Source organism: Peromyscus eremicus, chromosome X, assembly GCF_949786415.1.
Source record: "Peromyscus eremicus chromosome X, PerEre_H2_v1, whole genome shotgun sequence".
In the NCBI taxonomy this organism is placed as follows: Eukaryota; Metazoa; Chordata; class Mammalia; order Rodentia; family Cricetidae; genus Peromyscus; species Peromyscus eremicus.
In genome coordinates, this window is record NC_081439.1 from 120,171,909 (window position 1) to 120,316,087 (window position 144,179).

At 38.6% G+C, this 144,179-nt stretch overlaps 2 protein-coding genes across 5 annotated transcripts; both read left to right on the forward strand.

Moving 5' to 3' along the window:
* The first annotated feature begins 24,849 nt into the window (after window positions 1-24,849).
* LOC131898802 (melanoma-associated antigen 10-like) lies at window positions 24,850-120,411 on the forward strand. 4 transcript variants are annotated; one of them, XM_059249997.1, is made up of 6 exons: window positions 24,850-24,947; window positions 88,861-88,922; window positions 114,965-115,072; window positions 117,349-117,438; window positions 118,446-118,517; window positions 118,652-120,411. In XM_059249997.1, exon 6 carries the CDS (start codon window positions 118,663-118,665, stop codon window positions 119,971-119,973), a length of 1,311 nt encoding a protein of 436 aa, XP_059105980.1. In that variant the 5' UTR covers window positions 24,850-24,947; window positions 88,861-88,922; window positions 114,965-115,072; window positions 117,349-117,438; window positions 118,446-118,517; window positions 118,652-118,662; the 3' UTR covers window positions 119,974-120,411. The 4 variants fall into 4 exon arrangements, with proteins under 4 accessions (XP_059105980.1, XP_059105982.1, XP_059105981.1 ...); XM_059249999.1 differs by lacking the exon at window positions 114,965-115,072 and having other exon boundaries at window positions 88,861-88,963; XM_059249998.1 differs by lacking the exon at window positions 114,965-115,072.
* On the forward strand, window positions 81,347-84,174 carry LOC131898803 (melanoma-associated antigen 10-like). The gene has a single exon (XM_059250001.1). The coding sequence runs from the start codon at window positions 81,453-81,455 to the stop codon at window positions 82,584-82,586; it is 1,134 nt and encodes a 377-aa protein (XP_059105984.1). The 5' UTR covers window positions 81,347-81,452; the 3' UTR covers window positions 82,587-84,174.
* Window positions 120,412-144,179: the final 23,768 nt, after the last annotated feature.

Consider the following 144,179-nt stretch of genomic DNA (forward strand, 5'->3'; position numbering starts at 1 on the left):
TTCACCTTTACAGTCAGTCTGTGGATCAAACTCAGGTTGCCAAGCATGCCTAAGGTAAAACTTTACCTTTGAGCCAAATCAGTGGTCCCATTTATGTCATGAGAAATTGCTTTCAGTAACTACTAGTTTTAAGACTAGATGTTTTGCTTTGCTTAATATTTATGGTCATTTTGGGGACTATAATATTAATATATTTTAGGGGCTTATAACTACATCAGTGTCTCTGCCAGTACCTTCCTAGATTTAAATCTGCACATTATTTCCTTTAATATTAGGTATTTATTTATGCCAAAACAGACGTACAGCATTTTATAGTCAGTTAATAAAGTAAAACAACTTGTATAAGTTTGAAATATAATATAAATCACAAAATGCTATATTTGTTGAAAGGAAAGAACTATCACTTGGATATTGGAGAAAAAAAAGGATAGCATATAGTGTAGATATAGGGTAGGCCTTGGAGAATGAGTTGTAAAAGGTAGTGCAAGGACAAGAAAAGAATGAATGTTCACATTCAATCCAGGCACAGGAACCTGTTTAAATAATGATATGGCTACATTAGAATGTGACATGTGTCTTTCGTCCTCTTTTATTGCTGTGATGAGACATAAGGCAACTTATGAAAGAAAGTAATTGGGGGCTAGCTTACAGTTTCATAGAGTTGGTCCAGGGCTATGATAGTGAAAGCAGGATAGAAGGTAGGCAGGACACTGGAATAGTAGTTTAGAGCTTACATTCCATACACAAGCACGTAGCAGAGAGAGTGATAGTGGACCTAGTGTGGACTTTCGAAACCTCCAAGTCTACCTCAAGTTGCATACCTCCTATAATAAGGCCATTCCTCCTAGAACAAGGCCACACCTCTCCTAATCCCTCTTAAATAGTCCACCAACTGGAAACTAGACTTTTAAATAAGTGAGCCTATGGGAACCATTCTCATTCAAACCACCACCACATGTAGCACACTTCCCTTTGGATTACTGTGTTTGAAAAGGTATTACTATCTTCTCAGCTCCTCTAAGAAGTATTCAAATGAAAACACCTTTCTTCTTTAAGTATTAATGTGTATTAAGAACAAGTAGTGGTCTTCATAGATTGGTGATAATAGGAACACATATCTGAACATTACTTTTAAACCAAACAGGATACTACCAAAGAGCCTTAGGAATGCCAGAATAATGCAAAATGTTGAACAAAAATGTTGAGGAAAAATGAATAAAATTTTGAGAAAGATGGGAGCAGGAGTTCATCCTCCTCTTTGCTACTAATTAATTGTGTATGATGGTGGGCTCTTATTCAATAGCTTGAGATTGTATTTTCTTTATTTATAAGGGTAGTAGTTTCCTTGGTTTCTTTTTCCCAATGAGGGATTTGTTTTGTTCCTTTCTGAAATGTCAATCTTGTGCTGTTAGAAATAATCTTATGAGTCACTAATATAAAGATCACATTCTAATTCATAAATCCTTCATAGGAGGCTTAGAGATGTTCAGCTGTTAATAAGAACATGAAAGGGCAACAGATTGAATCATCATTGGTCTGAAAAAAATATCTAGTTTTTTATTTTATGATTTTTTGAAATTTTGGCATCAATCTAATTTCAGTGGCTGATTTTTTCCTGTTTATGGGATCTGAATATGACAGCCTCCCTTGCATCCTTTGGTGTATTTATATTATCATTTCTCTGAGGCAGAGTTAGTTAAAGTCACATTTGTTCCTCAAGACCCCTGCAGAAGTGAACATTTCTAACTAATCAAAGTCAACAGACTATGGTAATACCATCATATATTTTATTCATCAAATACATTATGAATATTTTTCCTTAGCATGCTTCCATTGATTTTGTTACAATGTTGTTTTTGAAGAGAGATTATATTGCCTTTAATAATAAAAAAGCAGGCTTAAATTACCAATTTACAAGTGGAAAGTGTTCAAAATTTGTTTAAAATGTTCACTCTCATAATAATGAAATAAACCTTAGATCATTGATCTATAGTTTTAATTTATCAAATTGAAAAATATATAAAAGGCTAACATGGCAAAATCATAATACTTCTTACTATTAAAATTATTAACTAAATTATACTATAACGATGGAATAGTTGATAAAGACAATGTAAAACACATGAGAAATGATAAATACATAGTTTGAAAACTCAGCCACAACAAATACACTTGAATGATGCATATTTTTGAAGCCATATTTGTAGTTTCTATTTATATGTCTGTATGTGTGTGTGTGTGTGTGTGTGTGTGCCATATGTGTGTGGGTTCCTATGGAGACCAGAAGTAGTTAGTTCCCTAACAGTTTCCCTAGAGTGCAGCTGAAGTTACAGGAAGTTGTGTTCTACTTGATGTGGATGCTGGTAGAAGATCAGCAAGTATTCTTAACTACTGAGCCATCTCTCCAGTCCCATGCTTACATGATTTAAAATTTTTTGTTATGTTTCTTTTCTTTTACTTTTTTGAAAATGTCTCTCTATATAACCCTGGAATTTGCTATGTAGACCAGGATGACTTAGAACTCATAGCGATCTACTTACCTCTGCCTTCTAAATTCTAGAATTAAAGTTATGGACCATCATGCCCAGATGATTTTTTATTTTTAAATTTTAGTTTCTAAATTTCCTGCAGTGTGTGGTGATATATTGTGTCCCCCAATATATTATGTACCCTTATAAAACTTATCTGGGGTCAGAGAACTGAACAGCTACTATATTAAACATAGAAGTCAGGCAATGGTAGCACAGGCCTTTAATCCTAGCATTCGGGAGGTAGATCTCTGTGAGTTCAAGGCCACACTGGGGAACAAAGTCAGGCATGGTGACACATGCCTTTAATCCCAGAAAGTGATGGCAGGAAGCAGAAAGGTATATAAGGAGTGAGGACCAGGAACTAGAGGCTTTTAAGCTTTTAGGCTTTTAAATAGTTCTGGTGAGATCCCTTCCTGGTGAGGACTCAGAGGCATTCAGTGCGAGGAAACAGAATCAGCTGAGGAGTTGGTGAGGTAAGGTTGACTGTGGCTTGTTCTGCTTCTCTGATCTTTCAGATTTCACTCCAATATCTGGCTCCAAGTTTTTTTTCTATTAATAAGACCATTTAAGATTAATCTTACACCAGTAATTATCATTGTTCTCAGAAAAGATAAAAATAAAAAGAATATGCATGTATCTATTTATTCATGTGTGCATAAGAATCATCTCAAACTGCCTATTACTATTATGTTAAAAGCTTAATCTACCCCAAATGAAAGCAGCATTCTCTATTGAGTTGGAACTATGCATGTGGTTTGCTTATCTTTTGTTATATGAATCTCTTGTTTGTTTTGCCTTTTGTTGTATGGGTAGTAGATATTATCAATATCAATATTGGAGAATTTTTTTAGTTTGTCTAACTGCAGTATCATTTGAGACATAAACTTTCATAATAAGAAGGCGATAATGTTGTTGAGATGTACCAGACTACTTTTCGTTCTATAATAGTAAGAAAGAAAGTACATTTAAACTCGTATTTGCTCTATAGACCCAAAAGTAGAACTAGGAAACCATTATTTTATTATTTTCTTTTGAATACTATCTCTAACAAACATGTAGCCATGAACATTTGGTGAGTCATAACTACTTGTAAGGGAAAGTCTCTAGATTATATATTTAAATGAAGTCTCATGAATTTGATAAAACATATGTACAAGACTTAGAAACAAATCATTATATATATATAATATATATATATATATATATATATATAATATATATATATATATATCTCCTACCACAGGGACACTTTTTCAACTATGTTCATTGTGGCTTAAATAATCATAGCCAGAACCTGGAGACAACATAGATGTCCTTCAATTGAAGAACGGATAAAAAAAAAAATGTGGTACATTTACACAATGGAGTATTACTCAGTTGTTAAAAACAATGACATTGTGAAATCTGCAGGCAAATGGATGCAACTAGAAAATATCATTGAGGTAACCCAAACCAATAAAGACAAACATGGTATGTACTCACTTATAAGTGCATATTTGCTGTTAAGTAAATGATAATCAAGTTACAGTCCACAGACCCAGAGAAGCTAGGTAAAGAAGAGGGCTCTCAGGGGGTGGGGGTGCACATGAATCTCCCTGGGAAGGGGAAATAGAATAGACTTTGCCGGGGGTGACTGGGGTCAGATGGGGATGGGAGCAGTAATAAGGGTGAGGGATGGAGGGAGAGGCTGTGAAGAGATAGCTGGAATTGGGGAGCATTTGGGCAGTGCTGTGGAAATCCAGTATAGTGGAATCTATGAAGTGATCCTAGTGAGGACTCCTAGTAATAAATGATATGGAGTCTAAACTGGCCATCTTTTGTAGCCAGGAAAGGTTTCCAGTGGACGGGTTAGGTTACATTGAGTTGAATTGTTGGCTGAGAGAGTACCTTGGAGATAGCTAAACAACACAGGCTGATGCTAAGACAGAAGGGGCTCTCTGAAAACTCACAGCAGGCCCCATTGCTGAGGACAACATCCACGCAGCTCATTGAACATAGAGAGGTTGAGCTAGTTCCTGCCTTCACCCCTATGGTCTAGTTTCTTTGGCGTTGGAAGGTACTATGCCGACTACCAAAGGAAGAACCTGGACACCAACCAAGCCACAAAACCCTTCACCTACAATCTGTCTTGCCTTCAAGATGTGCTGGGACAATGATGGTGCAAAACTTGTGGGTGTGGCCAACCAATCTCTGGTTTAACTTGAAGCCCATGCCACAAGAGGGAGCCCATGCCCTATAATGTGGAAACTGGATACCTCAGGGACCTAGGGTAGAACCAAATATGACTGGAAAAAAATCAGCGAAATTATTCTGCTATACTCATAGATTGGTGCCTTGACCTGTCATCAGAGAGGCTTCCTCCAGCAGGAGATGGGAACTTGTGCAGGAACCCATAGCCAGATATGCAGAGAAATTGTCTAAATTGGAGGTCTCCATCAGATCCCTCCTCTTAGAGCTCTTGGAACCCTGCAAAAGAGGGGGAGGAAGATTGTAGGAGTCCCAGGGGATGGAGGACGCCAGAAGAACGTGCCCCAATGAATCAGCTAAGCAGGGCTTAAAGGGCTCACCGAGACTAAGCAGTAAGCACCAGATCTGCATGGGTCTGCACCAGGTCCTTTGCGTACATGTATATGTTACAGTTGTTAGCTTGGTGCTTTTGTGGGACTCCGAACAGTGGGAGTAGGTGTATCTCTGATTCTTTTTCCTGCTCTTGGGCCTCTATTCCTCCTATTGGGTTGCCTTGTCCAGCCTCCATATGAGGACTTTTGCCTTGTCTTAATGTATCTTGTTTTGTCCTGTCTGGCTGCCGTCTCTCGGAAGCCTGGGCTTTTCTGAAGAGGAAACAAAGTGGAGTATATCTGGGGAGAGGGGAAGTGGGAGAAGGAGCTGGGAAGAGTGGAGGGAGGGGAAACCGTGGTGGAGATGTATTGTATGAGAGAAGAATCTATTTTCAATAAAAATAAAATAAAACCTACAAATCTATATTAATGCCCCCCCAAAAGAAAATAAAAAATTTTATACCATATGTTCTGATCATGCTTTCCCCTCCCCCAAACTTCTCTGAGATCCTCCTCACCTTTCCACCTCCACACTCTTTTTTTCTCTCTTTAGAAAACAAACAGGCAACAACAACAAAAAGAATAAAAAAATTCAAAAACGAAGAGAAAGCACAAGAAACACATACATGCACACACAAAACCCATACAATCACAAAATTAGGAACCATAACATATAAGCACAAGAGCATTAGGACAAAAAAAAAAAAGTACCCACACAAAGCAATATGAGTCAGAAAAAATCTTGAAAAATAAATACTATTTAATTCATTTTATGTTGATCATCTACTGATGGGCAAAGGGCCTACTCTTAAGTGTGGTTAATATACCCAGTGAGACTCCACTGGAGAAAACTATTTTTTCTTTGCAAATAAACATCTATTGGAGATAGCTTCTTGGTTGGAAGCCCATGTCTACTTCCCCTGCTCAATGCTGGGACCCAGTCTGGCTTGAAGTTATGTAGCCCTGTGTATGCTGCCACAGTCTCTGTGTACATATGTGCATCAATTCTGTTGTGTCCAGAAGACACTGTTTCCTTGGTGTCATCCATCCCCTCTGGCTCTTACAATCTTTCTGCCTCCTCTTCACTGAACCCTGAGGGGAGGAGTTTTATGAAGACATACCATTTAGGACGGCATCACACTCTGCACATTGTCCAGTAGTGGGTCTCTTTATTAATTCCCATCTACTCAAGAAGAAACTTGTCTGATAAAATTAAGCAAGACAGTGATCTATGGGTATAAAGTACATCATTAGGAGTCATTTTATTGCTATGGTGATTTAGCAGAACAGTAGTATTTGGTTTGGCCCTAGGCATTTGGCCTTTCTAGTCTCAGGTTCTTGGCTACCTGAACAGTGTTAGGTATGGGTACCATCCCAAGGAGTGGACCTTATATCCAATCAGATATTGGCTGATTACTCTCACAGTGTATGTGCTATGATTGCAGCAATGTATCATCCAGAGAAGTCTCCATTGTAGATTGCAAGATTTGTAGCTGGAATTGTAGCTGCCTTTCTCCTGTGATAGTGTGCAGAGCACTTTCCAGTCTCAGGAACACTAGTCAGTAGAGATGAAAGCTCTAGTTAGGTACTAGTTCGACTTCCCTGTGTCAGTCAGATATGTAAGTGTTGTCATCAGCAATAGAGCTTTGCAATCAGTTTGTGGAAAACAACTAATAGCCTTGAAAATAGCCTGAGATATATGGAGGTTTCTGTCATGCCCTTATGGCCAATGACTCAACTAGATCTAACCCATTTCTGGTACTGGAGTTTTAACTTGATGGTAAAATAAGTCTAGTTGGTGCATTGTCTTATGCTATTTGGTGATTCCATTTAGATTTATTTCATATAGACACATATTATATGTATTCTCTTATATGTGAGTATTAGCTTTTAAGTCTTTGATAGACATTATACAATCCATATAACCACATAGGTTATGTATAGAATGAAGAACTAGGGGAGAGAGGAGGATATCCCAAGGAAGGGGAGACAGAATATATAATTATAGACAGGAGGATACTGGGTCAGTAGAAGTAATAGAATATATAGTTGCAGAGAGACAGGAGGAAAGCTGGAGCAGGAGAATCAAATGGGGAGGGGAAGGGAAGGGGAAGGGAAAGGAAGTGGAGGGGAATGGAAGGAATACAGGGAGGGACAGCTAACACTAAGGGCCATTTGAGTGGTCATATAGAAACCTAATACTGAGGAAGCTTCTTAAATCATGTTTTTTCTGTTGCCTTGGATTGACTATGCAATATAACTATCTCATCCATAAAATTATACCAATAGAATATGGGTTGTTTGTATTATTATTATTATTATTATTATTATTATTATATTTAAGATTTGTTTATAGATTTGAAGGATAATTTATAGAGAATCACAGGTGTCCAGTTTGGTCACATGCTCAGCTAATTTGTAATTGGCTCAATAAAACTTTGGTTAAACAAAAGGTGAACATACTTCTTATCTATGTTTGGGCTACCATAATTGTGTTGACAGTGTGTGATAGCCTAATCAGCACTGACAATGTAATATGTGCATCTATAAAAGAGATGAATTCTTATTATTGTTCAATGAGGATCTATCTCAGCTGCAGGAATGCAATCCTGCATACTCTATACATGCTTGAGAACTGAGTAGGGTTTTCTATAAAGAACAGCATGTTGTATTGATAGCTACAAAATTAAAAGTATAGGTGATATTCATAAATATTCCCTCCTGAAAGCATCTATGTTTTTGACATTCTCTTCTGTAAGGCTTAATATCTATTTTCTCTGATATATTGCAAATTCTATGAGGGCAAAATATGTCCATTTTGCTCACTACTGACTTTATACATTCTATTATAATCTTTGAAAAACACCAAGTAGTCAATTATTATCATAACTATATACGTACTATATATTTATACATATAGTTGATATATATTAACTTTATACTTATGGACTCAGTAATCCCCATCATCTTGCTTCTATTTCCTAATACAGTTGCAGATAATTGTTAGGTTAATTATAAACTGTAAGTTCTTTGTGTTTTTTCAGATGGGCAGTCAGAATTGATTTATAATAACCTCAAATGCTGTTACTTATTGCACATTTATATATAGTACATTGTATAAAAAGAATATTGTCATCAATAATGTTTAAGTATATGCATGTAAATTTATTTCTTCATCTACTAAAGCCACCAATCAAGAGTTGAATGTGAAAGCAACAATTAACATTTTGATGTAATATTCTAGCCAGAGATGGATGCTTATTTGAATTCCTTAAAGATTATACTATATATCATCAGGCTGGTTCTTATCACTGGATCTTCTGATAATTTTTTTAAATTTTTATCCCAGTCTTTTAGATTGAAATAGTCTTAAATATTGAATGAAAAACTCATGAAATTGAAGTTGTGTTGAATTTATTCCAAAACTATTTTCTACTAATGACTAACTTCAGGGAATGATTTTCCTAGTCTCTACCAATGTGCTAGGTCCACAACTGAGTTAAAATATATTTATTTGGTCTATTTAGTGTTAAAAGAGGAAAATGAATTCAGTACTTGGAGTAAAATAGCATAAAATAAATGGACCTAGTTTAGTTTGCTTAATAAATATGTGTTTGCATTTATACCTTCTAAATTAGAGAACCAATAAATTGTAGTTGATTTCTGCTTTAACTCTTTTTGCAAAATAGCAAGATTATGGAAAATGTTGCCACATACACATGAAAAACATCAAATCCTGAACACCTACAGGGAATACTTTTACATAACTTCGAAAATATATGCTCATGAATTTATTTTAAATGTTAGATGATTGACATTTCTTTTTTAATCTTTTTAAATCTGACAGTTTCAATGGTAAACTGTAAGCCGACATCCCTAAACTTCTTTTTTGTTTCATTTTTCTTAAACTCCTCTCTCTGTCTCTCTGTTTCACTCTCTGTCTCTCTGTTTCACTCTCTGTCTCTCTGTTTTTCTCTTTCTCTTTCTCTCTCTCTCTCTCTCTCTCTCTCTCTCTCTCTCTCTCTCTCTGTGTGTGTGTGTGTGTGTGTGTGTGTGTGTGTGTGTGTGTGTGTGTGTGTTTGTACTTAGAAGAAGGGAAGGCAGATGGACAGAAGGGAAGAAAGGGAGAGAAGGAAAGCAAAAAAGAGGAAGGGAGGGAGGGAGGGAGAGGGTACACTAGCCAATATTTTATTCTACTAACTGAAAATCCTATAAATGGAACATTTAGGGGTAGGATTATTTTCTTTTATGGCTTTGTTTCTTCATAATATTTTTATCTATTACTTGGCAAAGACAACTAAATGCATCATTCCTGGGTGAGATTACACTTTAATATATAAAATAAAAATATTACTTGAATAATTTTATTATTTAGCAACCATAAGAACACCCCTGGGCACCAAAATAGTTCTTTTCTCAGTTTGGAAAAAATGAGTAGTATAGTTAAAGAGCTTTGCCAGAGCCATGCTGCTAAATGTTTACCTGTGTGGCAGTTAAATAGGTCTCAGCTGAATTAACTTTTACCCTCTCCAGAAGCAGAGTGATTGTAGAAATTTTCTCGGCAGGTCTCACAATATGCACCACAATACCTCAGTATAGCCTAACTGTCACTCTAGAGTGAGATTGAAGAGCATTCAAAGGAAAGTTAAATCACTTTACTCTAGACTTGTTCAGTTAACTTTTGAGAATATTCTCATATTTTTGCTTGGCATTGCATCTCATCCTCAGCATTCAGTCCTGAGGGAAAGTCATTCTCCCTCATCATTTTTTGCTGAGGGCATGCTGACTTCATCATGATAGTTCCAACTCTGAACAGAATTTTCATCACAAGGTGGCTGAATATGAAATATGAAACCACATTTCAATATAATAGCTTTTAACAACCACCACCACAACAACAAATCCCAGGGAAAATTTTACTTTGGTTGCTTGGAATGTCTTCAACCATCACTCATTTATTTTACTTCCTTGATTTCCTTCAAAAATTACCATCAGTTAAGTAAACAGAATAACTTACAACCATCCAGATTGCAAGAGATACATTGGAAACATGACAAAGAATGCAGAGTGAATGCTGTCCTTAATGAGCTCAGAATCTAGAGGAGCAAACAGCTATAGTGTCATTTAAGAATTCTCACTTATAACAACAGCTACTCAAAGTGGATTTCCTTCTCACAGACAAATAAGCTGAGACCTGTAAGGTTTGTGTTGCTTCTTTTAAGAGTAAACTGTGGGCAATGGAAGTCTGAAGACTAGTTAGATAGGTCCTACCTTCCTTGTTCAAAGATGTGATGATTCCATGAGGGAAAAGATTTTAATTGAAGAGTATGTAAGCATGTAGAAGATTCCATCTTACACCAGTCAGAATGGTTAAGATAAAAAACACAACTGACAACTCATGCTAGTGAGGATGTGGAGCAAGAACACTCCTCCATTTCTGGTTGGAGTGTGAACTTGTACAGCCACCTTGGAAATCAATATGGTAGTTTTTCAGAAAATTAGGAATCAATCTACCTCAAGACCCAGCTATACCACTCTTGTGCATATACCCAAAGGATGCTCCATCCTATCACAAGAACACTTACTCGACTATGTTCACAACAGCTTTACTCATAATAGCCAGAAACTGGAAACAATTCAGATGTTTCTCAACTGAACAACAGATAAAGAAAACGTGGTGAATTTACACAATGGACTATTAGCTCTTAAAAACAATGTCATCATGATATTTGTAGGCAAATGGATAGAACTAGAAAAAAATCATCCTAGAAAAAAATCATCCTGAGTGAGGTAACTCAGGCCCAGAAAGACAAACATGGTATGTGTGTACTCACTCATAAGTGGACATTAGCTGTTAAATAAAGTATAATCATGCTAAAATCAACATACCCAGAAAGCTTAAGTAACAAGAAGGATTCAAGGTGGGGGGATACATGGATCTCCCTGGAAAGGTGAAATAGAACAGATTTTTTCAGATGGACTTGGGGTAGGTGGGGACAGGATCAGGTAGGGGCACAGGGGAGAGATTACTGGGAAAGAGTCTGGAAAGGTGCACATTTTAGGGTCAAGATAGAAACCTGGTGCAATGGAAACTCCCAAGAATCCATGAGGGTGACTCTAGAGAAGACTCCTAGTAATTGGGGTTAGGGAGCCTGAACCCACCATCTTCTGTAACCAGGAAAAATTTTCAGTGGAGGGATTGGGACACCAACCCAGCTACAAAACTTTTGATCTACAATTTGTCCTGCCTACAACATATACTGGAATAAAGTTGGTGCAGAACATATGGGGGTGGCCAATCCATGACTGGTCCAACTTGAGACCCATGCTATTAGAGGGATCCCACACATGACACTGGAGGGCCAGGAACCAGAGACTGTATAGTCCAGAGACCTAAGATAGAACCAAACATGGCAGACAGAACAAACAAATAAAAACAATGAAATAATTCCTAATGATACTCTGCTATACTTTTAGACCAGAGCCTAGCATAATCATCATCAGAGAGGTTTTATCCAGCAACTGATGAGAGCAGACACAGAAACCTACAGCTAAACATTAGGTAGAGCTTGAAGAATCCTGCTGAAGAGGGGGAGGAAGAATTGTAGGAGCCAGAGGGGTCCATAAGGCAATTGACCACAGAATCAACTGAGCAGGGCTCATAGGAGCTCACAGAGACTGAACTCACAACCAGGGAGCCTGTATGGGTCTGACGTAGGTCCCCGGCATGTATGTTATTGGTTGTGTAGCTTGGTGTTCTTGTGGAACTACTAACAGTGGGAGGGGGCTTTCTCTGATGCTTTTGCCTGCTTTTGGGTCTCCGTTCTTCCTACTAGGTTGGCTCGTCCAGTCTTAATATGAGGGGTTGTGCCTAGTTTTATTATAACTTCATAAGCTGTGTTTGGATGATATCCCTGGGAGACCTGACATTTTCTGAAGGGAAAGAAGGAGAAGTGTGGATTAGGGGGAGAAGGAAGTTGTGGGGAACTGAAAGGAGAAGAGGGAGGGGAAGGGAAACTGTGGTCAGGATGAAATATATGAGAGAAGAATAAATAAAAATATAGAAAAGTGATAGTCTCAGTAAAGAAGATAACAAATGCTTAACTGTAAAAAGATGCGATTTGTTTTGATCCCATTCAAGTTCATAGTGTGCAACATGATGTAAGTCCTCCTTCATTTAGATATATAGACAATAAAAATTTACCTTGATCATTTTAATAGATTAGTGGAATATTTTCCACAGAGATTGTCATTGGCCAAGTCATTCTTATCACCCAGATGTTTAATGGTATTGACTCTAAAATCTCAGATGGATTTACTTGGTTTTATTTTCCTTTTGGTCATGCTACATAACACGAACACTATCCACAAACTTTTTGAACTTATCCCCCTAATTGCAGAGGATCTTGTGAAGAGAAGAAGCAAACAATTCCTTCTACTCAATCAAATCGAGTACCTTGAATGTGTGAGCTGTACATGTGCAATGTACTTCCATACTTAAATAAGGACATTATATTTAAGGATGTGTCATGACATAGGTCAATTCTGTGACAAACTAAGTCAATTAGTTTATTTTTGGCTTCTTGCAGTTATAAAAACTCATTAAATTTATCAAGACACTGTTATGCAATTCATGTCATTGAAATTTAATTTTTCGGATAAATGTTATTAATGCACATTACAAACTTGCTTCTCCCCTGCTATTTTTGACAGAGCTTAGTAAATTCACATAATTTTATTCCTCTTCTTAGTGTGTCCTTATTTCTTGATGGTCCCTCTTATAATTGTGGAACTTCTGAGCAAGGAATTATTTTATTATGTATAATGTTTATCAGAGGGTAGTCTGAGAACACCTATCTCAGATGTCCTGGCAGTATAGTCCATTCTGACTGATCTGTGTGGAAGGATGGAATACAGATACTTATTTTTCTAACAAGTGTTTTCATATATCTCAATATTTGACAATAGCTAGTTTTGACAACAGTCTAACCCCATCATTTCTTAAACAAATAATTTGCAGTTCAAACATGGGAAGCAGATTTTCTTCCAGAATTATAAAGGACTATTGACTTCTCAAGCTTCTGAGATATCAGACCAGGATTTTTGATTGTTTGTTTGGTTTTGGTAGTATAGTAATGGTTATATATCCCCAAACCTGTATATATGTATCATAAAGTTTTCAGTAGGAAGAAATTTAGTAATATTCTCTCAAGGCACAAATTCTTGTGACTTATTAATGTGTTTTTTTATTGTATGCTTGTAATAATAGTGTCTAATTTCAGAGATCTATGTAAGTGGGAATGTAGCCTCAATGTAGAATGTTTATACACAGAAAACATTAAGAAAAACAAAAACCCTAAGTATGTAATATGATCTCAATTCAGGTTCTAAATTTATATAACAATCTGTGCAATTGAAATTGTTTTATAGAAAATTCTGAGAAACCAAACATCTTGAGTTCACTAGTAGATAAAAACTCATGCTCATTTTGTATGCCCTCACCCTAAATGTTATGGCATCTGTTATATGTATTCTTCTCAGTTGGCACAGGTTTAATGAAAATGAGAACATTCTAGACACTGCTCACAGGAACAGCTCCAGAAGTAAGTGTTAAATTGCCTTGAAAATCCAAATGATTATTTTTTTCTTTTCATTATGCCATAACTCAAGTAACGTTTGTCATTTGAAGAGATACATCATTTTGCAACCCTCAATAAAGACTTTCTGTATTCTCTAGCCAATCTCTAGGAGAAACAAGGACTCCTTGTTGAAAACGCTTTAAATGATTTTGCCTATGAACAAATGAGAACTTCAAGCACTGAAAAATTAAAGCTTTTTGAATGCCAACATGTGGTGCATTTTTTTCAGAAAAAAATAGTTTATAGGTAATTGGTTGTCTCCTCAGAACAATGATTCTCTCAGGTGGCTTTGTTTCCATTCTCTTAAAATGAGAATAATTTTGCAACTGGGAACTGTGTGCCTTTCTCTGTTAGAACTGCCAGTTCTTGTAGTCCTTTCCATGTGTTCTACATCTTATCTTACCTTATAAAATGCTCTTACAGAGCCAATTCTTTGAGGATTTTGAAGCTTCATTTGATATTTCTGCAAATTAAATGCTTGCCTTTTGAGTTCTCAGGTTTTACTCCTGACAACGATTTAGGTACATAACAGGATGAGAGATAAAGAGGAAAAATATTTCACCTTATGTAAAATCTTCCCCACATATGTTAATTATCTCATCTGGAAGTTGATAAGGGGCTTTAGTAGCTTTTACACGTTATAATTAAGGGGACCAGCTGTTTTATAAAGGTATTGCTAAGCAATACCAGTTTTGAAAAGAGTACATCCCATAAACATCATATTCTGCTCCATCTTTCTTGAATCCCTCTGCTTTATTATTTTTTGCCTCTTTCCCGCTTGTCTACTCCATATCATTAATCTAAAAGGTGAGGTAATTGCCAAGTGCTCATAATGTTACTGCTACACTTTTCTGTCACTTTCATGTCAGAAATAAATTCACGGTTTGAATGTTGTAATATTGACCCTTTTCTTGACCTAATTCAATGACATGCAATTAGAATATGGAAAGATGCTAATTTATTTTATCTATCTTTTTTGATATAGATTTTTAAATGAGAACACATGATATTTTGCCTTTTTAGAAGAGATTTCTGCTCCAAAGTTCTCACATGAGGAGATAGGTGTACCAAGTAAGAATATGTTACAATAAAAATGCGATGGTAAAAACTTTTGTTGCAATAGGTATCACTAAATATAATGTACTGGGAAGTACATAACATCTTTTTTTTATTTCTATATAAGTAGGAACTAAAAAGCATGTAATTATTTCTGATTTGTAACCATAGTTTTAGTGTCAGTTTGTTTTAATAAACAAGTCTAGAAATATAGATAAAATCAAACAATACAGTGTTGCTATGGTTATCATCTATTTAACAGAAGCATTTGAAGAATATTGATCACCAACGTTTTCCCTTGAAGTTCAGTGAATTGTACATAGAGAAATACAAATGGATGCATTCATCATGAGCTTTTTTTTAAAGGTCCTGGCTTTGTTGAACTCCTTAATTATATTCTCAGTCAAGCATTTAAATTGAGTTAAATGATTGAAAAAAACCAACAAGATCTATATATAGACTTTCAACCTAAATGCCTAACATGAAATTTATCATTAAGATAAATATAGGAAATCAGAAATATATTGGCTTATATGTTGAAAATGAATTGTAAAATGCAAACTTGATAATCAAATTTGAGATTTTAATTTGCTTCCTAATATGAGAATCATCTCATTCTCTTCCCCTACCCTTTTATAAATTAAAAAGTCACATGTAAACAGGTTATCTCTTATGTGTAATTATGTATTGTTGTATAGATAATTTGATGACAATTACATTTTCTATGAATTTCTTTAAAAGCTTCCCAGGACACTCTATTCTTATGGAGATACTGAGAAAATTAAGAATTATGGTCAAGTCCTGACTGAAATAGTCTGTGAGGCTGCATTGTCTGAGCCAGTTGCCTTGAAACTGTTCTGGATGTTGGATCATCTGGGCCATGGTGTCATCAGAGACCTTTCAGGTGGTCTTGGCTGGTCGAACCTGATGTATCTTAACCTGGAACAAATCCATAGCCTCTTGCTTCCTGTGGAAACAAAAGCAGAGCCTCCTTTCCAAAGCAACATATCCTTAGATCCAAATTTTGAATCTAAGGTACCTTTAAAATATACATATTGGTTTAACTGAGCAGCCTTCACAATCAAATGTCTTTCTGTAGTTAAAAATCCCAAAGACAGCACAATCCAGATTCTCTATGTGATATCCATCTTTACATGGCTTATTTTTTATATTACCTTTACTGTCTCTTTAAAGATTTTATTTTTTAAAACTATTTCTTTATATAACTGTCTAAATTTTTTTCTTCTCTTTTAAGTGTACATATATTTTTATACACATTGTAACCATTTAGAGGTTTATTTAATCTGAATCCGACTTATTGTGAATGCTTTAAACTGTAGAATGACTGGTACTGAAGCAGAAGCTTTGGCTGCTGGCTCTGCCCAATTCAGCTTTTCAACATGGTCCAGGCCTACACAGGTCTGCACCAGGTACTCTGGGTATATATTATGGCTTCCAGTTTAATGTTTTAATGAGTAAATCTTGAATTATTGTTCCTTCTCTTGGGTTCTTTTCCCTCTGTTGGTTTGTCTTGTCCTATTCCAATGTGGTATTTTTTTCTATCTTCTTATATTTTATTTTGTCTTATTTTATTATTATCCCCTAGAAGCCTGTTTGTTTTCTAATGAGAGACATAAAGATAGTAGATCCAGATGGGAAGAGAGGTGAGGAAGACCTGGGAGGGTTAGAGGGAGGGGAAACAGTAATCAGGATATATCATGTGAGAAAAAAATCTATTTCTAATAAAAGAGAAAAAAGTTAAAAAAAATGGAAACTTGTCACTCCCCAAACAAGAGAAGAAAATGGAATGGATGATGTGTTAAGGAGACATTGGCTAGGTATGATCAAAAGCCAAGATGAGAAAGAAACTAAAGCTGATGTAAAAATGTGAAGTCATTGAACTGGAGCAATGCCTTTCCTCTAAGCCAGTGTTTATTCTCTTGTCTCTATGTTTGGTTGGTTGCTTGGAAGGTTCTAAAATGATTTCATAGACCTGAAGAAGGAATTAAATGACCAGAATTTTTGAAGCTATGTTACTGTTATACTTTGGCATCTAAGGAAGCTGCAGTGGGGCAACTAATGCAAAGCAAAATACTGTTCAGCTAAAGTTGGCTTTGCTGAGGACTAATTCATATCCAGCCAGTTTTCCCCACTTGGAATATTACATTTCATGAATTATAAGGCATGTACAGTACACTTTTAGAACATTTTCATCATATCAAAAAGTTCCTTCATGTCCTTTTGTAGTTAATTCTCTCTTCCCACACCAAGTTATTGGCAGCCAGCAAACGGGCTATATTTAGTCAGCCTTTTTTTATGAGTTTGGCCTCTTTTAATATGTAGATTTTGTGCTGAGTATTTTTCATTTAAAATAATTGTTTTTTAAAGTATACATGTTGTCCCTATGCCACAATTAGTTTTCAGAATAAAATAATATATGTACTTTGTTGTTAGTCGAAAGCATGAAACAATGAAGAATACATTTCACTAGTCTTATTTCATGATCATCAGCATATTAATTTATTTTAAAATATTAACTCCAGGTTTTATTGATTCATATCGGATTTGTAATATGCATATTGCAGTATTCATAACCTTAACTTTAAGGTCTACAAATTTTGTAATCTATATCAGTCATCTACTAATTTCTGTACATTTAGGGATTTTATTTGCAATTTCTTACTTTTATGATGCACCTGTGTATTTTGTGAAGACTCAGTGCTCCTGAGAGTAAAAACCTTGGATGGCAGCTGATCACAGATTTTTCAGTTTGAGAAATAAAAAAACAGGACTCGGTTATTATAAGTATAATGAATATAAAAAAGATAATTACATTATTCAGAGTGATCAGTATGTTGGAAAAAATACAAAACAGACCCAAAACTATGAAAATTAACAAATAAGTAGCACATTAAACATTTAATTTTTATTTAGTTTTTTCCCTTAAAAGCCTTTACTTAGTTTTCTATTTTTTTCTTGAAGATTCTCTTTACTCCTGTGACTTAGAAATAACTGCATTTATATTCTTCAAATATTCACCTAATATTTTAATAAATATATCTAAACATGTTTTCCTATTGCCCAGATTTAGTTAATATGTTCCTCCTCCCATTATCACAAGCACCTGGGTAGTTTACTTTCCTACTTTTGATAATTCTTATATTAACACTTAATCTTTGTGTTTCAGAATCCCTGGAAGCTTGTCTTTACATGTTTGCCATAATCACCATTACTAAGTGTTTATTGTATAAGGGGATGCTGAACACACGAGTATGTTGGATTTGGCAGTATGCCTTGTCCTTCATATTACTGTTCATTTATCTGTTTTTTTTTTTAATTGTGATGTCAGCAACACAGCTCAGAAGTCAAAAGCAATGCCACCAAACTTGAGTACCTGAATTTAGTTCTTGGATCCTCCATGCTAGATTGTGAGAACAGACTTATTCAACTTGTTCTCTGACTTCCACATGTGCAATTAGAGAAGGAAACCCCTCCCTACACATGCAAATTAATACAAACTAACTGTGTGCACATGTGGTTTATGTGTGTGTTCAGGTGTGTATTCCTTTGTATGATGGTTTGGAGGCAATAGTTTGTAGGTTGAGATTGAGAGTCTTCCCAATCATTTGTCCACACTTTATCCTTTCAGATGGGCACTCTTCCTGAACCTGGAACTCACAGATTGGCATTGGCTAGACTATATGGCCAGAGTCCCAGATATCATCCTGTCTTTGCTTCCCCATCTCTATGATTGCACTAGTATGTGACCTCTGTTATCCTTTTATTTGGTGTTAGAAATCTGAACTCAGGTTCTCATGCTTGCAAGGTAATGTCTTTCCCACTGAGATACCTCCTCAGCCCAATTTACATACATCATAAGTAAAAGAAACCATTTACTGTTGTTTTTTTTTCCCTTGAGCTAGAAATCTTTGTTGCTTACTCTGTTTGGAAGAAGAAAGTTTAGAAAAGGTGAGAAGGAAGGGAGGGAGGAGGGGAGGGAGCGTGGGAGACAGTTGTCTTACTAGTTTTGATTCCATTGGGGCATTCTTAAAGTCACACTGGTAGTTAACCAAACCCTAAAGTCTGCTCTGTGACATGGTGCTTTAAACCTATTGTGCCCCGTCATCTTTTATATCCTTTTTCTATTTTCATAACAGACTTTCGCCTCTTGTGCTGATTTCTTTTCAATCCAATCCCATCTGTAATATACACCATCTGTCATTTTTCACTTTATAGAGGTGAAACAGACTCACCGCTGGGATCTAGTTTTTGAATCAATGCTTTTAACCAATAACCTATATAGTACTCTCTTTCTGCATGTAGTCTTAAAATCCCTCAATTGAAAAAAAAAGGCATGATCTCCTCAAGAAGCAGTAATTTTCATTGAAATAAACATTCATTACAACATGGAAAATCACTGAACATGGATCCTTAGTTCTTGTCTCCCCAGAGTGTTTCTGTCCATACTCATAGAACTACTTTTGGTTTCGTTTGAACTATTGTTGTTACTGTATATTGATATTTTTGCCCTGTTTTCATTTAGAAGCCAAACATGGAGAAAAGAAATCTCATCTTATTTAATTACCTATAAAACAACAGCAGAACATTTGGTTCTTGACTAGTTTTAAAGATGAAAAGATATTAATTAAGCTTTTCAATTTTAAATCCACTGAATATGAGTAAACTAAAGTTAATTGTATCTTAAGTAGGAAGAAGGGTTTGTTCATATTTAAGTGTTTATGAAAACTAAGGCACATGCATTTGAAAAAGTGTTTGGAAATCCAAAACAAACTCTGTCTATTTCCCTCTGAATCTCCCTCTCACAGTTATGTCAGAAGTGTACATGCCTAAAGAGAAAGTCTGTAGAACAAATGAATCCTCAGAGGCCTCTGTCTTGAAAACTTTGAAAAGTACCTGCAAAATCATCAAGTTGGTTCACTTTATTGCTGTGTAGTTCCTGTACAATCCATGATGTATCTTTAGCTTTTCTTTTTTAAAAAGACAGATATTGAAGGCACACACTTATTCTTCTGTCCAATATTTTTAGCCAAATGTATTCTGTACAATAAGTTCCAGGGGGCCACCATGTAAGGCCAAAGTGGTAAAGAAAAATATATATGGTCATATCAAACTAATTTTCCCAGCAAATTGCAGACCACTTTCAGGCAAGTAAAGTATATATTATATGTATGTAAAACACACACAACTGACAACATGGGTGACACTTTGAACTAATGACTCTGCTCAATCATTGTCTTTTTGAGTGGAAAACTATCTGCTTCTTCTGGTCTGAAGACTGCTGTCTCCAGACTCCTGGTTCATCATCCCTTTTCTGTTTGATTCCTAGAATTTTTCTATCATCCCAATATTGACAATAAAGACTCTGCTCCTTGGAGTGGATCTACTTGTTTTGAACCATTGCCCATAAACCTTAACCACACATTCTCTGATTTTCTCTTCTGAGTCTTGAGACCTCCAACTATTCTCTAGATCTTACTTTAAAAAAGCTTCACTTGATATCTGTAGTCCTAACTCATATGTTGATTTTGAATTCAAAATAATTTGCCTCCACAAATTGTTTTGTCTTGTTATCTAAGCTTACATGATGCTACATCTAAGTCACTTTACAATTCATCTTCACATAGCTGATAGTGCTAGACGTAGGTGTACAACCAACCATCCTATCCTCTCTGACACCCATTAGTTCACCATATCCCACATCTGCTGATCAATCAATGTTAATTGTAGATAGTTTTAGAAATTCATTATTCATTCTCATTTATAAAAAAATAATACTCTCGTGTGACAAATTAAAATAAGCACTTAAATACTTGCTTGTAAAAAAGATACTGTATGGGAAATTTATAGCCAAAGAATCATAGTTTATAGAACTTAACTTCTGCTTTTCTTCTACATCTAAAGACTTTCTGTATTGTCACTGATATTTATTTAATCACTGGATTTCAAGTAAAAGGCATAGAAATAAAACAGTAATAAGAAATTAGGGAAACACATGATAGTGAGGAATTTCATGAGACTCAAAAACAGGAATCCAACTGGGCTTAAGGGAAAAACAGACACAAATACTGCCAGGATTTGTTAACTTTTATCTCTCCTTTTCCCTTGTTTATAGGCTTTGTTCTGTCTCCACATGATTGACCAAATGTCTGTTTATAGTTCTTGAATTTTCTAGGACTTTCCTCAAGAGAGACTAACTTTATTCTTTACCTTTCAAGTCATATTTGCACACAAAGGCCTCGTCTTGGTTTGGTTACCTAGGCAGGATCAAACTTTATACCCATATTTTGATGTATAAATGTCTACCCTCTCATTATTTGTATTTATAGGTAAGAAGTTCTGAGGAAAACTGGGTATAACATAGGATAGTATATATATAAGCATATGCCTGTAAATACATGCATTTATAAGTTACATAATATTTATGATTATTTTCATTTATGTAAATTAATCTTACATAGCATAACAAATTAATCATTTACATAAGTGATATTATGTATAGTCTATTGAAATATTTATAGCAATGAAGAACTTGCTACCTCTTGAAGCAGTACTTAGATCCTTGAAAAATATGTGGCTTGTTTTTGTTATATAAGTCAGATTTCATATTTTATAGTTTAGAATACTGCAAGACCACCAAAGTAAATGTGAAATGTAGAAATATACTTGAGGCTGCATTAACCTTCAATCTAAATATGCTTCAGCATCATATTAGCAGTTAGGATGACTGTGTGTATCTCTCAGACAGTACCAATGATACTGTGGAGATTTTCTGGTGCACCTTAGACAAATGTTCTTGGCATGGGTAGGGATAAATAAATAAAGAAAAGAAAACAATAACTAGTTGATGATATATGTTTAGATCACTCTGACCTAAGTTACTACATAAAAAACAGTGGCATTTCAGATTGGGCCTTGCCACCACAGTTTCCATATTACAAGGAGCTTTTGATTTCATTTTGTGGATGGAAAATGACTCAGAACATACATAGGTGGACATATGGATGACACTATCTGGCACCATCAACGAAGCACAGGGTAATAAATGACTGATTTCTTGAAGTGGAGAGAGCGCCACTGTATAAATTTATTAGGATGAAATGACATATTGGGTCATATGTATGTATTAAAATCGTGTCAGATAAACCAGATCTGAGAACTAATTGGACCCATTGAGCCAAGGAAAGGTATAATTCTCTCACCTGAACCCCATAAAGATGTATGTAACTAGTGCTACAATGGTGATGGTCCCACAGACCTGTCATCTGACTATTCTGTGGGCAAGTTGAGGACCAGCAAGAAGAAAATTATTTCTCTTAAGAGGCCCCCATGTGGTAGGTTGTCTCATTTCACAGATATGCATTTCTATCATTGTCTTTGCTTCTCAGGCTCCCCAAACCTCTAGAACTGTTCTGTGGCCTCTGTGGCACACACACACACACACACACACACACACACACACACACACGCGCGTGCGCGCACGCGCGATGTGTGCTCAAGGAGTTAATACTGGTAAATAAAATTTAAATAAAATAATTTGTATTTATCTCAGTCAGGATTATTAAGGAAAGTATGAGTGTCTGACAAATTGTTGTCATTAAAACTGCTGTACTTTGTGAACTGATTGTTATTCAGTAAATTTTGAAACTGTGTAAAGCCCAAATGTGTTTGCCTATGTTTTTCTGACACAGCACATTCAGGACAATATAAATTTTACAGTGTTCTAAAAATACAAGATGATAAATGAGTAAAATATGTAAATGATGAAAAATAAAAAAGTATTAATATTTAACATAGTTTTTCCATTTTATAGAAATCATTAAGCATACACTTGAAATGTTTCTATTTACAACATATAATCACAGTGCTTTAAATATAGATTCCTAATTCATAAACACTTGCAGATAACTTATTCATACCAGACTTGGTTTAGGATGTTTATTGTAATCTCCTTGTCTGCTACTTATGTGGTATAATATGAAGTGAGGGGAGCATCATTACCCTCATTTGAATTTTATGAAAAAGCCTTGCAATTTTCAATGTCAGTTTTGTGGGCTGTAACAAATAAATTTGTAAAATGTAGAATAAGCTGTTGAGACTGAATTAAATATCTAACAAATCAGCACTTTGTATAACAGATAAAATTTGTTTTTCCTCAAAATGTATCTAAACATTTAAGCAATTCAATGGATAAATCTATATTAAATATAATAGTATATAAGCCCAAATTTCACTAACTTAGAAATAAAATAGATGCTTTTATAAATGTTTTTCATAAATCAGTATATTTTTATAGTTTTATTTCTTTTTGTAATTAAATTTTTTTCATATAATACATTTTGATCATTATTTCTCTCCTCCAATTCTTCCCAGATCCTCCCCATTTCCCTACTCACCCAACATCATGTTCCTTTTCTATCTTTAATTAGTATTTTGCTATGTAAATTTAATGTTGAAGAATTCAAGAGGTGGAATTGTGTGTAGAATTTTTATAACTACTTCAGAAGTGAATATTTTCAGAAATTCTTATAGAACTGGTGAAGTGACCTGCAGGACCATTCATCATTGACATATTAAAGTTCCTGAGGCAACAGTTAATCTTGAACTATGAATATGAATTTTTTCATGAAGTAAATGAAGAGGAATGAGAAAACTATTGTTATAACAAAGCATTAAAATCAGAAAAAAATTAAGATATAGCTTTTTTAGTCATATATCTTCTCTAACTTCTGGGAAATGATGATTAACTGTGTTAAATATGCTCCTTTAACTTTTTCTATGTATTTTTGCATGCCTGTGGTTCCCATTTGGCTCATACTCCTCAATTCAAATATAGCTAAACACAGCATATTCATTTCCATTAATCGTTGAATCATAGCCAATTGCATTTTTGAATTAAGAAAAACAGATTTGATGTATGTCTCTTGGCAATGATACATCTTTGAAGCTTGTAAATGCTTATAGGCAATTTTATGTACATGTTGTTTTTCAGTCTTTCCTTCTGCCAAATAGACAAGATAGATGTTCATATGAAGCTCAGATTAAGTGATTTATCCAAAGACTTATTTGTTTTTATATAATGAATATTCTCAATAACTTAAACCTAGAGAATTATTTTCAAACCCAAATTTGGTGTTTTATTATTTTTTTGTGTGTATGTGTATGCTTTTGATTTATATACAATGTTTATGGTCCCATTAATATAAGAATGCCAAAAAGTTAAAAGAATACAAAACGATGTATTTTTAACACTGAATGCAGAACCTCAGCATCAATATTCACAGAAACAATTATAGGCATTTTTAAAAATATTAAGCTGAACAAATATTTCTTTCTGCTTAATGCACCATTACATTGTTATGTTGGGTTTAAATAATCACTTCACATTTTTAGTATTTTATTATTACGGTAAAGATATATATCAGCATAAGTACCTACAATTTTCAAATTGATATTGAAATTTATTTGATGGTATGTAAATACATGTAAAACATATGTAACTTACTACCACATACCTAATTGTTACTTTTTATTACTGATGTCAATTTACCTGGCTCAGGACATTGTAACAATTTATTTTTTTTGGGTGGTGGGAGACAAATAAGTTTATTATAAGCTACTTGATCAAATAATGGTGGAGGTTCTGTCTCTAAAGTTCCTTCCTGCCTTGGGGCTGACCCAGGGACTGGTTGTGGAGAAGACAAGTGATCTTAGACAAGTGGGCACCTTCTCACAGGCAGGGTTTTATGGTGAAATGATGCACCTCTGATCAAAATCACCTACTAAGGATCATGATGTTTCTCAGATCTTCAAATCTCAAGAAAAAAAGACCAGTATTTCCTCAGGACATTCTTGTCACTGATTAGTTTGCCTGAGTGCATGCAGTTACTGATGTATTAAACCCTGAACAGCAGGTTAGAAGGGGCAGATGCCCTGAGGCTCTCTTGCTGATCATCAAACTCATTGAAATGAAAGAAAATGGCTTCTTCCAATTATTGTGAAAGATAAGGGTCAGGTCAGCTTAAATAGAAATTGAGTTCACGATCTGTTCTCAGTACACTAGGAAAGGAGACGACACAACAATCAAAGGTCTATAGCAAAGAAAAACACAGACTGATGATTGTGGCTATTTTTGCTGCTCATAGGTAAGTGGTTTAGACGGTAATTACATATACAGTCAGTGTTGTAAATGAAACGAATGTTTTAAATCAACCTTTCATCAGTAAATTAAGAATGAGTGGTGACTAGAAAGTATCTTCGAAACACGAGTGTACTCCCTGAGGAACATATGCTGCCACTCATTTTCTTTTCTTTTCGGCACAGAGATTTGGTTTACCTCTTTACATATGCTTCTGACTTAGTTTTCCACTCAGAAGAAAATAAATATATAGAACAACCGATTTTTATAAGAAATGAACATTATTTAAAACATAAATATGAATACAAATGATGCCATAAATACATAGAATGGAAAACGGTTATGCATTGCTTTGGAAGGAACAAATTGGAAGTGCTTATAGTTATTGTTTTTGTGTAATCACCCATTTTTATGATACTCATCCATACTTATTATTGAGGACCATCACATTTTTTCAAGTCTGACAAGCTCAAGAATGACCTCATACAATTTAGCTGTTCTGTATTATGTGATATTTGATTTTCAAGTCAAGACAAATCTTGTTCTAGTCTGCATTACATATATTGTTATTTTCAGTCTTTCAAAGAAGATGTTGCTTAACACAGTGTGATTAATTTGAAAAGGCTGGAAATTGTGAATAACTTCATTTTAGATGTTCAAAATATACTTCATACCTATTTTAAACATAATAGAAACTGTAATTTTAACAATTACTTACATTCTATTATTATTACAACTATATCTGAAATACTTGCAATATATGAATATTTTAGTGTGCATGGGTGTATGGGTGTATGTATATGTGTGTGCAAACTGGATTGATCAATTTAACTGGGCAAAATCAAATGTATGTAAGAGTGCTACAGTAGGCAGAATTCTCAAATGCTTCCCTAGATTTCTAGCCCTTAGTGTATAAATATACAAAGAGTACTACAGTAAGCAGAATTTTCAAATGCTTCCCAAATTTCTGGCCCTTAGTGTATAAACATACATGAACTCGGTAGTTTTATGGAAATATTTTTAGATGTAATTAAAGCCTCTGATCTTTCTTACTAAGTATAAGTGACAAGTGGAAAGGATACCTCTCAGACGATGCATTTGTGAATTTGTCTCATTGTAGTAACGATTTAACTTTATAGATGTGCCTTAAATGTGAGTGATAAATGCATTAAAAAAATGAAAGCTAGGTAACTTTGAGATATAGGAAATATCTGTGAAGTTTATAGCAACTAGTTGAGAATTTAAATCTGTATCTACCGGTCATAAAAGAAGAAATCAGAGAATCAACAAGTGAAATAAACACAAAGTTTATACTGTACATTTAAAACTGGGGTAAAGATAATGGTTGTCTTCTAGGATCTGAGAGTGGCCTTGTTTGACAACCAGCAAGAAAAGGCAGATCTCATTTCTAATACCATTAAATTCTACCTTAATCTGAATAAATTTGAAAGGCTCACAGCACCAGAGCACACACTGATCTCAATCTTAGTGAAACCTTGATCAGAGAACTCAGCCAAGGCATCTTTGGAAACTGTGAGGGAATAAATGTGTGCTGCTTTAAGCTAATAATTTTGTGTTAATTTGCTATGTAACAATAGAAAACAAACAGACATAGTTTGTCTTTTCAATCTGTATTTGACAATCTAGACCCTCTCCAAAGAGCAGCAACTGTAATTACCCTCAAATTTTCAATAAAAAGAAAAGGTTTTAGTGTTTGGAAACTACCGCAATTCTCCCAAAGTGATTTACCCGCCTTAACTTCATTTGAGATAGACTATCATTTTGTAGCCTAGACTGGCTTCTGAATCATAGCAGTCCTCTTGCCTCAGCCTTCCACATATTGCAATTTAAAATGTTAGCACCCATGTCCAGTTTTTTTAAGTTTTAGATTTATTTATTTCATGTGTATGAATATTTTGTGCATGTACATATGCACATGTATATACGTGCACCTGGTACCTGTGGAGATCAGAAGATGGCATCAGAGCACCTAAAACTGGAGTAGTGGATGGTTGTGAGACCACGTGCAGCTATTGAGAACCGAACACAGGTTGTCTACAAGAACAATCATTTAGCAATCTTTCCAGCCATCATTATAAAATTTTAATCATCCCCTTTGCTGAATACAGTCTCTTTGTATGTTTCTGTACCAATGATTCATAACACTGTCTGCTTAGAAGTGGTCTCTATATCCCTTTAGTAGCTCCCAGTATAAATCTAATCCTTTAAGGTTTAACTCAAGTGCTGTGTTTCAAAATCCACTGTTGATTCCTACAGCTTATATGAATTATCACAACTTCAGAGATGCATCCTAAGTCTCTCATAAGTTTTTCAAGTTCTTCACTGTATACTATTTATAAACATTTGATTTTTTTAAGGAGGGGTCATCACTATAATGTGTATGCTATCCTGTATATTAACAGGAAATTTAGTATTGGGTGGATAGATAGATTGAATATAGATAGAAATAGGCATTAATGAGTTAGTAAGTACAGAGAGTTGAATTTTACTAACTTAATAATCTACTCACCTTCACCTCCTCCCTTGTCAACTTCTCTTTCTTTGATTAGTTTCTCACTCATCCCAGCCTTCTCATCTTCATCCTCATACTTTTCCAAACTTATTTTTCCTATTGCTGTTCTTTCTTTTCCAGACATCTATAAGGAGTAACTTGAAAACCCACTGAATGAGAAATTGTGTTATTATTTTAATGCTCTGATTTAGTTCAAGTGTTTTGTTGAATGGGAGATAAGTATGTGATTATTCAGTTGCTATCATATAATTCTGAAAGGACATTCAGAAATAAATCTTTATTTTATATATATATATGTGTGTGTGTGTGTGTGTGTGTGTGTGTAGTCTCCAGATATTTTTAGATTGTTTCATTTGCTTATTAAGCATCTACACAATGTAATCAAAAGTAAAAGTCTACTTTACCTGGTGGTGCAAGGTTGTAATTCTATCTACTTGGAAAATTGACACAAGACAACCATAAATTAATAGCTTGGTAAAGATGGGTATCAAGATGAGGTCAAGGCAAATCTGGACAACTTGGCAAGGTGTTGTCTCAAAATAAAATATAAAATCATTGTTGAACATAGCTCAGTAATAGTGTACTTTTCCCAGCATTTGCAGACTCTTAGACACCATCCCTCGTGCCCTCTCTCTCTTTCTTTTCTTTTTCTTTTCTCCACATCCTCTTTCTCTGTCTCACAAACACATGCACACTCTCTTGTTCTCTCCCTCAAACACAGACATAAGAATCAGCATTTTCACACACACATACACACACACACACACACACATAAGCACACAGACAAAAGAAAAATCAAACTCCTTAGAGACTATGACAAGAGAAGTTTCTTTGATTTTATATTATTTTTTATTTTTAGTAATTTTTATATTTACTGTAAAGAGTAATAGGTCTCATGGCATATTTTCCTTTATTTTTATTTTCATTCATATTTATAATCTACTGTGATTATATCCACACTTGTTACTTTCAGATATCCCCTTCCTTCCCCTTTGTGTTCCTTCCTTTACTCTAGTTCTCTGTTAGAGAAAGTGACTTCTTTTTCTCCAGCAAGTCTTAACAGTAATTTGCTCCTCAGGAAGGGGTGGGGCCTGATGAGCACCCTCTCCATTCATGATGAAATGTCAGAGGGCCAATCTTGCGTAGGTATCCAAAGCTGCTGTGCGTTCATGGTTGTAAAAGTAATGTCATATTTAGACGACAACATTTCATGTTACACTTCCCCATTCTTGGGCTCTTAAATTCTTTCTACCTGCTCCTTTGTATTGTTGTCTATGCCTTACAAGGTGGAGAGTGATATAGTTGAAGAATGAGAACTCATCAAGTAACTTATTCTTAGCCTTTTGACTAGATATGATAATTTGCATTAACTATCACCCTTTCTGTAGATGAGCTTTTCTACCCCAGGCTGTGAACTATATTATCCTGTGTATATAAACACAAATATTTAGAAGGTAGTCTGACATGTCCATTTAAGGAAGCAACGGTTGTTATGTTACCCACATGAGCTTATACCTTCTCCAGCCATAGCCTTTTGACCAGATTTATTGTACCAGGTGCATATTCCCTCCTGTGAAGTGGGCCTCAAATATGATTACAAAATTGCTGGTCATCCCCAAAATAGTTGTGTCACTATTGAACCAGTCAGTGGGTTTATCTTGCCTGTTGTTTTGGTATTGTAGCTCACATGATCTACAGCTTAGTGACACTGTGGACGAGTTTAATCTCCTCCTGCCCGCATAGCACCTTCCAATGCTATGAACTCTAGAGAGCAGGGCAGGAGTTTCTGGCTCAGTTCTGTTTTGACTTCTCTGTTTCCTGTAACATAAGTCCACAATGTCTATAGCAATAGAATCTTACTATCTAGTCGTGGTGGAAAAACTAAAGGTAACTGCAACAGCCTCTATTCTTTTGGAGGTTCCTGAGAACAATCAATTCAATGACTCATGGGTAGATGTCCTGTACTTGGTACCAAGGTTCTTGTTTATAAGCCTATGGCTTCTGAGGAGCAGTGCTATATGCACATTGGGAGTATCTCTGTTTCAAGTGCTCTTTGCTTTATTTTATTTTCGTTCAGTTGTGAAATAGTTTTCTTTTTAGTTTATAAAACATAGTAACTTTCTATGTGGCATTTTCATGTGTCCTTAGTTTTTGTTAACCACCTGAAGATTAACATTTGTAGTGACAAATATGTGCCTCCAGGGCATGGAGAAACAATTACAATGATACATTTATAGTGCCATAATTTTGTAAAATACATGGAAACACGGGGATGTGAATGAACTTGAATAATTCTATGAATACGTTATCAGGACAGTTACTGTTATCACAAAGTTAGCAAGAGTGAGGGTAAATTTATAGTGCCTGGGGCTTTGATGGATACTTTGTGAGTAATTCAAATGATAGTTTTTGATATTACTTACTATGGTATAGTTATTACATATAACTTAGTTATCACATATAACATATAACACATATAGGTCAACAATTGCTTCTAATACTAACGTATGGATCCCACTAAGTTGATAATATTTCAGTTAAATACATAGGAATACTTTATGCGGTTTTAAAGATAACCATTCCATCTAGTTGTGGCTTGTAGTGACAATATAGCCATAACTGTCCATGTAAACAGATGCTTCTCTAAGCAGAAATCTCCTCAACTTGTTCTCTTCCCTTACTCGGCTTCCTTTCAGCCACTTCCTGCCCCCTACACACACACACACACACACACACACACACACACACACACACACACACACACACACACGTATATATTTCCTCTATGCCCTTCTTTTTCCCTCCCTCTCTCAGTGAGATGCTAGGAATAGAATCCTTGTCCTTATACGTGCTATGCACATTTTACCACTGTGGTATCTTCTTAACCCCTGGTTTCTGTTTCCTGGCTATGTCTGTAAAGATGACAGTGATAAAGATGTTAAAAGCCACCAGGTAGTGAATGATTATTCTGTGTTATTTAAATTAAATGTTTATTTAACCATCCAAATACTCCTAAATGGCAAGGTAAGTGATAAATAAATATTTTTGAACTAATAAAGGTGCTGTAAATAAACCTCCTCTCCAAATTCTGAATAGACTTATACATACTAAAATTCAGAACATTTACAAAAGGAACTGGCAAAGAATTTCTGCTAGGAAAGGAGGTCGAGGTCTAGCAATACAATCTTTGGGAGACCACAAGTCAGCAGGCTTTCATAAAAATCCAATCCTTTGGCACTCAAAAAAAATACTCCAAAACACCAAGAAAAAGATATAACAAAAAAGAATTAGCTGACAATTGAGAACATAAATTTAAGGATAAAAGTTGAAACAACAAAAATAACAGAATAATGAAGAAAAATTCGTCACATACAAAGCCTGGAACTTCTGAAGGCCTGATTGAGCTAAGCTATGAAGCAGAAGTACAAAGCTAACAGTACTGTTAAGTAATATACAAATCAAGTTAGTCAACAAATGTTTACCAATTAATTATGCATGACTTTTTGTTTTAGTTGCAATGAGGGATTAAATAGTATATTATATATTTTCTGTGACTCTAAAAATGAGTTTTCTGCAACAGATGCTTTCACTTTGATAGATAAATAGCAAAAAATTTATTTGATAATTTCTTACAAATCTAACATTTGATCTAATACTGGAAATTCCTGTCAGATCTAACACTGGACATATAAAAAATGTAACAATGCATAATGTTGAGAAGATGGTATATTTACAATGTGAACTTGAAAACTAAAGACATTATTTCAATTATTCTTTGTTTTTTCTGCATATTGAAAGCCTAATGGGCAATATTCTATAGAAATTTTTATTGAAGAGTATATAGAACTTATGTGTCTTGGCAAGTTACTCAACTTGGCCTTTAAGAGAAAAGTCTAGAGGACTACAAATATTCAAATCTGAGAGACAGGGAAAGCAGTGGTGTCATTTAATTACTTAGGAATTTAGGATCTAGTAGTGATGATGGTACACTGAACCTGCAAGAATTTGCTGAATCATTTTTTTTGTAACAAAACGCAATGCTCAATGTCTACATAATTACTTTCACTTTGAACATCATTTTGACAATTGATCTACTATGTTTATTCATTCATTCATCCATCTTGTTGGATTTCAACAATTTGGTAGAATATATACCAAATACTAGAGCTTTACAGAGAAGGCAATAGAGATTTTCGTATGTACAGAGCTTATAGATTAAAGTATATGGAGAAGAGGAATACCAAGATGTAATTAACTATGATTTTGATAAGAGTGAAGAGAATATGGACATATGAAGCACTTAAAAATGTGATTTAATGTGAAAATGGTTGCAATAGTAAAGGTAACTTGTACTCACAGTTACTAAGGATATCTGGATATCTTGTTGTTTTTTGTTTGTTTGTTTGTTTGTTTTGTTTGTTTGTTTTTCGAGACAGGGTTTCTCTGTGTAGCTTTGCGCCTTCCCTGGATCTTGCTCTGTAAACCAGGCTGGCCTCGAACTCACAGAGATCTGCCTGGCTCTGTCTCCCGTGTGCTGGGATTAAAGGCATGCGCCACCACCACCTGGCTTATATCTGGATGTTTGATGAGACATCTGGTTCATTTTTTTTTTTTTTTTACAACATCCCAAATCTCTGTAGTTATATAGCAAGATTTTACATATACTGAGAGTCTTACCTGGGAAATGGGGAAGTAAATCTGTAAAGCAAAGTACATGGTGCCTAACAACATAGCTCCTTTCCCTTAAAATAGCTCTTGTGATTATATTCAGTAACATAATTTAGAAAAATTAGCATACTTCTGGAAGTAGGCTTTTAGCACAGCACGTCCTCGGAACCAGTTAAACCACCTAATTTAACTCAGTATTCCTTCTGCTTGGCTTTTCATCTTCATCACCACTGTGATGGAAACCTTTTCAAAAGTCTTATTATGGGAAAGCCATAAATCTATATGAATTGTCAAAATCCTCATACTCTGCTTAATAGTTTTCTCAATCACAATAGCATGATGAATATACAGCATAGATTCCCCAAGACTCAAGTGAATTTCTTTCCCTACTGCTTTACAAATACATTATGATTTGTCAGGCAATGTGTCCTAGTTATTTTTTAATTCAGAAAGGAAAGCCTCAAGTCAAAGAGATGTGCATATGTGTAACTTAATTTATAATGTAGACCTTTCTAAATTTGCCGCATGTAATTTAAATACAATAAAAAACTACTTAATCTGTGAAAATAATAGGATAAATGGAACTCATTCAAAGACTTTCTCTTTGCCCTTTTAATAGGGAAGATCTCATTCTGTTGGCAGACTGACCTTGAACTCATGATCCTGCTGCCTCAAGCTGTCTAGAGAGCTAGTATTACAGATGCAATTCAGCTATGTGTTTTCTTTTAAATGTATCCTAGTAGTTACATATTTTTTCATGTATCCATTATATTGCCAAGCTCTTTGGTTTAGAAAGTTACATATCTTTTTCTTTTATCTATAAGAGTACTGCATGCCAATGTATGATACCCTTGAGCATTGATCAGTTGGAATAAATTTGCACAGTGATAAACACCTGTATTCATTACCCATAAATTTTCAGAATAGCTAATTTATTTAAAGAAAATAAATGGCAAAGTCTATTACTATCTGTAAAAGACAGGGAGTCAGATATTTCTTGCCATTCCCTTATTGTTACACAGATCTTCAGAGTCAGTTTCAGATTCTTTTTGGTTACAGCCCCATAAAGAGCAATTGTGCCATTTGAACAGTCATTATCCAATTCTGGGTACATAATTTGTTTTAGCAATGACAAACATATTCTTTTGGAAATTAAAGGGATAACTTCAGTGAAAAAATATGAAATATGTTTACATTTTGTGTCAATATGTATGTGTGTTAATGAATGATTAAATACTCAAATCAGGATTTATACACTTTTTTATAGAGAAAATCTAGGGGTTTATTTACTTATGTTGTTTTTTTAAATTTTATTTTATCTTATTTTACAATATAATTTAATTCTACATATCAACCACGGATTCCCTTGTTCTCCCCGCTCCCGCCTCCCACCCCTTCCCCCCAGCCCACCCCCATTCCCATCTCCTCCAAGGCAAAGACTCCCCTGATAATTGAGATCAACCTGGTAGACTCAGTCCAGGCAGGTCCAGTCCCCTCCTCCCAGGCTGAGCCAAGCGTCCCTGAATAAGCCCCAGGTTTCAAACAGCCAGCTCATGCACTGAGCACAGGACCCGGCCCCACTGCCTCCCAAACAGATCAAGCCAATCAACTGTCTCGCCCATTCAGAGGGCCTATTCTGCCTATTCTGCCTCCCAAACAGATCAAGGCAATCATCTGTCTCACCTATTGAGAGGGTCTGATCCAGTTGGGGGCCCCTCAGACATGGTTTCTCAGGGTGTATACCTGTTCCTTCTAAGGCAAAGCCTAATAATAAATTTCTGTGTCTCTGAGATGGAAAAGAATGTAGAAAAAAAGCCTTATGCTTCTTTGCATCTTTTCAGTAGTGACTTCAAGAAGTAGGCAAATTCAGTGTCAAATTGGTCCTAGGATGGGAGATCAGCCTTGTTCTCACCCTGGTAAATGACAATGTTTAGAAAGTTACATATGGGGTTTGGGGATTTAGCTCAGTGGTAGAGCGCTTGCCTAGCAAGCCCAAGGCCCTGGTTTCGGTCCTCAGCTCTGACAAAAAAAAAAAAAAAAAAAAAAAAAGAAGAAGAAGAAGAAAGTTACATATGATCCCTGTGCCCTCCTTCTGTAAGGCAAGTGACTATTTCTGTGAGACAGGAGGGTGACCTATTACTGGGGTTGGGGTTGGAGAGATAGCTTAGTCTGTAAAGCTCGTGACATGCAAGTACAGGATCCTAGTTTGATCCCCAAAATACATATAAAAAAGTAGGACATGGTGGCATGTATCAGGGAGCTAGTCTAGCCTACTTGGCAAGCCGCAGGCCAGTGAGAGACCTTGTCTCAAAAATCAAGATGGTATATCCTGAGGAATGACTCCAGGGTTGTCAGAACACATATACAAAACTAAATTATCCATTGGAATATACAGTGCATATTTTCTGAAAATTAATCTTAAACTATGATTCCAGTCTCCTCTGCTACACTCATTCACGGGGAGAAGAACATAGTCCAGTAAGTGGCAGAGCCCTTTGGAATGAACACTGTTGTTGTTCTGTTTCCCAAAGTTTCTCTTTGTTTTCTATTGAAATGAATGTTTTCATGCCCTCACTCACCTCATATGGTTAGCTGCTTTCTAAGTACTCAGTGTTTTTTCTAGAGATTTCAAGTCTCTTCTTGGTGGTCATCTTCCATCTTCTGCACTTTCTACTTCCTTTTCTCTCTGACAGTCTACCTATTCAGAGAAAGAACAAGTCTAATCTGTCAGGTAGATAGGTGAACAGTCAGTCACAGAGCTGATATTGCTTTGTATCTGGTACGGTGATAATATTGGCAGGCCTGATGATTTGCAGTGGAAAAATTTTCCCCTTTGTACACATCCAACCCAGGATTTCTTGTCACTTTTTGTTTGTTTGTTTGTGTGCATGTGTGTGTGTGTGTGTGTGTGTGTATGTGTGTGTGTGTGTGTATGTTTTGTTGTTGTTGTTGGTGGTGGTTTTCACCCTACTATTTCTGACTAGAGTAACATGAAATCTTAAAGTACTTTTAATTTGCATTTCCCTGATGTTAAATATTCAATTAAGAATGTTAAATATTGAAAAAGTTTCCCAGCCATATTTATTTTATCTTTTGAGGACTCTTTGTTTAGTTTCATGCTCCATTTTTCAATAAGGTTCTTTATTTCCTTAATGTTTATGTGTGTTTGTGTGTGTGTGTGTGTGTGTGTGTGTGTGTGTGTGTGTGTGTTGAAAATAAATTTCTTTTCATACAAAATATCCAGATCATGGTTATCCCTCCCCACAAATCTCCCAGATCCTCCCCACCTCACCAGACCCACTCAACTCCATGCCATTTCTTTCTTTATGTCTCTTTAGAAATAGGCAAATAAAAGCAACAACAAAAAACAATGAAAACTAAAAATACAAAAAAGCACAAGAGACATACACAATCCCACAAAACACAAAAATGGAAACCATAATATACACACAAAAGGCCAATAACACATGTTTTTTTAAAATTTACTCACAGTCAAAAGAATAGCTACTAAAGATTTTTTTTCACCTTGTGCAGGCTTCCATCTCACTTGACTAACAGTGTTCATTTCTATACAGAAACTTTTAAGTACTGCATTGAATAGGAATGGAAAGAATGAACATACTTCTCTTGTTCTTGATTTTAGTGGAAATACATTGAGTTTCTCTCCATTTAGAATGATATTGACTGTGGGCTTGTCAATTTGCCTTTTTATGTAGAAATGTATCTACCATATGACTAGATTTCCAGCATTTTTATCTTGAAGGGCTGTTGGATTGCATCAAAGAACATTTCTGGGCTTCACAGTGCAGTGTGCATAATTTTAGGTCTCTCACTCATAGTATCTTGCTATTATATATTGTGAGATCTAGAATGAGACCATGACAAAACCACACATTGATTTTCAAATCTGCTTTCTCTCTGAGCCAAACTTGAGTGGTATCTAACTAGTACTGCTAACTTACATGATGACTGGCTCATATTGCTAAAATTATGTTGAGTGAGATAAAATTTTGGAGTTTAAGCATTGATAAAATATTCCAGTTAATTTTGATAAGTCATAGTGTGAGCTATTCTAGTAACCAATACTAGTTTCACTTGTTTTCCTAGAATGTTTCACAACCTACTCATTATATTGAAGAATTTTTTTTGGGGGGGACGTGACACTAACAACAAAACCATATAGTACTTCTTTTTGAATACTAAACTTTCATTCCTGACAGTCTGTTAGATAAAGAAAAATATCCAGTGAAAGAAAATGCTTGAAGACTTAACATGGTGGCTCTTACGTGTAACCCAGATGAGACTGGAAGGCTGAAGCAGGATCCTCACTAGCTCAAGGCATGTATGGACAACACAGTGAGTTTCAAGTCAGCCTGGGCAACAGAGTGAGGCCATACCTCAATCAATCAAACTAATCAGTTACTAAACGAACAAAAGACAATCCTTGAAAGTAAAAGATGCACAAATAAGAGTACTTTCTTTGTGAGTTTCAGATGGCAGCACTCCTGGAAAAATAGAGTTAAGGAGGAATTTTCTGCTGTGACATTTAAAGTTGCTTCAATCTAGACCAATTTCTAATTTTTCTGAGAATGCTTTTTTTAAATTCTGCAAAATGGAGCTAAGTTTGATAATTAATTGATATGATTTTTAAAACAAAGTAAGATAATGGCTGACAAGATGGCTCAGTGAATAAAAACACTCACTGCTAGCTAAGTCTAATGACCTGAGTTCAATCCTCCCTCGGCTTCCATACTCCATTCAGTAGAAGCCAGTAGCACCACACACCAAAGACAACCATAAATATCTCCAGATTGCAGAATGTGCCTTTACTCAAGCCCTTGCCTTGCAACATTGCTTTAGTAAGGAAATGAGAAGGACTTTGCTTTGTAACAAGAGATAGGGACATAAACCTCTAAGTGTTGCTTAAGGCTTCGAAGAAATCTGTATCAGTTCTGCATTTTGTTCACTGAGTCTGGCCTTTCTATGCCTTATATGCTTAGGTTTCACTGAAGGGACATCAGAGTCAAAAGTAGGAGTCAGTAGGAAGGTGTTTTCCATATCAGGAAAGGGAAACACCCAGAACTTGTTTAGAAACTTTGAGAAGATTCCTTACAGATAACTGCAAAACGTGTGTTCTCAAGACTAGAAAGAAGCTTTTGAGCCTAGGAAAAAGGTAGGACAAGAGGGTTGCAATGCTCAACACTATGCTTCATTTTCTTGGTAGAACTCTGGAAGCAGCCAGATTCTAGGAAAAATGCTTTAAATGCCTGAGATCGTTTTCAGTACTTTAAAATAAAGGGGAATGGTGTATGATTCGGTGTGCCTCAGAAGAAGCAAAAAGAGTTCATTTGAGAGAGAGAGAGAGAGAGAGAGAGAGAGAGAGAGAGAGAGAGAGAGAGAGAGAGAGAGAGAGCGAGCATGAGTATGTGTACAAGGATCACCTTTATTGTGGTTGAGAGACACTATGTTGATAGGCACAAAGAATGCCAGAAAAATTATTAATAAGTCCCATTCTCAAATAAACACAGAAACTTTGACTTTAAACCACAGAGATGTAGCAGATATTTCTGAATTGGCTTCTGCTACCTTACGGAAATGGTACTTAAAAGTAAAATTGTAGAAAATAATGAACGTGACATTTCTTGTTCCCCTGAGTAGGTGAACTGATATATCAATTGGTATGTGTAAAATGGAAAGTAATTGTTGTGCCAGAGGATCCAGACATGAAAGCATAATTTGATTTGTCAGTTAAACTAAGACTTATGTAGGTCCTACTAGGTAGCAAGCCCTATGCAAGGCACCAAAATGAAGACAGAACTTCTGCCTCTACAGGGTCCACAGGCAAGTATACATATAATGGACAATACTTCTTGATATTAAGCTCTGTTATAGAGTATGTTTAAAGTGTTGTAGGAATCCAGAACTAGGACACTTGAGCAACATCAATGAAAGCAATAGAAGAGTATTCTGGTTTCCTAAGTTGAAGATTATACAATATACATAGACTTCAGCATGCCTCTAAGCTTTGAAGCAGCCACTATTTGCTAAACAAACTTCAAAGGCCAAATGTTATTGCATTTGAAAAGCACTAGAGACCTAGGCTTGTAATTTACACAGACTTAACACTTGAATTCCATTGTATCTGTGCAAATATTTTAAGTGCATTAGCACAAAGTTCAAATGCTGACTCTGGTTTATAGGGGCCTTGTTTTTTGAAACTGGTAAAACACAACTTTAGAAACGTTTATTTCAATAGCTCCACACAAGTCCTCAGCATGCATAGAAGAGTTGGCTGAAGTTTGGTGGCTTCAGAGCTCCAGATTTCAGCTTTTCTCATACAGATGGCAAATCCGGAGGGGATATTGATAGTCATAAGGGATGATGCTAGACACAGTCACTATCTGGCAGGAATAGCTGACAGAAAATGAGGTGATTATAAGTCCTTTCGTAGGCTGCACGGTTTGCACTGAATCATCACAGCTCTGTTTTCTTCTTTAAAGCAGCCCTCTGTAAACCCTTATGTTGTGAGGCTAATTAAATTTCTGCAGGGTATGATGCATAATAAGCACTAGGTGCTATGCACCTGGAATTTATTATTCATCTTCCAAGACCATGCATACTCACTGGCCTTTGACAATTAGTAATAGGTTAATCATTTTGAGAGTAATTGGCAGCTATATTAATAACCCCCTTTCTGAGCTTTCTAGAACATGATGACTAGCTCCTATGAATGGTTTAATGATACCTAGATTGTTTACTCCTGATTGGTGCTGATATGCTAGAGCATTCATTTGATGCTTACAATGAGAATAGGGAATTTTATATTCACATACTTTATATAGTGGCCTTACAAATACATGCTCTATAAAACATTTCCAATTTGAGAAGAATTTAATGAATCTTTTCTCTAATTATAGGTAGGATTCATGTTTCTTTTTTGTCTGTGGGACTATTTAAGCGTGGCTACTATCTAAGGAAACCAAATGGTTTTTCATTATATCTTCTGTGTATTTTACTTTGTAACTATGAATGCTTTATGTGATATGTTTAATATATCAAGGCTATATTAGCTTCTCAATGTCTTTATAACCATTTCCCCTAGAACATTAATGCTTACTTTTAAACTAATAGTTCTTAACTATGGGATAATTTGCTATCTAGGGAATATTTAACAACATTTGGTTGAATAATTGATTGTCATAAGGACAGATAACAGTGGATTTTCTTGGCATTCCTGTAGAATCCAGAACGATTCAAAGGATAAAGGACAATGTTGCACACCAAATAATTATCCTTCCACAAACATGAATCATGTAAAGATAGAAAAACCTCAATTTTAAGCTGTCGTAACACTCAAAATAGTTTTAGTTTTTCAAAATTTCATGTATGTGTTCACCTGTTCAGAATGAGGCATTTGTGTTGAGATATCTATTCTCTAGCTAGTAAATGCCTGGTATGGAATTTGGAACCTTGAGATGAATCTGCCAAAAATATCATTGGTGTTTAAGAGACAGAAATACCCAGTATCAAAAGTACTCATTTTTAGCAACATAAACCGCTACAAGGAGATGATCTTTAACCTGTTAGGAAACTAATAGCTAAAGAACAGTCTTTCCTAATTAGCTTTTAGTTTGTGATTCAACAAATGATAAATTAAAAAGTAATACTCAGGTTAAAAGATCTCATTTAGGTTTTCAAGAAAATGGTTTGTTGTAAGTCTATCACCATAAATAGTGATTCCAGAAGAAAATTACAGTTATAGGATTTTGATTTTTAATTTTTCTTTCCAAAAAATGTGAAATGAGAATATATACACATATAGTTACATGCTACTTGGCATTTGCTCTACATAGAATAATTTCCAGTTATCTTTAAGAACATTTAATAAACCTGGCATCATGATAACATCTTCATTTTAAGAAGTTTTTTAAGAAAAAATTTTATTCATTTTACATACCAAAGATCCCCCTCCTCCCACCCACCTCAAGCCTCCCCTCCCAGTTTTTTCACACAGGTAATATTTTCTTATATTTCCAAATTACAGAGACTATATTCCCTCGACAAATCATGCAGAGAAATATTTGAAACAGTGTCAGGTAGCCTAGGAAGATGTCAACCTGCTTATACAATCAATGCTGGCCTTCAACTTCTACCCTTTTTGCCTCTAGCTCCCAAATACTGAGATTACTGGAATATGCCACAATGTTCTGGTAACATATAGTCATGTTGAAATGGCATATTAAATGTTTTTTCCTTCAACTATTTGGACCTGACTGTCATTCAGTAAAATATGTAAGCAGAAGTCTGCCTGTGAAGAGAATCAATGAGTAAAAACACTTTAACTTTTCACATTAATGAGAGCCAAAAGACAAAAGCAAAACAGATACAAATAGTCAATGAATATTTAGTGAAGAAAATCATGTACTTGAAATTCAGAGTACAAGATGGGTATCTGAGAAAAGTTGGAGGGATAATGGATATAATCAAAAAACCTTCTCTCTCTCTCTCTCTCTCTCTCTCTCTCTCTCTCTCTCTCTCTCTCTCTCTCTCTCTCTCAGAGAGATCAAAACATTAAAAAAATATTATATTTAAGGGACTAGAGAATGAACCTTGCTATTTAGTTCTTATTTTTCTTTAACATCTGTCTTTCTAGTGGCAAATTAACCATGGCTTATAAATATGTTAAATATTAAATAACATTTTAACAAAAGAAATAGTAGCAGCCTTTTACAAGCTAAATTTTAGCAAACAATAGGATGATCATTTTTCTGTCTCCCTCCTAGCTTCTTCCTTTCTATTTCCTTTTACTCTAGTTAAACATCTAGAATTCAGTTTCCTCTTTGTTTCTTCTGAATTACTAATCATTCTTTACCTAATGCTCTCCGACTTCAGTTGTCATTACTCATCTGCAGCTACATTTTGCAAGATTTTTAATTATCAAATTATCAAATTAAATCTAATTATCAAATTCAATATCTCCTTCATGAGGTCTTTCAGATCTCAAAACAGGTCACATTTTCTTAGAAAAGACTTTTCTGACCATCTGAACAATATTTTAAGATAGACTCACACATACTACCATGTTTTCTTGATAGCCATTACTACAGGTTTAGGGCATTAGATTTATTTTCTGTATGTTCACATTAGAATATGAAAACTATGAGTAAAGGGACTAGCATTTGCTCTTCCTATGGATCCACCTTCTAAACTATACCTAGCATTTGTAATTTAAGTGTCCAATAAGTCACTGTTCACAACTGGCACTTATTTGTTTTCCTGTTGCAAGACCTCTCTGAAGCATGCATATGCACACATACTCTACATATGCTCCAACAAAATCCAAATACACTTCAAAAGTACTGTTCCAATGACTCATGCTTTCATGATAGAAATTTTAGAAGATATGTTGGCAGCATTGTCATTTTCTTTGAGGAAAAACGGTGTTCTTTTTTATTCATGGCTTCTAAGAATCCCCTTGTGTTTGAAAATATTTTGCATCTAGATTTCTCTTTCAAAGCATCACATTTTGTAAATATAAATAGAAACTTATGCTATACAGATGAAAGTGACATTTTTCCAGTTCAAACAGTGAATCACTGGGTGATCTGGGAATGGAAACCCTCAGTTTATACTCTTAGACTTCATAAACATTTCTAAAATGGTTTTTCTCTCCTAAAATGATACCCATATAAAGGAGTTCTTCTGCTTCAATTTTTCTCTGATTGCTCTTTTTTTTTTTTTAAATTTTTATTTTGCAATACAATTCAGTTCTACGTATCAGCCACAGATTCCCTTGTTCTCCCCCCTCACCTTCCCCCCAGCCACCCCCCATTCCAATCTCCTCCAGGGCAAAGCCTTCCCCACAGACTGAGATCAACCTGGTGGACTCAGTCCAGGTAGGTCCAGTCCCCTCCTCCCATGCCGAGCCAAGGGACCCTGCATAGGCCCCAGGTTTCAAACAGCCAACTCATGCAATGAGCACAGGACCCGGTCCCACTGCCTGGATGCCTCCCAAACAGATCAGGCCAATCAACTGTCTCACCCACTCAGAGGGCCTGATCCAGTTGGTGACCCCTCAGCCATTGGTTCATATTTCATGTGTTTCCATTTGTTTGGCTATTTGTCTCTGTGCTTTATCCGACCTTGGTCTCAACAATTCTCTCTCATATAAACCCTCCTCATTCTCGCTAATTGGACTCCCAGAGATCCACCTGGGGCCTAGTCATGGATCTCTGCATCCAGATCCCTCAGTAGTTGGATGAGGTTTCTAGCACGACAATTAGGGTGTTTGGCCATCCCATCACCAGAGTAGGTCAGTTCGGACTGTCTCTCGACCATTGCCAGCAGTCTGTTGTGGGGGTATCTTTGTGGATTTCTGTGGGCCTCTCTAGCACTTTGTTTCTTCCTATTCTCATGTGGTCTTCATTTACCATGGTCTCCTATTCCTTGTTCTCCCTCTCTGTTGTTGATCCAGCTGGGATCTCCCACTCACCCAAGCTCTCTTTCCCTCGACCCTCGCCCTTCACTACCCCCACTCATGTCCAGGCTGTTCATGTAGATCTCATTCCATTTCTCTGTCGTTGGGTGATCCCTGTGTCTTTCTTGGGGTCCTGTTTTCCAGGTAGCCTGCCTGGTGATGTGAGTAGCAGTCCAGTCATCCTTGTTCCACATCTAGTATCCTGTTATGAGTGAGTACATACCATGTTTGTCTTTCTGAGTCTGGGATACCTCACTCAGGATGATTTTTTCTAGATCCATCCATTTGTCTGCAAACCTCATGATGTCATTGTTTTTCTCTGCTGAGTAGTATTCCATTGTGTATATGTACCACATTTTGTTTATCCATTCTTCAGTTGAAGGGCATCTAGGTTGTTTCCATGTTCTGGCTATTACAAACAACGCTGATATGAACATAGCTGAACAAGTGCTCTTGTGGTGTGGTTGAGCATTCCTTGGGTATATGCCCAAGAGTGGTATAGCTGGATCTTGGGGGAGATGGATTCTCAATTTTCTAAGAAATCGCCATATTGATTTCCAAAGTGGTTGTACAAGCTTGCATTCCCACCAGCAGTGGAGGAGAGTTCCCCTAGCTCCACATCCTCTCCAGCATAAGGTGTCTTCAGTGTTTTTGATCTTAGCCATTCTGACAGGCGTAAGGTGGTATCTTAGAGTTGTTTTGATTTGCATTTCCCTGATGATTGCTCTTGTTCTAGGTTAACAAGTCATTTTAATTTCACCTTTAAGAGTCATATTTGAAAAATATACATGTTCTGAAGTTTATTATGCTATTGCTCATTTTGTTCAATATATAATTTTGAGAATAAATCTATGTTCTTGAAATTTATTGGTCTTATAGCAGTTGGTTCATGAATGGGCTTTATTGTGTAAATGGGTGATGGTGAGTCTCAGTTTAATTCACAAGCTGACCAGAATAAGAGCTATCACCCGCTTCTCAGCTTTATACACACAGCAGTTATAAAAAGTTTCATGATTAGAGCAAATATGCACAAAAGGGTGATTTTAATTAGAAATATGGATTTGGGAATGCTACAGACTATTTATTACTCAGTACAAGATGTGCTATCAACCTGGAATGTAGAATCTATAGACAAAATTGTTCAGCTCTGTACACAATGATCAGCTATCCTCAGATAATTTGGGAAAAAAACTTCCTTAGTTTTATCTGAATCTTCTTATGTGTTTTGAGAAGTCATCTGTATATTTGGTTTAGACTGTTCTCCAACTTATGAAGTCTATAGACATTCCTTCCTCAGCCTATTAAATGGTTGGAATCATAGGCCTGAGATGTCTTTCTCATCACCATTTTGTATTTAGAAATTTAGAAAATAGTTGGATTGAATCATAACCTATGTGCCTTTTCTGATTTTATTTCATTACAGTGTGTTTTTGAAATTTAAACATTTATTTTTACTACACTATAATGTCTAATTTTATGAATATATCAAATCTCTATGTTGGGTATTTTTAAAAATTGTTTGACAATCATTTCTTGTTTCTATTGACAGAATAGGTCGTTATTTCAGCTTATCTCAAGAAAAGTATCTAATTAGGGCATAGGATTTTAGGTTGGCAATTCTACTACTTGCTCACTTGTAGAAAAGCCAGCTTTCAATCTAATTTCTACACATGAATTATTTCCTCTGTATCTCTTTAATGTCCTTTGTATAAGCTTCACATTCTGCTTTTTCACTGTGGTATGTCTTGGTGCATGCTTCTCTTAATTCATTCCATTCAAGACTTGGTGTCTTGTTATTTGATGTTTGGTGTCTTCAAAAACTGTGAAAAACATATGTCACTATCTCTTTGACTTTTTTCTTGACTCTTATCATCTCTTGTGATTTCAGTTATGTGCATCACCAGTTTTCTTATCCAACATATTATGTTTTCAATTTCTTTTTTATTAGTTACCATTTTGTATAATTTCTTCATTCTTTCTTTCTATTTTAAGTAACTGTATGGTATTTTAATGAACTAAAAATTTCAATTTAGAAGTAACATAAATCAATACCAGCATTTTCTAACATAATATTTAACCTTGCAGGAAAGTTTGAAAATGCCCCACTCCTGAATAATGGATTATTTTCATTTTCCAAATGTTACTTTATCAATATTAGTTGGTGATCTGTTTAAGTGGCAACATTTTAAAGGATGCTAGGTCATAATATGCATTTTCTGGTGTTATATATTTTTACTGGAAGTTCTGCTGCAATAGCATTATGAGTAACACACAGAAGTAGTTGGAGGTACCTTGTCATACTTATTTCAATTAAACTATGAATAATGGAAAGTAATGGTATGTAGAAAATCTTTAAAAAAAAACAATCATCCCAAATTTTGCACTGAATGCCAAGGACATTTTGCAAATGAACTTATGATATGATTTAGACACTAATGAAAGACTAAATTGGACTGGAACTGAAAAGGATATTTCTTTGGAATACAAAATTTGCATACATAGTTTTATTGTGTAGAACTGTGTTTATGTTGATAAATGAGAATAGTCTTACGATGTTAAAAAATTTTGAAATTTCATAAATCATGTTAGGATAATGATATGGGGCTGGAGAGATAGCTCAGTAGTTAAGAGCACTTACTACTCTCACAGAAGACCCTGATTCAGATCCAAGCACTCAGGGTTGCAATGCACACCTGTCTGTAACCTCTAGTTACACAAGATCTGATGCCCACTTCTTCCAACCATCTTGGGCATCAAATACAAATGTTGTTCACATGCATACAATGCAGGTAAGCACCCATATACCTAAAATAAAAATAATAAAAAAAAACTTTGATGTGCTATAATTGTCACATTATGTTCCACAATATTCCTATGTCAAAGCTACTGAGTTTTGTTATTGTATGTTTTTTAATGAAATGAAAGTTCAAATTACAATAGCATTTAATTAAAAAGCATTTTTACTAATTGTGATTATGACCTAATAAGTCTCTGCCATTAACTAATGGCATGACTAAAATCTTATTTTAAAAATTCAATTCCTTGTAAGTAAAGTATATATGATAGTATGTAAATAAATAGGGATTTAGGAAAAATTAAATTTGATCACTGTAGCACATCTATGACAATGTCTGACATTATATTTTGAAAATATATTATGCTCCAGACATTATACTGGATATATTTGATGCTGAGATATAGAGAACAAGTTACTCTTAGCACACAATAGGAAAGGCCATTTTTACCTATTATTTGATGATTTTTGGCAGTTATTCCATTTGAAATTTAAATTTACACTGTTTAATCAACAGAAATTTGTCATGTATTTTTAAATTTTTGCTGCTTTCTTGTTAGTGTTTTTTTTTTTTTTTTTTTTTTAAATTTTTATTTTGCAATACAATTCAGTTCTACATATCAGCCACAGATTCCCTTGTTCTCCCCCCTCCCGCCCCCCTCACCTTCCCCCCAGCCCGCCCCCCATTCCAATCTCCTCCAGGGCAAAGCCTTCCCCACAGACTGAGATCAACCTGGTGGACTCAGTCCAGGTAGGTCCAGTCCCCTCCTCCCATGCTGAGCCAAGGGACCCTGCATAGGCCCCAGGTTTCAAACAGCCAACTCATGCAATGAGCACAGGACCCGGTCCCACTGCCTGGATGCCTCCCAAACAGATCAGGCCAATCAACTGTCTCACCCACTCAGAGGGCCTGATCCAGTTGGTGACCCCTCAGCCATTGGTTCATATTTCATGTGTTTCCGTTTGTTTGGCTATTTGTCTCTGTGCTTTATCCGACCTTGGTCTCAACAATTCTCTCTCATATAAACCCTCCTCATTCTCGCTAATTGGACTCCCAGAGATCCACCTGGGGCCTAGTCATGGATCTCTGCCTCCAGGGCCATCAGTAGTTGGATGAGGTTTCTAGCACGACAATTAGGGTGTTTGGCCATCCCATCACCAGAGTAGGTCAGTTCGGATTGTCGCTCGACCATTGCCAGCAGTCTGTTGTGGGGGTATCTTTGTGGATTTCTGTGGGCCTCTCTAGCACTTTGTTTCTTCCTATTCTCATGTGGTCTTCATTTACCATGGTCTCCTATTCCTTGTTCTCCCTCTCTGTTTTTGATCCAGCTGGGATCTCCCACTCACCCAAGCTCTCTTTCCCTCGACCCTCGCCCTTCACTACCCCCACTCCTGTCCAGGCTGTTCATGTAGATCTCATTCCATTTCTCTGTCGTTGGGCGATCCCTGTGTCTTTCTTGGGGTCCTGTTTTCCAGGTATCCTGTTATGAGTGAGTACATACCATGTTTGTCTTTCTGAGTCTGGGATACCTCACTCAGGATGATTTTTTCTAGATCCATCCATTTGTCTGCAAACCTCATGATGTCATTGTTTTTCTCTGCTGAGTAGTATTCCATTGTGTATATGTACCACATTTTGTTTATCCATTCTTCAGTTGAAGGGCATCTAGGTTGTTTCCATGTTCTGGCTATTACAAACAACGCTGATATGAACATAGCTGAACAAGTGCTCTTGTGGTGTGGTTGAGCATTCCTTGGGTATATGCCCAAGAGTGGTATAGCTGGATCTTGGGGGAGATGGATTCCCAATTTTCTAAGAAATCGCCATATTGATTTCCAAAGTGGTTGTACAAGCTTGCATTCCCACCAGCAGTGGAGGAGAGTTCCCCTAGCTCCACATCCTCTCCAGCATAAGGTGTCTTCAGTGTTTTTGATCTTAGCCATTCTGACAGGCGTAAGGTGGTATCTCAGAGTTGTTTTGATTTGCATTTCCCTGATGATTAGGGATGTTGAGCAATTCCTTAAATGTCTTTCAGCCATTTGAGTTTCCTCTGTTGAGAATTCTCTGTTTAGTTCTATAGCCCATTTCTTAATTGGACTGTTGGGCATTTTGATGTCTAATTTCTTGAGTTCCTTATATATTCTGGATATCAGTCCTCTGTCAGATGTGGGATTGGTGAAGATCTTTTCCCATTCTGTAGGCTGTCGCTTTGCTTTGTTGACCGTTTCCTTTGCCCTACAAAAGCTTCTCAGTTTCAAGAGGTCCCACTGATTGATTGTTTCTCTCAGTGTCTGTGCTACTGGTGTTCTATTTAGAAAGTGGTCTCCTATGCCAATGTGTTCAAGACTACTTCCTACTTTCTCTTCTAGCAGGTTCAGAGTAGCTGGATTTATTTTGAGGTCCTTGATCCACTTGGACTTAAGTTTTGTGCACGGTGATAGATATGGATCTATTTGCAGCCTTCTACATGTTGATATCCAGTTTTGCCAGCACCATTTGTTGAAGATGCTTTCTTTTTTCCATTGTGCACTTTTGGCTTCTTTGTCAAAAATTATTTGTTCATAGGTGTGCGGATTAATATCAGGGTCTTCAATTCGATTCCATTGGTCCACATGTCGGTTTTTATGCCAGTACCAAGCTGTTTTTATTACTGTAGCTCTATAGTAGAGCTTGAAGTCAGGGATCGTGATGCCTCCAGAGGTTGTTTTATTGTACAGGATTCTTTTGGCTATCCTGGGTTTTTTGTTTTTCCATATGAAGTTGAGTATTATTCTTTCCAGGTCTGTGAAGAATTGTGTTGGTATTTTGATGGGGATTGCATTGAATCTGTAGATTGCTTTTGGTAAGATTGCCATTTTTACTATGTTAGTTCTGCCTATCCATGAGCATGGGAGATCTTTCCATTTTCTGACATCTTCTTCAATTTCTTTTTTCAGGGACTTAAAGTTCTTGTCATATAGGTCCTTCACTTGCTTGGTTAGTATTACCCCAAGGTATTTTATGTCATTTGTGGCTATAGTAAAGGGTGATGTATCTCTGATTTCCTTCTCCGCTTTTTTGTCCATTGTATATAGGAGGGCTACTGATTTTTTGGAGTTGATCTTGTATCCTGCTATGTTGCTGAAGGTGTTTATAAGCTGTATCAGTTCCTTGGTGGAATCTTTGGGGTTGCTCAAGTATACTATCATGTCATCTGCAAATAGGGAAAGCTTGACTTCTTCCTTTCCAATTTGTATCCCCTTAATCTCCTTATGTTGTCTTATTGCTCTGGCTAGAACTTCAAGTACTATATTGAATAAGTATGGGGAGAGCAGACAGCCTTGCCTCGTTCCTGATTTTAGTGGAATTGCTTTGAGTTTCTCTCCATTTAATTTGATGTTGGCTGTTGGCTTGCTGTAAATTGCCTTTATTATGTTTAGGTATGTTCCCTGTATTCCTGATCGCTCCAAGACCTTTATCATGAAGGGGTGTTGGATTTTGTCAAATGCCTTTTCAGCATCTAGTGAGATGATCATGTGGTTTTTTTCTTTGAGTTTGTTTATATGGTGTATCACATTGACAGACTTTCGTATGTTGAACCATCCTTGCATCCCTGGAATGAATCCTACTTGATCATGGTGGATAATTGTTTTGATGTGGTCTTGGAGTCTGTTTGCCAGTATTTTATTGAGTATTTTTGCATCAATGTTCATGAGGGAGATCGGTCTGTAGTTCTCTTTCTTTGTTGTATCCTTGTTTGGTTTGGGAATCAGGGTAATTGTAGCCTCATAGAAGGAGTTTGGTAATGTTCCTTCTGTTTCTATTGTATGGAACAATTTAGAGAGTATTGGTATTAACTCTTCTTTGAAGATCTGGTAGAATTCTGCACTGAAACCATCTGGTCCTGGGCTTTTTTTGGTTGGGAGACTTTTAATGACTGTTTCTATTTCGTTAGGGGTTATTGGACTATTTAAATAGTTTATCTGGTCTTGATTTAATTTAGGTATGTGGTACCTATCCAGAAAATTATCCATTTCTTTTAGGTTTTCCAGTTTTGTGGAATAGAGGTTTTTGAAGTATGACCTGATGATTCTCTGGATTTCCTCAATGTCTGTTGTTATGTCCCCCTTTTCATTTCTGATTTTGTTGATTTGGATGCTCTCTCTCTGTCTTTTGGTTAGTTTGGATAAGGGCTTGTCTATCTTGTTGATTTTCTCAAAGAACCAACTCTTTGTTTCATTAATTTTTTGTATTGTTCTCTTTGTTTCTATTTTATTGATTTCAGCTCTCACTTTGATAATTTCCTGGCATCTATTTTTCCTGGGAGACTTTGCTTCTTCCTGTTCTAGAACTTTCAGGTGTGCTGTTAAGTCACTAGTGTGAGATTTCTCCAGCTTATTTATGTGGGCGTTTAGTGCTATGAATTTCCCTCTTAGTACTGCTTTCATAGTGTCCCATAGGTTTGGATATGTGGTGTCTTCATTTTCGTTGATCTCTAGGAAGTCTTTAATTTCTTTCTTTATTTCTTCCTTAACCCATTGGTGATTCAGGTGGGTATTGTTCAGTTTCCATGAGATTGTTGGTTTTCTGTAGTTTTTGTTGTTGTTGAAATCCAACTTTAGACCATGGTGGTCTGATAGAACACAGGAGGTTATTCTAATTGTTTTGTATCTGTTTAGATTTGCTTTGTGACCAAGTATGTGGTCAATTTTAGAGAAGGTTCCATGGGGTGCTGAGAAGAAGGTATATTCTTTTTTGTTAGGATGGAATGTTCTGTAGATGTCGATTAAGTCCATTTGAGTCATGACATCAATTAAGTCCTTTATTTCTCTGTTAAGTTTCGATTTGGGGGATCTGTCCAGTGGTGAAAGTGGGGTGTTGAGGTCTCCCACTATTAATGTGTGGGGTTTTATATGTGATTTAAGCTTTAATAATGTTTCTTTTACATATGTGGGTGCCCTTGTGTTTGGGGCATAAATGTTCAGAATTGAGACTTCATCTTGGTGGATCTTTCCTGTGATGAGTATGTAATGCCCTTCTTGATCTCTTTTGATTGATTTTAGTTTGAAGTCTATTTTGCTGGATATCAGGATGGCTACACCCGCTTGTTTCTTAAGACCGTTTGATTGGAAAGTCTTTTCCCAGCCTTTTATTTTTAGGTAGTGTCTATCTTTGAATTTGAGATGTGTTTCTTGTATGCAGCAGAAAGATGGGTCCTGCTTTCGTATCCATTCTGTAAGCCTATGTCTTTTTATAGGTGAATTAAGTCCATTGATATTGAGGGATATTAATGTCCAGTGATTGTTCATTCCTGTTATTTTTTGGTGGTGATGTGTGTGTACTTTTCTTCGTTGGGGTCTACTGCTGTGGCTTTATCTATTGCCTGTGTTTTCGAGGTTGTATCTGACTTCCTTAGGTTGAAATTTTCCTTCTAGTGCTTTCTGTAGGGCTGGGTTTGTGGATAAATATTGTTTAAATCTGGCTTTGTCATGGAATGTCTTGTTCACTCCATCTATGACGATTGAAAGTTTTGCTGGGTATATTAGTCTAGGCTGACATCCATGGTCTCTTAATGTCTGCATTACATCTGTCCAGGACCTTCTGGCTTTCAAAGTCTCCATTGAGAAATCGGGTGTTATTCTGATAGGTTTGCCTTTATATGTCACTTGGCCTTTTTCCTTTGCTGCTCTTAATATTCTTTCTTTATTCTGTACGTTTAATTGTTTAATTATTATGTGGCGAGGGGACTTTTTCTGGGGGTCTAGTCTGTTTGGTGTTCTATAGGCTTCCTGTATCTTCATAGGCATTTCCTTCTTTAAGTTGGGAAAGTTTTCTTCTATGATCTTGTTGAATATATTTTCTGTGCCCTTGAGTTGGTATTCTTCTCCTTCTTCTACCCCTATTATTCGTAGGTTTGGTCTTTTCATGGTGTCCCAAATTTCTTGGACATTTTGGTTCATGACTTTGTTGACTTTAGTGTTTTCTTTGACTGATGAATCTATTTCTTCTATTGTATCTTCAACGCTAGAGATCCTCTCTTCCATCTCTTGCATTCTGTTGATTATACTTGCATCTGAAGTTCCCAATCGTTTTCTCAGATTTTCTATTTCCAGCATTCCCTCTGTTTGTGTCTTCTTCATTTTTTCTATTTCCTTTTTCAGGTCTTGGACTGTTTCCTTCATTTGTTTCATTGATTTTTCTTGATTTTCTTTCAGTATTTTATTGTTCTCTTCCAGGACTTTATTGATTTCTTCTAATTTGTTTGCCCTTTCCTCTAGTTGTTTACAGCGTTCTTCACATTTTTTTGTCTTTTCCTCTACACGAGCCTCTAGCTTCTTCATGATGACATTCATAAGGCTATTTTCTTCTGCTTCTTCCAATTTCTGATGTTCAGGTCTAGGTGTTGGAGGAGGGCTAGGGCCTGGTGATGGTGTATTACTATTCATTTTGTTGTATGTGTTTCTGCCTTGACGTCTGCCCATCTCCTTGTGGTTCGTTCCTGGCCTTATCCGCACACTTGGTTCAGAGCTGACAGATTCAGGAAGTCTCTCTCTCTTGTCCAGATGGGAGCTCTCTTGTCCAAATTGGAAGTCCGGGGCAGGATGGAAGCTCTTGTTCAGAAGGGAAGTCCGGGGGAGGATGGGTGCTCTCCTCTCTCTCTCTCTCTCTCTCTCTCTCTCTCTCTCTCTCTCTCCTCCAGATGGGAAATCCACGGCAAGATGGGAGCTGGGGGCCAGCCTCTAAGTCTCAAGAAGAGGCTTGGGGCTCAGGCGGATGGGCGTGGGGGCAGGGCGTGGAGACTGCAGGGTCTGCCAGGGGTCTTGGAGAAGGAGATCCTTCCCGGTGGGGCTAGAAGGGCACCTGCCCAGGGAGCAGAACCTGGGGCCAAGTTGGGCAGGTCTTCCCCGGAGTGGCTGGTGCCCAGGGATGGGGTAGGGGGCAAGCTAGGGCACTCACCTGTGCTTCAGAAGGGAAGTCCTGGGCAAGATGGGAGCTGGGGGGCCTGGCCTCTAAGTCTCAGGAAGAGGCTTGGGGCTCAGGCGGATGGGCGTGGGGGCAGGGCGTGGAGACTGCAGGGTCTGCCAGGGGTCTTGGAGAAGGGGATCCTTCCCAGTGGGGCTAGAAGGGCACCTGCCCGGGGAGCAGAACCTGGGCCCAAGTTGGGCAGGTCTTCCCCGGAGTGGCTGGTGCCCAGGGATGGGGTCGGGGGCAAGCTAGGGCACTCACCTGTGCTTCAGAAGGGAAGTCCGGGGGAAGATGGGAGCTGGGGGCTGGCCTCTAAGTCTCAGGAAGAGGCTTGGGGCTCAGGCAGATGGGCGTGGGGGCAGGGCGTGGAGACTGCAGGGTCTGCCAGGGGTCTTGGAGAAGGGGATCCTTCCCGGTTGGGGTAGAAGGGCACCTGCCCGGGGTCCAGAACCTGGGCCCAAGTTGGGCAGGTCTTCCCCGGAGTGGCTGGTGCCCAGGGATGGGGTCGGGGGCAAGCTAGGGCACTCACCTGTGCTTCAGAAGGGAAGTCCTGGGCAAGATGGGAGCTGGGGGCCGGCCTCTAAGTCTCAGGAAGAGGCTTGGGGCTCAGGCAGATGGGCGTGGGGGCAGGGCGTGGAGACTGCAGGGTCTGCCAGGGGTCTTGGAGAAGGGGATCCTTCCCGGTTGGGGTAGAAGGGCACCTGCCCGGGGTCCAGAACCTGGGCCCAAGTTGGGCAGGTCTTCCCCGGAGTGGCTGGTGCCCAGGGATGGGGTCGGGGGCAAGCTAGGGCACTCACCTGTGCTTCAGAAGGGAAGTCCTGGGCAAGATGGGAGCTGGGGGCCGGCCTCTAAGTCTCAGGAAGAGGCTTGGGGCTCAGGCAGATGGGCGTGGGGGCAGGGCGTGGAGACTGCAGGGTCTGCCAAGGGTCTTGGAGAAGGGGATCCTTCCCGGTTGGGGTAGAAGGGCACCTGCCCGGGGTCCAGAACCTGGGCCCAAGTTGGGCAGGTCTTCCCCGGAGTGGCTGGTGCCCAGGGATGGGGTCGGGGGCAAGCTAGGGCACTCACCTGTGCTTCAGAAGGGAAGTCCTGGGCAAGATGGGAGCTGGGGGCCGGCCTCTAAGTCTCAGGAAGAGGCTTGGGGCTCAGGCAGATGGGCGTGGGGGCAGGGCGTGGAGACTGCAGGGTCTGCCAGGGGTCTTGGAGAAGGGGATCCTTCCCGGTTGGGGTAGAAGGGCACCTGCCCGGGGTCCAGAACCTGGGCCCAAGTTGGGCAGGTCTTCCCCGGAGTGGCTGGTGCCCAGGGATGGGGTCGGGGGCAAGCTAGGGCACTCACCTGTGCTTCAGAAGGGAAGTCCTGGGCAAGATGGGAGCTGGGGGCCGGCCTCTAAGTCTCAGGAAGAGGCTTGGGGCTCAGGCAGATGGGCGTGGGGGCAGGGCGTGGAGACTGCAGGGTCTGCCAGGGGTCTTGGAGAAGGGGATCCTTCCCGGTTGGGGTAGAAGGGCACCTGCCCGGGGTCCAGAACCTGGGCCCAAGTTGGGCAGGTCTTCCCCGGAGTGGCTGGTGCCCAGGGATGGGGTCGGGGGCAAGCTAGGGCACTCACCTGTGCTTCAGAAGGGAAGTCCTGGGCAAGATGGGAGCTGGGGGCCGGCCTCTAAGTCTCAGGAAGAGGCTTGGGGCTCAGGCAGATGGGCGTGGGGGCAGGGCGTGGAGACTGCAGGGTCTGCCAGGGGTCTTGGAGAAGGGGATCCTTCCCGGTTGGGGTAGAAGGGCACCTGCCCGGGGTCCAGAACCTGGGCCCAAGTTGGGCAGGTCTTCCCCGGAGTGGCTGGTGCCCAGGGATGGGGTCGGGGGCAAGCTAGGGCACTCACCTGTGCTTCAGAAGGGAAGTCCTGGGCAAGATGGGAGCTGGGGGCCGGCCTCTAAGTCTCAGGAAGAGGCTTGGGGCTCAGGCAGATGGGCGTGGGGGCAGGGCGTGGAGACTGCAGGGTCTGCCAAGGGTCTTGGAGAAGGGGATCCTTCCCGGTTGGGGTAGAAGGGCACCTGCCCGGGGTCCAGAACCTGGGCCCAAGTTGGGCAGGTCTTCCCCGGAGTGGCTGGTGCCCAGGGATGGGGTCGGGGGCAAGCTAGGGCACTCACCTGTGCTTCAGAAGGGAAGTCCTGGGCAAGATGGGAGCTGGGGGCCGGCCTCTAAGTCTCAGGAAGAGGCTTGGGGCTCAGGCAGATGGGCGTGGGGGCAGGGCGTGGAGACTGCAGGGTCTGCCAGGGGTCTTGGAGAAGGGGATCCTTCCCGGTTGGGGTAGAAGGGCACCTGCCCGGGGTCCAGAACCTGGGCCCAAGTTGGGCAGGTCTTCCCCGGAGTGGCTGGTGCCCAGGGATGGGGTCGGGGGCAAGCTAGGGCACTCACCTGTGCTTCAGAAGGGAAGTCCTGGGCAAGATGGGAGCTGGGGGCCGGCCTCTAAGTCTCAGGAAGAGGCTTGGGGCTCAGGCAGATGGGCGTGGGGGCAGGGCGTGGAGACTGCAGGGTCTGCCAGGGGTCTTGGAGAAGGGGATCCTTCCCGGTTGGGGTAGAAGGGCACCTGCCCGGGGTCCAGAACCTGGGCCCAAGTTGGGCAGGTCTTCCCCGGAGTGGCTGGTGCCCAGGGATGGGGTCGGGGGCAAGCTAGGGCACTCACCTGTGCTTCAGAAGGGAAGTCCTGGGCAAGATGGGAGCTGGGGGCCGGCCTCTAAGTCTCAGGAAGAGGCTTGGGGCTCAGGCAGATGGGCGTGGGGGCAGGGCGTGGAGACTGCAGGGTCTGCCAGGGGTCTTGGAGAAGGGGATCCTTCCCGGTTGGGGTAGAAGGGCACCTGCCCGGGGTCCAGAACCTGGGCCCAAGTTGGGCAGGTCTTCCCCGGAGTGGCTGGTGCCCAGGGATGGGGTCGGGGGCAAGCTAGGGCACTCACCTGTGCTTCAGAAGGGAAGTCCTGGGCAAGATGGGAGCTGGGGGCCGGCCTCTAAGTCTCAGGAAGAGGCTTGGGGCTCAGGCAGATGGGCGTGGGGGCAGGGCGTGGAGACTGCAGGGTCTGCCAGGGGTCTTGGAGAAGGGGATCCTTCCCGGTTGGGGTAGAAGGGCACCTGCCCGGGGTCCAGAACCTGGGCCCAAGTTGGGCAGGTCTTCCCCGGAGTGGCTGGTGCCCAGGGATGGGGTCGGGGGCAAGCTAGGGCACTCACCTGTGCTTCAGAAGGGAAGTCCTGGGCAAGATGGGAGCTGGGGGCCGGCCTCTAAGTCTCAGGAAGAGGCTTGGGGCTCAGGCAGATGGGCGTGGGGGCAGGGCGTGGAGACTGCAGGGTCTGCCAGGGGTCTTGGAGAAGGGGATCCTTCCCGGTTGGGGTAGAAGGGCACCTGCCCGGGGTCCAGAACCTTGGCCCAAGTTGGGCAGGTCTTCCCCGGAGTGGCTGGTGCCCAGGGATGGGGTCGGGGGCAAGCTAGGGCACTCACCTGTGCTTCAGAAGGGAAGTCCTGGGCAAGATGGGAGCTGGGGGCCGGCCTCTAAGTCTCAGGAAGAGGCTTGGGGCTCAGGCAGATGGGCGTGGGGGCAGGGCGTGGAGACTGCAGGGTCTGCCAGGGGTCTTGGAGAAGGGGATCCTTCCCGGTTGGGGTAGAAGGGCACCTGCCCGGGGTCCAGAACCTGGGCCCAAGTTGGGCAGGTCTTCCCCGGAGTGGCTGGTGCCCAGGGATGGGGTCGGGGGCAAGCTAGGGCACTCACCTGTGCTTCAGAAGGGAAGTCCGGGGGAAGATGGGAGCTGGGGGCTGGCCTCTAAGTCTCAGGAAGAGGCTTGGGGCTCAGGCAGATGGGCGTGGGGGCAGGGCGTGGAGACTGCAGGGTCTGCCAGGGGTCTTGGAGAAGGGGATCCTTCCCGGTTGGGGTAGAAGGGCACCTGCCCGGGGTCCAGAACCTGGGCCCAAGTTGGGCAGGTCTTCCCCGGAGTGGCTGGTGCCCAGGGATGGGGTCGGGGGCAAGCTAGGGCACTCTCTTGTTAGTGTTTTAATGAATGTGTTCCAATCACTTTCCATACTTTTTCCAACTGATAAAGTATTCATTGATTCAGTGATTTACAGTGGCTATCTGTCATGCGTCATTATGAATTTACACTCAGTGGCCTAAAAGAGGAAAAATGACTCATTAGGTTGAGCAACAGGTGAGGTGCTAACTATCTGAAAATCTCCATGGTGATATATGATACTCTATAATTATTCTTCCTCTACTTTAAGAACCATAAATTTTTATACCTTCTTATGGGTTCCTCACAAGAAAATACTTGATATTCGGTTAGGCTGCCTAAATTCTCATAAGACATCCAACACTTCGATAGTCCTACATTGTCCATTTTCACATCACTACCAAGAGCTAACTGAGACAGTTATAAAGACTAAAGGCTTATTTTGTTTCACGTTTTGGGAAGTTCTATTTCAAGATCAGAGGTACACATTTGCTTTTGACTTTATGTGAGGGCAGCACTTTAAGTTATTATTTGGATGTTGTTGTAAATTAAATTGCTTTTGTATTTTATTTAGGAGGTAATTTTTGGTTTGTGCATTTTTGTTAGCGTGTGAAACTACAACAGATTTTTGTGTGTTGAGTTTGTATCCTTGATTCCTTGTAAAATCTTTTGTTTTATGTAGTGACTTGCTTTTTGTGTGCACTCTTCAGAATTTTCTATATGTGATTTTATCATGCAGTCTACTGAAGCCAGACACTTTTCTCTATCCCGCCCTGGTCCTATAGTCCTCCAGCTGCTTCTAAAATAATCACTCAGAGGCTTAATATTAATTATAAACTGTTTGGTCTATGGCTCAGTCTTCTTGCTAGCTAGTTGTTTCATCATTAAATTAACCCATTTCTATTAATCTATGTTTTGCCATGTGTCTGTGGCATTACCTGTGTTCCATTACATCTTGCTTCCAGGGCAGTGCTCAGCATCTCTCCTCACTCTGACTTCCTTCTCTCTGTATCTTTGCTTGGATTTCCTGCCTGGTTCTATTCTGCCTTGCCATAGGCCATAGCAGTTTCTTTATTAACCAATGGTAGCAACACATATTCACAAGTAAAGAAAGACCATCCACAGGACTTCCCCTTTTCTGTATAATCAAATTTTTTTTATATTAACTGGTTTTATTTTACTGTTCAACAATATATTAAGATTTGGAAAGAAAACAATGTAGCTCATTGATTTTTTTACAACAAGACTCACATCTTCCCCTCCTCTGCTCTCTTTGTCTGTTGGCAAGAGATTCAGAGACTGGTTTTATCTCCCAGGAGGAAAACAAGCATCCAGATTCCCTTGCTGTGCCTTGTTGACTATAAGTACAATGTACACAGTAGAAACACAGTATTAATACAACACTGTCACGTGTTCTTCCCCTCTGAATGCATTTCTTCTTCATTGAAGTTACTACTGTATTGTTCCCCACTTTCCTGTCCTTTCCTTTTTTTTCCTAAGCAACCTCTTGCAGTTTGCCCTTGTCATTGTATAAATTGTTCCCTCCTTTTAAACGAACCCTGTGAGAATCCTATAATAATTCTTGCCCTAAACGTGTTGCCCAAGATGCAAGGAAGGTAGGAAGTATGCCAGCAGATTTCCTAAGTGTCTCCATCATGTCAGGAGATACTTTGTCAAGGAACAAAGTAAGCAGAGGATTCTGAAGGAGCAGGGCTGAGTGAAGGGGAAAAAGAGAAAGCTACATTACACCAGAAGCAGAAGGGATGGCTTGCCTTTGAGCAACTATAGTGTTACAAAAAATTTATTTACTTCTAAGTCTAAGGAGAATACTCATAAAGATTGTGTAAAATGTTATGAGGTCCCTTGCTTCACATTGAAAGGATAGAAAGTGTGTCAGTCATAGCACAGAACAAGTGCCATGAATTGAGGACACACTAGAGGGGCTGGGATACACAGAACTGCACTGGGAGCTCTGGGTTAGGCTCCATTATGGAGGGTGTTGTGTGTTCTTTAATATTTGCTCTAGGTTTTGTTCAAAATAGTTTCAGAAAATTAATAACAATCTTAAAATTGTCTTTCATGCAACATGAGATATCACTTAATTTAATTTTTTTAAAGAGATGATTTGTCTGTTATTACTGATATTTTGAATTTAGACTTTATGGTCTAGCTAATCAAAATTTTAACATACTAAAATTACAAATAACAAAGCAGTTATCAAGCAAGAATTACAGTTACAATATCTAGTCTATTTGTATTTGGCAAAATTAAAAAAAATTCTATCATCTATCCTATCTTTGTGAGTCTAAAGTTTTATATCTAATTTACTTTTTATCATAACTAAGGAAAACTATAATTATAATTATCTTGTCTTCAACTCCATCAAAGACCCCAGAAGGATATAATACTACCTAAGTAAACAGGAAGTGCATTGTAAGCAACTTCCAAAATTTTAAAAATGACAGAGACAGCTGGTTGCCTGGACAGTTACCCAAAGTTCCTCTATAACATTGGGGCATCCATCTTCAGCTTACAGGCTTAGAGTCTCTGGCATACTTTTCAGTGAAGCAGGAAATTTGAAGGACTAGGCAAAAACAGTTTCTTGTGCAGTGGCTAACCTTGCCACAGTGAAAGCAAACTCCATAAGGAGTTTCCTTGATGCCCATCATCTCTGAAGTAAATTGGTGCTACCAGGAGCAGATTTGTCTCATTTTCATGGAAAACTATCTTAACAAAATAGTTTAAATGTTATATTCTATAGGTCTTCAAAGTTTTTGAAGACCATCTATCTAAAATATATCTCTATATGATCCTGGAAACATACCTAATATATCTACAAATTTGATTGTTATAGATGAGTAACTACTAACCTATGTTTTTTGATTATCCTAAATAGTTTATAATAATAGCTTTCAAAATTTAGAACTTTACCTTATATTTTAAATGAACTGCATAGGTACAATACCTTAAACAAAATAGAAACATATATACAATATGTTGTAACAAAAATAACCTTAATTTTGTATCAGTATACAAGAGTAAAAACATATATATATATATATAGTAACAAAATTAACTTTAAATTTGTATCACTATACCAAAATCCATGTCAATGGAAAGTATCTGAGATGAATAGTTGTCTTTTTATCCTATATTCTTATATTCCCCTAAATTATTACAAGCATTCATAACCCACCAAATAACCAAAGACCATCCACATTCCTCAACTCTTGGGAATATGGGCATAGCTTTTTCCATACTGCTTCCTTCTGTCTGTGGTGAAGGCATCCCAAGGGGTCCCTGTGAAAATTTTGAGATAATGACCATGTCCGGGGAAGACCAACTATAACCTTTGTTGATAGATATCACCTGTCAAGATTCAGGAGGTCTCACTTGATCACACCTGATCCATATTAACCTGGGATGAATCCACAGTCTCTTGTTTCCTGTGGAAACAGAAGCAAAAACGCTTCTCCAAAGCAATGCGTCTTTTAAGTTCCATTTTACAAATATATTTGTTTATTTCTGTTTTAAAGTTAAAGCATTCTTAAAATGTCTAGACTTGTGTATTTCATCTGTTCCTCTTTCAATCCCATGTATCTCAGCAGCTGTTGTTTGCTTGTCAAAATCAATACAACACTATACAAGATCCAGACTAACTGTGCATTTCCCACCTCTACATTGCTTATTATTTTTCTTATATTACTTTACTTCTCTCTTTCAAGACTTTATTTTCAAACTATTTCTATTTTTCTAGAACTGTCCATACACTTTTTATTCTTTCTTAATCCTACGCACATTGTAAAAAGCACATTGGCACCTGTTTAGAGGTTTTTCTGTCTTGACCTCCTTTTAGTGTGTACCTTTAGTCTTTTTTGCCTGTATGAGCAAAAGCTAAATCCTCCATGCATCATTCTGAGCAGCTTGGAGACACCTCTATGTACTGCAGCAGGAACCCACCATACTGTATCTCAAGCCCACATGCCAGGGTGTCTCTCTACCATGGCTGGCATGAGAACTAGGAAGCTGTTTTTTACTCCATGTGTTCTAGAACCCTTTTTAAGCTTTCTCAGGTTTTATGTGGAATTCCTGCTGAATGTTTGGGTGCTATATGTAGCCAGACACTTTTCTCTGCAACACTGGGCCATTCACTTTGGCTATAGTCTAGAATATCTGACAGACCATCTTCAGAAGCAGGATATTTTGAAAGAACATCTTACCCTGTCTTTTCCAGGTTCAGCAGTCACTTTTCCTTGTGTCCTGCTTGTCTGGAATGGACAGCACACTTACTGTTAGCAGCCAAGTCAAGGGCCATTCTTTGCCCAATAGGCCATTTTGTGCCAAGAAGAAGACAAACTCCATATGGAGTGTCTTCGGTGCCCAACATCCTCTTGGGAGTAGATCGGTGCTGCCAGGAGCAATCATGTCTCACATCAACAGAATTCTAAGTTATTAAAACATTTAAATGCCATATTATCTAGGTCTATGAAATGTTTGAAGATTACCTATCCATCTGGCATGTATTTCTGAATATCTATAAAACCTAACTAACATGACTATAAGTATTACAAGCATGGGTGATTGACTATTAACCTGTAATTCTTATCAACCTAGATAACTTAAAGACTAAAGTTTCATATTATAAAAATAAACAATCTGTAAACAGATGTATATTGTAGGGACAATGACCTCGAAGTTGTGACAATATACAAAAATATCTTAATCAGAGGTAGAAATGTTTAGTGCCATGTGACAACAATATCCTTAATATGTATCAATATACAAAATATCCTAAACAGAGTTAGAACATACATACAGTGTGACAAATATAATTTTACATTTGTATCAAAATACTAAGTATTTCACACAGGAGTAGGAACGTATGTACAATATGACAAATGTAGTTTTATATTTGTATCAATATACAAATTATCTTAAACAGGAATAGAAAAATAATTTTACATTTACATCAATATACAAGAATCCATACCAATGCAAATTATCTAAAGCTGATAGTTACTGATTTAGTTTACAATTAGATACAATAATCTACCTTATTATCCTATCCTATCTTTTCCCCTTTTTTCTTTTCAAAAGAGAATCCTGAGTCTAAAATTTATTGTTCCACCCCCAACCCTATCGCAAATTATAACCAACCCCTAACAGATGATAGTTATCCACAACCCTGAGAACATAAAACCTTTTGGGAGAGGTAGCATCATTTTCTTAAAATTGCTTCCTGCTGTCTAGAGGATGACAGTATCTCTGTGGGATCCTGTAAGAAAACTAAAACAGTGTTTAGTTCTTGTAAGGAATAGCGGTAACATCTGTAGCCAGTCTCAGAGTAATGGGTAAAGCTTATCTAAAGTTCTGGCTAGAGGTGTAAGAAGGTGAGTTATCTTAGTTAGCCACCTTGGAGTTGTCCTGAACAGTTTGTAGTCCAGAGCTGATCTTGGAGTGATGTTTATTGACTGAGTGGCATCATTATGAACCAGGTAGAATCGTAGTTGTGGGGCCCCCTCTTTTTTTCTGGAGACTTCAGAAAATTTATTGTTCACTGTGGAAAACTTAAACATTATTAATGTCAAAACAGAAAGTTTAAATTTTTTAGGACAACACCATATCTAAAGGAAGGTTCTAAAGATTCAAGAGTAAGTATGTGGAGAAATAGAATTTTGACAATAGTCGCTAGATTTTTGGTTTTCTTATGTCCCACACCAGGTGGCTCTTCTGAAATGAGACAGAGACTCTGAATTTTTTAACAACATGCTTGGATTTAGAGAAGAAGAGAATCATGCTCCAACTCCAAAGCCAGCTTTGATTATAATTGAATTGGGACTTCAACTTTTCTTAGAAGTAAAGAGATATAGATGTTTAGGTAGTGAGATTTTACTCTGTAGAAAATATAGGTACCATTAGGTCAGATTTTTCTTTGCTTGGTAATTTTTTCTGAAAGTTTTCCAGTCTTCTTTAGATGTCTACATGTCCAAGGTCTTTTGATTTCTTGAAGATGGGTATTTCTATTTTCCTGTAAAGACAGAAACAAAACCCCACCCTGATACTTGTTTGGTGAGTTTTTCTTACAACTTGTAGAAGTGTCACATTGGTGGATGAGCCATCATTTCCCCCCATCAAGAGCTTTCTCCTGTTCGAATCAAATCTTTATTCATTTTGATGGTATTCATAGCTTTTCTTCTCCTGTGATAATAAAAGCAAAGCCCCTTCCCCAATGTAGCACATATCATGGTTTCCATTCTTAGGTCAACACATCTTTGAAGTATACAGGCTGATTTAGCTCAGTAGTTTTTTTTTGTAGTTCAATGTCTCTCCACAGCTGTTGTTCCTTTTTCATTAGCATTAAGAAAATTCAAGGTTAATAAGTCATTATGCAATCTATCTTTGGGGGTTTTAGTTTCCCCTTTCTGTTTATTAAGCATTTCTTTTAAGTGAGATTAGATCTTTCTACAACTACTTGACCTGTAGGGTTATGTGGTATGCCTGTAATATGCTTTATATTGTAATAAGCAAGAAAACTTTAATTTTACTGGAGACATATGCTGAAGCATTGTCAGTCTTAATTTGTACAGGTACACTCATTATGGCCATGAATTTTATTTCATGTAAAAACTTTTGTCTTATGTAATAAATTGCTTTTTGTGTTCATTCTTAAGAATTTTCTATATGTGATGTTATAATGCAGTCTAGAAATAGTGATAGTTTTCTATCTTTCTAATACAGATGTATTTTCATGAGTTTTTCTTTACTAATCACACTGAGTTGAAATTTAAGCATTAGTTTGAATAGAAATGGCCTTGCTTTGAACTTAGGGAGTCAGATTTCAATCTTTCAACACAGAGCATGATGTTAACTGTAGAAATTCCTTTGTTAAGGAAGTTACTTTTTTTTTTTCGAGACAGGGTTTCTCTGTGTAGCTTTGGAGCCTGTCCTGGAACTCGCTTTGTAGACCAGGCTGGCCTTGAACTCACAGAGATTCACCTGGCTCTGCCTCCTGAGTGCTGGGATTAAAGGCATGCGCCCCTACCGCCCGGGAAGTTACTTTTTCTTAGTAGTTTTTGTCACCATGAAAGTATTCTCCATTTATAGGAAAAATATATATCAATTACTATATTTTTTGTGTTACAATAATGTCTTGATAGGTATTTTAGTATTTGCTTCAGGAACAGCACATGCATAGAAGAGAACTTATTTGATTGACTTGTTTGATTTGGGCTGGTTTGTCCAACAATGCTTATCTGTACACTAAGAAGTACGAAAACCTGGTACCTGTACAGTCCACAATGGTGGATGTTTTAGAAGTGCCAGTCTGCTGCTGATAGCCTCATAGGCTGTCAGTAGCTATTGTAACAACAAAATAGATCCACTTACAAGCAGGAAGAGATGGCAGGCAGGCATGAAGAAGCACTATCCCCTCCCCCAAGACTTATCTGTGTCTGGGTTTCTCGAAGGTGCTCATCACTCTATGGTAGGGTCTTCTGCCTGTCAGTTAAGTCTCCCTAGAAATACCCTCATAAGTGAATCAGTTATGTATCTTTTAGTGTACCTGAGAGATTCAATCAAGTTGACAATCACATTAACCATCACAGAATGCTGAGCAAGCTTTAAATTGTTAGCATAACTAACACCTGTTTCTAGTTATTATACTGTTTTCTAGTATTTTTGAGGAATCTATACATTCATGTAAAATTTTGGTTTATATTATTGTTTTCATATGATAATTATGACTGATTTTGTTCTCAGGGTAATTCTGGAAGCCATGTTTTTGTAATGTTTTAATTTTACCATTTATTTACTGATTTTCTATGTTAGAAGAAGTCCGTGGGTCTCTGATCCTGAAGAATTGTTTTGTCCTTTCAAAACTATTCTATTCCCTCTAAGAGTCTTGTTTTTAAATATAGATTTGTAGGCCCTTGCTTTGAAAAATAAGAAGATTAAGAAACACAATATACGTGTAGAAAAAAAAGAAGAGGAAAAGTTCATACATACAGCTTTAGTAGCTGTGTTTTGGTGATGTGTTGATTGGAAAGTTCATAGGTGGAGGGGTAAATGCATTTAGCTTATATTGTCTAAATCAGGAAAGAGTTCGTTTCTTTCCAGTAACACCAAAATTCAGATCATGGCAAGTGAGAATGGTATGCAAATGAAGCCATAGACTATGTTAAAAACTTATGAAAATATCTTCTTGTCCATATAAGGGATATTTATCAACATATTTTCTCTCCTTCCAATTAGACTTTTCATATATTTGAGAGCAATGTCACTGTTACAAAAACATTTTGTGTGAAGGAAATCTAACTTTGAGAGTTCTTCTACAGTTTTGCTAAGTGACAAGATAGGTGTCACTGTAAAATGAATAGTGACACCAGCTCAATTGAGTGAAACATCTATGGCTTAAGACAGTATTTATTTTCCTTTTCTTAGTCAGTACTGTCTGTTTCTATGTTCTGTGCATTTTTGTCCTTTGGCAAGAAACACACTCTTTGTTTCATTTCAAGATGCAAAAGTTGATGTTCATTGACCCTAGAGGAGATCCTACTGCTGCCATCTTCCTAGACCAGTGTAGTTTCTAACTGCTTTCTAAATATGTATCCTTATGCCCACAGACAAGTGTAGTTTGCACCCCTCATCAAAGAACCTTATCGTTGTATCAGAGACCATTACAAAAATCTGCAACTGGTCAAAATACAAGGAACAACTGACTGTGAGATGATCAGCTCCAATTGATATCTACAACATAACCCCTACACTGGGGGTTGGGAGTATTAGTGGATAGTGTAAAAGCCAGAGAACTAGGACTTCTACTGCAAGGTTGTGCCTTACAGATATGACAGTGGTGCTATGCCCATGAAATCTTATGGCTATGTGGCTACTTTTCACAATGATATCATTTGACATGCCAGCGTGGATGGGGGAACTATCACAAATTTCCCCCCCTCAATGAAGAGTTACAAGCAATTAATGACTGCTGAGAGAGAAACAATCAGTCTTCCCTAGAGATGAGCCTCCCAGACAGGTTATCCAATCTCAAGTAGTCAGTCCTAAGCATATGTGCATATGATCAATACTAAATGCCTCAGCAGGTTGTATTTATAAATATATATGTATACCTGTATATGTATATTGCCATAATTAAAGAATAAGGGACAAAGAATTTGAGGCATGGAGTGCCCAACCCCAATTAACAAAATAATTTTGTAATGCTTATGGAATATTCAAATGCTTTTCAGTCGAGACTCTTTATATCTATTATATCCTGATGATCAAATATAAATATTCATTCAAAATTGATCAATTAATTATTTTATTTTATAATTTATTTTAATTTTACATATCAGCCACGGATTCCCCTGTCCTCCCTCCTACTGCCCCCCCTCCCCCGTCCGCCCCTGCCCTCCCCCCAGCCCAACTCCCATTCCCATCTCCTCCAGGGCAAGGACTCCCCTAGGGATTCAGCTCAGCCTGGTAGATTCAGACCAGGCAGGTCCAGTCGCCTCCTCCCTTCACCCAGGCTGAGCAAAGTGTCCCAGCATAGGCCCCAGTTTCCAAATAGCCAGCTCATGCACTAAGGACCAGTCCTGGTCCCACTCCCTGGGGGCCTCCCAAACAGTTCAAGCTAATCAACTGTCTCACTTATCCAGAGGGCCTGATGCAGTTGGGGGCTCCTCAGCTATTGGTTCATAGTTCATATGTTTCCACTAGTTTGGCTGTTTGTCCCTATGCTTTTTCCAATCATGGTCTCAACAATTCTTGCTCATACAATCCCTCCTCTTTCTCGCCAATCTGACTCCTGGAGCTCCACCTGGGGCCTGGCGGTGGATCTCTGCATCTGCTTCCATTAGTCATTGGATGAGAGTTCTACTACGACATTAGGGTGTTTGGCCATCCTATCACCAGAGTAGGTCAGTTTGGGCTTTCTCTCGACCATTGCCAGTAGTCTATTGTGAAGGAATCTTTGTGGATTTCTGGGGACCTCTCTAGCACTTTGCTTCTTTCTATTCCCATGGGGTCTTCATTTATCATGGACTCTTTTTCCTGGTTCTCCTTCTCTGTTCTTGATCCAGCTGGGATCTCCCACTCCCCTAAGCTCTCTTTCCCTCGACCCTTGCCCTTCATTACCCCCTCCCTCATGTCCAGTTTGCTCATGTAGATCTCATCCATTTCTCTGTTGTTGGGCGTGATACCTGTGTCTTTCTTAGGGTCCTCTTTTCTAGGTAGCCTCCCTGAAGTTGTGAGTAGCAGTCTAGTCATCCTTTGTTTTACATCTAGTATCCACCTATGAGTGAGTGCATATGATGTTTGTCTTTCTGAGTCTGGGTTACCTCACTCAGGATGATTTTTTTCTAGATCCATCCATTTGCCTGCAAACCTCATGATGTCATTGTTTTTCTCTGTGTATATGTACCACATTTTATTTATCCATTCTTCAGTTGAAGGGCATCTAGGTTGTTTCCAGGTTCTGGCTATTACAAATAATGCTGCTATGAACATAGCTGAGCATGTGCCCTTGTGGTATGATTGAGCATTCCTTGGGAATATGTCCAAATCAATAAAATAGAAACAGAGAGAACAATACAAAAAAATTAATGAAACCAAGAGTTGGTTCTTTGAGAAAATCAACAAGATAGACAAGCCCTTATCCAAACTTACCAAAAGTCAGAGAGACAGCATCCAAATTAACAAAATCAGAAATCAAATGGAGACATAACAACTAAAACTGAGGAAATCCAGAAAATTATCAGGTCATACTTCAAAAACCTCTACTCCACAAAACTGGAAAATCTAAAAGAAATGGATAATTTTCTGGATAGGTACCACATACCTAAGTTAAATCAAGACCAGATAAACTATTTAAATAGTCCAATAATCCCTAAGGAAATAGAATCAGTCATTGAAAGTCTCCCAACCCAAAAAAGCCTAGGACCAGATGGTTTCAGTGCAGAATTCTACCAGATCTTCAAAGAAGAGTTAATACCAATACTCTTTAAATTGTTCCACACAATAGAAACAGAAGGAACATTACCAAACTCCTTCTATGAGGCTACAATTACCCTGATTCCTAAGCCAAACAAAGATGCAACAAAGAAAGAGAACTACAGACCGATCTCCCTCATGAACATTGATACAAAAATACTCAATAAAATACTGGCAAACAGACTCCAAGAACACATCAAAACAATTATCCACCATGATCAAGTAGGCTTCATCCCAGGGATGTAAGGGTGGTTCAACATATGAAAGTCCGTCAATATAATACACCATATAAACAAACTCAAAGAAAAAACCCACAGTCATCTCACTAGATGCTGAAAAGGCATTTGACAAAATCCAACACCCCTTCATGATAAAGTTCTTGGAGAGATCAGGAATACAGGGAACATACCTAAACATAATAAAGGCAATTTACAGCAAGCCGACAGCCAATATCAAATTAAATGGAGAGAAACTCAAAGTAGTTTCACTAAAATCAGGAACAAGGCAAGGCTGTCTGCTCTCCCCATACTTATTCAATACAGTACTTGATTTTCTAGCCAGAGCAATAAGACAACATAAGGAGATTAAGGGGATACAAATTGGAAAGGAAGAAGTCGAGCTTTCGCTATTTGCAGATGACATGATAGTATACTCGAGTGACCCCAAAAATTCTACCAAGGAACTCATATAGCTTATAAACACCTTCAGCAATGTAGCAGGATACAAGATTAACTCAAAAAAAATCAGTAGCCCTCCTATATACAATTAATTTCTTATATCCATTACATGTTTAATTGGTGAAAATTACTTAAAAAGTGTGCCTATACTCAGAAATATCTATGGATTTTCTTAGCTTTCACAGTTATAATGTAATCATAATATGACTTACAAAGAAAATAGGGTATTAACTATAATGACAAATTAACCTATCTTCAGTAAAACATGAGCAAACATCACTGATGGGAGATAGGAAAGATTTTTTTTTTTTTGCAGGAGGAGGAATGAATCTGACTAAAATCTATGTTTAATGGGTTAATTCAGAAGAGTCATACTGGGCATTTAATAGTGTTTTGTCAGACTAAACATATGTGCAAGGTACTGTGATTAGGGCGGATATCACCAATACTTGTGAAGTGACATTAAATAAACTGCGGATTTTGTTTGATTAAAGCTTGAAAAATCTCTCTTTCATGAAAAACTCATAAAATGTCTGATTACTCATATATTCTGCAACTGAAAATTTCAAGGAGATTAAGTTTTTAATGTCATGCAATGAACATGAAACTGCTGCTTTTAAGTCCAATATTAATTTTATGAACCATGTGCTGGAACAGTAAATAAACTGGAAGTGGCTAATTTATCCTCTGAACACCACATGTTGGGAAGAGAAAACTTAACCCTTATGCTTTTCTCAAGTGTCCTGTTTATAACTAGAAAAGACAGACAAAACACCATGTCAGCTATCGGAATATCAATTGATAGCTTTCAAACTCCTGAGATACTGTGCACCAATAACAGTAATGAACATTACTCAACATGCCACCTTAGAGAAGCTCAAGGAGTCTAGTAAGTCTTTAGTTCAGATTTTTCTGAGAGATATACCTTGTGAGCTTATTGCAAGATGGACCCACTTTTATTAGTTGTTCTCAAGATATTAAAAGGAACAAAGTGATCCCTAAAAATATATTCAGTATACTACTAGATATTGGAACATATTTTAAGGTAGGTAAATTGCCTGAAGAAACCTGAGTATGACTGCAGTCTCTCATATTTCATAAGTCCTTACTACAATATTTCTGTGTTCCCACCAATGCATCAAATATTTTCTTAACAGAGAAATTTTAGTGTACTTGATGACAGAATGGAGCCCTTTTCATGCTTTGATTCAGGATCAAATGAATATCACCAATGTAGAAGTAGTTTTAAAATAAAACTGTGTTACAATTCATGTTATTTCTGTGCCAGAGTGAAGATAGCAGACTACATAGACATAGTTTTTTTTTTTTTTTTTTTTTTGGTTTTTCGAGACAGGGTTTCTCTGTGTAGCTTTGCGCCTTTCCTGGAACTCACTTGGTAGCCCAGGCTGGCCTCGAACTCACAGAGATCCGCCTAGCTCTGCCTCCCGAGTGCTGGGATTAAAGGCATGCGCCACCACCGCCCGGCATAGACGTAGTTTTAAAATAAAATTATGTTACAATTTTTGTTAGTTCTGTACCAGAGTGAAGATAACAGACTACAAATATAAAGACAGTGACTATGAAAAAATCTTCAGGAGACATAAATTGCATTCTTGAATATTTTGGCTCAGAAGTCTACTAGAAAGCTTCAGAAGACTCCCCTCTCAGAATGCCTGACTCTTTAGTCAAACAATTTATTCAGTGAATAGTGATTACAACTTCAAAGGCTATAAGCAAATTTCAAATGGACATAATGGTAGCTCCTACATAAAATATTATGATGAATTATTGTATTATACTGTGTTGAAAATAATTAAAATAATAAAAAGATGGTACAAATTAAACACCTAAGAACCTTAATGTATGTTCAAGTCAGCCCAAGTCTCACAGATTAAAAACCCTTGACAAAAAAACAATGAACTCATTAGAATGCGGGTGGCTATGAAGAGTCCAGGCTTTGAGAACTTGGAATTTATAAGGAAATTGGGCTCTGGAACTAGATCTGTTCATCTACAAACAATTTGACAATTACTGAAGGGCCTGCCCACAGGTAATTGTGTATGAGCTAAACATATCTGCTTTTAAAACATAGATTGCCTTTAGAATTATCCATTGGAGTACCTAGTATGCTAAAACTCTTCATACAAATTTCCCCCTTTCATCAATCAACCTCTGCCTCCTTTTGCTAGAAATCTAGAAAACACTTGGAATTTCAAGAGCCTAACTCAACAGTATTTCTATATACAAAGAAAATGAGCCCATAGTAACATTTACAGTGGTAATTAGGCAGTGTTTTCTGAGAACATCAAAAATGAGGATGTTCATCCAACATCACAAATTGGAGTAAAGTAAAGCAATTATTTTTTATCATTTTTTTGGCTATCCTAGATTAAACCCAGTGCCCTTGGTAGTCAAATGCTAGGATATACTTCCAGACTCTTTATTATATTTATGTTGAAACAGTATCTCAGTACAATGCTCATACTGGCCTTGGACTCACTCTCTAAACTAGGCTTTGGCTTTGTAATCTCCTGGTTCTATTTCCTGCGCAGCTGGGATTTTAGACCTGTTACACCAAGAATTTAAGCAATTACTTAAAAAAACAAACTATATTCTGATTAAGAATTCAGGACGATGGCAGATGAACAGCAACATACATACACATCTCATGTTAGTTTGAAGATATCCTGGAACAATTGGGCATGACTTCTCTAGTGCGATCAATGAAGAAAATGAATAGCAACAACATTTTGCACTTCCTAAGTATGAGGCACCTAATATAATTTCTTTTGGAAGTCTCTGAACAAATCTCAGAGACAAATTCGTTTATGAAAAGACTGTCTCTTGAGTGTATATAACGTAAAATCCAAATGGAATCCATAATAAGGAATTCTCAGTCCCATGTTGGCACCTACAACCTTATGTAATATAAATGTCTCCAAGTACATTTCCCCTCCATGGAATCTGAGTAATTTCTCCTCTTCCTCAGAAGAAAATATGAACACACACACACACACACACACACTACAGTTCCTTGAATATATCAAGCTCTTCCTGTCTCAAGGCATTGTGGTTGCTGTTCTGTGCCTGGAACATCTTTCTCCAGTTCCACAATGGTCTTTCCTCCACTGATCTTAAGTGTCTGCTGCAATGTCACTAACTCAGAAAATCTTGCCTTGACATCTTTGCCCAATTCTGTCACTATCTCCCACTTCTTGCTTTTCATCTTATCACAGCGTTAAAAATCATCTAGCTTATGTGTCATATCACTATTCATTATAATATTACTTTAAAAGGATAAGTAGGTGCTTTTTACTGACGCATACTGAGTACATAGCAGGTTTTGAGCACATACATCTTCAAAAATAAATGTGTTTGGGGACAGGTGAGAGGTTCAGCAGTTAAGAAAATTTATGGCTCTTGAAGAGCACCCAAGTTCATGTCCTATCTACCACATGGTTGCTCAAAAATGTCCGTAACTCCAATTACAGGGAATTAGATGTCCTCTTTCAACATCTGTGGTTAATAGGTACACACTTGTTATACACACAGATAAATAGGTGAAACACTCATACACATAAAATAAAATAAATACATCTGAAAACTGTTCAAAAATAAATGTATTTATAATGATGGAATATGCATTAAGTAATCATCATTATGGGAACATTATTAATGCAGATTTATTCTAATGAAGCAAATTAATTGCCTGTTTTCAGTGATAGTTAAGTTTTCCAGGAGGAAGCTGTATGCAGGTCATCAGGGGAGAATTCGAATCATAGAGAGACATGAAGGAAGTGACTAAGAAGGATAATTGAAAGGATTTGAGAACTTCCCCTGTACCATACACATATGCCACATATACTGCCCTCCATGGCAGTTATCCTTGAGAGGTTGCATACAGTCTGAACTGTGTGGTTTCCTGTTCTCCATTTTGGGAAGCTGAGGGAGTTGTGGCTTTGGGGAAATGTTCTAGATTTCTTACATGAGGAAAGGAATCTTGGTCTTAAAGATTTAGATTCTCATGGAGATGAATAGGTCTAATCATTCACACATGGAAATAGGGTGCATCATTGACACATAGATGTAAGTTCCTCAACAGGTACCATTCATAGTCAGGGCTTTCTTTGTGTCCTAGAGGTGCATGTCAGGAATTCTAGATTTTTGAGACGTTGTGGAATGGGATGCACTGGTCTTTTCTAGAGAGGATTCATAGAATGGAGATTTATCAAGAGGAGGTCCACAAGGAAGGATGAGGCAGACACTTGGGAGAATTTGTGAGCCTTTTCCTCTTTTGTGCCTATTACTAAAAATCATATTTGGTAAAGTAAAAGACAGGCTTAGAATTGTTGAGCTCTTTGTGCTCCTTTTTTAAAAATTGGAATATGGTACAGTTTTTACATTTTTTATCGTTAATGTGACTTAGTCACTGCTCTATTGCTGTGAGGAGACACCATGACCAAGACAACTTATGAAAAAAAAACACTGTATTGGGAGATTGCTTGGAGTTTTACTGGGTGTGTCCACAACCATCATGGTGGAGAGCATGGGAACAGGAAGGCGTGGTGCTGGGTCAGCTGAGCACTTATATCCTTATTCACAGTTGGAGACAGAGAGAGATAAAAAGACTGGGCCTGACATGTGCTTTTGAAGCCCCCAAGCCCACTCTATGAAATATGGACAAAGCATGCACATATATGAGCCCATGGGGGCATTCTCATTCAAACCACTAAAACATGGTTTTAAATGAAATAGAATTATATCACTTTCCCCTCTCCCTTTTCAGATCCCAGTTATAACTATTGGTCTCTGTGTCCTTAGTCTGAGTAAGGAGAATCTTTTGGGGATTTGACTGCATTCCAAATAGTAGTATATGTTTACCAGCCTGGAAAAAATATTCAGAAGATTTTCTTGACGAACTCTGAAGAGTATGATGGAAAGTAGTGAAGTTTTCTTTGTCTCACTGATATTCAAGTTTGAGTGGAGAGGGCTGCACTGTCTTCTGCCGCAGCTACTTTGTTAGAATTTAATCAGGCTGAGTGATGGGCAGCTTCAAAGACTCTATCTTGGAATCAGAGGGAGGTAAGACTATTTCAAAGGGAGGTGGACTTATTTGCTTAACAAAACTAAGGTCCATCCTTGAAGGGCAGGACCCAAAGTAAAGACTGATCCTTGCCCTTGCCCATAGAACAGTCCTGATTCCATAGTCAGTTGTTCTGGGAAGGTCCATGAAAGTTCATAGCATTAACCATTATATGCAGCCTCAGTCAAGACTCCAAGGAAGGTGAGATATTTACAGGGTAGACAGGCAAAAGATGATCCTAAAACTGGGAAATACTGAAGAGAGATTTGAGGGAGATTTGTGAATATTTCAAGGAACTTTTGGAATTCTTTGCATTATTACCAGCCATTGGGGATCAAATGTGCAAATATAGTTTTTAAATTCTACTTTGTAAATCAAGGGGGAATGAACCTTTTATGAGGTATGTATCCCCATCCAAGGTGGACAGAGGAAGCATTACCAGGTCTTACTAGTATCAAGGTGAGGACCCTAAACATCGACTAAACGTACTCTCCCACGCTGGATATATGAATCCCCAAGCCAGCCTCAGCATGACTCAGTTTTGAGAAGTCCCAGGCCTATTGATGCCATATTGGACATCCTGAGAGACTAACACAGCTGGTCAAGGATAACTATTATTTGGAGGGAGGTCAAGGAATGGAGGATCTTGTTCTAAGATCACCAGAAAGACCTGGGAGGTTACAGGTTGTGGTAGCCAAATGGGACAAGCTCTCTCTCTACAGCCGTGAGCTCTCACAAGGACTAAATGGATATTGTCTGTGGTGGCTGTTCTTTGTTGTCTGGAATGAACTGCAATCCAGAAATGGAGGGCACAGCTGTGATCCAGATCTTGAAGTGAGGTTGTAGCATGAATCTTAAAGAGTCTTATTAATAAAACAAACTCGGAGCCAAGTATTGGGTTGAACACTGGAAGATCAGAGAGACAGAACAGGCTACAGCTTCCTCACCTCACCGATTCCTCAGGTGATCCTGTTTCTTCAGACTGGATGCCTCTGAGTCCTCATCCAGAATGAATCTCAGCTGAACCTATAACTAGACTCCAGGCAAAGCAGGCTCCTAGAGGGGAGGTAGAAAGTGCAGTCCATGAGGAAGTGCACTACACTACTAAGGAGCTTAATGATTTTGCTAAGTCATTCAAGCAGAAATCTGGGAAATATGTGTGGGAATGGATTTTAAGGGTGTTGGATAATGGTGGGAGGAACATAAAACTAGATCAGGCTGAATTTATTTATGTGGTCCCTCTGAGATCCTATGTTTTATATGGAAGCTTACACAGTTATAATAGTTGTGAAAAGTTTGTTTGAATGGTTGGCTGAAGCGTTTATTAAATATGGCCTACAGAAAAGGAGTTGGAGATGCCTGATATCCCTTGGCTTAGTGTAGATAAGAGGATTTTTAAGGCTCAGGAAATTGCAATGCTAGAGAGGACATGCTGGGGAAAAACTAACCCTCCACAATGGGGAGGCCCAGAACGCAGGCCCTTCACAAACCCTATAAGATGCAAAATGGTGAGAGGGAACACCAGCACATTTGAAGAGTTTTGTTGTGCCAGACCTTAGGTTAGGGTTGGAGATGCTGCTGCTCAATGGGATGGATTCACTGCAATGCGTTTAATTGGGCCCCAAGGTAGCAGGGGACAGGTGGCAGCACTGAATTACCAGAGACAAGGTGATCATAGCTGTCATAGTGGACAAAGTAGACAAAATAATATTCATAATAGCCTAGCACATAATGTTCAGCACAGGCAATGTGAATTTTATAGTAGAATGACTTCTACGGACCTTTAGTACTGGCTTATCAATCATGGTGTTTCCAAGCATGACATAGATAAGAAGCCTACTACATTTCTGTTTAATTTGTATAAGCAGAAAAAAATTCTCAAACAAATGAAGGAATGGCTGCATTGGATTGTGGCAAAAGGCAATCTAGGCACATGAATAAATTTCAAGACTTGAGATAGTTTGCAGACCCAGAACCACTTGAATGAAGGGGTGGCCAGTTTCCCCTGAGGAAGGATCTTGATAAGACATCTAAAAGTTTACACTTAGTCTTTCTACAGTTCTTCCCCAGAGGGACCTGAGGCCTTTTACAAGGGTAACTATACACTGGGGAAAAGGAAACAGACTTTCCAGGGTCTGTTGGATACTGCTTCTGAATTGACACTGATTCTGGGAGATCCCAAGAAACATTGTGGCTCTCCAGTTAAAGCAGCAGCTTATGGAGGTCAGATGATTAATGGAGTTTTGACTGATGTTTGACTCAAAGTAAGTCTAGTAGGTCCCTATACTCATCCTATGGTCATTTCCCCAGTTCCTGAATATATAATTGGGATACGTATACTTAGAAGTTGGCAGACTTCTCACACTGGTTCCCTGACCTGTGGAGTGAGGGCTATTATGGTTGGAAAGGCTAAATGGAAGCCTTTAGAGTGGGCTCTGACAAGGAAAATAGTGAATCAAAAACAGTATTGCATCCCTGGAGGAACTGCAGAAATTAATGACACCATCAAGGACTTGAAAGATGCAGGGTGGTGGTTCCACCACATCTCCCTTTAACTCTCCTATTAGCCAGTGAAGAAGACAGATGGATCATGGAGAATGATAGTTGACAATTGAAAAATTCAGTCAGGTAGTGACTCCAAATGCAGCTACTGTACCAGATATAGTGTCCTAACTTGAGCAAATTAACACATCTCCAGGTACATGATATGCAGCTATTGATTTAGCAAATGGTTTTTTTCTTGGTACCTGTCCATAAGGACCACCAGAAGCCATTTACTTTCAGTTGGCAAGGCTAGAAGTATACATTCACTGTTTTGCCTGAGGGAAATATTAACTCTCCTGGCCTGTGTCATAACTTGAGTGGACCTTGATCGTCTGTCTCTTCCACAAAATATCACACTGGTGCACTATATTGATGACATTATGCTGATTGGACCAAGTGAGCAGGAGGTAGCAACCACTTTCAACTCATTGGTAATGCATATCCGTATCAGAGGATAGGGTATAAATACAACCAAAATTCAAAGTCTTTCTACTTCAGTGAAATTCTTAGGAGTCCAATGGTGTGGGACATGGAGAGACATTTCTTCAAATATGAAGGATGCTATTGCACCTGTTCCCTCCCATTTCCAAGAAAGAAGCACAACATTTAGTGAGCCTATTTGGATTCTGGAGACAGCACATTCCTCACTTGGGTGTGTTACTCCAGCTAACACACTGACTCGGAAAGCTACTAGCTTTATGTGGATCCTGGAACAGGAGAGGGCTCTGCAACAGTTTCAGGCTGCTGTGCAAGCTGCTCTACCACTTGGATCATATAAGCCAGTAGACCTGTGGTACTTGAGGTGTCAGTGGCAGATAGGGATGCTGTCTGGAGCCTTTGGCAGGCTCCTATAGGTGAATTACAGAAGAGACCTTTAGGATTTTGGAGCAAGGCTCTACCGTCATCTGCAGACAACTATTCTCCCTTTGAAAGACAGTTCATGGCCTGCTATTGGGCCTTAGTAGAAACTGAATGCTTGACAACAGGCCATCAAGTTACCATGAGATCTGAACTAGCCATTATAAAGCTGAGTGTTATCAGACCCACTGAGTCATAAAGTAGGACATGCATAGCAGCAATCTGTCAAATGGGAGTGGTATATTAGAGATCAGGCCTGAGCAGGTCCTGAAGACACAAGCAAGCTACATGAAGATACTCATGTTCCATGTAAATGTTTACCATAAAGATGACTAGATGAGGAGTTCAATAATCAAGTAGATAGGATGACTTGTTCTGTGGACAGTCAGCCTCCTTTCCCAGACATTCCTGTCATTGCCCAATGGACCCATGAACAAAATGCCCATGGTGGCAGAGATGGGGGTTATGTGTGGGCTTAACAGCATGGACTTCCACTCACCAAGGCTGACCTAGCTACAGCTGCTGCTGAGTGCCAGATCTGCCAACAGTGGAGACCAACACTGAGCCCCATATATGAACCATTCCCTGGGGTGACCAGCCAGCACCTGGTGGTAGGTTGACTACATTGGATCACTTCCTATGTGGAAAGGGCAGCACTTAGTCCTTACTGGAGTAGATACTTAATCTGATTATGGATTTGCCTTTCATGCACATAATGCTTTTGTCAAAATCACCATCCATGGACTTACAGAATGCCTTATCTACTGACATGGTATTCCACACAGTATTGCTTCTGACCAAGGAACTCACTTCACAGCCAGAAAAATGTAACAGTGAACCCACAATCATGGAATGCACTGGTCTTACTATGTTACCCCTATCCTGAGGCAGCTGCCTCATGGAAAGATGGAATGGCCTTTTTAAAATGCAGTTACAGTGCCAATTAGGTGGCAACAGCATGCAGGGCTGGGAAAAGGTTCTCCAGAAAGCGGTATATGTTCTGAATCAGCATCCAAAATATAGTACTGTTTCTCCCATAGCCAGAATCCATGGGTCCAGGAATCAAGGGGTGTAAAGGGGAATAGTTTCACTCACTATCACGCCTAGTGACCCACTGAGAAAGTTTTTGCTTCCTGTTCCCACAACTCTAAGTTCCACTCTCCTAGAAGTTTTGGTTCCAGAGTGGGGAATGATCCTGCCAGCAGCCACAAAAAACATTCCACTGAACTGGAAACCCAGACATCTTTCTGGTCACTTTGGGCTTCTAATGCCCTTAAACCAACAGGCTAGGAAAGGAATAACAGTTTGAAGAGGGAGATAGCTTCAGATTACCATGGGGAATTAGATTGTCTCTCTAAAATGGAGTTAAGAAGGATTATATCTGGAGTTCAGGAGATCCTTTAGGTGTTTTAGGAGATCCTTTAGGGTGCTACTGTGCCTTCTGATTAAAGTTAATGGGAAACTACAACAGCCTAATGCAGACAGGACTGCACAGACTCATTAGGAATGAAGGTATAGGTCACTCCTCCAGGAAAAGAGCCAGGGCCTTCTCAAGTGCTTGCAAAGGGTGGAGGAAATACAGAATTTGGTAGTAGAGCATCTATGGCCACATGACCAGTTGCAAAAATGAGGATTATAAGTAACATGAGTGCTTCTGTTGTATTTTGTTAAGAATGTATTTGTACAGATATTTGTGTTTTCTTTCAATTTCCTTATCATATGCTGTAATGTCAATTAAGAGAATATCAATGGTTATCAACATGTAAGTTTGAGATACTAGAAGGATGTCCTCCAAGGGACATTGCCACGTATTCTAAATTTATAATGCACTTGTGGTTGTACGGGGGATAGTTACATCATGTTAGGCATAACTAGGACCTGGTTAAATATATATAATGCATTTGTGATTGTATGTGGGAGAGTTATATTATGATTAGATGGTATTGTTTTCATTTAGAAATTACTCATGACATAAGGAGATATGATTGTGCATCAAGTTGACAAGAGGTGGATTATGATGGCTATTCTTGGTTGTCAAGTTGACTATATCTGGAATGAACTACAATCTAGAAATGGAGGGCACAGTTGTGATCCGGGTCATGACACTGGAAAACACATGCCTATAATCCAGATCTTGAGGCTGGAAAGCACACCTTTAATATGGGCCATACCTTTTGCTGGAAGCCTATATAAGGACATGGAAGAAGGAAGATCATTCATTCTTTTTTTTTTCTGGCCTGCTTGCCCTCACCTTGTCAGCACATCCATCACTTCACTGGCATTGGAGCCTACTTCTCTGGGATTCCAGCATATATAGAAGACACCCAGCCTCATGGCCTCATGGGTCTGAGCAACTAACTACTAGATTCTTGGACTTTCCATTCACAGCTAACCATTGTTGGACTGCAGCTTGTAAGCCATGCCAATAAAACACACACACACACACACACACACACACACACACACACACACACACACATATTGGTATATATATACCAATTCCATAAACTCTGTGGCTCTAGAGAACCCTGACATCCTCATGCTCACTTCCCCTAAGGGTAGGAGATTGACTCAAGAAGTTCAGTTTCTTTTCTCATGAGACAATATCTGGTTAACAGGGAATGACTAAGACTCTGTATACAGTAAAGATTAGTATTACTAGTGAAGAATGAGAGAATCCCTAATTTCTCAGCCTCTACCTTCAGTCTTCCCACTAAAAGAACTGAGTCTCAGGTCTGCTAGGCATTAGTGTGAACAATGAAGGTACCTTTCACCAAGGAGAGCTGCATTCCTTACAAAGTTATGCCAATATTTCCCATTACCCAGGAGTTGCAGAGCAGATGTGTTTAAAGATGGTATTCCATCACATCTTGATCGTTTTTTATCTTAGCAATGTGGGGTATTTGGCAAAGAATTTGGCCTCAGCCCATCAGATGCATTGAATCCAGATCATGCTAATAGAAAGGTGGTCATAAAAAAGGACTGCCCACACAGACTATGGCGATCCCAGAACCTGGCTCTACATGTCAGGTCAGAGAAACTCAAATCTGTGCTAAAATCCCTCAGCACAAGCTGCCTTTTAATTGTTCTTAACGGAGCCATCAGGAACCGTGGTTAGTGTATTGCTGTCAGTCATGAGCTCTCAGATAGCAGTGCAGAAGATTCTGTGGAAGTGTCAGGAGTCAAGGTGAGGTACAAATGCTGACTAGGCCTCAAGGTCACAAACCAACTACAGTAGAAGGGACCCTAATGCACGCCATTCCACATACCCCACTGAGGGTTGTGGTACTCAAGACCTTGCCAACTGTCAGTGATTTGTGTACTTCTCTCTCTCTCTCTCTCTCTCTCTCTCTCTCTCTCTCATGTTTCTACCAGTTCCTAGAGGGAAGTCCAACTAGAAAGAAAGCTGAGAAGTGAAGCTATGGGATATATCCTAACAAGAAGATCTGTAAGTTGGCTTTTCTTTTCAGAGCCACAAGGGTTGAGAATTTTAGCTGAGTCCATTTACTATTTTGTGGTGATATTGTGTCCCCCAATATATTTTACACACTAATAAACTTATCTGAGGTCAGAGAACAGAACAGCCACTAGACAGACATAGAGGCCAGAAAATGGTGGCACATACACACCTTTAATCCTATTACCTGGGAGGCAGAGATCCTTCTGGATCTCTTTGAGTTCAAGGCCACACTGGAAACTGCCAGGCATGGTAACACACAACTTTAATCTCAGGAAATGATGGGAGGAAGAAGAAAGGTATATAAGGTATGAGGACCAGGAACTATTTTTGTTAAGCTTTTAGGCTTTTAGCAGCAGTTCAACTGAGATCCATTTGAATGGGGACACAGAGGCTTCCTGTTTCAGGAAACAAGATCAGCTGAGGTGTGGCTTATTCTATTTCTCTGATCTTTCAGTGTTCACCCCAATACCTGGCTCCCGGGTTTGTTTTTATTAATAAGTCCTTTTAAGATTCGTGTTACCTCTGGCGCCCAACTCAGTCGGTAGAGCATGAGACTCTCAATCTCAGGGTTGTGGGTTTGAGCCCCATGTTGGGCACCAAATGTAGATGAATTTTATATGGTCTTATTAAATTAAAAACATGGAGCCAAATATAGGAGTGAAAGCCTTAGAGATCAGGGAAATAGGAATAGCCACCAGCTAACCTTACCTCACCATGCTGCAGCTTCCAAGTATGTTACTTCCTGTCTGCCTACACCTTTATTGCCTTGCTGTTCTCCCCTCTCATTGGCTCTTAGCTCAGCTACCTCACTTCCTTGTCACTGCCTGTCTGTACAGACCTCCAGGTCTCCATGGTTTGTACTGGGATTAAAGGCATGTGTTACTACTCTTGGCTCTGTTCCCTAGTATGGCCTTGAACACACAGAGATCCTGCCTGCCAAGTGATTGGATTAAGGGCATGTGCTACCACTGCCTGACTTGTGTGTTTACTTAAAATGGCTTGCTATTTCCTCTGATCTCCAGGAAAACTTTATTTATAAACATACAAATAAAATATCACCACATTTCAGCACAAATAAAATATCACCACACTATTTTTTTTCCTTTCAGGCCTGTGGCAGCTCATCACCCACACAAGAGTTCATACTTCTTCCCACTGGCTCCTGTAAGAATCAGCATGAGTTGCTATCAAAAGTATATATGTCTCTGTCTGGAGGGTGACTCTGAGGATCCAAATGAAATGGAGGACTTCACATTTGTATTGGTTCCCATACCTGAAAAAGAGGAGGAGAGAGAGGAGGAGGATGCAGAGGAAGAAGAAGAAGAAGAAGAAGAAGAAGAAGAAGAAGAAGAAGAAGAAGGAGGAGGAGGAGGAGGAGGAGGAGGAGGAGGAGGAGGAGGAGGAGAAGAGGAAGGAGAAGAAGAGATAGAATAGGAAGAAAATGAAGAGGCAGGAGAAGAAGATAATGAGAAAGAGAAAGAGAATGAAAGGGAGGAGGAAGAAATGGAAGAGTGGGAAGAGTATGAAGAAGAAGAAGAGGAGGAGGAGGAGGAGGAGGAAGAAGAGGAAGAGGGAAGTGAAGAGGAAACAAGAGAATATTATTACACATCTTCTATACCTTTTTCCTTTTTAAATGTCTCTTTGCCTACTTTGAGTCCTACCTTCTCCACCCCATTCTCCAGCTCTCTTCTGTTTCAGGATGCTAAAGAAGAGAGGTATGCTTCAGGAATAATGACTCCTCAGAAAGCTCAGAGCTCCTTTATAGCCACATTTCAAAGAAATTTAGGTAAAGAAATCAACTACATGGAGGAAGAGGGGAGTCTAGGCATTATTCAGTCTTCAAAAGATTCTCAATCTTTGTTGAATAGCCAACTAAAGGAAAAGATGACTGATTTGGTCTATGCTATGATCTTCAAGTATCAAGTGAAAGAATCTATCACAAAAGTAGAAATGTTAGAGATTGTCAGCAAAGAATACAAGAAACAATTCCACATGATCTTTATGGATGCTTCTAAGTGCCTGTTCATGCTTTTTGGCATTGACATAAAGGAAGAATATACCATAAGAAACTCCTATACCCTTGTCAATTCACTGAACCTTACCTATGAAGAAAAGCTGAGTGGAGAGCAAAGAATGCCTAGAAATGGCTTCCTGATAGTTATTCTGGGCTTGATATTCATAGAAGGGAATTGTGCTCCTGAAGAAAGTGTCTGGGAATTCCTGAATACAATGGGATTATATGATGGGGAGGAACACTCCATCTATGGAGAGCCCAGGGCATTTCTGACCAGAGATTTGGTGCAACAAAATTATTTGACATATCAGCAGGTGTCTAACAGTTATCCTCCATGCTTTGAGTTCTTGTGGGGTCCAAGAGCCCATGCTGAAACAACCAAGATGAAAGTTCTGGAATTTTTGGCAAGGATCAATGAATGTGACCCACTTTCTTTTTTATTTTTGTATGAAGAGGCTTTAAGAGATGAGGAAGAGAGGACCTGTGCCAGAAGTATCTGCCCAAATAGAAGTCCAGTCACATTGACTGCAGAGCATGTATTTCCAGCTAATACCCAGAGTGATAGATTTGTTTTTGGATGTATTCACTCTGAGTTTGAAAAGAGCAGTCAAAATTCTAAGTAATGGAAGGTGAAAGTTAGCTTGAGTAGAAAATAGTGGAGCACAATATTGCTATATATGCTATTTGGGGAGTTGTTATTTTCCATTTGGGATAGACTATCAAATCTTACTTCTTGTAGTAACAGATTTACTAGCTTTGCAATCTAAGTTATGAATGACCTTGATCATACATTTCTTGCTGTTTATTATGTTTTTAAAAAATACAGAGAAAAAAACTGTGATGTTTTATTTTTAGATTGATATTCTGTTCTATTCTGTAAAATTAAATGCTGTGCTTCTATATTTATGTAGCTTATAAAATACGAAAACAGGAAAATCTTAGCAAAGTTTCTGCTCACTGACTCATTCATTTACTGAACATTAGTTGAATATTTTATTTTTGGAAGATACTACTTTATTGACACAGGACACATGGATAAGTTAGACACACCCCTGCTCAGAGAATTATAGAATCTAGGGAGAGCTACTGTATCAAGAACAGGGTGAAATGTCTTATAAGACATGTGAAAACAAGGACAACGTAAGAACAATTGAAAACAAGAAAAAAGAGCTACCCATCAGGAGCAAAAGCCTAGAGTCAGTGCAATTTGACTGGGGACTTGGGAAACTCTAACTCCTTTTGGGCCAGTTTTATATTAAGTCATGGAAAGTTTCAGGGAACCTATGCACAATGAGTCTTGTAGGAGAGAGAAAACCCTTGAATGAAAATTGCTCTGAGCCGTTCTCTTGGAATTCGGGGTAAATAAAGAGGGTTCGACATCTGGTCCCTGTGTGGAGAGTGCTTTGCTGTTCTGTTCTTACCCAGCTAGACTCAATGCATGCAGTAGTAGACTCAGTGCATGCAGTAATTTTGAACTCACAAGAGCTGAAAGAGTTTTCTGAGGAGTAATGTGGGAACTTCTTGGGTTGTGACCTAGAGAAACCATCACGCTGCCATTCCTTCTTCTGGTCTGGAACAGACAGAACCCATTCCATTGTTATTTCATGTTGATTGCTATTTATCTAAATCTAATCCAGGTCAATGAGTTTGTGGTAGTAGATTTAATTTAAAAGTATATACAGAAAATGAGCAGCTAGAAGGGAGGACAAATTGGTATTTGACTGAGTTCTAAGAACACTGAGTTATTTTACCCTAGAAATTAAGCTTCAACTCCAAAATAATATGTCAACTAAGAGTGAAAATACCATGACTTGTATTTGGAATGCTGAATTTTTGGTTGTTTTGATATTCTTTACCATGTTGAACTGCCTGTTTTCTCAGATGTTATAGACAACAGTATCAAAACCCATGGGAGAGGATGCCAGGGTTCAGGGTCTAATGATTATTCACCCCACCACTCACTAAACTATCAATATCTTTGGGCAGTGTACCAGGTGTTTTATTCACAGTCAATGAATTTTCACTGTGATGCCACATCTCTCAAACCTGATTATCAGCAGAGCAATTTAAAGTTCCTAGTGCTTGAAAATTACCCCCAAGGTCATGTAGCTGGTATATGCCAGTACTCAACAAGAATTTATCTAAAGTACATATTGGTCCAGCTCTGCTTAGCTTGAGGCACCTTCAGTTTCTTAGTTCATTTCCTACTATCCCAAAATGTCTTAGCTTGTATAAAAAAAAAAAAAAAAAAAAAAAAACCCACCGTGTCCACATACTGGAAACAGAAGGAAATAGAGATGAAAATAAAACACAATGTGAGATTTGCCTTCATTGTATGAGGACTGTCGTGCTCCACCTCTTAGGAAATTTCATTGCTCACTTTCCCTAGATGCTGGAAGTTCATTACTATTACCTCTTCTTTCTGAAACAAAGCAACCTTCCATTGCTGTTTTCCATTGTTTACTCCTTCCAAAAGCAGGAATCTAATGTTGTGACCTAATCAATACTGCAAGCTTTGTCTCTCTTCTAGTGATATTATTTGTTACAGCATTCTTTGTTCTTCTCTTGACGTAGAGCATTCCAATTCCTTGTAAAAGTTCTCAAACTATGCTGTCTTTAATTTTGTATTACCTTTGCTTTGGTTTGACGATTGTTTTTCCTTCAAAAATTCACAGGGAAGCTTAATGAAAGATGAGTTTGTTATGAAGGGCCCTCTCTCATAGCTAGATTAGCACTTTTATAAAAGGCATGACACTCAAGGGAAATTTTTGTTCTTTTGTGCTTTCTGGAATGGAAGCAAACACCATTTATCCTCCCTGGAGAATGATTTTACAGCTTTGGGGCTCAGAAGCAGAGAGCAGCTCAAACATGACACCAATCCTGCCAGTTTCGTAGTCTTGCACTACTCTAACTCTAAAATATTTTTTGTATTTTCTTAAGGAAAAGATCAATAACCCCTTCTATAGAGAGCAGGATTAAGGCCATGATCCCCAGAATAATCAGACTCCTATGGACATGACTTAAGATACTAAAACACTGATAAAACTTTTTCACCCTACTGGGAGAATTAAGGATTTGGTATGGTTTTTAAGAGCTAGGGGTAATGTCCAAACAGGACATTATCTCCTAGTGAGTAGAACCAAAGGAAAGTAAGTTTACAGAAATGATGAAAAGACTAAATGAGAATGCAACTGAGAGAGCTGAATGGCAGCTGCTCCTCAACCCTGAACACCAAATTCAATATAGGGTAGAAAAGGATTCAAATGTAAATAAAAAAAAGTGGAGAATACAGGGAAGGATAGTGTAAACAGGCTCTGGGAATACTGAGTCATCACAGTCAGACATTCAGTGTGGTCTAATCAGGTCTAATAATGGATTGGAGCAGTAAGCCACCCCTGTGTTCATTTACAAGGACAGAACAATGTCTCCTGCATCTGTTTGGTTGATCCATTTCTTTTGACCACTCTAGTGGTTCAGTTTACCTTGCCCTGTGTTCCAGGTCTGAAACATCCTTGATGCCTACTGAAGGATGTTTGTTTTCCTTCATTGGTGGAATTCCCCCATAGACTGGAATTATGTTAGTGTCCAGGGTGAATATCAGATGACTTCAGTTGAGGCAGACAGACAGGGAGCAATGAAGGCAGTATGAAGAAGTCAAGTAGTGTTAAACAGAAGTGGGAATTTCTTGGGGCCTGGTATCAAAACGACATTGCAAATAAAGGGAGTGATGGTCATTTCTAAAACAAATAAATAGATTCATATGGGTATACTCAACTCAGATGATGTTTCTTTTGGATTTTAAGGTATCAGCACACTAAGGAGTGGATAACATAATGCTGTAATGGTGGGCCTCCATTTACACTAGATTCTATTTGGGGTAGGAGTTAGTTCCAGTATGCAAACTTTTACAGGAAGATGAAGATGGCATTCTTCTCTGTGAAACTAATGGAGACTGATGGATTCAAAATTGAAGCATGGTATATCATGGTTGAGAACATGAAGATGGTGTTTGTACCTAAAGACAAGATGTCCATGTTAATGTTAGCCATGATATTTTCCCATGGGAATTCTGAAGTTACATGAATAATTATATACGTTAGTTCTTCCATGTAGATAGACAGGACAGGCAAAGGACATGTTCTACATTTCAAATCCTTGAATATGACTATCCACTGTTTTGATTTAGTGATTTATACTTTTGTTTCCTTGTTTCTCCATCAAACATTTACTGAACATATGATACAATAAGAATAGTAAATAGGCAAAGCAGAACTAAATCACAAGGCATATAATTTTGGGTACTATGTGAGAGAACAGAGGAGGAGAAAGGATCCTGGAACCTTCAGGAAAGTTTTATGAAATAATAGAGGACTGCATACACATTCTGAGTTCTGAAGGTTGCTGTGAGACAGAATATTGTCCTAGTTCACTTTATATCATATAGGCCATGACCAAAAGCAACTCGAGGATGAAAGGGTTTCCTTTGCTTACACTTCCATATCTTAGTCCATTGTTTAGGGAAGTCAGGTCAAGAACTCAAGGCAGGAACCTGGAAGCGGGAATTGCAGCCCAGGCCAAGAAGGAACAATGCTTACTGGCTTGCTTCCATGGCTTTCTCTATTTGCATTGTTATGTACCCGAGACCACCTACCAATGAGTAGTACAGCACTCAATAGCCTAGGCTTGCCACATCAATTATTTATTAAGAAAATGCCCCATAGACTTACATCAGGCTGATCTCATGGGAGTATTTTCTCAGTTGTGGTTCTGTCTTTCCAAATGGCCCTAGCTTGGGGCAAGTTTGAAAAAAAAAAAAAACTAACCAGTATAATTTCATTCCTCTGAGCTGAGACTGGGGATCAGTAGGAGAGGGTTTTGTTGTGATTTGAATATAGTTTTGCCTTTACAATGTAAATTACTTCTGAAATTTACATAGTATAGAAAAGTGTCATTTTAATTAATTTCTGGATTTCTTCATTCCTTTTCCAGATACAGAGACAAACAAATATCCAAAACCTGGGCATTTGATTTAGCATATGTTTCCACAAAATGCTATCCACCTTCAAACCATTTCAAAAAATATTTTTAGGAATTCATGAATGTGATACGTAATTTAATGTGGAAAAATTTGTAACAAATTTATCAATCCTGTCTTTGGCATACATAACCTTTTGTAATACAAATTTTTCTAGTGCATTTTCCTTCTCTGGAGTTTTGGTAACTTTCTTTCATCTGTGCAGTACTATATAGACTGTTTCTACTCTGAGAGCAGCCCCTGCTAGCCTTTTACAACTTAAGTCCTGAATATTAGACTCTGATCCTCTCTCTTCCGCTATGGTCACAAACACTTCTTTGAATATATCAATCTCTTTGGATATGTCAGACTCTCTCTTTCTTAGGGTTTTGTGCTTGCTGATCTCTACTTCTATCCCTCCTCCTCCAGCCTACAATGCTCTTTGCTCTCCTGTCCTTTAAGTCCCTCTTACAATGCCAACAACCCAGAAGAGCTCAACTCTGCCACTGTTTCCAGTATTATGGTTTTCATTTTAATACTTTCATAACTAGATAAATGTCTCATTTTTTTTAAATATACAACTTAAAAGGGTAGTTAGGGGTTTCATCAGTCTTTGCTAAAGACATCGTTTTTAAATATGCACATTTCAAAAATAAATGATTGGATAATGAAGGCATGCACATTGTTACTATCATGAGAGCACTATTAATATGAATTGATTAATTCTAACCAGTGTATTAATTATATATGCTTAGTGATAGTTACATTTTGTTCAATTAGCTGTTTCAGCCTTGGAGGTAAAATATTAGCCTGGGTGGTTCATTAGAAGCGAAAACAGTAAAAATGGCAATAAATACTATTGCTGAAAATTGCCCAATTTTGTTCAGCAGAAACAGGCTCAGTACTATCTCAGGTTGAAAACCTTAGTTTATACTAATTCAGAGACCAATTGCTTGCTGTGGTGCAAACAGAAAATTATAAATGAAAGTCATGGGAAAGCAGATTTTGTTTCACTTCTAACAGAAATGAAACAACTATTTTCTGTGGATGGCCTCATCATATGGTGACAGTGTCTAAAATCTCATTTATTCCCAATAATCTGTCTTATGTTTTATAAATTTTTATTAAATAATTTAAAATGTACTTTATGTATTTTCATTATCTGAGGTCATATTCAACTGTCATCTTTTCAGTCTTATCACACTTCCTTATGTTGTTAGTTGGTTTCTAATTTCCCCAATTCAGTCACTACCTGTCCAGTAACTTACATTATCATATGTGTTGTTTGTGAAGATCATTGTGAAATACAAATCCATGTAAGTGTGCCACTCAAGCTCCTTAAAAACATGTATTGTTTTACATTTCAATTCATTCTCATGTTTTCCTTGTTAGTTGTTTTGTCAGCTTGCCACAAACTAGGGTCACCTGAGAAAAGGAAACTTCAACTGAAAAAGCATGCCTCCATGAGATTGGCCTGTGTGTGTAGTGCCATCCTACTGTGTGTAGTGCCATCCATGGGTAGGTGGTCCTAGATTAAGAAGCAGGCTGAACAAACCATGGAGAATAAGTCAGTAAGCATTGTTCCTTCATGGTTTCTGCTACACTTCCTGTTTTATGTTTCGGCCACGATTTCCCTTCATGATAGACTGTGATTAGGATATGTAAATAGAAGAAAACTCCTTCAACATGTCAGTGCTGGAAACTGAACCTTAGATCTTTGTATAAGCCACAAGTTCTCTTAACTATTGATTCAACTCTCTATCCCACCCTAAATTTTTTGTAGCTGTGCATATCAGGCAGGCAGAGACCACCAGCATAGTTCTTTTTGCTCTAAATTGATTTGGCCTTCCATATTAATTCTAAGATTGTTTCTTTTTTTCTAGCTCTGTGAAGAAAGTTACTAGAATTTTGATGAGGATTGCATTGCATCTACAGATCACATCTGGTAGGACAATCATCTTCCCAATACTAATTCTTCCAATCCATGTACGTGGAAGGCCTTTTCATACTTTAGTATCTTCTTCAATTTATTTCTCCAGCATGTTAATACTTTCATTGTGGAGTTCTTTTGCTTCCTTGTTTAAATTTATTCTAATATATTTTGGAAGTAATTTTTAATGTGGTGGTTTCCCTAATTTCTTTCCAGGTGTGTTTGTTATTGATATATAGAATGAGTACTAATTTTCACATAATTTTGTACCCTGCCTCTTTTGAAAGCACTTACCAATTCTTTTCTTTATTTTATTTTATATACCAACCACAGCTTCCCCTCCCCCCTCTCCTCCTGCTCCTTCCCCCCACCTCCCTTATACCCATGCCCCCCATCCACTCCTCCTCCCTCTCCATACAGATGGGGTAAGGTCTCCCTTGGGAATCCACAAAGCATGGTATATCAAGTTGCCTCAGGACCAAGCTCCTCCCCCTTCATCAAGGCTGAACAAGGCATCCCACCATAGGGGACAGGTTCCAAAGAGCCAGCTCATGCATCAGGGACAGGTCCTGGTCCCACTGCTAGAGGCCCCACAAAAGACCAAGCTACATAACTGTCACCCAGATGCAGAGGGCCTAAGTCGGTCCCATGCTGGCTCTATAGCTGTCCATCCAGAGTCCATGAGCTCCCACAAGTTCAGGTCAGCTGTCTCTGTGGGTTTTCCTGTCATGATCTTGATGCCCCCTTGCTTATATATTCTCTCTATCCTCTCTTCAACTGGACTCCTGGAGCTTGCTCAGTGCTTGGCTATGGATCTCTGTATCTGCTTCCATCAGTTACTGGATGTAGGCTCTATGATGACAATTAGGGTGTTCACCAATCTGGTTACAATAGCTGCCCAGTTCAGGCACCCCTTCCACTATTGCTAGGGTTCTTAGCTGGAGTCATCTTTGTGGTTTCCTGGGAGTTTTGCTGGCACCAGGTTTATCTCTTATTACTCTCCCCCTCTGCTTCACCCCCAACTCGACCATCCTGGTCCCTCAGGTTTCCATTCCCCCATTCACTCCCCTCAATCCGCCCCCAGTTTACTCAAGACATCTAATCTACTTCCTCTTCCCAAGGAGATCCACGTGTCCATCTTAGGGTCCTCTTTGTTTCCTAGCTTCTCTAGGGCTGAGAATTGTAGTCTGGTTATCTTTTATCAATTCTAAGTGCTTTCACAGAGGTGTTTTTTTTTTTTGTTTTTTTTTTGTTTGTTTTGTTTTTTTTGAGACAGGGTTTCTTTGTGTAGCCTTGGCTGTCCTAGAACTCTCTGTAGACCAGGCTGGCTTTGAACTCAGAGATCTGCCTACCTCTGCCTCCCGAGTGCTGGGATTAACGGTGTGCACCACCACTGCGTAGCTTATTATTTTTGTATTTTTAATTGCTTTTGGGAAAAGGAGATAAGACCAACACAGAACTATCATATAAGAAGATAGATAAAAGAAGAAATTATTAGTCTAGCAGTAGAAATAAAACCTTTTGCATCACTTGTTTTATACTAACCAAATTCAAACAGGCCATGTGGAAGGACCCTCTCCTCTCACTTCTTGGTTTTGTCAAAAAATATTGGAACATGTATACAGGTAACATTATACAGACTGAGCAGTGTCGCGTCCGCCTCGACCAGCAAGGATGACGCGATGCCAGGCTCTTCTCCAAGCAGTTTATTCAGGAACCTTGAACAATCTTCTGACCCCGGGGAAAGTCATTTTCTTCTTCTCTCTCACTCTCACTCTCCCATTCACTCTCTCATTCTTGCTCACAGTCACTCCCACAGTCACTCCCACAGTCACTCCCACAGTCACTCCCACAATCACCCTCCCAGGAAAGCCAGCCCACGCCATTTATAGCCACTGGGCAATCAACCCCGTGGTGCCACGTGGACAATGCCGCTAGGGTCAGACATATGCAAGCAAGCCAGATTAGGTCCAGGTGTGCAGAAGCAAGCCAGATCCTAGCCTTAGCCAAATAAGGAGCATCTGCCATCGGGAAGGCAGAAACCAGATGCAGCGCCATCTTTGAGGCACGGCCGTGCACGGCTCTCTACAGCTCCCCGTTTATTGTTTTAAGCAGCAGGCAAGAGCAGAGGTCTAATCTCTGCCAGAATACAACTTGGACATTGTACTGGTGTTAGTCCAGGTGTCATCCACCCAGAGAACACTTGACCCGTCCAATACCCTTTTTTGCAGAGGTGGGAATTAGGGTATCAACCCACATGCAATTAGACTTGCTCTTCTTGGGTTTTGCAATACAGCTAGACCCAAGTGCAGTGCACTAGCCTCGCATCCTGCGCGATCAAGCTTTTAATGCGGCCAGCCAGGCCTGGGGAGACTGTCCAGCTTCTATGGCTGTAAAGGCTTGGATAATCATGGCTGCATTGCATTGCTGAGAAACCCTTAAATGAACAATGCACCACAGGCACATCAGGGAGACAAGTACCAGTAGGCCTTCCAGGGCACCTAATCCCGCCCACTTCTTTAAAAAGGTGATAGAATTGATGTTATGGGTAAAGGGTATGGCCAGGCTTTTATAAGAGCCCAGAGTAGTCAGCTGCTCCCGCTGGCACGCTTGTCAGAATCAGGGCTATCAGGATCAGGCACATCAGCTTCCCGGGTGTCATCACGTCTCTCCGTCTGAGGGGCCTGTCGCACCAATCATTCAGGTACCCAGATAGGGTCTAGCCGATCCTGTGGGAAAACACAAACAGAACCTCCCGCCCATGTCATCACGGGATCAGGGCCATGCCGGCTACCCATGAGAATATCTTTCCACTTCACCATGCCCTTCATAGGGCTGTATGGATTAAGACTTCTTATGGTGGTGGAGGATCTTCCTATCAATAAACCCACCATGCCTGGCTTCAATCGCTGTTAGCTCAGGTTTTTCTGTGTTGCATTGATTTTCCACAGATCTCAGCTGCGGATGCCTTGTTGTGCTGGTTCTGGCGTCCACCATCCTTAGTTTCTTAGCGGCTTTTGGAGCTTTTGAAAACCGCTCAGACTGCCTGCTTTGCAGTCTACTAGGACACTAACTCTGTATCTCAGGTTCTTTCACCACATACATTAAGCTTAGATTCACGATCAACATTTACACCTTTTCACAAACTATAGAACTACTTTAGCAAATATATTTCTTATTACTTCTTATATACTTCTTATCTTATTTCTTATTTAAACTTTCACTTACAACTAACATCTTTACTTCTTACAAGCTTATTACTACATGTCTTAAGACTACCTTAGATACTTCTTGCAAGCTTATATTCTTAAAGGAACTCTATCACATATAACATTAACATCTACTTATCTATGCTTCTTAAGGAAACTGTAGAACTACATTAGCATATATTTCTTATTCACTTATATTCATTCTATCTTTTTACTTAAACTTGCATTTACAACTAGCATCTTACAAGCTTGTTCTTTTATATATCTATTACATTTATATTACTTATACTTATTTACTTACAGCTCTATTTTCACACTTATATTCATAATAACTATTAAGCAAACTCTACAGGGCTACCATTAACATACATCTAACTTTGCAAACACTTAAAGATTTCTTAACACAGATTTAACAAGACAGAATTTTTACTTCTTACTCTTAATTATTATCACTATCTCTATTAGATTCTCTTAACTAGACAGGAAGTACGTACATCATTTCTAAAGTTTGGAGTTTATAGTCAGCTTTGTTATAAAGCACTGGGATTTAGTGAGTGTTGTTATAGAATTGTGATAGTTGTTGTTAGGGGACTGTAACATTCTTGGGATGACACCACACTCCAAAGTTGCCAGTTCTCTCAGCCATTCCGAAACCGGCAGAGATGCACTGTCAGCGGTAGACGGTTTTTAACTAGAGGCTGTCCCTTCACCCAAATTCATAGTAGTTCCCCTAAATGCTTCAATTCAGACAAACGTTTCTATCACTGTAAAACTTCACTTCACCCTGAGGGTGAAATTACCATATTTAGCTGCTGTAAAGCTCTTTGCCAAATACTGCACAGCTATAAGGTGTTATAAAGTATTTTTCTAAAGGAGCGAGTAAAGCCACAAGTGGCACAGCTCCAAACTGTATTTAGTATTTTCCTTCATTAGCTTTAACTCCTGATGTTATTAGTGGCTGTAATATTTAGCATTGATTTCTTATAAGGAACTTTCAGGTGAAGCTTTTTAAGACAAATTTTTCTGAAGTTTGTTTCCCATCTATAAAGCAGTCATTTCTTTTTGAATGCCTGTTTCTTATCCCCTTAATTAGATTTGCAAAGGAATCACTCATTTCCGGCTGTTTGTTCAAGAGGTAAATAATTTTAATTTCACATAAGTTTCTTCATATCTAAGACAACGTTCAGTGTATAAACTGCACTCTCTTGCTTTAAGGATTTTAAAGTGGCTTGTTTGCTCTTAAAGGTAGCTTTTGTCATCCAACTACCGTAAAAACTTTGCACAGCTATTAGGATAAATAAGGCATTTTCCCAATGGAGCCCCAAACTGTGAAGCACCTAGTTCCATATTATTTCAATTTTCAATGGAACTGACACTTAAACTCTTAGACGATTTTCCTCCTTATTCTTTTAAAAGCTGTATTTTAAGTTTACCATGAACGTATTTTCGGGCTGACAAAAGAGTTTCAGGGCAATGTCGCCATCTTTAGTGGAAAAACTACCTTTCCCAGAATGCATTTCCCTTATATCAGTCTATAATAATATCAGTCCCTTATATCAGTCTTTTATATCATTTCCCTTATATCAGTCATTTCCCATAGTTCTTTTCGGGTCTGAGAGTCAACTGGTTCTCTTTTACCAGACTTGCTTACAAATTCTTGCCCGGGGGGGTTTGAACAAGGTTTTTTGCTTTTGCAACGGGAGATTTGAACAGGCATTTTACATTTTCAATTATGGGACATTGGGAGATTCCTATTCTCTCCTCAACTGGCTTTAGCAGGTCTCTCTCCTTTATTTGACACTGGCCCCCAAATCAGAACCGCACCTGCCTCGTTAGTAAGCATTGAGGTGGGCAATTTCTGATAGCAACTTTCCTCGGGGCTTGTGTTTGTCTTAGCCAGTCAGTGAAAAACAAGATCATGCACTACAGCTTTTCCATAGCTCTTCCGGAGAGATTTCCTCCCACTGATTTATCTCATTTTGCTTGTTCCTTCCTTCCCCAGATGCAGAGCTTCAGGTATCTGCGGCTCTGTTCCTCTGCTAGCTGCCTTTGGAGGTAGGGGCTTTTTTTTTTTTTTTTTCTCTCTCTCTCTCTCTCTCTCTCTCTCTCTCTCTCTCTCTCTCTCTCTCTCCCGAATCTGCCTCAAATTCTAGCAGCTTTTTCAGGTCATATTTTTCTGGGGAGGATTATATCCCTTTTCTGTTTCTTCAGAGTCTTTCTCCTAGACAGTTCCCAGTTTGGTCTCAGTTTATCCCCTCTACCCCAGAAACAGTTTCCGACACTACAGTGGCGGCTTTCCCTGCTACTGAAGGTAGGGCTTTTTGTCTGTTTCTGTTTTCGGGGTCTGTGTGGTTTGCGTACAGACTGAAAATCTAACAAGGGAGGTTTTTGCCATTTCTGAACCCCCATTAGCACAGGTGTTTTGCCTCATCAGGCCTTCACCTGGCCCAGTCCCCTAGTGGGTTGCATTTGCTTATCTGGGTGCTCAAGGACAGAGCTTATGCCAGAGGCAATCACCCCTCAGGGCTACACTCCCTCACCTCATCGGGAGTCAGTTGAAACAAAGCTTAGTTCTGTTCTGCCCTGGCTGGACTCTTTCCCCACACAGCATTCTGACTCAGCAGCACAACTGCTTCAGACACAGTTCAGCTTTACTGTTTTCCCAGAAAGGTCCTTATTCTGATAGGAAAGCTTTTCTCAGATTTCTTTTTGCAGCTGTGGACCTATCAACCCGGGACTTGTAGGAAAGCAGGCAACTGTGCTGTTCCCACTGGCTTTAGTTTTGTTCATTGGCAATCTTCCCCTGGGTCCTGCATCTTCCTGCCTCAGCTCTGTGCTCCAGGAAGTGTACCACTGCAGGAACCCTAGTATCCCCGAAATGCACTCCAATTCAGAGACACTGACCAGTTACCTCTGGGTTTTTGGTCAGAAGCGAGGATACAATGCTAACAGTTTGCATTGCTTCAGGGGATCTTTGCATTAGGACCATTAGGAGCACCTTTTCATTCTGAAATGCTCACTCAGAAACAAAACCCTTGATGCCTCAGCTCGGCTGTAACTGAAAAGCTTGGCTTTTTTGCTTTTCTCAGGTAAAGTTTCCCACCCTTTTGGGCTCTCTGTAGCTCTTTACCCACACTCTCCCAAGCGTTTCCCTCAGGGTACTCTGACCCACTGTCTTTTACTAGCTTGAAGAGACAGAGCTCAGAAGAGGTTTTTAGGAACTTATCCCTGCCTCCTGCATTGCAGGAGGATTTTTAAAGCTTGAAAGAGAACTTAGAGAGGTTTTGCCATCTTAAGAGGTTTGTTGTTTTCCCTTAGAGCTAATCACAGGTGGTCCCCACACTAATCTTCAGGTGATTCTAATTTTTGTCCTTCTGAGAATGAGTTCTGAAAGACTTTAGTTTTTAAGTTTAAGAGAGCTTTTGAGAAAGATGAAGGCTTTTTAGAGAGATTTTTCCCCCAAATTTTCCAAGAAAAACTTTATAGTTTAAGAGAAAGATTTTTTTTTCCCCAAGAGAGAAAGACCAACTTTTCCCAAAACTTCGCAACTTTAAACTTTGACTTCTTACACCCCCATTTTTGTCTCAGGGAGAAGTTACTTTCTCCTGCTGCTTGGACTTAGCATTTCAGCTGTCCCCAGGACAAAAGCTTCCATAGGAAACTTTTTCTTCCCCATAATCTCAAAGAGCTTTTTTACTACCTGTAAAGCCCAAAGAAAGATTTTTTTTCTTTTTTTTTCCAGTTTGCATTCAGAGCCCCCAAAGTTAGAAAATTGAAGAGTTTTTCTGTCTAGTTGCCTTACTTATTTTTCCTACACAATCTTACACTTCTAAGTTTTTCCTACACTATATTACTACCCTATGCCTTATTCTTAATTCTCCCGTCTGCTTTTGTCGCAGCTCTACTTATTTTTCCCGTCTGCTTTTGTCACAGCTCTACTTAATTCTCCTGTCTGCTTTTGTCACAGCTCTACGTTTCCCGCTTTTATCGCGGATCCCCGCCTTCTGTCCGCTTTGGTCGCGGCTCTACGTTTACCTGGGGACTTACCAGTGCACTGCCCTGACTGCGAAGAGTTCTGAGCCTTAAAATGGTTCCCCGTACGGGCCACCACCTGTCGCGTCTGCCTCGACCAGCAAGGATGACGCAATGCCAGGCTCTTCTCCAAGCAGTTTATTCAGGAACCTTGAACAATCTTCTGACCCCGGGGAAAGTCATTTTCTTCTTCTCTCTCACTCTCACTCTCCCATTCACTCTCTCATTCTTGCTCACAGTCACTCCCACAGTCACTCTCACAATCACCCTCCCAGGAAAGCCAGCCCACGCCATTTATAGCCACTGGGCAATCAACCCCGTGGTGCCACGTGGACAATGCCGCTAGGGTCAGACATATGCAAGCAAGCCAGATTAGGTCCAGGTGTGCAGAAGCAAGCCAGATCCTAGCCTTAGCCAAATAAGGAGCATCTGCCATCGGGAAGGCAGAAACCAGATGCAGCGCCATCTTTGAGGCACGGCCGTGCACGGCTCTCTACAGAGCAGCTTATATTTAGGAATATATTTGTATGTACATGATCGCATATGTAATAATTAATATAAAAGAGGCCATGAATTTGAAAGAGAGCAAAGAAGGATATATGGGAAGGTTCGGAGGGGGAGAGGGAAGGGAGAAATGATGTAATTATATCTTAAAAATAAAAGGAAAAATGAGAAAGAGAATTATAAATTTGATCTCCCATTCTGTGCCTGGCTGAACCTGGTGAGGATCATATTTCTCTTTTAAGTCAGGAAGTGAACCTTCCATCCCATGCTGGAGACAATTTCTCCACATGACCTTGTAGGGAGATTGACAAAAGTGATACTTTATCTACCAACTGGCTGATTTAGGAAGGGCCGTGACTCTACTCTTCTGTCAAAGTACATACTCCTTGTGAGATGATCCTTTTCTACTTTAGTGATGACACTGAACTTGATTTTTCAAAGCTGGCATAGCTAGTTAGCACTCCACTGTGAAGATTCTGCTATGCCTAAGATAATTTGGGGACTAAAGATAAAATCATTTGACATGCTATCCTGTTAAAGTCTTATCAAAATCTTGTTGCAGAATCTTGATAATGAGGATACAGTAGACAAATGAATACTTCTCTATTTTATCTATTTTTGAAAATTAGAAAGAAAAAATTTTAATTTTTCTTTTTATCTAAAATTGTTTTCCATATAATATATTTTGTTCATATTTTTTTCCTCCCTCAAATCCTTCACAGCCCTCCTCACCTTCCTACTCACTGAAATTCATGTTCTCTCTCTGTTTGTCTCCATCTGCCTGTCTGTCTCTCTCTCTCCGTGTGTGTGTGTGTGTGTGTGTGTGTGTGTGTGTGTGTGTGTCTCTGTCTCTCTCTCTCTCAGACAAAAACAAAAAAAAACTGAAATAAAAATTTAAAAAAAGGAAAAAACAAAATAAGAAAAAACTAAACTACCCTCCAAAAATTGTAGTCCATCTTGCTTTGACAAAGTTCTACTGGGCATGGGACATACCCTGGGGTTTGATTGATGAACAATGAATCTTCCTTCTCAAAAATGGATTTTCCCTTTCCTAGTAGGCTGGGATTTTGTGTCTACTCGCCACTCTCCGTGTAAGGGTTATGTCTACTTTGAACCTGTGCAGGTTGTGTGCATGCTGTCACAGTCTCAGCGAGTTCATATGTGTACCAGTTCTGTTATATCTACAACACACCATTTCCTTAGAACCAAACACCCACCTCTGGCTCTTACAATCTTTCCAAATCCTCTTTTTCATAAATTCCTGAGCCTTGATGTGAGGTGGTTGATAAAGATATTCCATTTAGGACTGTGTGCTCCAAATTCTCCCACTTACATATTGTACAGTTGTGAGTTTCTTTGAATTATGATCTGATGCAAGAAACAGCTTCTCTGTTGGGTGTTGAGCGATGCACTGATCTATGGGTATAGCAATATCTAATTAAGAGTCATTTTATTGATATATTCCTTTAAGAGAACAATAGTAGTAGGGTTTCCCTAGGTCTATGATGTATCTAATCTCTGCTTTTTGGCTACTTTAGCAGTGTCAGGTACTGGTTCCTTCCATGGAGTGCACCTTAAGTTTAATAAAAAAGTGGTTGGTTATTCACATAACATTTGTGCCACTGTTGTACCAGAATACCATGCAAGCAGGTCAGACTTGTAGGTTGCAGGATGTGTAGCTGGGTAATATTGATGATGACTTTTTTCTGCTCCAGTAGCATGAAGATTACCTTTAGTGAGGATGAAGGTTCTGGTTAGGAACTAGCTCTATTTATTCATATTCAATGGCATGTGAGTGGTGTCTTCAGCAGCACAGCCTTACCATAGGTGGTGAAGAGTGACCAAGAGTTATGACAATAGTCTGTGATGTTGGGGGCCATGAGTTCTATGGAACTCCTTTGGCCAATGACACAACAAGATGCAAACTGTTCCTGACACTGAAGGTTTTACTTGGTGACATAAGATGTCCAGTTGGGGCACTGCTGCCACATTGTATGGTGACATCATTTAGTTTCCTTTTGTAGATGTATGTATTTTAGGAAACTTCTACAGTGGTAGGATTCCATAAGGTTTTCCCCAAGGCCTTTAGTGTTAGTTGGCTTTCCCCACATTGTCCCTCTACCCTGCCCTCCAGAGTTACTCCTCATCTAATTCTCTTAATCTGGTTACATCTTTACCTCTTGTAACACTATATCCTATTTTCTCCTCCTTGGAAGACACCCTCCCTAGTCTCTTCCTAGTTACCAGAACCTTTGCTTATTTGGAATGAAACACACACATTGAAGGCTTAAATATTAGCTTCCATATAAGGGAAACCACAAAAAGACAAAACAACAAAAATAAAATTATAGACTAATATCTTTTATGAACAAAGGTGCACAAATTTTCAATAAAATCTTGAAAACTGAATTCAAGAACATATCAAAAATTATACAATGTGAATAAATTGAGTACATCTCAGGGGTGATTTTCCTCATATGTAAATCAATAAATGTACGCTGCTACATAAACAGACTGATAGACAAAAAATGCTTTGTCATTCCATGAGATGCAGAAAAGGTCTTTGAAAAAAATATAATAGTCCTTCTTGATAAATATCTTGAGAGCGTATGGAGAAATGGCTTCATGGTTAAGAGCACTGGCTGAGCTTCCACAGAATGTAGACTGAATTCTCGGCACCTACAGGGCAGCTCACACCTGTCTGTAACTACAGTTCTAGGATAGACATACATGCAGGCAAAACACCAATGAACATAAAAAAATAAATTATATATTTAAAACTAAAAAAATAACAGAACAAAAAATATCCTGGAGAATTTAGGGATACAAGAGATATACCTTAATATAATAATAGCAGTTTACAGCAAGCCAACAAACAGCATCAACTTAAATGGAGAGAAACTCAATGGATTTCCACTAAAATCAGGAACAAGGCAAGTATCTCCACTATTTCCATACCTATTCACTATAGCACTTGAAGTATTATCTAGAGAAATAAGACAATTGAAGGGGATCAAGGGGATAACAATAGGAAAGGAAAAAGTCAAAACATCTTTATTCACAAATGATATGATTATATGTATAATCACGCACACACACACAATATATATATATAATATATATATATATATATATATATATATATATATATATATATGTCCTAAAGGCTCTACCAGAAATCTTTGACAGTTGATAAACACTTCCAGCAAAGCATCAGGGGACAAAACTAACACCCCCCAAATCAGTAGCCTTCCTATATATAAATGACAAATAGACTGAAAAAGAAATCATGCAATAAATATTGCCTTCACATTAGGTATTATAAAACAGTACCTTTCACAACAGCCTTAAAAATATTTTGGGAAAACACTAACCAAGCAAGTGAAAGAATTGTACAATAACAACTCTAAGTCATTGAAGAAAGAAATTGAAGAAGATACCAGAAGATGGAAAGATCGTCCATGCTCATGAATCAGTAGGATTGATATTGTGAAAATAGCTATCCTAACAAAAGCAATTTACACATGCAGTGCAATCCTCATCAACATTGCAACACAATTCTTCAAAGAAATTGAAAACACAATCTTCAGTTTCATATGGAAATACAAAAAAGTCAAGATTGCTAAAAATAATTCTGAATAATAAGAAAGAAACTTCTGAAATTATCCCCATCCCAGATTTCATGTTGTATTAAGAACTATGCTAACAAAAACAGCATGCCCTTGACATTAAAACAGATACGTTGTCTATCCCGAGTTATTAAAAAAAAGCTTATTTGAAAGAATTAGAAAGAACAGGCCTCATGAAAAGAAATGGAGATACAAAAGAGACCTAGAAGTAAAAAAAAAAAAAATTCAAAGGGCTCTGTCACATTGTGTGGACCTTCTTTGGATCCCAATTCAAATAACTCAAGTAAACAAATATTGAAGGACAGACGGATGTGTGAATAGAAGCAGACTTGGGGGGGTTCTTTCTTAAAGATAACCTCCTGTCTCTGTAGCCCAAGCTGGCCTCATACTTGTAACAGTCTCAGGCTGTACCTCCAGGGGTGTATCTTCAAACCTGGCTGTTGTTAATTAGTAAGTGTGAATCTACTGATACATACATATATATACATATATATGTATATGTGTGTATGTATAATATATACATAAATATACATATATATTTAGGATTTTTCATTTTAAATAACTTATGTGTTAAATGTTACAGTGTCCAGAATGTGCATCAAAGAAATAAAAGGGTGACAAGATTATATGGGAGTAATAATGAAATAAACTCACTGCAAGTTGTGGTCAAAACCAAACCAAACCAAACCAAAAAAGGCACATTGGACAATGGAAGTGAATTGAAGATCCAGGCACACACACCTACAGATACCTTGTTTTTTTTTCCAAAGAAGCCAAAATGCACACAAGAGAAAAACCAGAGTTTATAAATAATGCTGATCAAACCAGATATCTGCATGTAGAAGAATGCAAATAAATCTGTATCATTCTTTACAAAGCTTAATTTCAAATTAATTAAGGGCCTCAATGTAAGATCAAATACTCTCAGTTTGACAGAAAAGGAAGTTGGGAATAGGCTTGAACTCATTTGCACAGGAAAGGACTTTCTTAAGAAGATGCTAACAGCATAGGCCAACAATTAATAAATAGAATCTTGTGGAGATTTGAATGAGAATGGTCACCAAAGGCTCTTATATTTGAATACTTCATTCCAAGTTGGTGGAAGTTTGGAAGGATTAGGAGGTGTAGCTTTGTTGGAGTAGGTGTGTCACTGAGCATTGGCTTTGAAGTTTCAAAATCCACACCATTCTCACGTAGCTGTCTCTGTCTCCTACTCATGGATAAAGGTGTAAGCTCTCAACTACTGTTCAAGCACTATACCTGCCTGATTGCTGCCATACTCCCTACCATGATGGTCATGGACTTTGACCTCCTGGAACTGTAAACTGGTCTTTCTAATATAAGTTGTCTTGGTATCTCTTCATAGCAATAGGAAATTAACCAAAATTGACTTCAAGAAGCTAAATAGAAAAAAAAAAAAAGAAGAAGAAGCTAAATAGTTTCTTTATAGTCAAGGACACTATCATTTGAACAATGTAGCAGCCTACAAATGGTTAAACATCATTACCAGTTGTACACTTAATAAATGATGAATATATATATATATATATAAAATTAATAGAGAACTAAAATCTTTAAAAACAAAAGAAAACAAAACAAAAACAAGAACAAGTGACCCAATCAAAAATGGAGCACAGAATTAAACAGAGAATTCTTAAAAGATGGAACACAATAGGCAAGAAACACTTTTAAAATGTTTAACATCCTTAGCCATGAGGAAAATGCAGATTAAAACCACACTGAGATTTCATTTTACCCAGTCAAAATGACCAAGATCAATAAAACAAATAGCCATAGATGCTGATAAGGATATGGGAAATGTATTCATTGCTGGTGGGAGTGCAAACTGGTATGGTCCATATAGAAATCAGTATGGAGTTTCCTCAAATAGATGAAGATAGATCTACCAGATTCAGCTATACCACTATTGGTCACATACTCACAGATGCGTCATTCTACTAAATGGACACTTGTTCATCCATGTTCATTGCTGCTCTAGTCATAACAGAAACAGCCTAGATATCTATCAACTGATGAATGGATGAGAAAAATGTGGTACATTTACACAAAGGAATATTATTCAGTTGCTAAAAAAATGGAATTATTAACTTTGTGGGTAAATGGATGGAGGTAGAAACAATCATTCTGAGTCAACTCAAATCCCAAAAGACAAATGTTTAATGCTTTCTCTTAGAAGAAGGGGTTTCAAATGATAAAAAGTTCTATATACATTGTTATTTCAAGTCTGTGATATTCTGACACAGGAAAAAAAGGTTATAGTACAAAAATGAATAGTTTCTGAGAGTTAAAAAGAAAAAGGTAAGGATGAATAAAGGCAAGTCAAAGGGGATTTAATAAATTATACTGTATAATGTGGAAAGCTAATATATGGCATCAGCTGTTAATATCTACAGAATCTGTAATACAAAGAGAACACTCTCACTACATTGAAAAGTCAAATTCAAAGAAAAATTTTAACATTTTCTCTTTAGTTTAAACACAGGTACTACATTTCCAGATAAAATAATCAAGGATACTGTGAGGAGAGGAATTGATATATGGAAACTATATTTTCTTTATTAATTTTCTGAAAAAAGTTTTCATTATATATCAAAGCTCATCTAGAGTACACTATGTAGCAAAGGCTGGCGTCAATATCATTATCCTTCTGTTTCAGCCTCCCAGGTACTTAGATTATAGGCATATGTCACTTGGCCCACTGGTGGGAACTCTATTTTCTGATCAGTTTTTTAGATTAACATGACAATGCTATAAAGGGTAAACTATTAATTAAAAATATTAAAGTTCCTTTAAAAAATTCACATTACCATAGAAGACTCAAAAACACAGTAAAAGATGCTCAAAATCACCTGGCATAGCTAAATGCAAACAAACAAACAAACAAACAAAAAACCCACGATTGAATTCTATGGCACATTAATTGGAAAGGATAAGACTAAAAAATTTTAATGTAATAGCACATGCATGATAAAAGTACTCTTTTTCATTGATGATTTAATAAAAACATATAGCCACTTTACAGAATAGTATGTTATCTTGTTCATCTCATGTTTTGTAAAACCTCAAAAGATAGATGCAGAAGATGAATAACAGTTGCCAGGACTTCAATGGGGCTAGTAATTCAAAACAAAAGTGTTGCACACGATTGAACCCAAATTACTCTTGTCAGTAAGCAAAGACTAGGGAATTTTGTTTTGTGACTTCCATTTTGTAAGTCATAAGGTGACAAGGGATATATCCTCTGGTCAACAGTGAGTGGAATACCAAGATGCATTAATCATCAAGTTGAAAGCATTAAAGAAATTATGAGAGGCTACACTAGACCAGACAGAGAAAACCTTAGTTCTCCCTCGCCATTTCCTCAGCCTTGGTACACCCAAGGCAAGGGTGACTACATGTATTGCTTCTCCTTTTGTAGTACACTAGAAAAGTACACATTTATGTCAGGATGAAAAGCCAGAAGTAACTAAACTGAGGTGGTCCACATAAAGCCAGGATTAAAAGTGATGTTTAAACAAAACAAAACCAAACTGTCACCACAGAGTTTTTGGTCAAGTATATCAAAAATAGACTAATTTGTTCACTCATTATGTATGTCATAGAGATGGAATCCCTAGCTTAAGGAATTCACAGTTCACAAGAAGAGAAGGAACTTAGTCCTTAAGAGGGGTAGCAGTAGCAAGTAAATATCATGAAAGAGATGGACAGCTACAGAATTCTGCCTACCTTGTTTTGAGCTTGGGAAGCTTAGGCAGATTGAGCTCCATATGAAAAATATAATTGTTCGTAACTTCCCCTTGGGCTCTGTCAATGATCTTATTTTCAGGGTCCCAGGCTCAATTCACAAAGCTGACCCATGTCTGGTTAGAGTACAAAAGTAGTACAACAAAGATAGATTTAGAAGAACCTTCAGTGCCTGTGGAGAGTTACCATATGACTCTATTCCTCCTCATATACACAAAGGACTCAACTTGCTCCACAGATACTTGTTAAGCCATGTTCATGGCCACTCTTTTCAAAACAGATATAAATAAAAACAAAACAAAGTTCCACAACTGATGGATGGTTAATGAAAATACACAGTATGGAATACTATTCAAACTGTAAAGAAAAATAAAATCATGAGAAATTCAGGTAAATGGGTGAAATCTGTAAAAATCATATTGAGTGAGGTAACCACGACCCAGAAAGATAAATATCACATGTTATCTCCTGTCTGTGGTTCTTAGCTACAGGTCTTCAGCTGTGACTATGTAACCTAGAGTGACTGCAGAAACCAGGAGAGTAAAAGGGAACCATGTGGAGGTGCCATAAAACATGGAATAACAGGGTATAAATGATTTGACAGTGAAATGGGAGAAATAGGGAGTGCATTAATTAGGAAGGGAAACTGAGATAAGTATAAAAGAAGAAGGAGAGATGAGGGTAAAATTACAGTAATGATACATGAAAAAGTATGATGCATCAAATTATCTAACTACATAAAATTACGTGTACTTATAACACATATAAGTCTGTGTATACGCATACACATATACATACAAATACACATTCATATACATATGCATAGTTTAAATGAAATTTTCCCATTTGGTCTGACAATGCTTCCCTAAACATCAACAAACTATATAATGAAAACCCTAATACCAGGCATGAGATGCCCACTTTTGAGTTATTGATAAGGGTTGTTCAAAGATTCCTAAAACATTATAGATTATTTCTGGTGCCCTTGTTTATCTCACAGAGGTAAGAAGTAAGTCCTTATTGCTGAAGACACCATGAACTTCAGATGCAAGAATGACAGGTTCCTGATTTGTATCTGACCTGAAAGCCTCCTCCTTGAAGACTAGCTTTCATGTACCAAAAGGCACCATGAAAGCTTCCAAGAGAAGGAACCAAACAATAGTCCAACCCAGCTATGATGCCCATGAACCACAATGGCAACCAGCATGGCACAATAAGCCTAAATGTACAGTAGTGACACATATACTTTTTCAGACACCATCAGCTCTCTAAATGGACTTAAGGCACACTCAACTGGTATAAAACTGGGCCTAGTTCTAGAAACCCCACCAATTACCTGGGGCTAGTGTAGTCGTGGCTCTTGGAGAAGAACTTACAACTACCAATTTACTAAACCAACATAATTTCCAACTGCATTCTAAATATTTAACTTCTTACTCAGAAATAAGTATACTTTTCTTCCCACATCAAAGAAACTTCTCTTTGTAACAGACATAGACAATTACAGAAAACCTCAATCTATGAAAATGCAGAGAACAAGAGAATGTGGTTCCCAGTCCCAACTGATATACCTACAACTTAGTTCCTGTACCTACGGCTCAAGGATCATTGCAGAATGGGGTAGAAAGATTGCCATAGGCAGAGGAAGAGGAAGTTTCCTGTGAGGTTGTGTCACCTACAAATGACATAGAGGCTATACTTACAAAGTATCAACAACATGGATGCTAAACAAGACCTGAGCAAGGATGACACTCATGCACATGGAAAGGCATGAACTTTAGACAAAGAACTATGGGAAACAAGGTAATGCTGAGAATGGGAGAAATGGTCTTCCTCAAAAACTAGCCCTCCCCCCAACAAAAAAAATAGTTAACCAATATTGTGTTCAACCCTGAGATCATGTACAAATAAATAACATTTTATGTACTAATGGGGGATACAATGCCCCAAGTAGACATCAACAATTCCAACCTCCAGTGTCAGTAATGGGATACATTTTTGTGTGTTGATGGCCAAAGGAATACTATAGACTCCTCCAAATACTAAAGGCTGTTTCTAAGACTATTGATTACTCTCTACAACCTGACTGTAAGGCCCTATTGCTAAAGACACCAATTAGTTATGTCATCAAACATGGAAAAATCGAGCCAGTGCACAACTAGAAGCTTTATCCCTATTGACTGTCATTCATGGTAGTGGAAAATACTTTTCATGCTACTGGAGGAGAAATGTAATTATTAATATCACCCAGCTATAAACCCTGCAACCCACATCTGTCTACAAGGTATATTAGTACAATCCTAGAACAAACGTTATGGGAGAAACAAGACACTTTTTAAAAATTAGATTTCGTGCTAACTCCATGAAATGGAACCCATACCTGACACTGCTAAAGTGGCCAAGAACCTGAGATTAGATAGGTCATGGGCCCTGAAGGAAAACCAACTACTGTTACTGTGCTAAAGGAATATAGCAATAAAATTACTCCTAATGACATATTGCAATTGAGACCCACAGATGGACAATGTGGAGAGAGTTAGAATTTGGGGGTACTCAGACCCAAATGAGATGTCTTTATCAAATCCTTCCCCTGAAGCCTCAGGGATCAATGAGTGAGAAAGACTTTAAGAGCCAGGGGTGGTGTTTGTCTCCAAGAAAACTGCATCTTTCAGACACAAGAGGGTTGATACAAATGTGAACTTACAGAGTTTGTGCAGAAGACCTGCACACGTTTAAACCAGATAACATCTCTGTCTGAAGAGGGGTAAATAGACACAAATTTCCACCACTAACAAAGAATCCGTTTGCAATTAGTGTATGCTGGGCTAGGAAAAATCTATATCTTCAATGGAGTGTCACTGGATTTATCAACCATGCTCCAAGGCGGGCCTTATGCTCAGGAGTAGTTGGCCAACACTAAACAGAATCCGTGTTTCTTGTGTGATTTTTTTTTTTTGTATTTTTTTGTCCTACTGGGTTTTTGTTGTTGTTGTTTGTTTATTTTGATTTTTATTTTGTTTTATTAATTTTGTTGAGAGGTTCTGGGACAAACATGAAGTTGTATGGATAGGAAGATGATGATGATCTTGGTGATATTGGCAGAAGGAAAAGAATATGATCAAAATATATTGACAGAATCGCAGACCTTGCCCAGAACCAGGTCAGGAGTAAGGAGTTGGAGAGGAGGTGCTTTCAGTTCAAATAGAGGGAATACCAGTAACTTTGAGCCCTGTCTGCCCCCCACCCTCCAGAAGTCAGAGTGCTACTCAATTGTCCTTGTTCCAGAACTCCATCTGGGAATTCAGAGGGGTGTGGCTTCACACTGCAGAAGGCGTGGTCCTAGGCCTGACCAATCATCAAGGGAAGAATGCACAAGACTTTCACAAAACGAATAGGGGGTGCTAGAGTTTGGCACCCGCCGTTTTTCTGGTCTGGAACCTCCGGCACTGTTTATAGCTTGCAGTTTTTCTTTAGCCCCATCTCCTACTTCAGGCAAGTGAGTTTTTTGTGAAGGGCCTAGAACTTAGTTTGGGAGGCAGAGGTTGTGACTTTGAACTGTCAAAGGGTGTGGCCCAGTGGAGGGAGGAGAGATTTTTCTTTCACCACAGCTGATTAGGTTGAAAGCGCAAGAGTGAAGGTCGTGGTGCTTTCTGTGAGTGGAGTTATATGTCAGTTCTGGAAGTTTTGCCTTGTGGAATACTGACTAGGGATTGGGGAGAGGCAGTCAGGGGATCCTGAGGATGGAGAAAGGTCCTTCCACCTTTCTGCAGAAATAGCTAGTGCTGGAGTGTTGCCTAGACTGTTAAGCCAGTTGGGGATGATTGTGGGGCTGGGTAGAGGGGGTCAGTGATGATCTTGGCTTTTACTGGCGGTCTAGTGCCATTGTGTCAGTCTCAGGATGGTGAGGCTTTCTGTGAATGAGGCAAGAGGCCAGTCAGCAAGTAAATTCTGGAATTTCTGCCTTTTCAGTACTAACGGGGGTGGGGCACTGGGAGACCATGAGGAAGGAGAATGAGCCTTCCATTTCACCATAGAAACAGGGCTTACTACAGTCCCAGCTTTCCAGATAATTAATCCAGTGAGTGGGAAGGGAACTTCAAGTCTTGTACTGGCTTTCCAGTGTCATTGTCACAGCCTGAAAAGATGGTAAGGTTTTTGCTGGGTGTTATAGCCTTGGGAACTATCAAGGGGGGCAGTGTGTATGGGGGGACTCTGAATGAAGAGTGAAAGGACACTAGCTGATAACTGTGGTCCTTCCTCTCAACAGATAGAGGAGTGTACTACACCTAACTTCCTTAACCATTTCTTCCTAGAATCAGGTTGTGAGCCCTGTGCAGTTTCTTCGATTTAGTCTGGTGGCTCAAGGGAGGTGAGAGTCTTCCTTCCTTCCTTTCTTTCTTTCTTTCTTTCTTTCTTTCTTTCTTTCTTTCTTTCTTCCTTCCTTCCTTCCTTTCTTTCTTTCTTTCTTTCTTTCTTTCTTTCTTTCTTTCTTTCTTTCTTTCTTTCTTTTTCTCCCTCCTTTTCTTCCTTGCTTCCTTGCTTGCTTCCTTCCTTCCTCTCTTCCTCCCTCCCTTCCTCCCTCCCTCCCTTCCTCCCTTCCTCCCTTCCTCCCTTCCTTCATTCCCTCCTTCCTTCCTTCCACCTCTCTCTCTTTGGTTGATTCTTTGTGAGGGGAATAGACTTAAGCCATCAGGGGTAAGGATCTAAGGCAGAGATAACTGTGGGAGGAATGGAGCCGTCTTATCTTTAGGAATGCTTAGGGGAAGGGTCAATCTTACTTACCCAGAAAGTTGCCCCTGGAGGCTCCTGGCCAGGTCTTGTATTGAAATATTTGTTTCTATTAATTCCACATCCAGAGTTCCAGGGAAGTAAGCTGTTTCAGAATATGGCTTAGACTGCAGGTAGCTCTGGAGGACGTCCAACCTTGGCAAATACTAAGGGGGGGGGATCTTGAGGGATGGTAGTGGGAACAATAAGGACGATTTGGAAGCCTTTATCTTCCTTGCATTTAGAGATCTGTTTCTACCTTTCCCAGCTCTCCTTCCTGGAATATTCTAGGCAGGCTTATTGGTGTGTGATTTCTAGGGCTGCATCATCGAAGGCTTAAGGAGCTGGTGTCCAGTAGGCACAGGAGTCTGAGCTTATCACTAGGAAGACTCTGAGGGAAAGATTCATTCTTCCCCTAATATCACTATTTACAGACAGGGGTTGGCCATGAGTCACAGACTGACATCCCCAATAGGCTCTGGACAGGTGAGTGATATGTAGGTTACTGGGCTTATTCATGGACAGTGAAGGAGGTAAAGGCTTGGGGGAGGCTCAGTTCTGCTCATCTAGAGGAGGCATTTCATACTTGAGTGAGAAACCTGTCACAGGAGTATATGCTTTTCCCCACGTGAGAAAAATGGGATTGGCAGCTCTTATTTCCCAGACAGTTACTCTGGGAAGCTCCATCTTATGTTTCCCTATGATACAAGCTGGCAATACAAAAGAAGAGGTGAGGCTTTGAGCGAGGAATGTCTTAAAATCAAGAGCACCTTTGCCTGAGAGATAGAACAGTCACAGGAGAAAGAAAAAATAAATAAAAAGAAAACAGAGGGATTCTAAGTCTTAGGAGGTTTATATATAACTATCACCATCCTGTGGAGAATAGACTACATGCCTGCAATCTCAGCCACACTTAGTTAGCTGTCATCTGTGGTAAGCTCCCAGAAATAGAGGGATCAAAGTTCATTTTCTCACTTCTAACTTGCTCTTTTTACAATGCAGAGTGGTTTCTGAACCCAAAGAACTCATGCCCAAAGAGCCCAGTCAGTACCTGAAAGAAGGAGAAAATTCTAAGCTAGGACCAAGCTTTTTCACTCCACATATCCTTAGCAATGTTCTTCCTCAGCAATTCTCTTTGGAAGGTGGAAAGCAGGGTTCCCGGATTTTGGTATATTCTGACTTCTGTTATGGGAGTCCAAGGGATATAGATTTTCATCTGATAAGGTCAAATTCAGCTCAGCTAGGGGTGGAATTTTAGACTAGCCAAATATCAAATAAGGAACCAAAAGAAGAGAGGGATCTCCTTTCAGACATGACATGACAGTCCCACTGGGCTCTGGTTGCCATCAAGAAGGCTCAAAGTCCCCACCTACAATGTTTTCAGGAAAGTCTGAGGTTTATGGTTCACAGAAGGTGAAGGAGGTTATCTAGACCTGGCCAATCATGAACAGAATGTTCCAAATTTGGACTAGAAGCCTCTCTCATCACTGATGTAGAGAGTACTGAGCTCCCTGGGTCAGTGCAGTTTTTCCCAGAGCCACCAAACATGATAAGGGTTGTAATCTTTCCGGAGTTCAGTGTCTGGAGTCTGCGGGATGTGAGGCTTTGTGACAGCACTGGACTCTGGTCAGCAGTAAAAGAATCCCAAGTTTGTGAAATATTAAAGGAAGGACCTTGAGTGAGGACTGAGCAATCTCCCCTCTCCCGGAGAAATGGAGCTACTAATCCTCCCTTCTTAGAGCTTTAAACCCCTGAGCTTCAATTTCCTGTTCCACATAGGAAGCCTAAGGGAGATGAAGCAATCTTTAAGGGACTGGGCTGAAATTTTGAGAGCAGGGAGATGAATCTTAGCCTTGGAAATACCAAGAAGAGGAGCGTATGAGACTGAGAGGACTCTGAAAGAAGATTAGAAGCTTTGGCCTTCTCCAAGGTACAGAAGGGGCTCAAGTTCTCTTGTGAAACAAATAGCCCAGAACGTCTCCAGACAGATGGAGGAAGGGGCTGTTTCCAGGGTTCCAGTTTGGAAGTTTGAGGGAAGTGAAGCTTTTTCATATGGAGACAGACTCTAGTTATCAGAGGGGTGGGAAGATACTGATAGAGGAGTGGGTGCATGAAATTTCCTCACAGAAATAGTGTCGTTCCCATACCATTTGCTGAAATAGTTGCTCCACAAATCTTGGCAATTTTTTTTTTTTTTACCTAAACTCAGCTACCAAGTTCTATGTCTGGAGTTTGAGGGAAATTGTATTTTTCAGGAGGTGACTGGGCTAGACTGGGTCCAGTATAGGTTTGGGATAAAGCCATTTCCTTGCCTGATTTTGGGGGGGGAATCTGAAAGATGTTAGGCTGTTTGAAAGTTAACTTGATTTGGGTCAGAGGTTACCCTGCCTAGATAGCCATTGAGAGGAAGCCTTTAGGAAAGTGCTGGGAGGGATCAGAGAAGTACATATAGGGGTAAACCAGTTACACTTGCTCAGGCAGTTCCCCTTGCTTTAACCATTTTTATCCTGCAATCAATGCCTGGAGCCCAAGGTAAGGCTTTTTCAGAGGGGCATATGAGGACGGCGGGGGGGGGGGGGGGGAAGGGGGGGGAGGAGATAGACCCTGTTTTCTCACTCATAAGAATAGGGTCCAAGAAGACCTGCCTGTCCAAGGAGATGGCCTGGGATCTTCTAGGCCAGGTACATTTAGGGAAACATGTTAAATAATATATTTCCCTAAGTATTGTTAGAAATAGTCTTAGGGTCCCAAAGAAGGAAATCCCCAACATGAATAATGTGTCTGGATAAGACAAATTTACTTCTGATCATAAGGATGACAAATTCTCACAGAAATGGTTGAGCAAGCACATCCAGCAGATGCGGCCTCCCTCTTCTGTCCCTAACACAAGAGGGGACTCGGCTGTTCCTCATTTGCTGAGATCTAACCTCACAGTCTAATTCTGCTTGGCTAGTTTGGAAAGCATCTGGAGAAGGAAAGGAGAGGAGATGGGGCACGTTGCTGGCTGGATAGGCATTTTTTTCTTTTTATTTCTTATTTTACTTTATTTTTGTATGTATGGGTGTTTTGCTTACAAGCATATACATATATGGACTGTGTATGTGCCTCATACCCATGGAGGTCAGAAGAGGGATTTGGATGCCCTGGGACTGGAGTTACAGACACTTATGAACTGCCTTGTACGTTCAGGGAATTCACTCTGAGTCCCTCTGGAAGAGTAGCCTGTGTTTGTAATTGCTGAGCCATCTCTTTAGTTCAATATTCGTTTTTAACAAAGAAGGAAAGTTGGTTACAGTGGCTGGTCAAATATTCCTGGATCACAAAGGGCAATAGGCATAGAAAAAAAAAGATTAGACCTCTCACAGAAGGCATATATCTGGGAATGAAGAAAACAAGTCGGAGAGCATGTGTATTCAGTAGTGGAGAAAGAGGAGTGTTCAAGGTTTGTTATAAAGTATTTGACAGAAAAGATGAAAATATGATGTTTTTCACAGTTCTATGTTGGAAACTGGAGGGACATGAGGCTTTTGGATGTGGGGCTGGACTTGGGTTGGCAAGTGAAGAATTCTAGCAAACTATGATGAATGAGTAGGAGCCTTTCCCTACAGTAAGATGAGGGTGTTGGTCCCACACACAAAGAAAGTTTCTGATGGAATCTCCATTCCTTACCAAATCTCCATTCCTGACCATGACTCACACTATTTTGTTTCCCAGACTTTCGTGTCTGGAGATCATGGAAGCGAAACTTCTCTGAAGAGGACTCTGTACTCAGATTGCTAGGGGAGAATTTCTAGCCAGGGAAAATCTTGTGGGTTTTATGGAGATCTCTTAGTTCTTGTCTTCTTGAAGGAGTGAATCCAGTGACTCAAGAAATAAAGATAGTTTAAAGAGAAGTTTATTTAACAAAAGTAAACAAAGCAAACACTCCAAATACAGAATGGACTAGGCTGCCTCAAAGTGAAGAGCTGCACTGATGAGTCTATGCAACTATTAAACTTATAAAAAGTTTTATAAGTATTCAGGGGGTATGTGGCACATTCCTAGGATAAGGTGATCAACAATTTTCCCTTACAAACAATGCTGGACAAGGTCACCTCTTTTAAGGAGTTTCTTTCCTAATTCTCTAGAAAAGTAAGAAAGGGCCGAATCCATAACTTAAATGGTTAATGAAGTTAGGGCCTTTTTAAGAATGTTACTTTATATGTGTGGGGAAATGTTCTGGTATCTTAGGTTCTGATAAAGCAGCAACAACCTAAGCTTCACTTCAGCAATGTTTAACCACAAAGGTGTGTTCTGTTCCTTCAGAAGACACAATTACCAGGTCCTGCTGCAGTTTTCTGCGGTTAATTCCTATGGACGTCTTTGCCTCCCAAGCATCATCCTGAGGGCTTTACCTTAAAGGAGGCCTTGCAGAATTTGTTGTGTTCTTTGCTCCCCCAGATAGAATTATTCTGCCTGTGCCCTCCCAGGAAGCCATCCCTGCCTGGATGAAAGAAAGAAAAGCAATGTATGATTCGCTGGGTTCTATCCTGATAGGCCAATGGAATTGAGACTTTGGAGAGGGAGCTGGAGTTTGAGTCCTGAGGAGGTGGAACTTGAGGGAAGAATATGAACATTTCCTTCACCCACAGACAATACAGGATGCCAAGCCCATTTGTCAGAGTACATTCTCCTGAGGGTGGGGGCTCCAGGTTACATCACACTTCTAAATATTTTCCTCATGTTTCATTTCTGGAATACAAGGGATTTGCAGCTTTTTTTTGTAAGGGGCTCCATTCCCTGATGATACATATCCATCAGTGTAAACAACGGACTTAAGAATGGAACCTTCTTTTCTCCCCACAGAAATAGTGGGAACACCTTCTTTTGCACCTCACGGTGCTCTGCTTTAGGGCATGGGTCAAAATCCCTTTTTCCAGAAGTGTCATGGCCAGAGTCCACAGGAGGTGAGGATTTAGGGGTGGTTTGGACTTAGGACTGCTGGGAAGGGTTCTCAGACAAGACAAACATTCAAGTGAAGGGGGCTATCACAGGGCACCAAGGGAGGGATTAAACAGCATCCCCCTTCCAAAAAAGAATGGAGCTGACCCTGTCTACCCTAGCAATCATCTCTGGCACATTATGGGCTGGATAAGCAGTGTGCTGTTTCTTGGATTCTGTATTGATAGTCTCTGGGGATTGAGGCTTTTGGATTGTATAGTTCCAACCTTGGTAAACACCAAGGTAAGACAATAGGAGTTGAGGATTGTCAGTTTTCCCTTTTCCCATAAATATTGTGGCCTCAAATCCCATATTTTCAAGCAGCTTCTCTAAAGTCTAGGGGTTGCATGTCAAATTTTGGATGAAATAATTTGTTTCCCTGAATTCCATGTGGGGAATCCAAGGAAGATAAATATTTTATGGAGTGGGCTGGATTCAGAATAGCAAAGGAAGTGGTCCCAGGATTGGGAAATATTGAGAAGAGATCCCCTGAAGAATGAATGAAAGATCCTGATGAGACTTTAGAAATCTCCTACTCCCTCACACATATAGGGGTTTGGGCTTCACCTTCCCAGAATTCTTATGAGGAAACATCCAGAAGGGGTAAGAAATATGCTACTTCGAGCTTATATCTGATTGGCTGTGGGCAGTGAATTCTTTGCTGGATGTAGTGGAGCACAATTATCTTGGGAGAATCCTAGCCTTAAGGGTTAGGGTCCAAAAGGAAAAATGGAAGGGAGTCTCCCTGACCTCTGTAGAAATAGTTATGTGACTGTGCTCCCTAACTAGGCTGTGTCCTGGGAATTACTAGGCAAGGCTGCAGCTCTAAATGTTGTTTCCATAAATTCAGTATCAGGAGTCTGTGGGATCTGAGGGCTTTGGAACAGGCCAAGACTCAGAAGTCCTAATCTGGAGGGGAGAAACCTGAAGGACAGTTGGGCGCCTTCCACCCCTACAGGAATAATTAGGCTTTAGTCCTGTTTGACCAGATTGTGGCTCTGGGAACCTCCAGGCAAGGTTGCAAGTCTAAACATTGTTTCCACGAGCCCATTATCAGGACTATGGGACTTGAGGTTTTTGAGATGAGCCTGAAACTGGTTTATCAAGAGCAGGGTCAGCCTTGAATGGGAGGAGTCTCAGAGACTAGTGGGGGCTTTCTTTTTCCGTACAGAAAGAGGTGTGGCCAATTCCTTTTGCTCAGACGGTTGCCAAAGAGGCGTCCAGTCTGTTCCCGCTTGGTGTTTGTTACCTGGAGCTCCGTATCCGAAGTCTAAGGCAGGTAAGGCCTTTTGTGAGAGGGCACTGGGTTTAGTGGAGCACAGGTTCTGACCTCAGGAAATATTGAGGAGAGAGCTCTGAGAGTGAAATAAAAAGTTGAGAGACGATTGGACCCACACATATAGGGGTCTGTCCAGTATTCATCTCGGAAATGTTCTAGAAATATTAAGTGGTATATTGTTTCCAGCTTTCATCTGGGATACTGAAAGCAGTAAGACACTAAGAGTGGGCAGAACTGGGTCAGCAGGGCGTAAGTCCAAGTCTGGAGGAATGTAAACGGAGAGCCTTGGAAGGACAGTGATCAGAGATTGGGAGAATTGGTCTGCAGTGCAAATAATAGGGGCTTGTGAATTCTTCCCTGGTAGAGAGGCTTTTAGGGAGGGAGCTAAACTCAGCTCACTGAGTGGAGAGATGCTAAAGGATAATGTGAGCTTTTCTTCCCACAGAAAGAGGCATAAGTAGTCTCATTTCTGATGTAGGACCTCTAGGAAGACCCAAGGAAAAGGGGTTCATGTTGTTTGTTTCTCTTTGCTGTGCTGAGAGTTCCAGAGAGATGAGGCTTTTTGTCAGGTGGCAGGACTGGCTGGCAGGGAAGCAGTGGCAGCTTCAGCAAACACGAAGGGAGTAACGCAAGGATTTGGGGCCTGCCCCTTTCCCACAGAGAGAAAGAGGCTGTTCCACTTTCTCAAACAACATTCATCTCAGGGAAGCGTCAGGCACTGTGAGCAGTTTACTGTGTCTAGAGTTTATCTTGCAAGATGACAGAGGTGAGGCTCTGATCATCATGTGTAAGAATCTGAACCTTGAAAAGGAGGAACTTGAGAGCGCAGCCTTTTTGCTATCCCTACTCCCCCCTATAGAAGTTGAGATGGAACCTCAGTGCTGCTTGTCCAGGAAATTTCTTAATTAATTAAGCTCTAGGCCAGTGGTTCTCAACCTTCCTAATGCTGCAGCCCTTCAACACAGTTCCTCCTGTTGTGGTGACCCACAATCATAGCATTATTTTCACTGCTACTTCATTTTGCTACTGTTATGAACTGTAATGTAAATATCTGATATGGGGGATATCTGATATGTGACTCCTGTGAAAGGGTCATTCAACCCACATGTTGAGAAGCACTGCTCTAGACCATGTCACAATACAAAGTGTTTTGCTACCCTGGTGAAATGTTCGGGGAATCAGAGAGGTAACAATTTAACATCTGATATTGACTTGGGTTTTTCACTTTAATTCCTGCATGGAGAAAAATCAGGGGCAGATCTCTAAGGAGGACTGGGAGGACTCTGGGGAAAGATGAAGAGTCTGCCCGTCTTCCACAGGAATAGACCTCTGCCACTATTGTCCTCAGCTCCTATCCCTGTGTGACTCTAGGCAGGCCAATCAATGGGACGTTTCCCTTACTCTATGCTGAGTTTTTTCAATGGTATTAGATACCAAACACCATACTTAGGAGTTCCAGTCTTGAGAGACATAAATCTGAGGGAAGAGTCAGAGCTTTTCCTCCTCCCGCAGAAATAGTAGGGAAACAGGCCTGCACACTAAGGTACTTGCTTATTGATCATTAAGGAAAAAATAAACTGAAGGAGGCCAGTGACAATTCTGAAAGAAGAGGAGGATCTCTTGGGAGGAGGGGTGAGACTTTCCCTTTCCCTTCAGAAATCAGTAGTGTTAGTCCTGCTTCCTCAGACAGCCTTACCAGGATTACCAGGATGCTGAGACGAGGTATCAACAAAAACACTTTTTAACCATAATTCTGTGTGCAGATCCCAAGGAAGATCTGTTCTATGAGAAGGGGAATGTATTCAAAAAAGCTGGGAAGGATTCTTTGCCTTGGAAAATATCCAAGAGACTGCCCCAATGATGGAGGACTGGGGAAAGTCTGACAGAGTCCTCTCATTGATATTTTACAAACCTCTGCTGCTAATCACATTCCAGCCTCTTCACAAAAGGCCTCCCAAATTTAAATCATTGACAAACCATACCCCCTCTCTGTCTGGAGCCCCCCATCACAGACAATCAGACAGAACGGAAAGTGAGTTCCTTTACATCCTCCCCTGTATAGTCCAGCACCCCCTAAAAGAGCCTCATTAACTTCAGAGTCCCAACATGGAACTCAAGAACCTGTAACAGTTCTAAATTACCTGAAGCATCTCAAGACAACTACGTGGCCAGTTAGGGATGTCTACCTTTAATTCTGTGGTGGTAGAGAAGATTTATAGTTCTTAGAGCAAAGCTTCATTAGTATTTCACTGCCTCACTGTTCTCTCTATTCTCAGGAAGTAAGCATCTTCATTAGAAGAGAAGGCCATCTGGAAAAGAGGAATAGCAAGCAAATCAGCAGAGAAAAAAATCTGTGTGGAGAGCAGGTAATAGTCCTGAATGAGGAATGAGGACACAGTTCTCTTTTTTTTTTTTTTAAGGGACAAAAGGTATGCTAAGCTTGACTATATCCTCTTGCCCTCTCTTGGAGGAGCTGTGTACATGGTCATATAAGGTTCATACCTTATCTCTATGCTCAGATAATTGAGTGCTTGCTCTGAGGAGGCAGACCAGGAGCAACAGAGGGAGAGCTCTGAAAATTATCATTATAAAGAATGAAAGATCTTACAGCAACTTGATGTGCCATGCTTTGTTGATATCCATGGGAGGCCTGCTCTTTTCTGAACAGAAATAGGAGTGGATTGGGGGGAGCAGAGGGGAGGTGAGGGAAGGAAATGGAAGGGGAAGAGAGAGGGGAAACTGCAGTCAGTATGTGAAATTAAATAGATAAATAAATAAATAGATATATAAATAAAAAGGAAAAAAAAAGAATGAAAGAATCTCTAACCTAGGGGAGTTGTGATCCCTGCAGTTTGGCTGGCACTATCTTGTCATTCAGTTAGCCTGACATGGTTCGAAATGGTGCTCCATCACTTCCACTTCACTGTGTTAGGGATGTTAAGTCTTGTCCTGTGAATTTGACCTCAATCTACCAGATGGGTATAATCCATTTCTTCCTAGGGAGAAGGTAAGCACAAAGGGGGCCTTTCACCCCACAACTATTCAGAGTTCAGCCCCAACAGCCAGGACAACCCACTGTTCTACTTTTATTCTTAACCTATGGATGCCACCTAGTTTCCTATTACAAAACTCCAGGAACTATATGAGTACCTTGGGGTTAGTTACATGTTTTCAAAATCATAGAACATAGAACGAAAGAGACCCAGCAAGTGTCAACAGTCCAAGTTAGATACACACTTGAATATGCACAAACATTATACTGTAGAACACAGGGACCCCAAGGCAATTGATCCCACATACTCTAGTGTACTTCCTGAAGTCAGACTCTGCCATCTGGCTGAACCCTAAGTACCTTTATCACTTTCTTCTATAGGTTCCTAAAGGACAAGCCAAATAGAAAGGCTGCAGAACTCCAAGGCTATACCATATTACCTGGAGAAAACCTGTAAGTTGGCTTTTGTTATAGCCTTCAAGAGCAGATATTTCCTTTTGATGCTGCCCACTCTGTTTTCTTGCCTCTCCATGCCTGTGGAATCCCTTCACCCTCACTCCTGTTTACATTCTGTCTTCTGTCTCCAGAAAGCAAAATAATGTCTCGCTACGGAAAGCACCCACGCCTCAGCCTGGAAGAAGGTGTAAACTTCCAGAACCCAACTGAAACGGATGAGTTCCCACTGGTTCCTACACCTGAGAAGGAGGAGAGAGAAGGAGAAGAGGAGGTAAAAGAAGAAGAGGAAGAAGATAACAATAAGCAGAAAAATGAGGAAGATAACAAAGAGAAGGAAGAAGAGGAAGAAAAAGGGAAAGAAGATGAAAAGGAAGAGTGTGATGATGAAGTGAATGATGAAGAAAATGAGAAGGGAGAGGAAGAAGCAGACTTAGCTTCCATCTTTTTTTCATCTTCTAATGTCTCTTTTCCTACTTTTACCCCTCCTTCTCCTTCCTCCTCCTCCTCCTCCCCCTTCTTCTCTCCTTCCTCCTCCCCCTCTTCCTCTTCCTCTTCCTCCTCCTCCTCCTCTTCCTTCTTTTCTCTGGTTCAGAGCAACCTAGGGGGAAATGAGGGCTATGCTGCTGGGATGCTGAGCATTTTTCAGAATGCTCCAAGTTTCTTTCCCTCACCTACTTTAGGGGAGAATTTAGATGAAGCAAACAGTCACCAGGAAGAGAGTTCAGGTGCCATTCAGTCTCCAGAAGACCCTGAAGCTTTGCTGAATATTGTGATACAAGAAAAGGCTACTGATTTGGTATTTCTTTTCATTTACAAGTATAGAATGAAGGAACCCATCACATTATCAGAAATTTATGAGGTTGTCACAAAAGATTATGAGGATCATTTTGCTGTCATCTTCATTGAAGCTTCTAAATGCTTGGAGATGACCTTTGGCATTGATATAAAGGAAAGTGACCTTCTAAGCAGTGCTTATGTCTTTGTCAACTCACTGAACCTCACCTATGAGGACATGCTGAATGACAATGATAGACTGCCTAGAAATGCTTTCCTCATAGTTATTCTGGGTGTAATATTCATAGAAGGGAACCGTGCTTCTGAAGAAAGAATCTGGGAATTTTTGCAGCTGGTAGGAGTGTATGATGGGGAGGAGCACTTCATTTGTGGGGATCCCAGGGAGTTCCTCACCGTAGATCTAGTGCAGCAAAATTACCTGGAGTATCGGCAGGTGCCTGATAGCCAGCCTCCATGCTTTGAGTTCCTGTGGGGTTCAAGAGCCTATGCTGAAACTACCAAGATGAAAGTTTTGGAGTTCTTGGCAAAGATGAATGGGTGTGACCCAACTGATTTCTCAATCTGGTATGAAGAGGCTTTGAGAGATGAGGAAGAGAGGGCCTGGGCCATAAATGACTCTGCAGATGGAAGTCCAACCACTTGGTTTTTAGAGCGTTGATTATCAGTTTTGTTTTTGTTTTTTGTTTTTTTTACTTCGTGTGAGGGACCTGTTTCTACGTGGGTTCACTCTAATTTTGAAAGGAGCAGCCAAAATTTTAAGTAAGGGAAAAATCAAGCTTAGGCTCAGTAGAAAAGGTTAAAGAATCACTATGTTAATTGGGGGTTTGCTTAGCTGTTTAATTTTGGGTTAATTTTAAATGTTATTCCTTGTAAGCAAAAGTTTATTTGCTTTAGAATCTATGAAACTGGTAACACTTATTATAGTTTTTTTTTCAAAAATATAGTGGAAAATTATGTAATGTAGTTAACTTTTGAATTAGTTTAAACCTTTTAGTTTATTCTGTAAAATTAAAATGCAGTGTACATTTATTTACCAGGCTCATGTAAGAAAACAGGACATATTAATAAATCTTAATAAAGACTGCTCACTGACTCATTCACCAAATATGAGTGAAATTTTTCTGTTTTGGAAAATAATATGATATTGGGGTTAGGTGCATGGAAAAATAAGACACTTCCCTCCAGAGGGAATGGTAGAGTCTGTGAACATCTATCATATAGGGAACATGGTGAGATGTGTGTCAAGATGTAAAGAACAAGTAGAAAGAAGGAACAAATGAGGAGAAGGGTTTCCAGTTATCAGAAGCCAAGAACAAAGGTTCAGAGCCAGTGAAATTGGGGAATTGGGGAAATTAAATGTTTTGGGATATATTTTATATTAAGCCATGAAAGGCATCACAGGCCACAGGCTTAGTAAATCAAAACTAAGTGTTCTATGCTTAAAGGTCCAGGGATTTCCTAGGAACAAAGAGGTGCATCCTTTCAGTCTGCCTACAAATTATCAGTGCGTCATTTTTTCCCCTGCCCTGGGAGTCAGAGCCCTCTCTCCTACAATGCATTAAAGTGGGTGTTCTTGACTGCCATTTGTACTAATTCAAACATGGTCAAGGATCTGGTGACAGTGAAGTTACTATACAAAGTATATACAGAGAATGATCAGTCAGGAGAGAAAAAAAGAAAGAGCTAGCTTTTTTTTTTCATTTTTTTAAGAGATTTTCTATTCATTTTACATACCAACCACAGATTCCCCTGTCCTCCCTCCTCCCACCCCCCAGCATTTCCCCCCCCAACCTACCCCCCATTCCCACCTCCTCCAAGGCAAGGTCTCCCATGGGGAGTCAGCAGAGCCTGGTACATTCATTTGAGGCAGGTCCAAGCCCCTCCCCCTGCATCAAGAGTGAGCAAGGTGTCCAACCATAGAAAGAGCTAGCTTTTTACTTAACTGGGAGTTTCTAATTTTTTTTTTAGCTAAGCACACCCGACTTAGCCCCCAAATAATACACTGTCTATAAGGGAGTATGTGGGTTTTAGTTGTAAAGCACTTTTTTCTGATTTGGTATTCTTTCTCTCCCTGAGTTGCATTTCGTGACATACTTTGGTTAATGACAACAACAAAACCCAGGGGATAAGACGGCAGGGTCTATACTCAAATTGATATTCAAACTAACTTTCATTCATTAAATAACCAATATATTTGGGCAGGACGCCAGGTGTTTTTCAGTCAATGCATTCTCACTCTGCTGCCACATTTCCCAAACCTGCTTCTGAGAGGCTTCTGGTTCTTTGTAATTATCCAAAGAACAGGCACCTGGTATGTGGCCAGGCCTGGACAGGAGTTTATCTATGGTACACTTTGTTCCCTATCTCCTAGCCCAAGGCATGTCTTTGGTTTCTTGCTTCATTTCTTGCTGTTCCAAAATGTCTCAGTTGACAAAAAGATGCAATCCAAATATTCAAAGCATAATGAGGATAAAAATTTGTGATTGCTTTTCACATTACTAGTAAGGTTATCTTGCCCTTGTAACCAGAAAATTTCATAGCTGTGTCCTTGGAAGTAAACAACAGCTTTGATCAAATGTCAAATTTTCTAGTCTTGAAATTCTCAGCCCCCAGAAATATTTCATCATTCAAACAATCAGAAAATTAATCTTCACACAAAGATGGTTAGATTTGTGCAATAACATCAAGATTTTGGGGGTTCCGATGGATGTTATTTAAAAATTCAATACACCAACAGAAGCTTCTTACCAAACAGGAGAACCATGGATCTTCTCAGAAAATTTATAGTCAGTGTATAAACAGACATGATATGAAAGGCTACGGAAACATCCATAAGTGAAAAATTGCTGAAGTCCTTAGGAGAAAATGTAAAACCAATCCAGAGCCCTATCATAGCTACCACTCAGGTTTAATATGAGAGTTCAGTATAGCCTGAAGTAGGGTCCAGAGGAGAGGGGGTAGGAATCTTGGTAAGAACTGTGGTTGTGATATACAATACCTTACCTGACTAGGCTTAATATATCCTTGAATTTCCAGTCCAACTCTAAGATTCAGTGTGATCTGAGCATGCAGTTATAAGGAGTGGGCCAGAGAAGTTCTAGATCACATGTGCTGTGGCACAACACTTCTGGGTCAGGGAGAGTCAGCTGTGTCTTCTGCATAATTCTGAGTAAGCCACCTCCTTTGTCCACTCTGATGAGTGTCTGTGGTCTCTCAAATGTGCTTAATGCTCACCAGATGGTATGTATTTCCCCTTCGTGATGGAGAAGATGACTCTGTTAATAGGGTGAGGGCCATGTGGCCTGTGATTTAAACAGGCAAGAAAGAAATCCAAGTTCAGTGAATAAAAGTGTTCAGCTTAAGGATGAAGAATTGAAATGGAAATGCATAAGGATGAAGTGCTGAGGGAAACACATCTGGGAACATCATCTATGTGATGTTCCCTTCTTAGACTTAGCCCTTTTAATTTCTAGGTTTTATTACCTTGGTAGGTAATTCTTCTAAGTTTGTCACAGTTGTTCTATGTTGCCACCAGATATTATCTGAGGTATTGGAACAAGGTATAGTTATCTTCTTCAGCATAGATTGAAAACATATGCAGCCAGAATAGATCTTTTTTATAGTAAAAGAAATACGTGACTTGAAAGACAGGGAGGGAACTCCATGGATCACACTTTTGAAAACCTCTTCATATTGAAAAAATGTTTAGGTGTGAGGAGGAAACATGTAAAATGACACCATGCCTTTGCTCCCCATTGAAATCCTGAATGAACAGATCATTGGCACCATTTTGATTTTCTACCAAGGAGGTGGAAGACCCTGGTAGAGCTCATGTTCCACATTTTGATTCAACATATGTGACCATCTGCAATTTTATGCATTTATTCACTCTTCTGTTCTTTCTTTGATTAAATATTTACTGAGTAAATGTGGAGAAAATAACTAAAGAAAGCACAGGATTATAACTAGTCATCTAACTTAAACAATGCAGGGAAATAGTTCTAGAGAAGTTGAGGAATTCATGCATTGAGGTAGTGGTAGCATGTGTATACTACCAACTAATCCCTCAAAATTAAAACAAAAAATCTTTTAAAAAACTTTTTTAATTGATTCTTTGTGAATGTCACATCATATATCCTGATCCCATTCATCTCCCTGTACCCTTGCTCCTGCCCACTGCCCTTGCATCTCCCTCAAAAAACAAAATTTAAAAGTAAAACCCAAAACCAAAACAAAACAAAAACAAAAATCAAAACATTATCATTATCAACAACAAAACAAATAAAAAAATCTCAGTGTGGAAGCTGTAGTGTGACACAGTGAGTCACACAGTGTATCTCTTAGTCCATACATTTTTACTTGTAAGTGTTTATTGCAATTAGTCATTTGTCTTGTTTGAAGCCTCTAAAAAATACTATCAAATTTTAGCATAAGTAATGAGTGATCCAGTATAAGGGAAATTTATTCTAGGAATTATTTATTTTAGCACCTCAAAATAATGTATTAACATTATATAAAATAATGTGTAATAGTTAAATGATTTAGTTGGGAATGATGATGTACTACTAGCTGCCTCCATGTGACCCAGTAAAACAGAAGAGTCAGAATATGAAAAAAAAATAGACATTCTAAACAAATAAGAAGAGGAAAGCCTCAGAAATTCATGAAGATATTGACAGGATATCTGAAAATTGTGTAGAAAAACAGTGGTGACTCATGAAAACCAAGCAGAACATAGCTCCAGATTCCTCAAAACATAAGCCAGGTGGTCTGGAAGATAAGGATCTTGCACTCATTCCTACCTTCAAGAGAAGCCCATAGCCTTTCAAGACTCAAAAGCAGATGGAGGTTTTGGTGAGAGAGTTGACCAGCAGTGGAGAGAAATTTCATTCTAACAGGCTCTGTAACTTGGAGAGAAGGGACAGCATGCTATCTTAAGAGATAACTTATCCTTGGAAGCTGAGCCACACTGGAGCCTCCAGGAGGAACAGCTACAAGATTTAGAGATGACATGTAAATAGCTCTAGGGTGAGAGATAGCCCAGGGAAGCAGCTGTGGGAACAGACACTGGAAAACCCATAAAATGCCACATAGACTCAATCCAGAAATAGTGTGCTCAGGGAAAGGAGCCATATTTTTGGTTGTTGAAAGCAGATCTCAACTGAGAGTGATACTGGAGTTTGATTTCATTAATCTTGAGATCAGCCTAATAGTCATTCACTGCTTTTAAGCCTGAAAACTGTAAAACTTTTGACTCATACTCAACAAACACACACATCCAGCATCAGAATATCATGGAATTATAAGGACAGATTTTACACCTATACAGATTTCATTGCTATGGCTTCGTTTCAATGTCCTAACACAATTGGGAGGCACCTCCTGATATCCTTCCTAACTTAGCAATATTTTTATATTTTACTATTTTTACAAGCATGTTTTGCTCCTTATCTTCTTTGAAACATTCATCTAATTCTGTTTATACCTTTAGTCATTATCTAACAATCTTTTTTTCCTTTCTTTGTTATTCCTTTTGGCTTATGTCTCCCATGTTTTCCCATTTTTCTCTCTACAATAATTTTCATATTATTTTGTTGTTCTTTAAAAATAATGCTTCCTATTACTCCAAATGCACTTATTTAATCTTTCATGTTCTTTTTTGTCTTTTGTAATTTCTTTCTCTTTTTACTTCCCCTCTTTAACATCCTTCTCTACCTGTCCTCTCTTTATTTGATTTATGTAAACTTGCTTCTTTCATGTTTACCTTTTCTCTGTCTCCTGCATTTTTCACATTCACTATTTTTTAAATTTATCCCAAGGAGACTTTAAAATTTCTTCTCTAATTTCCTCAGTATATTTTTAATTCTCCAAGTACTTACATAACTTCTTTAATTTTCCTTATTATTGACTTTTGGTTGTAATTTATTGTGGTCTCATTAGATGCAAAAATTTTGTATGTGAAATTGATAACCTATTTTGGTTTAGGAAAAGTTGCATAGATTTCTGTGAAAAGAAAAAAACGTTCTCCTTTGCTGGTTTAGGATCATTGGTGATATAGGCTTCAATTCAATTTTGAGTGTCTTTCTACATCTTGTACAGTTTGATGTTGTTGCCATTGGAAATGAAGCTCTCAGGAATTGTCTGCTCAAAAGGAGGAGCTACAAATAAAGCAGGGAGAGATATCTGATGAAATAGATGATCAAAGTGTATCAAGGAAGTACAACAGGTGTTAAAAAAATAGGCAAAAGGACAAAATCCAACAAGCAAACAAACAAACCAGAAAAAAAAAAGAAATGACAACCCTAGCTCCTCAACTGCTGAGTCCAAAAGTAAAATATAAAAAATGTGGATAAAGATTTCAAAAGTTCTGGTGTAAAAATGAGCAGTAATTTCAGAGACTACAAGTAGATAAATGCAATGCTGAGCTTGAAGAGGAAAGTCAGTAACATAACAGGAAACATCAGCAAACTGGATAACAAAATCAGTAATATTGGTGAAAGAGCAAACAATATGGAATGAAAATTCAATGATGAAATTGTGATCTACAAACTAAGAGGGAATAACAGACAAAATTAAGAAAATAATTTTATGAACAAAACAATAAAATTATAATTAGTTAATATAATACTCAGGATTGAGTTTTATATAATATATACATAAATTATTAATGAAAACCTACAAAATTGGACATTGTGGTGCATGCCTTTAATCCCAGTAATCAAGAGGAAAAGGCAAGTAGATCTCATGTGAGTTGGAATCCAGCCTCATCTACAGAGTGAGTTCCAGGACAACCAGGCCTCTTACATAGAGAAACCCTGTCTTGAAAAACCAAAAAAAAAAAAAAAACCCAAAAAACTCATAAATATTGAAATATATGGAACAGAATAACTAAAATTGTTTATAAGTAATTAATACCTGTAAATTGGTCTAAAAATCCAATGCAGTCTTTAGCAATAGTTGGAAACTGGAAAGCTAATCCTAATATTTATATTTACATGGATTTGGCTTTGAAGTAACAAGATAATTTTGATCCATAAGAAAAATCAAATGATTCTCTTTTCAATATTAAAGAAACTAAAATAACCAGTAATTTGAGCTATGTATCTGTGACTAAAGAAATAATCATTATTTTGTGACCAGTGACATTTTTAACAAGGATGTCAAGACTATTGAGTAGAGAAAGTCTAGTCTTTGCAACAAATAGTGCTATGAACAATGGATATAAATGTAAACATATTTCACAGTATGTACAAAAATTCAGTGAAAGTGGATCAAAGAGTAAAGTTATAAACATTTCATAAGAAAATCTGGGAACTGGTAAGATAACTCTGTAGGAAAAATGACTGCCACACAGACATGAAGATCTGAGTTTGATCCACAGAATCCACATATAAAAGTCAGGCTTAGAGATGGGAAATTGTAACTCAGCTCTAGGGAGGCAGAGAATAGCAAATACTCGAGGTTCATTGACAAGCCAACTGAGAGGCCCTGAATCTTCTGGTCTCCATAGGCACCTGTATAAACACACACAAAAAAAGTCTTAAATTTTTACAGAGTTGTGCTGCTCCTGATGAACAATACCCAAAAGGTTCCTAAGGTCTCTATAAATATAAAGTCACCTACACAAGCAAAAACCTGTGATCATACTTGTGAATGTGTGTATTTGAGCACACACACATGCACACAAACACATATACACCTACAAATTCAAAGGAAATAACTATAAGTTGTCATGGCTTTGGATTAGGCAATGGCTTTTTGGAACTTTCCCCCTTACTATTAGAGAGTAAACCCTCTCGAGGCTATCCTTTATTTTCTATCTGTTTATCTCTAAAATATTCTCAGCAATAAATCCTATCTAATATTTCCTGCTGCTCACACTCAAGAAAACTCTGGGGAGCTGTGGGGTTGGTGGGTAAATGCCCCACAGAATGGCGCCATGAACAGGGACTAAAGAAAAAAGAAAAAGGGACTAAAAAAGGGGGGACTCAAGACAAATGAACAGGGACTAAAGACAAAGTAATAGGGACTAAAGATAAAGGAAAATAATAGTTTTATTACAGAGTTTTTGGCAAAAGTGCTGAGTCAGCCCTGCCAGTGGAAAGGCATACCAGTGTTAAGGAATATATATATATATATATATATAATTTGAGAGGCAGAGGTTTTATCCTCGAGAGAAAAGGAAAGCAGACTGGAAGGATGTCCGATGCTGCAGTGCAAAATTCTCATCTGTCAAAATTTTCTATCTTCTATCCCTTTCTCAATTTCTATCTGTGAAAAATAAGTATAAGGTATAGGGTAGTAATATAGTTTAGGAAAAACTTAGAAGTGTAAGATTGTGTAGGAAAAAATAAGGCAACTAGACAGAAAAACTCTTCAATTTTCTAACTTTGGGGGCTATGAATGCAAACTGGGGGGGAAATCTTTCTTTGGGCTTTATGGGTAGTAAAAAAGCTCTTCTTTGAGCTTATGGGGAAGAAAAAGTTTCCTATGGAAACTTTTGACCTGGGGACAGCTGAAATGCTAAGTCCAAGCGGCAGGAGAAAGTAACTTCTCCCTGAGGCAATAATGGGGGTGTAAGAAGTCAAAGTTTAAAGTTGCGAAGTTTTGGGAAAAGTTGGTCTTTCTTTCTCCTGGGGGGAAAAATCTTTCTCTTAAACTATAAAGCTTTTCTTGGAAAATTTGGGGGGAAAAATCTCTCTAAAAAGCCTTAATCTTTCTCAAAAGCTCTCTTAAACTTAAAAACTAAAACCTTTAACTTTCTCTCTCAGGGCAAATTAGAATCACCTGAAGATATTAGTATGGGGACCACCTGAGATTAGTTCTAAGGGAAAACAAACCTCTTAAGATAGCAAAACCTCTCTAAGTTCTCTTTCAAGCTTTAAAAATCCTCCCTGCAATGCAAGAGGAAGGGACAAGTTCCTAAAAATCTTTTCTAAGCTCTATCTCTTTAAGCTAGTAAAAGACAGTGGGTCAGAGTACCCTGAGGGAAATGCTTGGGAGAGTGCAGATAAAGAGCTACAGAGAGCCCAAAAGGGCGGGAAACTTTACCTGAGAAAAGCAAAAAAAGCCAAGCTTTTCAGTTACAGTCCAGCTGAGGCATCAAAGGTTTTGTTTCTGAGTGAGCGTTTCAGAATGAAGAGGTGCTCCTAATTGTCCTAAGCAAAGATCCCCTGAATCAATGCAAACTGTTAGCATTGTATCCTCTCTTCTGACCAAAAACCCAGAGGCGACTGGCCAGCCTCTCAGTTGAAATGCATTTGGGGACACTAGGGTTCCTGCAGTTGTAAACTTCCTGGAGCACAGAGCTGAGGCAGGAAGGTGTAGGACCCAGAGGAAGATTGCCAATGAACAAAGCTAAAGCCTGTGGGAACTGCACAGTTGCCCGCTTTCCTGAAAGTCCTGGGTTGTTATGTCCACAGCTGCAAAAAGAAATCTGAGAAAAGCTTTCCTATCAGAGAAAGGACCTTTCTGGGAAAACAGTAAAGCTGAACTGTGTCTGAAGTAGTTGTGCTGCTGAGTCAGAATGCTGTCTGGGGAAAGAGCCCAGCCAGGGCAGAACAGAACTATCCAGGAGTAAAGCTTTCTTTTCTATCAGAGAAAGCATCTCTTTGAGAAAAGCCTTGTTTTAACTGACGCCTGTGAGATGAGAGAGTGTAGCCCTGAGGGGTGATTGCCTCTGGCAAAAGCTCTGTCCTTGAGCACCCTGACAAATGCAACCCACTGGGGGACTGGGCCAGGTGAAGGCCTGATGAAGCAAAACACCTGTCTTAATGGGAGTTTAGAAATGGCAAAAACCTCCCTTGTTAGATTTTCAGTCTGTACACAAACCACACAGACCCCGAAAACAAACGGACAAAAAGCCCCTACCTTCAGGAGCAGGGAAAGCCACCACTGTAGTGTCGGAAACTGTTTCTGGGGTAGAGGGGATAAACTGAGACCAAACTGGGAACTGTCTGGGAGAAAGACTCTGAAGATAGAGAAGGGACATAATCCTCCCCAGAAAATGCATGACCTGAAAAAGCTGCTAGAATTTGAGGCAGATTGGAGGGAGAAAGAAAGCCTCTACCTCCAAAAGCAGCTAGCAGAGGAAACAGAGCCACAGACAGATACCTGAAGCTCTGCATCTGGGGAAGGAAGGAACAAGCAAAATGAGATAGATCAGTGGGAGAAAATCTCTGAAGGAGCTATGGAAAAGCTGTTGTACATGATCTTGTTTTTCACTGACTGGCTAAGGCAAACACAAGCCCCAAGGAAAGTTGCTATCAGAAATGCCAGCCTCAATGCCAGCTAACGAGGCAGGTGCGGTTCTGATTTGGGGGCCAGTGTCAAATGAAGGAGAGACACCTGTTAAAGCCAGCTGAGGAGAGACCAGAAACCTCCCAATGTCCCATAATTGAAAATGTAAAATGCTTGTTCAAATCTCCCGTTGCAAAAGCAAAAAAAAAACTTTGTTCAAACCTCCCGGGCAAGAATTTGTAAGCAAGTCTGGTAAAACAGAACCAGTTGACTCTCAGACCCGAAAAGAACTATGGGAAATGACTGATATAAGGGAAATGATATAAAGGACTGATATAAGGGACTGATATTATTATGGACTGATATAAGGGAAATGCATTCTGGGAAAGGTAGTTTTTTCGCTAAAGATGGCGACATTGCCCTGAAACACTTTTGTCAGCCCGAAAATACGTTCATGGTAAATTTAAAATACAGCTTTTAAAAGAATAAGGAGGAAAATCGTCTAAGTTTAAGTGTCAGTTCCAATGAAAAATTGAAAGATACGGAACTAGGTGCTTCGCGGTTTGGGGCTCCGTTGGTAAAATGCCTTATTTACCCTAATAGCTGTGCAAAGTTTTTACGGTAGTTGGATGACAAAAAGCTACTATAAGAGCAAACAAGCCACTTTAAAATCCTTAAAACAAGGGAAAGCAGTTTATACATTGAATGTTGTCTTAGATATGAAGGAAACTTATGTGAAATTAAAAATTCTTTACCTTTTGAACCAACTGCCTGCAATGAGTAATTCCTTTGCAAATCTAATAAGGAGACAAGGAAACAGGTATTCAAAAAAGAAATGACTGCTTTATAGATGAGGAACAAACTTCAGAAAAATCTGTCTTAAAAAATAGTTACTTCACCTGAAAGTTCCTTGTAAGAAATCAATGCTAAATACCACAGCTGCTAATAATATCAGGAGTTAAAGCTAATAAAGTGAAAATACTAAATCCTGAAAATGCTTTTTCTCAAAGTAAACTAATGAAGGAAATGTTTCATGAAAGAACATCTATGTTCTTGACTCCTTTGAATAGTAACAGTTTTGGTGAAAATATAGGAACTGACAACAATCAAGTCAAAATGTTTCATCAAATTCAAGACGCTATTCCACCAAAGCAAGCTGCCATGCTTTGTGGGCCATATTAGAGCTCACTCCAATCTTCAAGGTCCTTTAGCAGAGGGTAATGCAAAATGGAAAGATCCCTGCTCGGGACTATGGTAGGGTCCCGATCCTGTGTTACTATGGGGTCGAGGACATGTTTGTGTTTTTTCACAAGAGGAGAATGAAGCTCGGTGGTTACCGGATCATCTGGTAAGGAGCGTGGAACTAAGGAAGGGTCAGCTCCAATGACGTTCCTATAAAGGAACTAAAACGAAAGTGGCTCGATTAGTATTTCTGAGGTCTTGTCAATGATGAATGCAAACAGTGAGGAAATAGAGTTCGGAGCTGTGCTGCTTTTGGCTTTACTAGCTCCTTTAGAAAAATACTTTATATCACCTAATAGCTGTGCAGTTTGGCGAAGAGCTTTACAGCAGCTAAATACGGTAATTTCACCCTTGGCGTGAAGTGAAGTTTTTCAGTAGAGCAAACCAAGAGTACTGCTGTAATAGATATGTTTGTCTGAATTGAAGCACTTAGGGGAACTACTATGAATTTGGGTGAAGGGACAGCCTCTAGTTAAAAACTGTCTACCGCTGACAGTGCATCTCTGCCTGTCTGGAATGGCTGAGAGAACTGGCAACTTTGGAGTGTGGCGTCATCCTTCCTGGGAAAGTTATAGTCCCCTAGCAACAACTATCACAATTCTATAACATAACAACAACCCTCACTAAATCCCAGTGTTTTATAGCAAAGCTGACTATAAACTCTAAACTTTAGAAATGATGTACGTACTTCCTGTCTAGTTAAGAGAATCTTTCTAATAGAGATAGTGATAATAATTAAGAGTAAGAAGTAGAAAAAGATGAAAATAAGATATGAGTTTGTAAAAATTCTGTCTTGTTAGCTCTATGTTAAAGAAATCTTTAGGTGTTTGCTAAATTAGATATATACCTATATATCTAATTAGATAATGCCTATATAAGTTTGTAAAATAGATATCTAATTAGATACTGCCTATATAAGTTTGTAAAATAGATCTAAAGAGTTCCTTTAAGAATATATATAAGCTTTCAAGAAGTATCTAAGGTAGTCTTAAGACATGTAGTAATAAGCTTGTAAGAAGTAAAAATGCTAGTTGTAAATGTAAGTTTAAATAAGAAATAAGATGGAATGAACATAAGAAATACATAAGAAGTAATAAGAAATATATTTGCTAAAGTAGTTCTCTAGTTTCCTTAAGGAGTATAAATAAGTAGATATTAATACGTTATATGTGAGTTTGTAAAAAAATGTAAATGTTGAATGTGAGTCTAAATGCTTTGCAAGGCAAAATATGTTATATGTGAGTTTGTAAAAAAGTGTAAATGTTAAGTGTGAGTCTATGCTTAATGTATATGATGAAAAAAACCTGAGATACAAAAGTTAGTGTCCTAGGAGACTGCAAAGCAGGCAGTCTGAGCGGTTTTCAAAAGTTCCAGAAGCCACTAAGAAGCTAAGAATGACGGACGCCAGAACCAGCACAAGGCATCCGCAGCTGAGATCTGTGGAAAATCAACGCAACACAGAAAAATCTGAGCTAACATAAAAAACGGTGCGGTTTAGAATACTACTGTACCTAAAAAGGTAGGTCTGTGAGAACAAAAGTTGCAGAGATTCTTGTTTGAACTAAAATTGTTAACTACAAAAAGTTTTGGTTATAAAATGTCTCTTCATATTTGGAAGTGAAAGCCTGATACCAGAATTTATTTCCTGTTTGAACTTTTTGAACTTAAAATGAGATAAAACTACAGAAAGATTTTGGTTATGGATTTCTTCATATTTGGAAGGCTAGTACCAGAATTTATCATTTGAATTTAAGACTTAAGAAATGAAATAAACAGAGATTTCATTGCAATGGGACAATTTTGAGTTTACTTATAGTAATGACCTAGGAGCTATTTCTGGAATTGGGTAAAAAATGGAACTGTTTAAATGAAGAAATTTATTGTTTCTACCTTGACTCAAGATGCAGTTCTGTGTATGCATATATGCTGGTGATTCATGAATTGTTTTGTGTTAAAAATGCAATTGTTTTGTGGAACTGTTTATGTAAAAATAGAATTACTTATGGAACTGGTTTTGTATTACAAATGGAACTGTTTAAACAGAAAAGTTTCGGTTTTCTAACTAGGTTTGAGATTTTGCTTAAAAATTATAAGAAAAGGGAGAGTTAATATTTCGTAGTCTAATTTTAAAAATTGAGTGGATTAATGTTATGTTTTGTTAGTGAGAAATGCAAATGGGGTATATTAAGAGACTACTTTTAAAATGTAAAGAGTTTTATTAAGAAACTGCTTTTGGATGTTTTGCTAAAAGTTTTCAAAGTGTTAATGGTTAGATTGAAAATATTGCTTTTCAATATGGGTTTGTAGGAATTGTATAAGTTTGTTTTTTTTTCTAACTGAGGTCTGAGGTTTTGTTTAAAAAATTATAAAGAAAAGGAGGAGTTATGAGGTTGAATTTTATGTTTGCAGAAATTATGTTTAACCTATTGATATTAATGCACCATGGTTTTGTGGAGTTAATGAAATATTTAAGTTTGATGTGAATACATCGAAGTTTTTCCTATGTTCTGTTGGCAAGAAAATTCAAATGATTGAGTTAAAGTTGTAAGACGGAGAAAATTGTTAACTATATATAGCACCATATGTGCTAATTCAAATGGTTCTGTTAAGAGTTTGCTTTGAGTTGTAAGATTGAGAGAATTGCGACTATGTATAGCAATATTTATGTTAACCTGTTAAAGGTAATGATGAAGCTAAGAGATTCCTTAAGTTTGTAGTTGCCTTAAGAGTTTTTGGTTTAGAAAGGGCTTGAGTCAGCTAAGACTGCCATAGTCACCTTGGACCTAATTCAAAAGCGTAATGCCATCTTTATCATCCTCTACTCCCATACTGGGAGGTGTAACAGCTATGGAAATTGCTGTAAGCCATTAATAGTTATTTTTTATATATTAAGAAAGGGGGACCTGTGGGAGCCCATTCTCGGGTTCCTCGTGGCTTTACCCAGCAGGTCCGCATAGAGGATGATCAGGACCACGGGCCTGAATGCAGGTGTCTGAGATGGTCTGCACTTGGCTGTGCTGGGGGAGGAGGTCTTTTGCTCCACCCCTTGGCATCTCTATAAAAATCCTGGGGCAGAGACAGTCAGGGCCCATTGGAAAAGGTTCCAGGCCCTCTCGAGGCTATCCTTTATTTTCTATCTGTTTATCTCCGCAAGATTCTCCACAATAAATCCTTCTATCTAATATTTCCTGCTGCTCACACTCAAGAAAACTCTGGGGAGCTGTGGGGCTGGTGGGTAAACGCCCCACAATATACAAGACATTTAAACACTTGTACTCACAGTAACGTGGCCACAAATTCTCATTACAGTATTCATAATTTCTGAAACCTGAAACTACCAAAATATCCATAAACTAAAACATAGACACACAAATATGCTTTACTTAGTCATAACAAGAAATGCTGTGACATGTTACATCATGGATTAAGCTTGAAAGTAATATGCTAAGCCAGATAGGAAAGACTTATACTGCATTTGTACATTTAATTAAATACATAGAAAAAGGGGCATTGAGATAGAAAATGGACTGGTTCACATCAAGAAGAATCAGTTGAATGTAGAAATGTGTATGTTTTTGAGATTTTAAAATTATTCCAGAATTGGGTAGTAGTATTGTTTGAATGAGAAATATTCCCCATACTCTTGGACATTTGAACACATAGTCTTCAGTTGATGATTTAGGTTGTGCACCCTTGCTAGAGGAAATCTACCACTGGGGCAGGCTCTGAGATTAAAAATCCTCACCTATTCATCTAAAAAAATCAACAAAATGATTTATAATATTTACTATATTCATAGATTAATGATTTATCCAGCCATCATCAGAGAAGCTTTCCTCTCGGAGCAGATGAGAACAAATGCAGAGACCCACAGCTGGATATTATGTGAAGAGAGAGTCTAAATTCGAGGTTTCCATTAAATCCCTCCCCTCAGAGTTCAGTTGAAAAGATTCTAAGTGGCTGATGGGATTGGGGGAGAGACTAAGAGAACAAGGCCCTCTGAATCAACTAAGCAAGGCTACAGAGACTGAGGCAGCAAGTACAGGGCCTACATGGGTCTGCATCAGTTCCTTTGTGAATTCAATATGTCTATTAGCTTAGTATTTTATGGGACTCCTGACTCTGAGAATGAGTGTTTTTTTCACTCTAGTGCCTGCTCTTGTGACTCTTGTTTCTTCCTTTTGGGTTGCCGTGTCCAACTTCAATGTGATAGTGTTTGCTTCATCTTATTATATTTTATTTTGTCATGTTTGAATGTTATCTCTCAGATGCTTGTTCTTACCTAATGAGAGATAGAAATGGAGTGAACCTGGAGGAGAGGGGAGGTTGGGAGGAACTGGGAGCAACAGAGGGAGGAGAAATTATAATCAGGATATATTGTACGAGAAAAAAATCTTTCTGTAGCTATGAACAAGTGCCTAGTCTGTGCCTTACTTTTGTCATCTGGAAGACAGTGATATTACTAGAATCTTTTCCAAATTTGAGCTGTTATGTGCAGAGATATTCATGAACATGAACAATTTTTGAGTTCTTGTACTTTAATTTCTGTAATATGATCCTGATCTTGGTTGGTTAAGGGACCTGACTCTGGTTTGAAAGTTGAGGTTACTGTGGATGTCTGTCTCTCATTATATGTCTTTCTATTAGCATATATTAATTATGCAAGATAATGGATTTCATTGTAACTTTTCATGCACTCACTTAACATACTTTTATAATACTCATGCCCTACTGTTATCCTCCCTTGTAAGAAGAAACAGGAGCTGACATGCAATGTGAACCCAAACACTTTTCCTTTGATCCTCTCCCTCTTTTCAAACACTAATGCTGATGTATTTCATTTGGTTTTATAATTATTATTGAAAATAATATTTTCATGCAATATATTCTGAACACAGTGTTTCTGGTAATAGTTGAATACATAAACATTATAAAATTCTTAGAAAATATATACTTCCAAAATTATTTTCTTTCTTTTCTCACTGACTCCACTTAGGTAAACCTGGTCAGAGATTTTCAGTATGTTTTGATGTCTTTAACAAGAAACATCAATAACTAGAAATTACTTTGATACTGAGCCTTGAAAGAAATTTTAAAGCTATGAGTTACAAAACACTGAGGTGCTTGCTTAGAGAAAATAAAAATAGACATATAGAGAAAATAATGTTATACTCATGTGTTAAATCTCTTACTATATATAGTAACATATAAACATTCTGGGAAGGGGAGTATAATTTATCATTTGGGGATGTACAGAGTTACCATATTTGTCTATTTTCTTTGTATAGATCATTATATTTACCTTTTATATTTTTCCAAAATTTAGTTTTATATCTTTTTGCTTGTAGTTAATGTGAATCATATCAGTTCTCATGTTATTTAAATATAGAACAAATTTGTATAATTATAAATAAATATCTTCATATACAAAAGTTAGTATTCATTTTAGTTTATTTTCTTTCTGATTTTTGGTTTTTGACTAGTCTTATACCATGTGGAGCTCAAGATGGGCTGTTTTTTCTTACATATTCCAGGATGACATCAAACACACAGAAACCCTTCTACCTCAGTCGTCTGAATTATGTGATTACAAATGAGAGCCACTAAACACATCTTGACCTATTTTCTTAAAAATTAAATTTAGTAATTACAGTTTTGGACCTAATGATGTAGAGTTAATAATATATGGGAGGTTTTTGGTCATTTAATGAGTTTTGGATATTTTCATTGTTTATGACAGTTGGTTACAAGTTATTAATTGTTAATGGTCAGGAAAAAAGTTGAAAAAGGAAATTAGATTCAGAGTTTTTGTTTAAAAAAAAGAAATGAGATAGATCATTGAGTCTATTCTGAGAAAAAAGATAAAGAAATAATAAGATAAATGGGTAGATTACTGAATCTACACTAAAAAGAAAAAGGGGAAGATATAAAAATGACAAAAGGTAGATTACTGAATCTATTATGAAAAGAAAAAATACTTTTAAAAAGCAACTACTTGTTTTAAATAAGATAAGTAATGAAATTTTTTTGTCTGAATTTGTCAAATGTTACTGGACAAGACATCGTTAATGTAATCTTTACTGTGTATATTGTATATACTTATTGGATACAATTTTTCTTGTATTAGTTATAAGCTTTTTTTTAATTTTAGACAAAAGAGAGGAAATGTGGTGGTACTGTGTTCCCCAAAATATTGTGCACCCTAATAAACTTATCTGGGGTCAGAGACAGAACAGCCAGTAGATACAAAGGCTAGAAAATGGTGGCATTCACACCATTAATCCTAGCACTCCAGAGGTAGAAATCCCTCTGGATTTCTGAGTTCAAGGCCACACTGGAAACAGGCCAGGCATGGTGACACACGCCTTTAATCCCAGAAAGCAAGCCTTTAATCCCAGTCAGTGGTGGTAGAAAGCAGAAAGGTATATAAGGCGTGAGGACCAGAAACTAGAAGCATTTGGCTGGTTAAGCTTTCAGGCTTCTAGCAGCACAGTTCAGCTGAGAGCCATTTGCATGAGGACTCAGAAGCTTCCAGTCTGAGGAAAAAAGACCAGCTGAGAAGTTGGCCAGGTGAGGTTAGCTGTGGCTTGTTCTGTCTCTCTGATCTTCCAACATTCACCCCAATACCCGTTTTCAGGCTTGACTTTATTAATAAGACTCTCTAAGCTTCCTGCTACAGTTTGGGGTGATTTACTCAGACAGTAGCCATCCTGGTGCAGCTCTGGATTGGTCTGAGCAGATAGAGGCAGTGCAGGTGTGAGACTTGGAGACTCACCTATATGATTCATACTCAGGTGGGACTACAGATGGACCTGGACATGTAGTAGTGGCACACTCACTACCAGCTGGTGCACACTCAGGAGTGGACTTGGGTGTGTGGGAGCATTATAAGTAGGTCTTTGGTGCTCAGTTAGGCTTTTAAAGTTATAGCTTCACAAGAACAAAGTCTTCTAGTATTTTCATTTAAATAAATATGTTGTTATTTCTAGTTCTCATAATGGCAATATAGTTTATTCCATGAGAGAATGATTATGTTATTATGTCCAATTTTAAAACAAATTGATTTTAAGGTACTAGAGTCAGAGTGAAAACAAGTAGAAATTGGAGGGGATTCAAGTTCTGGTAAAAGGAGGGTTCACTGGGTAAGACTCCCGATTACAGGACTTTTCTATTGTGACAATGCTGAGTTATCACTAAATATTCTTAAAGAGAAATTCGCCATCTAATTGGTTTGAAATATTAACAAGCATTAATCTCATTGATGAAACAAAAGTTAAGGAAGGAAAGCCCCAAAGAAGAAGCCAAAAATAGTATTGTGTCAACTATCCATTTGTTTATTTTTTTTAAACCCTAAATAGTGTATTAGGGAAAACTCCACATTTCTTCTTGGTTTGTAGAGTTTGTTTTCATTCCAACAATTACAGAACTTGGAATAAAACCTCAATAATTCAGAGCCTAATTGTAACAAACTATGAAATAGTTTTTTCTCAATATATGCAATCAAGTATCAGTTTATTGTGTTAAATAATACCCCTACCAAAATCCAAAAGCAAAACCAAAACGTTCTTTCAAAGAAGACAACACAAGCTGAAGCACTTACTCAGAAGTTGCTTGTTACTCTTCTAGCGATCCTAGTTGGTTCTCAGCATACATATCAAGTGCCCTTCAAAACCGTTTGTAACTCTATTTTCAGGAGGATCTGAAGTTCTCTTTTGGCCTCCATGAACACCCACATACATGTGCACACACAGAGTAAATAATAAATCTTTTAAAAAGAAGACAGTATATTCAGACTCTCTGTAGTAGGCAAATACAGTATACTTTGCATCTGAAGACAGTTGCTGGACTAGCAAAGAAGTGGAACTATGTTAATCTTGGTGATAATACAAATAAACTGAATTACAGAAAAATTAAACTTTTTAATGTGTCAAGAAATACACTGTCAAATCATCAAAGATGCAGTATGAAATTGGATGAATTACTTGTAAATCATATGTCAGATAAGGTTGAACTCTATAGTATATGATGAACTCTTACAACTTAACAGAAAAATACAATCTAACTGAAATGTTGCCAAGATATTTTAATGGTCATTTCCCTCAATAATGTATAAAATTAATAAGAGATGCAAATGCTAACTACAATAAGCTATCACTTCAGAGTCATCACTACTACTACTCTAGAAAAAAATTAAGATGACAAATTATGATATTGATGGCAAATAATAACTGGGAACTTCTTATAATATTGATATTAGAGAAAGTAAGTATAATACTGGTCAATTTGGAAAATCATCTGCTATACACTGAAAAGACTAAACAAATGAAATGATTAAACACAACTCACAAATTATAGATGTGTGCCTAAAACAATAAAAATATTTGCATTGAACCTTGGATACAAATGTCCACAGCAGTATTATTTATTATATTCTAATAGGGAATGATTCTCATCTCTGTGAATTGATGAACTGCTGAATAAACCAGTATATAGATGTGAAATAGGACACTTTTCAGTAATAAAATGAATAAAGTTCTGACACATCTAGAGCATAGATAAAATTTTATATTATTATTCTAAGTGAATAAAGACATAGAAAGAAGCTACAAGTGATTTTCATAGGTGATCCATAATATTCAACAGAGCAACAGTGCACTTCTGTCTTTCAGGGTGAAGAAGAAGACACAAAAGAAGAGGAATGGTAGTTATACTGGTTAATGGTGTTTTTGACATTTCATTCAAAGGTATTCAAAATGTCTACCCATGAGATAATGCCCAATGTTGTACAACTCTGAATACACTAGAAACCACTGAACTCTGCATTATAATTGTGTGTAATTAATAACATTTAAATTCTACCTAAATAAAGCTATCAAAATTTAATGTCTCTTGAAGTTAGTTTAGAATTACATTACAATTAAGAAAACAAAGAACAAGAAACACAATTGAGCTATACATATAAAACAATGGGCTTTGTAATTAAAAATCTTCCCACAAGAAAAACTTCTAAAAAGTCATTAGTAGTCAATCTTTTGTAGCACTTAAGGAAAACTTAATAATCATTATGTACAAACTCATCCAAGAGATAGAATAGAGATTAGTCTCCAAAGGTTTTATGATGTTAACTTGATATTGAAGGCAGAAAATATAGTAAAATGTAAGCAAAATTCACACTCTGTATGTTGAAAAGTTATATATAAACACAAAGTTTTTACACAACTCATAAATGATAGATATGTGCCTAAAATAAAAAAAATATGGTTAGAGACTAAGAGTGTAGATGTGTGCCTTCAAGATGCCTCATAAGTAAATATAATTGCCACCAATTCTGAAGACCTGATTTTTGTCCCTGGAACCTACAGTGCAAGGAGAGAATTGAATACTCATATTTATCCTCTGATTTACACAAATAAGCTCATTACGAATATTATATACACATAATTTAATTTCTGTTTATGGTTCCTGGTTATACTCCATAGTGGGGAATCACAGCAAAGGGTTCAAGGGAGCTGATTACCACACTTCCGTCTGTAATCAGGATCAAAGAACAATGTTGAATACATGTTGAATACATAATGACAATATTAGTGATTATTAGTTTTGGAAAGAATATGTATATAAAATGTTTAGCTAAATACTGGCAAATCATTTGTCCAAATATACAAAGCACAGCACTTTATGTGAAATAAAGGTTTATGCAAAATAACAAGAGTTAATCAATTTATGAAGACTGATCAATATAATCCTGTTTATTAATATAATGAAGGCCTAAATTCATATATTTTATTTACCTAAAATAGAATAACTATGTCATCTTAGAAGAAAAAAATCAGCAAATTGAAAATAAATGGGAATTATCTCAGTCACATAAAGAGCATGTGTATATTTTGTATTGAATATCATGATAGATGGCAATACATTCTTTCTAAAGCAAATAATATACCATAGATAACCATTGTTGTATCTTCTATTCATTTTAAAAATAAAGTTGAAAGTACCATTTCAAAATTCCAAATTGCCCACCAAACTGAATTTTGACAGATATACTGAAGCAATTTTTATGGTGAGAGAAGTATTTTAGTAAATGATTCACAATAACTTACTATGTATATTTAAAAGGCCTAGACTCCTATCACCCACTACACATGAAAATTATTTTTTTCTGAGAAATGATTGCCTCATTAGGTAGCCCTGGATGGCCTTCAGCTCTCTATATAGACCATGCTGGATTTAAAGTCAAATACAGAATATGCTTGTCTTTGCCTCACAAGTGCTGAAATTAAAGGCATGTGCCATTACATAGCACAATACCAAAAATTTTTTTTTTTTAATTTTTATTTTGCAATACAATTCAGTTCTACATATCAGCCACAGATTCCCTTGTTCTCCCCCCTCCCGCCCCCCTCACCTTCCCCCCAGCCCGCCCCCCATTCCAATCTCCTCCAGGGCAAAGCCTTCCCCACAGACTGAGATCAACCTGGTGGACTCAGTCCAGGTAGGTCCAGTCCCCTCCTCCCAGGCCGAGCCAAGGGACCCTGCATAGGCCCCAGGTTTCAAACAGCCAACTCATGCAATGAGCACAGGACCCGGTCCCACTGCCTGGATGCCTCCCAAACAGATCAGGCCAATCAACTGTCTCACCCACTCAGAGGGCCTGATCCAGTTGGTGACCCCTCAGCCACTGGTTCATATTTCATGTGTTTCCGTTTGTTTGACTATTTGTCTCTGTGCTTTATCCGACCTTGGTCTCAACAATTCTCGCTCATATAAACCCTCCTCATTCTCGCTAATTGGACTCCCAGAGATCCACCTGGGGCCTAGTCATGGATCTCTGCATCCAGATCCCTCAGTAGTTGGATGGGGTTTCTAGCACGACAATTAGGGTGTTTGGCCATCCCATCACCAGAGTAGGTCAGTTCGGACTGTCTCTCGACCATTGCCAGCAGTCTGTTGTGGGGGTATCTTTGTGGATTTCTGTGGGCCTCTCTAGCACTTTGTTTCTTCCTATTCTCATGTGCTCTTCATTTACCATGGTCTCCTATTCCTTGTTCTCCCTCTCTGTTGTTGATCCAGCTGGGATCTCCCACTCACCCAAGCTCTCTTTCCCTCGACCCTCGCCCTTCACTACCCCCACTCATGTCCAGGCTGTTCATGTAGGTCTGATTCCATTTCTCTGTCGTTGGGCGATCCCTGTGTCTTTCTTGGGGTTCTGTTTTCCAGGTAGCCTGCCTGGTGATGTGAGTAGCAGTCCAGTCATCCTTGTTCCACATCTAGTATCCTGTTATGAGTGAGTACATACCATGTTTGTCTTTCTGAGTCTGGGATACCTCACTCAGGATGATTTTTTCTAGATCCATCCATTTGTCTGCAAACCTCATGATGTCATTGTTTTTCTCTGCTGAGTAGTATTCCATTGTGTATATGTACCACATTTTGTTTATCCATTCTTCAGTTGAAGGGCATCTAGGTTGTTTCCATGTTCTGGCTATTACAAACAACGCTGATATGAACATAGCTGAACAAGTGCTCTTGTGGTGTGGTTGAGCATTCCTTGGGTATATGCCCAAGAGTGGTATAGCTGGATCTTGGGGGAGATGGATTCCCAATTTTCTAAGAAATCGCCATATTGATTTCCAAAGTGGTTGTACAAGCTTGCATTCCCACCAGCAGTGGAGGAGAGTTCCCCTAGCTCCACATCCTCTCCAGCATAAGGTGTCTTCAGTGTTTTTGATCTTAGCCATTCTGACAGGCGTAAGGTGGTATCTCAGAGTTGTTTTGATTTGCATTTCCCTGATGATTAGGGATGTTGAGCAATTCCTTAAATGTCTTTCAGCCATTTGAGTTTCCTCTGTTGAGAATTCTCTGTTTAGTTCTATAGCCCATTTCTTAATTGGACTGTTGGGCATTTTGATGTCTAATTTCTTGAGTTCCTTATATATTCTGGATATCAGTCCTCTGTCAGATGTGGGATTGGTGAAGATCTTTTCCCATTCTGTAGGCTGTCGCTTTGCTTTGTTGACCGTATCCTTTGCCCTACAAAAGCTTCTCAGTTTCAAGAGGTCCCATTGATTGATTGTTTCTCTCAGTGTCTGTGCTACTGGTGTTCTATTTAGAAAGTGGTCTCCTATGCCAATGTGTTCAAGACTACTTCCTACTTTCTCTTCTAGCAGGTTCAGAGTAGCTGGATTTATGTTGAGGTCCTTGATCCACTTCGACTTAAGTTTTGTGCACGGTGATAGATATGGATCTATTTGCAGCCTTCTACATGTTGATATCCAGTTTTGCCAGCACCATTTGTTGAAGATGCTTTCTTTTTTCCATTATGCACTTTTGGCTTCTTTGTCAAAAATTATTTGTTCATAGGTGTGCGGATTAATGTCAGGGTCTTCAATTCGATTCCATTGGTCCACATGTCGGTTTTTATGCCAGTACCAAGCTGTTTTTATTACTGTAGCTCTATAGTACAGCTTGAAGTCAGGGATCGTGATGCCTCCAGAGGTTGTTTTATTGTACAGGATTCTTTTGGCTATCCTGGGTTTTTTGTTTTTCCATATGAAGTTGAGTATTATTCTTTCCAGGTCTGTGAAGAATTGTGTTGGTATTTTGATGGGGATTGCATTGAATCTGTGGATTGCTTTTGGTAAGATTGCCATTTTTACTATGTTAGTTCTGCCTATCCATGAGCATGGGAGATCTTTCCATTTTCTGACATCTTCTTCAATTTCTTTTTTCAGGGACTTAAAGTTCTTGTCATATAGGTCCTTCACTTGCTTGGTTAGTATTACCCCAAGGTATTTTATGTCATTTGTGGCTATAGTAAAGGGTGATGTATCTCTGATTTCCTTCTCCGCTTTTTTGTCCATTGTATATAGGAGGGCTACTGATTTTTTGGAGTTGATCTTGTATCCTGCTATGTTGCTGAAGGTGTTTATAAGCTGTATCAGTTCCTTGGTGGAATCTTTGGGGTTGCTCAAGTATACTATCATGTCATCTGCAAATAGTGAAAGCTTGACTTCTTCCTTTCCAATTTGTATCCCCTTAATCTCCTTATGTTGTCTTATTGCTCTGGCTAGAACTTCAAGTACTATATTGAATAAGTATGGGGAGAGCGGACAGCCTTGCCTCGTTCCTGATTTTAGTGGAATTGCTTTGAGTTTCTCTCCATTTAATTTGATGTTGGCTGTTGGCTTGCTGTAGATTGCCTTTATTATGTTTAGGTATGTTCCCTGTATTCCTGATCGCTCCAAGACCTTTATCATGAAGGGGTGTTGGATTTTGTCAAATGCCTTTTCAGCATCTAGTGAGATGATCATGTGGTTTTTTTCTTTGAGTTTGTTTATATGGTGTATCACATTGACAGACTTTCGTATGTTGAACCATCCT

Coding starts and splice junctions, on each gene's coding strand:
- LOC131898803 (XM_059250001.1), top strand. CDS start 81,453: ATGGAAGAGTGGGAAGAGTATGAAGAAGAAGAAGAGGAGGAGGAGGAG.
- LOC131898802 (XM_059249999.1), top strand. CDS start 118,663: ATGTCTCGCTACGGAAAGCACCCACGCCTCAGCCTGGAAGAAGGTGTA.